This window comes from Sardina pilchardus, chromosome 21 (assembly GCF_963854185.1).
Source record: "Sardina pilchardus chromosome 21, fSarPil1.1, whole genome shotgun sequence".
Taxonomy (NCBI): Eukaryota; Metazoa; Chordata; class Actinopteri; order Clupeiformes; family Clupeidae; genus Sardina; species Sardina pilchardus.
Window position 1 is genome coordinate 26,778,755 of NC_085014.1, and position 109,972 is coordinate 26,888,726.

The window sequence follows — 109,972 nt, forward strand, 5'->3', positions numbered from 1 at the left end:
CTTCCTCTGAGTTGACTGATGAGGGGAATGCTCCTTCAGGTCACATCCATGTCACTTGCAATAGATTCTCTCTTCTGGATGAGGGCTGCATCAACTCTCTGCATCTGTTGAGAGGCTCTGCAGTTCAGATTGCAGCCCTCCTCTCTAATTCTGGACCCTGTAGTCAGAGATGAAGGCGGAGAGGGGGTGAAGAGTGGGGGGGGGGGGGTATCTTAAAGTACCTGCATTGTCACCCCGAACAGATAAAGAGTTGGGAAGAAGTCATGCGGGATTTGAAAACCCTCATCTGTAACTTTTTTCGTTTCTTTCAGGAAATGTTACGCTAAATGAGCAAGCTCTAGCAACAAATGTATCTTTAAACAGTTTCATCAATGGATGAAAGAGAGCCTGTTGATTGTTGACATGTGAGCGCAATGGTGTGTGATCTCAGCATCCGTGTGATGACGGTCCAGGGCTTTTTTTGACAGCAGGGCTTACCTGCTGCCAAATCTCACTGTATATGACACAGAGGGGGTTTCCTGTATTACATATGAACGCCTTCAAACAGCCAGTGTTCACTGGGTTTGGGCTGGGAGACCACAAGAAGCTTTAGCTTCCTTTATTAAATAAACACGACTCATACAGCCCCTTTTCATGTTCCATACACATGAAGGAACATTAGCCCCCTCTCACCCGCACACACACTCCGCACCAAAGCGGACATGCCCAAAACAATTATGTGGCTTATTTATGGGTGTAGAAATCACACCACATGTTTATATTTATCAGAAGCCCTTCTTTCATAAGGCCTGAATCTGTTTCAGTGTTGCAACGTTTTCAGAGAGATCCTCCTGCATGACTTTGGCCAATCCTAATTCTTGTCCCATGTAATACAATCAGATATACCATAGCTCTGGATCATTATTGGTGACTTAGCAATCAGTATGTTTACCTGGTAGTATCTTACTCTGAGTATTGTCTTAAACAAGTTAATATCGGAATACTTGTCCATGTACATTTTGTTTGTTATTGTAACAATGCCTTTACAGTTCCCAGTTATCAACTCGATTAAGCTAATAACCAGATGGAATCTAAAAGGACGTGACAGTATCGTAAATACCCAAAGTAATACTCCACAGTTTCCAGAAAGACAAAAAAGAAAACATGTTCATAAAAAGGGTACAAAATAAATCAATGCCCTTAATAATAGATAAACTCTTTCAAGAAATAAAACAAAGATTTTAAGCTGGGAAGTTATATTATAAGAGGTAGGAAAATTAAAGCGCAACACTGCTGCTTTAGAATCACCACTTTATTTGACTAGAGTGACGTTTGGGCACTAGGCCTTCATCAGAGAACGTCACTTCATGCCGAAACGTCACTCTAGTCAAATAAAGTGGTGATTGTAAAGCAGCAGTGGTGCACTTTTTCCTACCTCTTATAATATTGAACCTTTAAAAAGCTGCACCTGCAAAAAACCCTATCAAGGTGTGCAGGTCCTTTCTTGACCAAGCTGGGAAGTAATAGCAAGATTAAGAAGTCATTTATGTCAATATTACTGTCGTCACAATTATTTTGTAGTAGTAAGTAGAAGCACACAGGTTTGTAAGTTAGATATGTAGAGGCCATGAATGTACCTGTGAATTAATACAACTAATATCAGTACAATAAAAATAGATAGTTTAGATCATTCTACAGCACATTTGATAAACAGAGGGTCACAGCATTTGACCTTTGCATCTGCTATCAAACACAGAAGCGCGGCTGTTTTGAAGGTCATGTTTTTGACAGCGCTGGAAATCCCGTATTGTGATACCCGACGCCCAGAAGTACTCTTGGCGTTTGTTGGACTTATATTATGGGCCCGTCTGATCTGATCTGAAACAGATGCCTTTGTCTTGCAGGTGGTCCGGAGCACTTTGCAGCCGGCGTTTAAATCCCTCATGCATGCCCACTCACAAGTCCGCCTGGTGCACTTAATGGATGCGCCCTTATTTTCATCACCCCCTCAGACCTGGCCTCTCACAGAAACCCTATCGCAGAGTTGGAGAAGGGTTATTGTCTGAGACGGAGAGAGAGAGTGGGAGAGAGAGGCACACAGAAAGAGAGAGACAGAGAGAGAGGGAGGGAGGGAGAGAGAGAGAGACCTGAACTTGTGGGCAGGTGTCAGAGTTTATGATCTGCCATGTCTGTTTTGCTGTGCAGTCAGACCGTGCAGGTGTTGCTTTGGCAGTATACTGTAGGCTCTTCCCGCGTTGCTTCAGCTGCAGGCTGCTGGGGATGAGCGAACCCAAGCTCCTTGGCACAGAAGAAGGTGGGGATCTGGGTGTCTGGCCCAATTACACAAGGCCATAATTTATATCTTTAGATGGTGGACGAGTGAACACTGTGGTCAAGGTGGAGAGTCACCTGCAGTCCTAAATCCTGCGGCACTTCTAAGAGGATTGTGTTTGCACTAGGGTGGTGGCATGATGCCCCCCCTGTGCAACTGTGTGTTTAGAGCTCTCTGGTCTTCTTTTGGTAAACAGAACAGTAAATTACTATGCTCTATCATATTATTGAGCTTACTGAGCCAGAGAATTATTGGTGTAATGTATAATCATAGTGGTCTGGCCATTTGATATTGATATGATTTAAAAATGTCTCATAACCCAGTGCCTTGTCAGCATACAGCTGCAAAATGTCAGGGTGTGAAAAGTCAGCCCTGCAGGCAGATGTAAAAGCTCAAGAGTTTTAGAAGGATCGCTTCTACAAAAGAGAATCAGAAGTTTTCTAAACTCGAAAAATAGGGAGCATTTTGTTTCAGTGGCCGTGGTTCTTCCATAAACTACAGGAGAACACTGGCAGTGAACATCTCAGCATAGGCAGGCATACAGTTATGGCTAAAGCAAGCTGATCGCCACAGTTAAAGCCAGCATTTTGGATTTGTGTGCTGTAATGGTTAGGTTTAGGGCCAGAGTCAGGTTTTGGTTAAGTTAGGTTGACAGTTGTCTGCAAGTTGAGCATTACAGTTATTGTACCAGCATGTAATCTATAGATGATTTAGTACATTTGGAGAATGTTTGTAGACCATTAAAAACCATGTTTTATCCAGTAACTGCAAGTGTGCTCTAGTTCGCTGCATCTCAGTGTGGAGCATGGCTTTTTAATCTTGACCTGTCATATCCATTACAGAGATGGAATTTCTTACCTAATTAGAAGACATGTTGTTTCTTTCTTAGTGAAAACAGCCTACAAACCACTCAAAATACACCACATAACCACAGCCTTCAAAAAATCATAAAATTAGACATAACAAAAGATGCAAGAAAACAATCATCTTTTGATGACAGTGTAGGATCTCGTTCTGACATCCAACACTGGATTTTCAATTATTTCTAAACAACTTTAACAGCTTTGTCTTTCTGACTTAGTCCTACACACAATGCAAAGCTCTGGACCTTCATGAACTCCTGATAAGTGTGTCCACTCTCGATGGCCTGACCATAAAACTGGGAATTGCTTTAACAAGCCTGCTTGCGTTAAAAACACATCTAACTTAACCGGCGCTGCGTCTTGGTGTGAAACTGCAGCTCAGGAGCCATAGCTCTGTGTGTCTGCATGCCCTCCAGCAGTGTGGCTCTCGCTCTGAACCCGGCCTCCTCCTCCTCCACCCCCGGTGCTCTCCGTCCCCACGACACCCCACATCTGCTTGGGAACCCAGTCGGCCTCTCTCCCCGCCGGCTCCCAGCCTCGTCCTTTCCCTGGCCCATCTGTCCACATTACAAAGGCACAAATTAGTTCTTGACATTTGGGTGCCATAATTGCCCCTGAAAAGCATGAGGCATCAATTAAGCGCTCAGCGCTCTGACAGGCTGCCCCTACAGGAGATGACCGCTTCCCTGGGCCCGCCGCGCCGCGCCGGACAACCCACCAGGGTGAGCTGGGAGAGCCTTTCATCTGCGCTGACCATTCATCAGCTACATTAAACATTCCACACCAAAGAGGCCTGCATATGAAATGGACTAGCAAAAAATGATAATGACCACACCAGATTAGACTGTCAAATTTGTTAATGCGTATGTTCATTATTTAGCTAATGACTATCACTCACTCTGAACATCCTCTACATCTTTTCAATGTGATGTTTCACTTATTCTGCTTTATATATCAGATTGGCTCCTCAGTTGAGTAGAACGCCTTTCGTATATTGATGTGTAGTGACTCCATACCTTATGCATGTGTCCAAATGCAAATGCCAGTGCTACCATGGCTGTACCAAAGCACTCTTTCAATTTGTGCAATTTGGGATTAATATGCTATTACTAAAGTGAACTGTGGGGGTTAATGTGGTCTCTAAGAGCATTTTGTTTGGGTTCCATAGATCTCCTGGACTCCCTGCATTAGCATGGGTTGACAGTTGGTTTTCCCACAGGGTTTGTGTATCCCTGGGGTCACAGAGAAGGTCAATTGGTTAATTTCCATAGTTTCCACCTAAAACATTCTTCAGGCGCTTGGAAGTAATTCAATCAGCAGCAAAAACAAAGTATAACAGCGCAGACTGAAAAAAAATCATTATGTGTCGCACCATTCACATCCGGGATAGAAGCCTGTTCTTTGTGTGGTTCTAATGTAATTACTGAAAAGAGCTCACTACAATTGTTGATACTCATTTCATTTCAGAGTGACTACCTTTTGATGACCATTCCAAACTCAGGTGATGTTGTCTACTAATCTGAAAATTGCTCCTTAAAATGTACAAAGAAAATTAATCAGCAACAAATTATTATACCCCACCATTGTTTTCAGCATCACTGGTCAATGCTGTATACAACGTCAGCAAAACTAATTTTAGGTCAAAGGAACAGGCTAATAACAATATTCTGTGACTACTTTTAATTCAACGGGTGAATTGGTATGAGTCGTTATGCTATGTCCACTGACCACTATAGTGGCAATGCATAAAGATATACTTGATCAAAGCACAAAAGTACAAAACGAATAAATGTAACCTAGAAATGTCTCGTCTAAGGTTTTGCAGAAGGGGGCAAAGTGAGGGTGCACTGAAAGCTCGCCTGCTTGCAAGTGAAAGTGGAAATGTGCTTTGTTGCTCCCAAGTCAGGCGGAAAATTACGTACCCGTTTGTCATTGTGCACCAAGATGTGTGGGTCAATCAATGGATTCTTTCATGACAAGCTTACAGAGCTGAATGTTTTTCCATGGCCTCACCCCTTCACACCTGGTGCGACAGGTAAAATAACAAAACAAAGGAAGAGAGGGAGAAAAGAGGGTTTAGGGAGAGACAGCCTCCGAGTCACAGGAAAACTGATAGGTGGTTCGCCATGTAACCTTGCACTTCCATTGCACATATACATACTCTTGAACTTGGTACACACACTTTGCACACAGTGGCAGAGGCAATGGCATGTTCTGGCTATAATCCAGCCCTCGTGAAACCAATCACACACTACGCCAGATGCAGCAAAAAAAAAAAAAAAACGATTAGGCATCGGACAAGTTCTTTCAGCAGACATGACATTAGTATTAGTCACCTAATTAAACTTAGACCTTGATCGTTTTTATTTCAATGTTGCCAAGCGCGTACGTCTGTATGTTGTCCTGCACGCTCTGCCGTCTACAGTCAGAGGTGGAGAGATGCCAGAAGATTATCCTGAGCACCTCTAATGATAGGCCTCAAAGTAAATGGTGATCTGGAGCTTAGAGCAAACACTGGGCACCAAAGGCAGGAATTTCATACAGTATTTGGTTTACATTCAAATAGGTCAACAGCAACACATCCACAAAACTTCTATGAAAAACGTATCATGCCCATGTGTGTTGGGATGGCAAGCTGCCTGGAATTTCTTCGGGCCTTGCCATAACATCCATTCTTGTGACAGCTGACATGGTATTGCTAGATGTTTTATTGAAAAGTCAGAACTCAGAGTGGGCAGGCTACATGAAGAATTGAGGTATTGGAACCATTTAATCGTTTTAGAACGCATGATATTGCTTTAGAGCATCTGTATCTAAGTCAATGCTGATAAGAAGCATCACACCATATGTGAAGCCGAAATGAAGAAAACCTGGGTCATGTAAGGCTTTTTAAAATATCCAACCCTCATGTGTCTCAGATCTTCTTGAATTTTCCTAACCAAAATATACTTTATTGTATAACCACTATATGCAAAAAGGTAAAACTATGCTTGACTGTCCCTCACTTACAATTACAGTTAGTTAAGAGCTTCTGAGGTTGTGTATCTGGCTGCCCAAATCACATGCACATATAGGTAGTAATGGTATAGACAAGCATGTGATTTGCACGGTTGTGTCGACAGGGTTTTGCACTGCGTTAAGTTTGCACTAAAATAATCCAGCAGTCCGAAGCTAATCAAGCAGTTGAACAAATATGTTCCCATCATGCTCAGGGTCAGGGTAGAAAAATGCTTCATGTGCCTACTCAGTCATTGTTTTGGCTTCCACTGCTGGGGAAAACGTTCCCAGTGACTTTGAAAGAAAGGGGATTGATGGGGTATGTTTGGCACAACCTACGGTGATGAAGACTGTTCATTTGGTTGATGTGTCACGGGGAACGGTGGCTAAGATGACATTGGCACAGAGGCCTGAAGAAACGATGTTATCAGCTAAGGCCATCTCTGGTTGAAAGCTTATATTCTCTGACCGTGATGTGGTTCAGTGGCTCAACGAGACTTTTCAAACCAAACGAACAAAAGATACTACGTTTGTCATGCACTGATAGCAATGGAGAAAGAGATGAAATGGCCAAGTACATTAGCGTGAAGCAGTGAGGTTTGGGAGTGGGCCAGGCAGGGCAGATTAAGAGAAGACTGCAGCATTCTCTCTCCAGTGGCTCTGAATCAATGCTTTTCCTAATGCTACAAAGGATTCCTCCAAAACTGTTTCAGCACTCTATTGATCAGAATGTCTTTTGCCTGCAGAAATCGTTAAGAATTCTGAAGGGAAAAATGCTCCGGGCAAGATTAATAGCATTCTTTGAAATGATAAATAACCAAAGAAATGGGTGCGCAACTATAGGCCTACCATGTATTAGTCCCTTTATACAAAAATGAATGCAATGAGAAAATATAAGTTCCAATATAATGCTAAATGTAGCCTAATCATTCTGATTAGCATGGTATGGATGTGACATGGCTGGTAAATCTGCATAACTGAAAGCTTTGTAGTGTCAGGTGAATTCCCATGCATATTCAGGACTATCTGATTGCCTCTGGTGATTTTTTACAAGATCAGTTCAGGCCTTTGGAGTTTACCAACTGATGTGGAAGTCTACAATTAGAGTTCAAACGTCAAGATGTGTTGTAAATCACAAATCATACAGCAAGTCTCCACACGCAAGAAGTTACGGAAAAAGTGACTAGGACCCAATGACAATCACTTACCTGTGCTATGAGTAACATATAACAGTACTTTACAATTATAATTTGATGGAGACATTTGTTATGGTAGCAAAAAGATGGAAATGGCAAGATAATACATAAAGAATGTTGTTGTACAATATTGTGAACAATGCTTTCATGTTTCCTTTCCAACAGTAATACACGGAAATTAGCCAGTTAGGAAGTTCCCTTAAAAGTAATGTATCCCTATGAAACTCATGCTCTGGTGAAGTGCATGCCTATTCTAAGTATGTGCTAAAATCCTATTTTTCCTATACACTATACACTGTACAAACATGTAACTTTGTACAAGCAGCGCTATACATGTCATGTATTATGTAATATGAATGTGTAATTTCATTGCAAACATTTCAGAATTGTATTGCTGTTGATACTGTAATCATACAAAACAATTCTGTGAGTGGCCAAGTTCCAAACCAGACGTGTTCCTGTAACTCCTGGCTCTTATGTCAGCTTGCATGTCTGCATCTACTTGAAAAAAAAACTGAATGAGCCGAAAAGATTAAGGGTGGTGTGACTTACTGCGATGGCCAACATGTTCTTTTATGAGTGCCCTGGCCTGCACAAGTGTAAACAATAGCTGAAGAGCAGGGGACTTCAAACACATCTCACCACTCAGCTACCTCCATAGTAATTTCAGGCACATCAGAGGGAAAGAAGGAAATCCCCTTGGCTGGCACAGTCTTCTCTGCTTTCTGAGTCATTACGAAATGTCACCTATGGTGGCTTCTGTGGAGATATATGACATGGAGATGGAGATTTTACAGTGGATTTTCATTAGTCATCTGTGACAATAAAAAGGACCATTGTGGCCATTAGGACTGTGTGCATTTTAAAAGTGCTTGATACACCAATACGGTCTATCTCCAGAATCCCCCTTGGATTTCAAGATGAGTCCTGGGTGCAGGAGTTCAAAGTGTGTGTTGAGATGGAAGATGTTAGGAAGATTTGACATATGTCTGTTTGCCTCACACAGACTGGATCAAAGGTATCCAGATTTGTGATCTGCCATCATCAAGTTGAACTCTGTTTATTTTCCTTTCTGATGAATCTGAAGGAATGAAACAGCCTTAGGACATTAGGTATCTTTACTACATGCGGTGCCATGGCCTTCAACTCATCTCCTCCTTTAAAGTCATCTGGACTATTCAGTATTTCTCACCATTCAAAACAGAGATCATTGACTAATGCATGAAACAGTACCATCATTCCAAAAAAGCAAAACAGGATATCCTTGTGTCTAGCATGTGTAAACCATGTATGGTTTGGACATGCTTATTTAATTGCAGTCTTCCGTTAGACACTATGAAAAGCCACCGCAGTAAAATAGGCTGAAATGCTCTCTGCTTTCTCTCACCTTATCAAACTGCACCAGTACAGAAGTTAATCAAAAGAGCACAAAGAGGGCCTTTATTTTGCCCAAGCCTCCATGCTCTCCGATATCAAAGGGAACCCAAGCTACCACAACAAGATGCTACTCAAGCTGATAAGATACAGGCTTTAGCTGACACTGAGAAGAGCATGCTGAAGAGCATTAGATGGGGACTAGGATCAGGACACATTGTCATCTTAGAAACATGCTTAAACTCTCTGCATTTATAGGATCTACAGAAAAAACTTTATAAATTATGTTCAGTTTGACCACTGTGAAAAGGAAGAAGTATAACGGTTCATGACCTTTGTCCCACTCATTCTCACAGAACAGGAGGGATCATCACATTTGTGTATTTTCTTCATCAAAATTGTTGCTTTGTCATTTGTTCATACTGAAATAGTCCAATAAATACAATTTAAATAAGCTTCATTTATGTATTGTGTAATTTATCTGAAGGGACTTTGTGGATGTCTTTGAATAATACTTACTACTCTTTGCTGTTTTCTGTCTTTCACTCTCTCTCAACTCAATTCACCTGTGTTACATTACTCTTAACTTATTTTCCCCCCCAACGTTTTCCCTATTTTTGCGTTTTTAGTCGGCACGAACAGAACCACAAAGGTATAGCCTTACAGGGGGAGCGCCTGAATCCCAGCTATGTTTGTGGTTGTCATCTTGTCCAGAGACCCTGAAAGATCCACCCTTTCATCCTCTCCCTCTCAAATTGTCCAGGTGACTGACACTCATTCAAAATGCCTCAGAAAGAGATGACTCCCCTTACTCAGGTCAATATGTGCACTATTGACAGTGGCCATCTCAGTAAAGTGCTAAACACAGGGCCACACTAACTCTCCCAGAGACATGTGGCCTGTGTCATTCCAAAGGTCTCTCGGGTATAAACATTTTTGTGCTACTTAATTGTGCAGGTCACTTGTATTGGGTTTTACATTTGAGACCATCTGACGGCAGCTATAATTATCATGAAGATAATCGCCAGACTGCGGGTTTTAAAGGAGTTCCCACAGACATATAGGCCTGGAGTGGCCGTCAGTGGTAATAGATGGCTATTATAATGACGTGCTCTCCTCCTGAATAGAGATTGTGAATCAAAAGCCATTAGCATGGTTATGTTACAGTTAATCTTTTAAAACCTCCTGCTATAAGTCCAGATAAAATGATTGATCAAAGGCAGTTTGTAGGTAAGGAATGTATAAATCTGTATCACCTCACAAAAGATAGTGGCCTCTAAAAACCACCAGCCTTGTGTATTAAACACTGAAGCTAACCGATTTAATTCCCCATTTGCTCTTTACACACAGTACAATTCTCAACTACTTACAGCAGATGCAAAAATGTGCAGCTAACACAGTATCACACTAGCACCAGCCCAATAGATCCGCTTAATGTTTCAAATAAAACAGAGCAGTCCCATTCAACGGACATGAAGGTGTGTATCTTCTTACGGACGATTCCTTTTCAAGGTACGGCACAGCGGTCTCACCTGTTGGATGTTTTTAAAACAAAAGGTATCATTTCAGCATTGCTGGCTGAGAGAGTGAGTGAGAGCGGGCGATTGTGGAACTCTGATATCCCACACGGCCGATGCAGGTGCTTGCTGCTTGTTTTATTGCATCCACTCCAATCTGACAGCCATCTCAACACTTCTGTCAGCCACCGGGTCGTCCCACCGCTGTCACCAGCAATAAACTTTTCTCATAAACCTGACGGACAGAGGAGTCCTTATTTGGAAAAAGAAGAAAGAAATGTATTCATATTTCTAAAATTGGATTCAAAGTGAGATTAACACCGGAGAGTCACACCAAAGGTTTGGCACTCCAAAGGCTGCTTTGACATTTTGGCAGCCTGAATTTGCTTAAGCTGACAGGTTTCTGGATGCAAGCGAAGTCAGAAAGAGACATTGCTCTCTCCCACAAAACATTACATTCCCAGCTCTGGCAAACAAGATACAGGCCCATTGCTGCAATTTTCTTAATTGGAGAGTTGATTTTACACAGTGTGAACAAGGTCAGTCTTGTTTATATAATATGCTTAAAACAGATTTCAGAGAGTATGATCCCAGGGGCTTTTTTCAATGAACAGCAATAATATCAAATTCTGAATTTCTGGATAAATTCTGGATAAAAAACTTGTTTTATGTCAGAGATCAAACAAACATTTGCCATAACCTCGACCACTTTCTACTGCTTCTAGACTGGAGGGGTAACAAGATCTGTGGCTGCCCTTCAAAATGTTGAAGCTGACTGCCTGAACAGATCAAAGTAGATTTCAGTGCACATTAGTTCCTTAGCGGAGTTCTCCCAGGCCAATAGGGATGCTTAGGCATGCATTCCCCGTGTCAGAGGCGAACAAAAGCATTACTCAGAGTCGAAAGAGGTGTGGGAGCTCTGAGATGCACTTCACCTATGGTGACCAATCACAACAGTCGACACAATCTGCTGCCCCAAGGCACTGAGAGCGGTGGTTTATGTTGTCACTTTTAAACGCTTTAGCATCGCACATTTCCCATCCTTCTGTTGCTGTTTACACTCTGAGGAGGAGAGCTGGGTTCCTGCAGGAAGGAAAATTCTTTCAGTTCCTCAAGCACTCTCTGGAGCTTAATAGACTTTGCTTGTTGGAAACAAATGGACAGTCCTTCAAGCACACTTCCAAGTACAAACACAGAATGCTAAAACGTAAACGTAAAACGTTCTCGTAGCATGTTACTGACATTTGTAACACTGGTAAAAGAGGAGAAGCCATGTGGAAAGAGCACACAGGTAAATGTCAAACTGGAAAAGACTCTGTCAACAGGTACCAACCATGCCATGGTAAGGAGCACATATTGTGTTCCATTATCCTCCATGGTTTGTGCACCTGAGAACGGAACAACAATGTCTAACTTACAAGCTGAACAAAAGCTTCCTTCATTGGGGCACCCTTGAGGGAGATGACAGCTCCAATATTGGCCTCTGCACGGATAGGTAGCATGCAAGGTTAGAGGAAATAGCCTTTTCAGTCTGACATTGATGTCCACTGCTATCTTAGGCCTGATAACATAAGATTAGCCTACTTCTGTAAGGGGAGATAGAGATATATAAAAGGGGAAACACTAGAAGGTATTAATACAGAGCTGAGCAGTGTGTGTGTGTGTGTGTGTGTGTGTGTGTGTGTGTGTGTGTGTGTGTGCTTCAGATGCCTCGGGTATGGCCTGCAGCTTTTATCAAGCAAAACGCCGCACAGATTCACCAATTATCAGCCACATTATCAGATCTGTCTGAATGCAAAAATTACAATGGAAACCTTAAAGCATTGGCAAAGAAGGCCCCAGGGATGCCTGCATGCGTGTTTCATGGAGTTCATAATGTCACTGACTTTGAATAAAGGCAATAGCCGATCTGAACAAGGTGTTGGAGGCTGCTGGTATTCTAGTCACAGTGCTCTGTGTGTCTGATCCTCCTGCACTGTGGATATTCCAGCTGATTATTTACTTTATTTGCTGATTTCGCTCTGTCCTCACCATATCTGCCAGCTCTGCACTCAGAGTCACCTACCATATGCGATATCTCGGGGCCGAAAAAAGGAAAGAACACACAAAAGCCGATGACAAGGGCCTTTCATGTCACTTATCAGGACGGGCGATCGCAGAGATCTAGATTGGCCAGACAAAGTGCCACCAGGCCCCCTAGCTCTATGAAGAGTTTCATCTGTTTGAAGAGATGGGCCCATATCACTTGTCCTCTATTCCTGTGTGCAGGCCGTTGCTAGGTGGTCCACTCATCAAACTCAGGATAGCACATGAAGATGCTTGTCTTTATGGGTGGTGGAGGAGTGTCTCTCTCTGTGTGTGTGTGTGTGTGTGTGTGTGTGGAGGGTAGGGGGATTGACGTGTTTTAGCCTTGGCTCACAAATCTGACAAAAAAGAGAATAGCAAAAGGTTGAAGAGTCTGCCTGTCACACCCTCTCTGTCACGCAATGGTTCAACAGAGATGCTCCTCTCCGCTGCCATTGATAACTCAAGCTATGGGTGAACTCCTAAATGAGACTTCACTTGGAAAAAAAAAATGTTAAACGCATTTTTCACGCTGAAGAGTGTTCAGGTGTAATATTTCAACTGAAAGAGAATTTCCCCCTTGTCAAGCAGACTTTTCCTCCACAGACATGACATGTGAATAATGCAGCAGATTAAAGTTGCTCTGTTCCCCGCTGCAGCCCATCCAGCGGTGTCTGTATCATATTGTAAACATAGACTGCAGATGTCAAAACAGCCATTATTCCAGCTGACATATAAGCGTATGGAAAAAGGGATTCAGGTTTTTTTTTTCTCTTTTCTTCTCTATGTAATATTGCAACATCAAAGGGCAGAGGATCACATAGACAGCTGGCTTATACATTTTCAAAGGGAGAGACCCTGGCTGCACATGCCCACCCAACTGCCAGCCCTCAGTCAGACCCCCCCCCCCCCCCCCCCCAGCCTCCTCCCAAAGCTGCTATATCAAAAACCCGAGTCATGATGATGAATCTGACGCGTGTAGGGAAAGCACAGCACACACACACACGGATGATGTCCGACCAGGTCCACCCACCGAGAGGTAGAGGCGCTCAAAGTGTGGCCCTCTAAACTGCAGTTCCCACAGGGCACCTCTATATCCAGCCCCCCCCCCTCTCACACACACACACACACACACACACACACACACACACACACACCTCACCCAGCCTGCACACTGGCTCTGCACAGTCATCCTGCATGTGCCATTGATCTTCCCCCTGCTTCTTTCAAGAGATGTGTATCATAAACACCGCGGGCGAGATGAAGGTGATGGCTGCTTGCCGGTGGGGGTTCTCTGAGCACTCCCTGTGCTTTTCAAGACTGAAGAAGCTTTTAGAGTGTATGTGTGTGTGTGTGTGTGCATGTGTGTGTGTGTGCGTGTGTGCGCGTGTGTGTGCGTATGCGTGTGACGCTGTGTGACTCCGTGTGTTTCAAGTCCTCTATCTTGATGTGCTCTTGCCTTGAGGTGCTGTTTCAAGTTCGAATGGAAGACCCTCTTTTTTAACCCCCCAAATCCCCAAAACAATGGAGGTGGCTCAGGGGAAATCAGTCAAACAGTACAGCAGCGGCCGGGGCTCAGACGTGTGGAGGAGGCCTTGTAGTATGACTCAAGGAGACATCTGTTGGCCAAAGGACAGGTGCTCTGCAGCTGCCTCTGAGGGCTTTTAACTGATGTCAAATGATCCAATCATCAATACATATCATCAGCTGGAATAGCTTGACATAGGGGTTGTTGTTTCTGCTCAATATGTTATACTGTAACAATATTGAACAAACCTGTTGACAAAATCACATTTGTTAGGTTATCTGTGGGATTACACACCAGCGTTTCCTTGCAAATAGCTGCAACAAGAGCCCCAATAAAAAAAAAGTGTGATTAAAACACAGTGCCTGCGACTCAGACTGGGCCGCTTGCCAGTCGGTGCTTTTTCCCTTTTTCTTTTGCACTGACGCTGATCCTGAGCCTGTTCTTGCATGGATTCCATAGCTGGCACTCGCTTGGGAAACCCCTGTTCCAAGCCAGAGACCATTTGCTCAAAGTATACACTGTGCACAGCTGTGACAGTGGTTCTCAGGTAGCGACTTGTACATTTATTTATTGTATACATTTTTCCATTACTCGCAGTGCCAGCAGCGGCTGCGCTCTGCATCTGTCTCCGTAGCCTTCAGTTTGCAGATTCTAGATTCTTCCGTGTGTCCTTCAGAGCCTTCATCAGCCTGAATGGGCCTTGATAGAGCACTGCCGCATGCTTTCATCAGACTGTAAATATCACGGTGATTATTTTTGCCTGTGATTATTATTGTAGCCAAAGAATGAGAAGGTACTCCACATCATAGCACTGGCTGGCACACATCAAACTTCAGGTTCAATGAAATGAGACATTTCTCGGGTATTTTTAGCAAAGCCTCACAGAGCTCAGAACTATTTTTATCAGCAGCAAGTTAGGCTCGCCGATGACCTTTGACTTGTTAAGTTCTTCCTGATTTTCTTTTCTTTCTTTTTTTTTTTTCTCTTTACGGAGCAGCAAAGCATTCCCACCCACCCGCCCAGAGTGGGCTGAAGTGCATCCTAAGGATTACAAGCACTCAAGAGAAGGGAGTCATAACCCAGCGCCGCTCCAGGCAAACTGGGTCACAGGCCACCCAGGGGGAGGGGGGGAGGTCAGTCACCGGGGCCACTCAAACCCGGCTCCCAGACACCAGGTAGTAGTGACTCACCAACCACGGGCTGAAAACCTTTGATGACTTGGAGGACTTTAGAGCGCACCAATCTACATACATTTGTTTGACGGAGTCCCCCCTTTTTTTTTTTATCCATTTCCTGCCTTTGTCGCGATGGATGGGGTACGATTATGCTGTCAATAACCTATTCCACTTGAGTTATTTCGTGGGAGAACTCGAAACTGCTGAAATACGGCAAAAAGTTGAGTTGAATGTTGTCTTTCATTATATTGATATATTTAGCAGCTATTTGGGAAGCTGAATGAGCGATTGAAACAACAATGTCTCTATGGTATCACTGTATCAAATCAGAGACACAGAGAACAATACCTCATTGCCATTGCTATTGTAGAGGGACTTTTGTTTTGACTGGCGGGGACCGGGGACGGATATGTATATTTAATAGAAAGATTTGTAGATTGGTCAATCCTAGAACTGAGAACAGTGTGATTGTTGTCCTCATAATGGCAGTTATTATTGTCAACATTGTGCCTAATTGTTCTTTGATCCCAACATTATGAGCAGTCCCTCTGGCTCCACTAGAAATGGGGCGTACGTGGTCAAAACAACTCAAGAAATCAGAACGCTGCCCATTACTGGAGTGCTCTCACATGAGCAGGAACAATTCTGACCCTCCCTATGCCTTTTCAAACGGCAATGTTGATCAGCAAATGGGGAACATGCCTCATAAAAGTGCTTTATTATCATAATGCTCACTTTTAAGCACTAAGTGCAGCACTATATTTTGAAACCTATATTCAAAATGTGTGACTAACAACTCTAGACCTGCATTTAACTGCCATTCACACATGGCCATCCTGCAGCAGCGACAGCAGAGCGTCCACATCATCTGCCCACGCTGGCCGGCCGGCCTGTCGGAGGAGGGCGGTGCCTGGCGGGCGCTGCCATCTCTCCGCGCGAGGCCAAATCCTGCCCCGGCGCGGCCAGGCCCGGTGCTGAGACGTCTGCAGTGGCCCGGCTCCCGGGGGCCTGCCACGTCCGTCACTGCCGCCTGGAAGCGTGTCCAGCCGTCCCTCTGTCATCGCCGCCGTCCGCCACGGGGCCCAGATGAAACGTGGCCGCCCGGGCCGGCCAGGAAAAGTGGCTCGCCAGCCTCTCAGGACTTATGTCAAAAATGTCTCCGTCTGCGGGGTAATTTGCTACAGTCGGGGCTCCTGTTGCGACTCACTTCAAAGCCCCTGGTGGAAGGAGAAACAGACAAATGAAAGAGGGGAAAAACGGTAGTTAGCCGCGCGAGTGACAGATCTGCATTCTTGCGGACTGACATGACATGGCTGAGGTGTCTTCTCCCTCCGCCGTCGCAGGCAGCGCCGCTCATCTCGACCAGCTCGCCACAGCTACCACTGCCCATCTCTGACTGAACAACCTCGCTCTACATGTCAGGGTATTTTGTAAAGTTAGGACATTGTGTGTGTGCATGTGTGTTTGTGTGTGTGTGTCTATGTATCTGTCTCTCTCTCTGTATGTGTTTGTGTGTGTGTGTGTGTGTGTGTGTGTGTGTGTGTGTATGTGTCTGTGTATCTGACTCTCTCTCTCTCTTTCTCTGTGTGTGTGTGTGTGTGTGTGTGTGTGTGTGTGTGTGTGTGTGTGTGTGTGTGTGTGTGTGTGTGTGTGTGTATGTCTGTGTCTGTGTCTGTGTCTGTGTCTGTGTCTGTGTCTGTGTCTGTGTCTGTGTCTGTGTCTGTGTCTGTGTCCGTGTCCGTGTCCATGTCTGTGTGGCTATATCTATGTGTCTGTGTGTGTGTCTGTAACAGACAGCTGTGTGTATCACAGGACGTGTCCAGCCTGGGTCTGCTGAGAGAGCGCAGCTCCATGTGTGTTTCCCACACTGCCCCTCGGCGTGCGCTCGCTCCGTGTGTCTGGGAAGGCACGCGCACTACAATTCCCTCTTTGATGAGTTTCTGCTTGTCCCGGGGCAACAACAGAGACAGTGACAAAACACTGACCTGGGTGCAATTGTTTAGGCTTCGCTCTCAATTATTCCGACATACACCCAGATGTTACGTTTTGGCAACAGATGATAGGCGCCCTGTCAGATAGATAATCCTTCAACATCGCTCTAAAGCACATAGAAACACAGTGAGGAATTCAAACAGGAAAATGGGTGGTGATGGTGGTGGGGCGTTGGTATTTTTCTTCGACATGACTCTTCGACATGACTCTTAAATCAAGTCCTGAGGTTCAGTACACTGCACTCAGAATAGACACACGAGGAAACTGAAACCATTCATGTGGATCACCCAACTGTCTTCCTGTTGCATTTCAGGGAATCAATAGCCCTTCAGGTCAGTCGGCCTTGTGTCCAAGCTGGAAATCGTTCTCACCAGCACACCTTGATACTCCAATCAGGTGCCATTGTCCGTCATCAACCGTGTTGACAGTGGCCTCTCAGAAATTCCTCTGTGGTTGTGTGATGTGTAACAGCCAAGGGCAAAGGATTATTTTTATAGCAAACACTGCTTTATTTCAGAGGTTCAAAGAGGCTTGTGGCAAAATCCCTGTGGAATGTCAGGCCTCATTTTTCCGAGTGTGTAGGCAGTGTATACACTACAGTAATGTGCGTATTGGTAATTATCTCACTGTCTCATCGATCCGGTAAAATCCCCTGGTTACTGAGGGCATTTCTTGATTTGTGTCTGCGTGCGCGGCGAGAGCGTGCGTATACCAAACAAATCCGCAGGTACAAGTGTGTGCACGTGTGATGAGAGGGCTTGACACTCCGCCCTGCCTCGACAAATTGCTTTTCAGGATGTGCCAACCCAAATGTACTTACCGCCGAGCTCAATAAACCATGACAAACCATGACAAAACCGTGACATCTCCAGTGTGGATCCTCCGCAATGTTTGCTTTGATTTGACTCCCTCCCTGTTTTGGGACAGGCCAGGAATGCAAGGGGAGAGTTTGCCATTAGCAGATATGATGATCACAGAGGTAAACGGATCTGTGCTAATCAGTAAATCCCCCACCTCTCTTCCCCAGTGTGTTCAAGGGCTCAGGGCCGATTACCTATTGTCGGGCGATATGTTCGTGTGACTTCTTGGGGGCCCTTTTCCATCTAATTATGAGCATTGCGCAAGGCATTCCGCTCCTTCTCTTTAATTTGTCCTCCCGCGCCGTGATCACATGACTCCTTTTTCGGAATGATCAAAACCTGAAGACAGACAGTGTGGAAAATCGGACTGACCATGATGTGCCCCCCTGTCCCTCCAACAATGAACAATGGCCACCTCAGAGGCAATGGAACTAGTACAGACGGAGGCTTTCTGCGATGGGAAAAGACGATGGAAGGTGAGGGGGGGCGGCAGAGAGAAAAACATTATCCCAGAGACATGTCCTGTCATGTCAGAAAGTCTGTTTTCTCCAGCCAAATCCCTTGGTGCCGTGCTCAGGAAATATTCAGGCCTTGTAATAGAGATGTGAGTGAGAGATTGGACAGGGTGTGCATTTATCTGAGGATGAGAGGAGAAAGAGAAGGCGAGAGAGAGAGAGAGAGAGAGAGAGAGAGAGAGAGAGAGAGAGAGAAAGGGGTAGAAAAAGAGAGAAAGGACATATTCACACACCAAGGACACCAATCGTCCGTCATCTTGCCGCTGTATGGAGATGGGCATGACTGGTGTCAGTTGTAGGCCGTGCTCCAGGGGCCGTGAGCACACAGGTAGCCACAGGCAGTCTCAGCTCCTCGTAAGGTAATCAGACACTGCCCCCTGCTGACTGCAGCCTGTCCTCTGTGGCGTCACACAAAACAATCATTTGGCCCCCAGGTTACTGCACATTATTCAGTTACCAGACTTTTTTCCCTCACTGGCATAACTTTGTTTCATAATACATTTTGTTCCATATTTATTGAGTTATCACATGTTCCTATCCCACTAATAGTGTAGTGTAGCACCTCTCCTTAGTCTGGAGGTTCTCAAAGTTGTTCAGATTTAGTATATCATGTCTGACATAGTATTCATGAATTCATGAACATTGCCAGTAGGCTAACTGGTATTTTTTTGGTAACATAGTTGCCAGTATCATGCTGTGAAAGGTCTACTGTATTGAGCAGAGTAACTTTCATTCATGTAATGCCCTTAAGAAACACTAGAGGGCGAACTGTCATCATGAAATACATAGTGCTGCACTGCAGGCTACTTTAAGCACTCTGCACCTGAAGTTACCATATGTTACCATTAATTTTCTGTCCACACTCCCCTGTGACAAAGACACAAATCCTAGTTTGTGACCTACTGGGCAGTGTTTTTTCCCCCTACAGCACTTTTCATACTGGTTCAGTCCAAAATATGATTTTTAAGGCGATAACCATTCAAACCATTCAGTTAGGCCACCTCTATTTTTTAACATGAAGTAAACCCTTTAGATTTCTGTGAGTTAATCTTAACATATTTGAACAGCAACTGCTGAAAACGAAATAGTGACATGAGATCCTGTCTGACTTTGAAGCTATTTTTTCAGTAGGCCTATTGATTATTGAAAAGAATCTCACAACCTGGGGCAGATGCAGCAGTCAAGGTCAGGATACACTACCGTTCAAAAGTTTGGAGTCACTTAGAAATGTCCTTGTTTTCATCACTAATGTTGTAAATGACTGTTGTAGAAAGAAATGGTTGATCTGTAATGCAATATCTACATTGCCCATCATCAGCAATTCAATGTTCCAAAGATACATTTTGTTTATTAATCTGATATCATTTTAAACGGTGATAGGAGGAGGTCAGAAAACATTGGAGAATCCTTTCGCAATTAATAAGCACATAACCTAATGTAATCTGAATACTGCTACGCTGATTTTAAAAACACAAAAAACAATGGTATTCCGTCTATAATGGAGTGGAATGGAAATTTCTAAGTGACCCCAAACTTTTGAATGGCAGGTGTATGTGTTGAAGTGACTTATGGCAAATTACAAATGACTTCTCTAATAGAAGACGTGTGGTTACAGAAAACATATATTCCCCATCCCATGTTCAATTACATATTGTTCTAATCACACTTGATTGTATGGACAAATGGTTTGGGCTTCACTATTGAGATGTGCATGCTTTGGTTGAAAAGGACACTTCAGTCAGCTTTATAAAAATGTGTTTATTTCAGGAAAATGGTAGAAAACATAAATATTTCACAAAATATACCTATATAAATATATCTATTTACATATATATATATACACAATACACGTGCCATCTTGGTCACAAGATTAAGGAGAAGGACACAGGGAGAGGGCCCATCTGTTCTGACAAGTGTGCCACTCACAGAAGGGCCATTCATATGTCTTTCAAACAGACAACTGCAGCCGTTAAACAGTGATCAGTCTCCTGCAGTGCTGACTGACACCTACGCTCACACGAGGGATTGTGCGCTAACATGGCTATAGTGATCCTTTCATAAGATGCTCATTCCTGGCTCGTCCGCATCTCATGTCCTCCTGGTGTCTGTTTTTGAGTGAGGGCAGATTTGAAAATCCACGTCCGTCCATATATATGGTCACCTGTGTAAAACGGTCAGTTCCACGGCCGCCACGTTGAGCTTGTTTGATTGGGAACGACAGAATGCCTCCTGATGGGAGAGGGGGAGTGGAAGGGTGTAATACGGCTTAAGGAGCAAAACGTCGGGACCGGAGAGGAGGAGGAGGGGGAGCGTCTGGAGGTCTCAAGAGAATGGAGGGACGCGTTGTGTGAGAGTGATGGCTCATGGGAGATGGAGGAGTGGGCTACCGGGGTGGAGTGGGAGAGGAGGGGAGAGTGAGGAGGTGTCATCTGCGCAGACACAGGGGGGGAGTCAGGACAAGGGCCTTTTGGTGCATCGCTTGTGTGGAGCTGTCCCTCTGTTCCGTGCCCCCGATGGCCAGAATGGGTGAAGTGACCGTCCAGGCAGATCTTCAGCTTGCTGACCTCAGGGTCAATTTCGGAGGAGCCTGTGTTAGTCATGAAGCTGGAGACGTTGGTTAGGCAGTGGTGAAAGCCTGCCGTGTAGACTGAGCTGAACTGTGCATGGGGTGGTTGAAGTCCTGACACTGACATTTCAGGGTTGACTTCTTCATCAGGCGGATGTTGGCTCCCAGATTCTACATGAGACATATAAAGAGATTAGAGATGTCTGCAGGTTCATTTGACATCTATCCCCAAAATCAGACATAGTGTAAGAAACTTCAGACACATAAGCACAAAATATAACATTTTTGGTGCACACCATAACGTTTTCAACACGCACCAAAAACATTTTTGCCCATGTTCCTTAGAATGAATTATTCCCTTACCGTTTCTTTTGTAATGTTTTTCTGTATCCCTCCTCAGGTACTGTACGGCAAGGTCTAGAATCTCCGCCTTTTCCAGTTTGGGATTTTGCAAACGCTATTTTTGTGAGGAGAGAGAGGGAAACCGTCAAAGATGGCAACACTTTATCGTGTGAATATGTCTAAATGGATCATGTCTACCATATCCATGGCATATTAAGAAAACAATACAATTGCAAAAGACCGATCGAGCGCCGAGGCCTTGTTTACGTACCGTGTCTTCCGTGCATCTCAGCAACAAAACTCTCAGCTCGTGCAAATTCTGATTTATCCTATCTCTTCTTTTCTTCTCAATCACTGGTTTCAGTACCTGCAAGAGTTCAATGGCAAAATTCAATAACGTCCAGATTGTGCCACTGACATTTCCTTCATCTTGTACATTTTAAGCCATGCAAAAACAGACTAATTATGGAAGCATCCACCACACTTACTCGTTTCAGGCATTTTGACTTGTTTACATCTGAGTTCTTCATCGCTTCAACTAAAAGTCTGAAGACTTGCGAGGAACTCGTGGAAACACAGCGAAGTAGTTCTCGGATGAGTACGATGGATGGGTAATAAGATTGCTGAGATAATGAGCGTGGCTTTTACACCGACAGGACGCGTCTGATTGGACGAAAGGTGTAAATGACGTTGCTGTCACACATTTGGCCTATCTTGTCTGACCTCAGGTCAGAGCTTGTGTTTGATAGGGTTTGGAAAGTTGAAGGACTATGGAAGTAATCATAACGGTCATTCTGTCGTTTCCCACAAATTATTAAGTATTCGTGAATGAATGAGAAATATGCTATCCTAACTTTCCTGTGGCCAAGCTAGTGCTAGATGTACAACATATTGTTTGAAGCCATTCTACTGATGAACTCTCCGTTGTAGTGTGTCGATAAATAAAGCAATACTTCTACATTATAGCTTGAAATGCACACAACATACGCCCTCCTTAGAATATAAATGTATGTTGTTATGGCCTTGCAACATTCATTAGATCACCAAGTTAGATTTGAACTCTCTCCTCTCATTACAATCGATTTTTTTCAAATTAGCCTAAAATAACTCTGTGCAGTACGCCAAATGCGTTCTAAAGGTATCTTACCAAATGTGAAGAAATATTTTTCTCGTGGGAACTAAAGTTAGGTGAGTAAATTAACGATGCACATCGCACCCTTTAGTGTGAATATATTTTAGGGTGACAAAAAATGACCAAAGCGTGCCTTGGGTTTGAGTTACAAAAAAGGTGCGTGTTAAAATGACACCTTTAGGCACGTGCAAAATGCAAAGTTTTAGGTTATTTTATTTGTATCCATTCGAGCTTCTGTTCCCTTTACGAGGAGCACGGCCGAACCAAGGCAACGTGTAGAAGTGAAAATAAGAATTCTGTGGAGAAAAGTGCGACTGCTTTTTAGAGGCAAATTACAAGCAGTGCCATTTGTGTTTCTGTGGTGTGTGTGATTGAGCGCGAGACCCCGCCGATCAGACACTTTCTGCAAAGGCTCCATTCAGATTCCACCCCCACCATAGCAGAATGTTGAAATGTAGCCTATACAGTAGGTAGCCTATCATAGCTACCACTTGTATTGGGAATTGGAACGGGATTTCCCTTCCATGTTTTACGCATGTGGTAAGACTGTTTGCGCGCATTGCTGGATGGCATATGCATGTTTCTCTCTCTCTCTCTCTCGCGCGCGCGCTCTCTCACTCACACTCACACTCTCTCTCTCTCTCACACACACACACACACACACACACACACACACACAAAGTATAGGTGGGTTTGACACAAGATGCTAATCGGCGCTAAACAGATTTCAAGGATTCAGTTGACACGCACGACTGCAAAGCCAAAGACAAACACAAAGGACCCACTTCTTCCTGTTTTGTTAAAGGGCCCCCTTTAATTCTAGATAATCCCAATGGGATGTCCTTGATCCGATCATGCTAGTGTTATTCCCCCACTCATCCTAGCGGTGGGTCACAGAATGTTTATACAATCTATAGCCTGCTGCTGAGTAAATAGGGCTCGGGATCATGACGTAAAAAACTTCGCGGGCGCAGCCATATTGGCAGCTTCACTCCTAAGTTGACTATGGATTACTATGGATTTACTCCCGCCTATATTAGTGTGTTCCTGTTACTTAGTTTTTGCCTTCTTGGTCGTGTGTTGCTGTGTAGTGGGGTGTAACAGCACCACCCATGATCGCAAGAGGAAAAGAATCGCTAATACTACATTTCTGCTTCTTGTCTTCTGCATCTGAATGAATGGATATTACGCTCGGTGCGCTACCAATATGGCGGCTATTCCTAGAATGCAAGGCTTGTTCCCGAGCCCTATTAAATATTTCACTCATAGTATTAAATTAGGCCTGGTGTGCCGGTAATAGTTAAGCTGAAGAATTATCCAGACAAACGCCGGTAACTAGTCTGTCGGAATGTTGTCTCTTTAATTGTTCTTCCACGTTTCAAATCAGAGATGGCTCACCTAGCTATTTGACGGTTCACAATGAAAAGCAATTCAAATTCTTATAAGACCCATGTTCCAATGGCAGTGCAGTGATTGGGAATCAACAGTCTTAGCACCCGCTGAATGCTTTTTTCCTACGGCTTAACTGACTATTTGATGATTATTAATGGCATGCCCTCTGTTTCTTAATAGCGGTCTTTCACAGACCTTTCTGAAAAAGAAAGATGGGACATCATTGGCTCGCAGATCAGTCAAGTGAGAACTGCGCTATTGCTGCCGAACCTTGTGAGGGCACGTATCCTACGTGTATAAGGTCGACTGAAAATGTCCAGTCAGTTTAGAATTATGTAGCCTAATTCTACAAATGACATAAAACTTTACACATTATGTAGGCCTATGTATGGCGTTAGAGAGCCTTGAGTCGTATGAATATATATTCGGCATTTACCTATAGGCTATAGATTAGGTCTATCCATGGTCTGATTTTGAAGTAGGCCTAGTTGCCTTTCATGTATACACATTTATTTAGGCTACAACTAGAAAACAGCTCAAGTGTAGAAGCTATCATAATTTTGTAGCTGCGGTCTGTTGGGTAGGAAGAGGTAGCCCATCCATTAGGCTACTCTGAACCAATATTAGGCTACACGAACCTTAAATAGGATGAAATAGTCAAGAAAGCAATTATTTTTTCACAAAAGGAAGTTGAACACTTTCATTCATGTTCAGGTCGCGGGGGATGGGGTGGGTGGCAGCATAGCTTTTGTTCTACCAAATTGAAAGGCGGAGATTTGGGTGTGGCTTTTGGCTCATTGCGATTAAAAGTGCCAGGTAGATCCACTGGACTGAACTTCAACTTTCTGCAACGGTGTGAGTCTACGGATCTTTCGACATCATGGACGTGTCAGGACCAGCTAAGAAATTTCGAAGGGTAAGACAAATATAACGCAATTCACGGCATGGTAGGCCTACAGAAGAGGCCTATTGCTTATTCCTAGTTTGAATGTTTGCCTAAGGACTTAACCTGTGTACACCTTAACTCACATAAGCTTCTATAGTTGAGTCAGTGTTGTGAATGTATAAAATATATTTTATGGAACATCTGGTGGCTCATGTGTTCAGAAAATCAATTTACTATAGGCTCCAATGGCAGCTTTAATGCAGAAGTGCACTATTTGTATAACATTAGATTTTGTTTGTTTGTTGTTTGTTTCAGATGGCCAAACCTGTAATGGAGAAACGCAGAAGAGACCGTATGAATCACAGCCTAGAGACCCTGCGCCTGCTGTTGTCAGAAAATACTGACAATGAGGTAGGCACATTCAGAATTGAGATGAAATTCTAAGGAAATGCTTAATCATCTTAATCACATTTGGTTGCTCAGAACCCCCTTGTAATAAAACCATCCGTGTCTCTTTACAGAAACTGAGAAGTCCCAAAGTGGAGAAGGCTGAAATCCTGGAGAGCGTTGTGAACTTCTTCAGAGCTGAGCAAGCAGAGCTGCAGTCCAGAAGCGGAAGCAGGAAGAGGGCACGGGAAGAGGATGCTGACGACGTCACGCACGAGAGGCAGAGGTACAGCGATGGCATGAGGGCTTGCCTGCTGACCGTCAGTCGTTTCATCACGTCCAAAACCCAGGAGCTGGAGGGTGAGCTGGAGTGGAAGCGTTCCCACAGCCACCTGGCGCCGCAGCATCCGGTAACCATGGCGACGGCACCGCACGACCCCAGGACTCTGTCAACAAAGCAGCTGTCCGAGCCAGGCTCTCCAGCGGCACGCCTCAGTGCAGCCACCGCACAGTATGGACCACAAGAGATAAAAGCAACTTACCTGCCAACAAAGGACACGGCTGCCTCCCAAAGACCTTCATTGGTGTTCAGTGACTGTGTGTGGAGACCATGGCCACAGTAGAACAGATGAAACGTGGGTGATTTGCATGGCTGGGATCCTCGCTGACCTCCTGGTTGTGATCAAATTATAGGTCAGACTGATCTCACTCCATGTGTAAATATACAGCTATATTTGTACAGATGACTTATCATGAATTGATTGCTACTGTGTTTTACCAGCCGGGAGATTGTGACCACATTCAAAGCATCTCAAGTGATGGAGACTTTGAGTCAGACACTCTTTCATTTGCAAGTTGATCATATACATCACAAAGCAATGTAAAAGAGTTTCCCTGGTGAAAAACTGTATATATGTATTTTTGTACAGTGGATGTCTATTTTTTACTTTAGTGTACAGCAGTGTGCTGCACATGTAGATTTGCATCACTGATATATGTCTACTTTTGATTTCCCTTCTTTGAAAGAGTGTGATACTTGATATCATGTTTATATATTTTTTTCATTTTCTTCCTCTCATTTTTGTTTCCAGCAGATTTTTTTTACAATGAGAGGTTCAAATCCAAAAAGATTTTGATTTTTTCCCCTTTTCCTTTCTCTAACATGTTTATATTAAACATGGCGAGTGGAAAATGTGATTGATTCTATTTTTGTATTAAACAACAAATCTTATACCTTTACCAGTGTGTGTCTCTGAAATGATTGCAATGTAAATGCAAATAAGCACATTCAGTTCAGCTTGTGTACAGATTGACTCGCACATCTCCTGTGTGAATGTGGACAGTTGAACTTGTGAACATGCAGACATTTGCAGACTTTTACTTGACCAATTACTCTATTCTGGTGGTCTTGGCTCACAGCTCCCAGGTCTTTCTGTTGATTGGTTACAATGCAGGAATCATTGAAATGCTGATTTAGAAATTGATGACCTGCTCTGATCTTAAATACAGACCTTTACAGACACTTGATACAGCTATTGCAAACAAATGTTTAAAATCCATTCATCAAAGGCAACAAGAGCACCCCCATCAACAGGTTAAATAGTTCAGTCAAAGGTTCACTTTCTCAACACACATACCAGATTATACCAGAATGTTCCACAGGTGCTGCCAGCATAAACAATTGACTCTGTCTACCACATAAAACTTGGGATAGCGCCCTTAGACTTTGATTCAGATCATCTGACAATGAAATGAATGCTTGTAGTAGTTCTTGTGTTAAAAATAATCAGTGTTCTGTTGTATATGATTAAAAAAAACAGCGTTCCAACAAATCCACAACAGTTATTCCACTGAATTGATTACAATCTCTAACGTTGTGATCAACATGTGATCTGCCAGACGAAACTGCTGTCTGGCACTGTTTACAGTGTACACTTGATGTACAATGTGCCCGTCATGCTGGAACAATATAGGATTTAAACATAACTCATGAATGTGCTTATTAGAGTCCATTGTCCAAATATATGTATGAGTTAAACATCAGTGATTTAAACATAAATCATACAAAGAACAGTTCTTAACGCCATACTATTAATTTGTATTTTACTAGCCTTTATAAGCTTTAGTCGGTAGGCTGCCCTTGGATTCCTCAGTACCTGCAGCATTTTGGCTTTCCCTGAGGTATCAAAACACCTTTTGTTTTCAAAAAGGCGAAAACTGGAGATTCAGTGTTGATATAGGCTAATGTCTCCAGATGCCCTATTTATTGACACCCCTAATAAAGTTCAGAAAAAAAGAAGTGAAAAAATTGTTGGCCTCACAATGAAAGCAATGAGGAAAAAGAAAGAACAAATGATACTGTAATTAATACTTTGTAAAGCCATTCCTTTGTAAGAGACCATTCCTCTTTATAAAAAAAAATCTCAGCAGATCATGCAAATTTCTGGCTCCTCACATGTGTATACTCTCCTTTGGCTGGGATGACCATGGCAGAGGCTTGATTGTGTTCAGTACACTGTGTGTGTGTGTTGATCTGGGCATACTGTATGCTTGGGTTCATTGACCTGGCAGCTGGATTATCCAATTTTAATGTCAGAGAGACATATTGGGCAAGACAACCATGGGTTTTTGGGTTTTTGTCCAGGCAAGGTTGTCACATTTCCAGGTGATTGGAATGTCTGAATTAATCATGGTTTTAACTGTAAATATGGCAGTTTTCAACTGAGTGCCTTTTTCATAGCCATCCATACAGAGGTAAAAAACTTTCTCTTTATTTGAATTGTGGATTGTCTTGTCTTTCTCATGTTTAAGAATTCCAAGGCCATTCCATCTGTGCCACTTTATTTACGTAGGCTACCTGAGTGCAAAGGACCAAACAGTGAGGCAAGAGGACACCGCCATGGTTGGTAAAATGTTCAAAACAACCAAAATGAATAATTGAGCCTATACAATAATAATAATAATAATAATAATAATAATAAGAAGAATAATAAATTAAATGTATAGCGCCCTTCAGGAAAATCGGATGGGTAGGTAACGGGGACCTAAGGATGTGCTGGATGCATAGGTGGAATGGTTGCATTTCCACTTACACTTACCACAGGGTGATGCAAGCCTGATACCCCACAGACCCGGGGGTCAATGCCGTGTGGGATGACCACTCTCTCCATAGAAGAAGTGGGATGGCTTGCCATAAAGCCATTGGAGGCTGACCCCTGTGTGAGGGACTTCAGAGGTGGATGAAGCAAAGGATGGGAGCGGCACATCTGTTGGATGCATGAGGGACAAGTGTGCACGCTTGAATGGCACTAACTTATAGAACTTTACATGAATGAAAAAAGTTCAGGTAAATGTTGTTAATATTGACTATTTTGAAGGGGTGCAATTTGCCATTTTTCTTTCAGAATAGCCTAAATGGCTCCTTTCAAATTGGATAGAGGCCTACCTATTTCTATTCACCTTTAGGAGTGTCAATAAATGTGGAGTGTGCTGTAGGTCTCCTGAAATATTAATCCTGTATCAGTTTATTGTCTGAAAGTCATGTTACCATAGTCGCAACACCGACTGCTATCATATTGTCCAGAACAACCTTCATTTAGCCATTCATTGGGGTGATTTATTTGGGTTTAGCCACATTCTCCCTCGCCCCATCTGTGTCTATAGCAACGGCATCCTTCATCAAAGTTTGGGGCTTAGTCCCGCCGTGGCGATCTTTGAACAGGACTTGCTTTTATGTGGAGATTTGCGTTACTCTGTCGCCCATGGCTGAGCCTTTAAATAAACGATTTTCAATCGAAATGAGATTAGGGATTCAATTGAGGGTGCACTGTCTCTAAACAACCGGAATGACGCTTTAACCGGTTATTAAGGAGAGGATCGATCTCTAAATGCAATTATAGTGTTGTTTAAATGGATTAAAGCAGAATTATTTTACGTTTTTCAGCTGTTGCGGATGTGCAGTCACCACGACAATAGAACAGCCACACGAAAAGAAAAGCATTAGGAAAATAATCTATCCAATCCCTTTTCTAACACAGAGCACAGACACACTGCACAGATTTTTTATTAAGTCTGCAGTAGCCTACTAACGGATTTGCATTCGGGGACCAGATTTCACATTTGATTTTGGTAGGCTGGCTAACTGAACCCAGTTTCCTACTTTTATGCAACCTGATATGAATGATCATCTGGACTAAGCCAGCAATGACAAAGCGGGAAATGTTCCTTTATCAATAGGCCAATTAAGAATAAAGATGGCATCTGCCTTTAAATTTTACCAATCTTACCAAATGACTGGGTGAAAATGACTTTGTTACAGCATGCGGACGGTTTGGCTATATTCACGTGGAGGCCCTATAGAAATGGATGGCAGTTTATAGCTATTGCAAGTTCAGTCAAGGTCGGTCAGTGGTTGTAAAATGTGACAGATGCCATTTCCCCATGATTAAGGTGGCTGCTGAGAAGCTGAGAAAATTCACAGTTTAAATCAAATGGTGTGCTTATTCAGGCATTTAATATAATGCTATATCAGGTCAATAGTACCTAGGCCTACATGCCCCCGGACACCCATAATATTTTAATGATTAGGCCTCGAGCGTCAAGCTGAAATTGAGCATTTTTTCCATGGACGTTACCCTAAAGGTTTTCAGGCTGACAGTTCCCTGTTGGATATACCCCTACTTCAATTGGGTTTAAATAGTCCAATACGATACAATGCGCTTCATGTTGACACAGAAGACATAAATTGATAAGGGAAAAGCGCCAAAGAGACCTCTTGCTATACGCCTGTTATCGTTGCCACGTGGACAGCTCGAGCGAAGGTGTTAAACATTGTAACCACTCCACGAGCCCAGAATGTGTTTATGAACACATCAAAGGAAAGGTTGTCCCTAAAGTGGCCACGCTCTTTGTCACCTCCTCAAAGCCGATGGCCCTCAGAACCAACAATGTGCTTCTAAGGGACAGATTAAAATTATAGCTAACATAGCATTGGTCTGCAAATAGTAATGCAAGTAATATACATGCTGATTCTTATGATTCGGATATTTGCGAAATTAAAAGTGTGCATAGGCTATATGGCAAATGTGAGATGCACTTTCTTATGCTCTGTTGCTGGTGGAGACGTTGATGTATTTTGGTTTGATACGCCGAAAACTGTCAATAGGCTACTGCAAAATAATATTAAAAAAAAAATTAAATAAATAAATAAAGTTAAACGCATCAATGCTGTCAAAAGGCAGTCGAGGCCTAGGCTACTCATTACCCCATTGGTAACTGAGTATAGTGGGCGTGGCCTAAGAGACAGCATTGACCCGATAAAACCTGTGCTTCAGACTAGGGTGAGCACAGAACTCTGTAAGCGACTGGCATAACGCACTGAAACCAAAAACAAATAAAGAATGAAAAGGACTTCAGTAAAGCGCACGGGCAGCGCCAAAGCATCCAGAAAGGTAAATCTGACTTTACTCTATCCATTAATTCAGTCCATCAATAAAGAAGTGTCTCTGTTGCATTGAGGATCAGAGGAATATTTGCTTTGCTGAGATGTAACCTAATTCCATGTTATTTGCTTGGCTGCAGCTCCTGAAACCAGAGGTAGAAAAGTTTCGAAGAGGGAGAATAAACAGCAGCCTGGAGAGACTGAGGATGATGCTGCTGCACTGGCCTGCCCATCAGGTATATGGACCACTATACACCTCCACTATAGCCACCTGCAACAACGCTCTTGAAATGATCTGGTGGTCAAACACAGTATATTTACATCCACTTCTTCCTTTCAGGGTTTGGCAAGTAAAAGAGTGGAGAAGGCTGAGATCCTGGAGCACACAGTTTCATTTATGAAGGGCCACGGAGGCAAACAGGGAGAAGGCAAAGAGCAGCACTTCAGGGATGGCTACGCTGCCTGCCTGCAGAAGGCTGCAGCTTTCCTGAGGGACAACGGTTTGAATGGGGACCAGAAGGGAGACAAGGCACAGAGGAGGGCGTTTGCTGTCCAGCTCACTCACCTGGACAGGTTCACTGCCACCCCAGTCCCCACACTCCACTTGACCAGGTGTGGGGCAGCACCTGAACTGACCCAGCGTCAGTGGCCAGGGCGGCTGGCTCTCAATGGACAGAGACATTCCAGCTTGCCAAAGTTGTGTCCCAGAGTTCACCCTGCCAAGATTCTGTCCCCACCCCTCATTAACACTCATGCCTTATGGAGACCATGGCCCTGAGGGAATAGAAGATTTAACCCAGATAGCAAAACTACACTGGGACGGAACTGGGCCACATCTACCACAACATTTGGCACGGATCTGCATAATGGACCTGATCCGGCGTCCAAACGCACATCGGTCCAAAATTGTTTTGTATCCGTTTGACAGATCTGCGGCAGATATGAACTTGCACTCGTCCTGGTCCGTCCCAGATAGCAAAACACACCTACCACGACATCTGGCACGGATCTGAATAGTGGACCTGATCCGGCGTCCAAACGCACATCGGTCCAAAATTGTTTTGGATCCGTTTAACTGATCTGGTGCTAATAAGGGCTAAGATTGCTCCCAACAAACAAGATAACGTCCCGGCGATGATTCAGAGCATTTTAAAGAACGTATTTCTCACCGCGACGTAAAAAGAGGAAGAGTCTAACCTCGACTTTCACCCAATTTCATTTTATGCTGTTTAACTTTCCCACCCCAAGTAGTTCTGTCACGGATTACATGGCGTTCGGTGATTATTCATGGGAGTGAAACACCTGTCATTATTGTTAAGCAGACATCGACCTACAGCAATGGTTAGCATTTATGTTCATTATTTGAATATCGTATGTGATGCTAATATGTCTTACCTGTGATTGCGGCTTGTAGAATGATGATCACGTCCAGATGACTAATCGATGTGTAAGTTAGCTGGATATTTATACCCTGTTAGGTCTGATACTTTCACGACTACGGTGTAATTCCCCCCTAATAAATTACTAAGTCAATGGTCATATCTAGTAATGTTATTGTTCAAAACATCAGTGGAGTAGGTTAGCCTATAAGCTAAGTCCCAAACACATTGTTTCAAAATTCAAAACTAATATTTGCAATGCATGCTGGGAAGCAAACCTCAACAAAGTAGGACTACACAAAATATAATTAAAGTTATCAGAGAATGTTTAGGTTATATTTCATATCTAAACCATGAGGTTTATAAAGACATACAATTGTGATAAGCATTGTCCTTAATTCTTCTGCAAAGTTTTTTATAGTGGTGACCAGTTGGGGATGTTGTGAATGTCTGCCTAAAGTCATATGTAATATGGGACCTGTATTGCAGATCCGTACCACACACAAGAAGCGCACCCGTACCACACATAGAGGCGGAACCGCATTGCAGATCCGTACCACACAATAAGCGGACCCGTACCACACACAAGAAAAGTAGGCTACCACTCACAAAAAAAGTATATATTCTATTCTAAGAGGCCGTACCACACACACAAAAAGTATTCTATTCTAAGAGGCGGAACCGTATTGCAGATCCGTACCACACACAATAAGCGGACCCATACCACACATAAGAGGCGGAACCGTATTGCAGATCCGTACTACACACAATAAGCGAACCCGTACAGGTCCGCTTCTTGTGTGTGGTACGGATCTGCCATAGGCTACGGGTCCGCTTATTGTGTGTGGTAGGCCTACGGATTTGCAATACGGGTCCGCTTATTGTGTGTGGTACGGGTCTGCTTCTTGTGTGTGGTACGGATCTGCAATAGGGCTCGGGCACACGCCTTGCATTCTAGGATAGCCACCATGTTGGTAGCGTACCGAACGTAATATCCATTCATGTAGATGCAGAAGACAAGAAGCAGAAATATAGTATTAGCGATTCTTTTCCTCTTGCGATCGTGGGTTGCGCTGTTACACCCCACTACACAGCACCAAGAAGGCAACAACTAAGTAACAGGAACACACTAGGTGGGAGTAAATCCATAGTAATCCATAGTAAACTAAGGAGTGAGGCAATATGGCTGTAGCGACACCGAGCCCTATTCATGGGTTTCATCAGGTCCCTTTCCACAGGTGTATACAATCAAGCACCTTAATTATCAATGCAGACTGCATGGTGCTTGATACACCTGTGCAAAGGGACCTGATGAAACCCATGAATACGGGTCCGCTTCATGTGTGTGGTACGGATCTGCAATACGGGTCCGCTTGTGTGTGTAGTACGGGTCTGCTTGTTGTGTGTAGTACGGATCAGCAATACGGGTCCGCTTATTGAGTGTGCTACGGGTCCACTTATTCTGTGTTGTACGGATCTTCAATATGGGTCCGCTTATTGTGTGTGGTACGGGTCTGCTTATTGTGTGTGGTACGGATCTGCAATACGGGTCTACTTATTGGGTGTGGTAGGGGTCCGCTTATTTTGTGTTCTACGGATCTTCGATAGGGGTCCGCTTATTGGGTGTGATAGGGGTCCGCTTATTCTGTGTTGTACGGATCTGCAACACGAGTCCGCTTATTGGGTGTGGGCTACATCTGGCCCACAGTCAGATACCGTAGGTCCGCTACATACGGATCTAAAGGCTTTCATGCGGATCCGGCCCAAAGGAAATTGCTATCTGGGAAAGGAATGAAAATGTTTTAAAGATATGTGTAAATATGCCTCATATATGTGTGTAAATACTTGTACATACTTGACATAGAAAATAATATTGTATTCAACGCCAAATAATACCTACACAGCACTTAAATTTGAAGGATTTTAAGTTGTATTAAATGTTTTTATGTTTATGTTGAGAATGAATAACATTGAGTGCTTGAAATGGATTTTGTCATGTCAACAGCAAAATAAAAAAGATATCTAAACACAATTCAGTGTCACAATTCTATGGGATTTTTAGCATAGAGAGCAATTATCAAGTTCCTTGAAACTGGAATGTCAGCTCACAAATGTTAAATGTTGTCCCAGAATTTCATGACATAAAATGAAGAGATGTTGCGAATCTCGTTAGCCTATATAATGGCAACAAATATAATAGCCACATTTTGCATTGAGTGATGGCTGACACCTGAGGGCTTTTCTGCAAAGCGAAGTAACTAATCCGGGTAACTAGGAGTCACCGCTGAAGACTGCACTAAGCAGCTATTGTTTCTAGCATGCTGTTTGGAAATCAGGCCTACTCCTGACGTTGCGTGTGTAGCCAATAACCTTGCTTTGTAGTATAAGAGTATGCCTCTATGGGTCTTCCAGTTCTTATATTTAATAGAGGCTTGTCGTAGACGCCTGTGAATATACAGTGTGAGAGAGAGATATGTGCGAGTTAGGGGTTTTCAAACTGAGGACGAAAAGGTGACCTGTTTCTCACATATGTTCCTTGTCGCCTAAATCGTGGGAACACTGTCTGTCCGCCAGGCCAAGACATGTAAAAAGGTCATACGGTCACCATCTCACCTGCTCTGTTCACACTATATTTGAAAATGTCCGGTTTCCCCCAAACGAGGTTTGTTTTGTGCGTCTTGCGCGTGCGCTGACACCAATGGTGTCAAGAAATGTTAGTTCTGTTTCACCCGTGCAGGGTACTCACAGGCTGTCCTGACTTGTGGATGTTTGTACAGCCGTAGGTAAAAGCCCCTGGTGCCTCTTTAAGCGATTGGCCTTGTGCCTTGGCACGAGTGACTCTCGTGCGCATACATTTGCCTAACATCTCAGGTGTGAACACGAGGTGTAGACGCGTGTCTCTCAAAGTTCAAACGCCAAACGGACAACAGGCAGCGAACTCACACAATTAAAGATTTGAAAATTCTGTTGGGTTTTCATCTTACCCCGATAATGTTAATTTGGGCAGGTAGTGCCTGCCTGGAGCGTGTTAAAACAAAAATACTTTTGGAGATATTCTATGTATCCCACGAACTGCGGGGATATTAAAACCCCATGACTTCATGCTTTTCAAGATTCAGAAGACACATATAAAGGAACACAAACATCTATAAATGAATCTCGAATAGTTAAAATTGTGTTTAGCCTACGTATCTGATTTTGGATTGCGTGTTTTTGTTTGTGGAAGTTACAGCTAGTTGACCACATTACCATTTCCTTTACAGAACTACGACATTAGACAATTTCCGCAATGAATACCTAATCTTTTCATTGGCTTTACATTTTACGAAGTTGGATTTAGGCTGTGGTGGGGCCTGTTTGGTATTATGAGGCCGTTTTTTTGTTGTGCTCTTTAACGCTCGCCACCCTTTCAGATGCTCATTATTCATGCTGGTTTAATCCCCGGCAGGGGGGAAATGAAGGAGGAATGGCTGCTCTGCGCTGGATATTAATTGCGGCTGAAGGTACACAATGAGCCTGCCGCTGCGCTCCATCGCGTCTCCATTCCAGTGCGGATGGGACGCTACGCAGGGGGTGCGCCTTTTGGAGCGGCGGGGGTGAACGCCTATTGACTCGGGCGCAATACCTACCCACACTCCCTGAAAGACATTCCTGTAGTCAACAGCTGGCCCGTATGGCCGCTTGTCTGCCCCCATAATTAGAGCAAATGTTTCGCCACACATGGGTGTTCACGGAGGGAGTTGCATCGCGGGAGGCCCACGCACACGAAAACCTCAAGGAACTTTTGGCGGGTTTGGAGAAGACATGTTTGGATCAACAGGTGATCATGGAAACATCATTTCAATTAAGGCAAGATAGCACATTTCCCAGAGAGACGTTTAAAGAAAGTAATCAAGATGGTAACTATAGGCATACTGTGCCAAGGAAAGAAGTCTTATATAAGTTCAAAAGAAACTGTTATCACCACAAATGTTATCTAAGAAACATCACAATACATGTAGTTGATCATTTGGTTTGATATGGATCAATATGTATGTTACATTCTTAGTGGCATATTGGATGAACAAATATTCCATCATAGTTCTCCACATTTCAATAGAAAAGTCAAAATACACTTTACCCAGAGTTGTTTACAAATTTCACATCAAGGGAATGCAGATCTCCCTACACCTGACATGATGTATGTGTCAGTGTTATCCACTTCACCTTTTCTGACCTTTAGCACCTTACACCATTTGCCACCAGATTGATGACAGGCTTGACTGGCCTGACTTAGGTCACCTGGTTAGCACACAGAGCTTCTCAATTGGAATTGAGTGGGTCTGGACAAAGTTCATTGATGACTTCCAGCAGGGGTATAACTGGCATTGAAATTACACTGAAATTGGTCCATTAAACTGTTATGAAATTGTTCCAAAAGTGCAGCAGTCATGTAAACAAAGGTTGTAGTTGCAGTTGTTAACTAAATTCCAAAGAAATACAGAGATTGTATGTGCATGCCTGTTTTCTAGGGGCATTGGAAATGGACTCATGGCCAGACAGACCAGAGAAAGTCCCATATTTGCGAAAGGTTTGTATTTTTTTTTCTGATTCATCCACAGATATGTAGTGTCTGTGTGCTGTATGCTTTAATTTCATTAGGTTACAGTATGTAAAACCCCTTGCATGGGATGAATGCTATTCATTTTTCTAAGCAATCCCTATCAAACATGGAACGTATTATGTTATTATTTTAAAGAAAATCTATCAATTTAATAATGTTTCTCAAGTTCCCATTTAAAACTTTATATTGACGGGCAGAGGTGAAAGCTTAGCAGCCTTTGCAGCTCTGCACCCCTGTCCTTATTCTCCTTGTGGTGGCAGTGTGAGAACCACCTCTGTTCTGGATCACAGTGCTGGGGCAGGTGCCAGGCAGATTTGAGCCTTTCTGTCCCTCAGACTTGGACTCTGGCGCATTTGTGTTCTGTGAAAGGAGGAACACGTCAGGAAAACATCAGCAACAATTTATGCCACACATTTTGTTTTCTAAACTATAATAAAGGTAGAAATCCAGGACTCCATCTTAAACCTAATCGCCCTTGTTTTCCGATTACTCCTTCTCCTCTTCAGTTTTTACCTGCAGTATCTGGATGGTGACCCTGGCCAAGAGGCCCATGGTGGCCAGTAGACAGACGCGGTGAAAGGAGATCACCCATACAAGGGCACCAGGTCTCCTAGTCTCTGTCTCCACTCTGTGGACAGCTTCTCTCACTGCTGTCCCCTGGAGAGACACCTCCCCTGCTCTCTTCACCTCAGGACTCTGGCTGTTAGCTCTGGTCTGACTGTCTGCTTCTCTTGAGGAGTTTGTGCTCCTTGAAGCAGGGCTCAGCATCCGTGTGTCTAACTGGGGTCACCTTGACTCTCTTATGAGCGTCCTGTTCCTGTTTGACTGTCAGCTGCAGGGCAGATTCAGTCAGAGCACTGAGGGGATTCGGTGAAATGCTGGTAGTACTGGCCCACTGCTTGGGCGGCGCTAGAAGTGCTGAAACACACCAGCCAGTGAAATCTATGGTAAAATTTAAATAAACTTCAATTTGGCTGGGTTTATTCGGACTATTCAAGTGTTCATCTCTAAACTTTTAATAATCAATGGTATACAAAACAAACACTATGACAGCATGATGGCTGAACAGTGTTTCTCAATGTCACCGTATTCCAGGGAGCATTTATCGTACATTTAGTGACAAACCTGGGAAAGTTAACTCAATCCTGCCAAAACGAGCTAAATGGCATTACAGAATGAAGCCACAGGGCTCTTCTACTAGGTCTATCATTCCTTGAGTTAACTTACCCAAGTTTGTCACCACATCATGAAATCCCCCCCGGCTTCTTGTTTCGCTTGAGGACATTTTCTTTCCATTTGTTTACCATCCAAATTGTCAGCAAATGCCAGATCACCTTAAGCAAACATTACCCACAGATGGTAAATGAATGGTAGAAGTCTTTTTTTTTTTAAGTTTTAGGTTTAGACACCTATTTTTCTGTCGATAAAACATCCTAAAACAATAGCTATATTTTCTAATAATAAACACGGGAAACGCCAATTTTGTCAGTTCAATCAATGATTGTGTTTAATTGTGTTCTGTGAGTGAATCAATGCCACAAAATTATATTTTGAAGGTTTTCTCTCCCTCCATGATGTGTGTTTAACTGAACTACTGCAAAGAGTCAGACAGCTAACCAGGAGAGCATACAGAGTGAAATTAGTGGTGTGTTGAGCCTCAACCTGAAGAATATTCAAATTTGATCTGCAGGAGCAGAGGTTCCCACTGCACTTTAAAATTGGAATGTTTTGTGCATATAAATGGTCAATTACTTGTTTTAAACCATACAGAAAATGGAAGCAATGACAACTGCCGCAAACATTGCCGCTGCTTGCCAAATTTTAACACACTTCTATCTTCACACTCAACAAACCACTTCTCATTTCATAATATAAGTCTCTGGTCTGATTTTAATGTACAATGACTTTTGAAAAGGATAAACAAAACATGGGAAATACAACCATCTGAGGCAAATTAAATATCAAAACAATGAAAGTACTTTATTGAAGACAATGGAAATGACAAATGATCCTTCTCACACTATGTGTTCCATTTGGGTTGACTGTGAGGGCATGTGTCTGTCTGTCTGTCTGTCAGTAAGTCTCTGAGAGCCCAGAGGGGGAGTGGGTCTCAGTGGTGGCTGAGCCTCTGACATTCGAGTCTCTGTCTTTCCTTCTGTGTGTATCCATTGCACTTCTCCATCCACCCACGGATCCCAGGATCAGACTTTCCCCGCTGTGCGCCCCTGGGCCTTCTGGTACTCCTGTTGAAGGCTTGTGAGAACCTCGCGATGCTGCTCGGACTTCTTCTCCATCTCCTTCAGCAGGGTTTCATGGCGTTGGCTACAGCAAAAGAGAGTCTTATAAGCAAATGCATTCATCATCTTTGTGTGAGACACATGAGAAGCATGTTCCTTCGTATGATTCTTTATCCATGAGAAGGAACGATACCCATGTATGTACAGGGCATGTGTGTCAACTGAGTCACACTGGGCTACTAAGGTATTGCCAATAACACAAAATGTTCATTGAAACACACGTTTATATCTAAATTATATTATAAATATATTTTAAAAATAAAATATTAAAAGAAACATATTGTATGATATTTCCACTTACATCTCTGCATTGATATACTCCAATCTCTTAGCTACAGTTGCTTTGGCTTCATCAAGATCCTGCTTCACCAAAACAGGCCCGATGAGTTTGTAGACTGTATTCTGAGCGTTTAATAAATCCAATTCCTGCAAAGAAGAGTTCACAGGAGAACAGTGAATGCAGGCTTAATTGCACACTTGTCAAGCATGCACCAGCTGATCATGACTCTGCAATTTCAGAAGTAGCTTATTAAGTAGCTTATTAAGCAATGTATTTATACATTGTTGGCTACTTGTGAGTGCGCGATCATAGACTAAATGCCACTAAATGGAAAAAAAGAACAAAAATCAAGGAATTTCCAACTGGAATCTTGTCATTGAATTTCCTCTCACCGTCCCCCTATAAAAGATGTACACAAGCCCACTGAGTCATATCATTATGTTGGCGTTTCAGAGCTAAGGCACAGGCATGTGAGCTTGTTCAGGGGCCTGATTTGTAACGCCTCTTAAAATCTTTGCCTGTACAGTAACTTGACAATAGTCGTCCCCAGTGCATTTTGTTTCACTGTTCAAATAGCAAGAATGAAAAAGATAGGACTAAAATTATTCAGTCAGACATGACACTCACTGTTCTGTCAATCTTAGTGCCAATGTGCTCTAACATTGTCAATCTTTAATGATCTTAAAATCTGATATCGACCAATCTTTAATGACGACCTAGATGCATAATTATAAGCAACTCAACGTACCTCTTTAACGATGTTATTTTCTGTGACCTGAGCTTCGAGCTTTTGTCTGGCAGACATGCTTTTACTCACATCTGGGGGGGAAATGATACCATGAGTTACATGATTCAAATGCAAAGCAAAAATTGGAAACACAAAGGCCTAAATCAACAAATTACAAATGCAAAGCGCTTTATCCAAATAGCCAACGCGCTTGAAAGGGGAACCTCACTTCAACCACCAGCAATCTAGTGTAAGGTTAGCACCCACCCACTCCGCATCAGCTTCAATAAACGTTAACGTTACTCAGTCCACACTCGGCTGATCTATATACTTTGTCAAAAAAACAAACTAGCACCGCTTGTATGTTACAACTACTTCGTTGTATTCATGTCTTCATCAATAAATTAACCTACACAGACATTCTAAAAACAAGTCTGTGTGGTTAGCAAATGGCTAGCTAGTAGAATAACGTTAGCCACCACGAGTGGTTCTGTAGCAGGACTATTTCTGTACGTAGGCACCACCTTTTTGAATCACTTGGTATTTTTCCAGCTCTGCCTGCAACTTCTTCTGAATTGCTTCAGCCATGTTGCGTCTATTTTCAGATATAGCCTATTTCTCCACAAAGAATGACAACGTTATTTCGGCGTTAGGAAGCTTCAGATCAGTCAATCAGTTGGGTTATTCTCGTCGCACTGGAAATGACGTAGAGCCGCACCCGTCAAATACTGTGATTTCATAATAAAAGGCCCTAAGCAGCACAAGCAGCATGGCAATCTGATGGCAATCTGATGGCAATCCGAAAGGGTTCTGGCTACTCTTAAAAAAAACACCACCTGGAAAATATGATTAGAACCTGTGTAGATCTAGAAGTTATCATTATATTCCTTCGGCATATGAGGAGAGTAGTTCAATGTTAGAAGTGTCAACAGAATGTAGCAGAGTTTTAACTAGGCCTAACAGCCATCTCCAGATATGGGCATGTCATTCAAAAGGTCAAGTAGCCTAAACAGAGCTGTTGTTTGGTGGTGCGTTGTATCAAAAACAAAATCAGTGCTAAAACACGTCTCTACTGCGATTAAAATAATATATTTTAAAAGCCTGCTTGACAATGGGGTGTAGCCTAATATTGATACGCTCCAATGTGTCCTACAGAAATAGAAGATGGGGACAATTAAGCTTAACCTATCCCCATTACGCTGAATTTTTACTTTGTGTTGTTGCATCTATAGATATGCCTATATTTAAAATATTATGAAGAGTTATCAATGGAATGTAGAAATGTAAGCCTATTCAATACAGTTGTTCTCCTTAGTTTCATTTAGGTCAAATGTGAGACACCGAGGCCGAATGACTTTGCACTTCTAAAACAATGTCAAGTGCATTAACGGTTTAAATGGTTTGTCTATTTGATTTTTTTTCCCACAAGGAGTAACATTTAAAAGTATCCCAAATCAGCTTAAACTCTATTCCAGATGACTCATGTTGTCATGTTTTTAAGGTTTCACAGTTATCTTCCTTTTTTGCGGCTTCACTGACACACATAGGGCAGATGTCATTCTGAAGAATCTCTTCCCACTTTCACCTCTGTAGAATACATTAGTGTCAGCTCTGATTAGTTTTGTGGATTTTTAATATTTGAAATGCTTAGCCTGTCCTGTGTGACAACTATCAGCAGGCGGGCGGGTTTTTTCAGCAGGGATACTATCTTCATGCTGTTGAATTTTTACATCATGATATGATGATAACATTTTGCAGTTTTGCATCATGTCCCACATCTCTAGCTTGACTGTGGCCGCAGTGAGTGGAGAACCTAGCCATGTCACATACTGCCATCTTCTGTCCAACAGACAAGCATTTGTTTGAGTTTCTCTTTTTTCACTGTAGGTGGCAGTAATGGGCTTAGTTGTGCCTCCAGTATGCTGCTAAAGAAGAAGTCCTCATGATGGAAGGCAATATGGCTGCGCGCATGAAGTAACACGTCCATAAAGGTTTTAGACGATAACAGCTGAACAAGTTGTCTCTGACAGGTAATTATCTAAAGGCATGTAAAACGTTTGATAGCTGATTCAAAAGGCGTATAATCATCCCATCAACCATCATTAATGTTGGTTGTAAGTAGGGTAACGTTGATCACGGTCAATCAGTCCTTGTGGCTTGCTAAATAAACCTTTACGTGATCGTCCTACCTTAAGTAAACTGTAATTTAGACGACATGCTTGCTTCGCATGTTTGTTTTCCTTTTTTTTGTGGAAACGTGTCGGAAGTTTAACATGACCCTGATGCATTGCATGTTCTCCTCCTATGTATGTGACAAGGTCTGATTGTTATGTATTCTATTAGACCTTGTCACATCCCTCAGTAGTCTTTCTGACAGTTTACCTCCTCACAAAAGCCTTTCAATTCATGTAGCCACGTTACTTGTTGATATGACAGCTTACGGTCAGCGATGACCGTAGCCTATCACATGGTGCCTATGTCATAATTTACAATAGCCTATTATAGATCTCCTCATTCAGGTTAATGCTGTGTAATGTAACTAATACTGGTGTAATACAGTGGGATACATATGATAATACATTCAGTATAATAATGATGTCATTCCCATATTGCATGAAAATCACATCATTGTTGTAATTTCTTTAACTACCATTTTCAAAACCCACTTTCCCCCCAGTCCTGTTATAACAGCATTAATACATTCTAGTCAAATGCTGTTGTATCATGGCAAAGTCTCATATAATCCTAGATTGATTTTGAGAGTTGTCAATGTTTAGGCTACCATTTAAACACCTTACACCATTACAACCCTACACTAGAATAGAATAGAATAGAAACTTTAATTTCCACACAACAATGTTGGTGGTATATTTTGAAAGGAAACGGTGTCTCTTACTTTTTTCTTACCATAGTGATCCAGCAACAAATAGGACCTGGCTAGCTTAAAGACGCAATAAGAAGTTTTAATCTAAATCTAAAACAGCCTGCTCAAAGCTGGCTGGTCTCGACAGTATAGGATGATGTAGCCTAAACTGAAAAAGTACAAATTTGTCAGTGTAATTCCCTCCTGAGCCACACAACGAGGCTGCATGGGCTGGACAGGAGGGTGCTTTATTTGCATGCCCTTCCCATGATCTACCATCAAAATTAATTAGAAACATAACAGCAAAAAATATAATATTGAGCACTCCAGGTTTCCGCATTCCAAAATATACTAAAACAATAAATAAGTACCTACTTATGCAATGGGAATCATAAATGATGGGAAGTTTTCCCAGGGCTTATGCGATTTATTTTGCGATACTCAATACATCACAAAAAATCTCTCAGTATTAGTAGGGCCTTTGTAGAAAGTTCATTTTAACTGAATTGGCCATCCTAATATTTGGAGGGCTGATTTTTCTTGGTCACGTTGAAAACGAATAATGATCGCTGCCACAGACAACAGGTCTTGTGCTTCTGAACCACATCTTTTATATCAGTCTGTAAATAGTCTTTTCTTTCATCGTAATGGAATTCATTATAACTCAAAGTCAGCAAGTAACATCTTGCTATGGAACACCTGAAACTTTACTAATATACATTTTAAACATAAAGAAGAATGAAGAAAATACATGCATTTCCATGCATAGCCCACCCCTGTGTATGAACCTAAAATCTGAAGAAATGTTGCAAAATCAATGTATAAACCTTGGTTAATAGGCAAATAATTACGGTAACAATAACCATAAAGATATACAAACAATTACTCTGTAAGCACAATGAATTAGTTATACAAGGAATGTTGTATTTTGAATAATGTGTTTTGAAGATCCCATAGCTGTCATTAGAACAAAAAGCATTAGTTAAATCATTCCACCAACGAGGAATCCCTCTTGTGAACTGTGAAGTCGACATAGCAGACACTCATCAGAGGACCACAGTGGGTCATGGAGTTAAGATAGCAAGTTGTAGATCCAGCAAGAGTCCAGAGTGAGGCATTTGAATTGAATTCTGGCTGCTATAGGAAGCCAATGAAGAGTAACAATTGGCATGAAGAACTGCATTTTCTCAGCAGATGACATGGCAACCAAATCATTAGTAATTGTATGATAAGTGGGATTGTGTGTAGTATGCCAGTCATTCTTGAGCAATTCATTCTCATCATGACTAAAGAAATTCTGTTTGTCCTGTTGATTTATTTTTCAAGAATGACAGACGGGCAGTAATGTACAATAGGAAATGCATAGATAATGTATTGTGTTTGGGAAGTGGAAAGTGCACTTTAATCCCGGACAGTAATTGTAGCCTAGAAGGGCTTATATTGATGGAGTTTATTCCTCGCTGCCAGTTATCCTCGTGGTTCATTACTGTCACCACTCTATCAGGAATCCCCGATTGCAGGAGGACAGGAGTTGTCTTGCCTCGGCAAGGTGGAATGGTGATGTGGGAACAAACTTTGTTTTGGACCTGTGTTTTTAAAAATGTATATGCTCTCTCGTGTGGGGATTGGTATACAGGCAGAGATACTGTGAGGTCACTTGTTGTTGTGCCGTCCTTGATGTGTGACAGAGCATCTGCACATCTGACTTTGTAGGCTATACTTCCCAAACTGAGCACAGACATCTTAAACACTTCTTCCTTGCTAGATTCAGGTAGGCTAGATATGAGTTGGATAGATAACTCGGTGAATGTAATAATGTCCTCCTTCAATCCTCTCTCCTTTGCACAGGAGTGAAGGAATTCACTGTGACAATTGACTCCATTGAGCCTTTATCTATTGTCACTTCAGCTGACACAAGGGAGCCTGTTCTTCACTCTTTCTGCATTTTTAGAAAGTTTTGTCTAATTTTACCTGCAATTTGCCGCCCCTTTCCCTTTCTCTGCTTGACGGGCAATCACCTTCTGTCTCACCACAATCAATATGCAGGATGAGGCTTGAAGGGTTGAAGCCTAGAATGCTAATTCGACTGAATGCCAGGGGCATACTGATTTGTCTCTCTTTTCTGAAGCCGCACTATGTATGTGCTCCGATATAAGATCTAAAGAATGCCAACGGTCCTCCTATATTGTAAAACTGTCTTTGCAGTCAGGCTGAATATAATGTCAGACTGCACAGCACTTTTCCAGCAGTAGCTAGATGGTGATGTCTCCCCTCAGTTAAGTGTTCTTTGATGTCAGACAAGCCAAGGGAGGGAACCCTGACAGCGCATTGCAACAGGGCCAAACTTATTGTTATTGCTGTGATACACAACAGTGCTGCATTTCTTTAAACCTCTGTTTTTTTTTTCTTCTTTACTTTGTGAAGCGTGGAATTTCTTGCTCAGCAATTCTAAAGGAAACAAGGGCAAAACAGCACGACTCCTGAAGGTTTCTCATTTATTAATGTCTACTTGATCTATTAAAAAATACCAGGAGACGGAATTAAGCGGTAGCTTTTCAGACATCTCAGTTATTCATCTAAATATGCAGATATGAAGGTCGCAGAGGGATTGTCTCTCCGCCGCTAAATTACTTCATGAGCACAAGCACGACTCAATCTGTCATTTACTGCATCTAGCAGTACATCAAGGCCAAAGGGGTTGCTTCTCTGCAATCCAACTTTTTTGCTCTCTTGAAGATGTCCCTCCCTCGTCCTCCTCTCTCCAAATCCGTCATATCGCGCCGCTGGATCAATACGCCTCAGACCTCAGCTGGAGGTCAGTTAGAGATATGGTGACAGACTGACGCAGTGCAAATATTTGAATTATCTCTCTGTTGTTGAAGCTGAGAAGCAGCTTTGGCAGATTGGTTGCTTGATTGCCTGGTTTCTTTTGTCAGTAATTGTTTATTGCGGGCATGCCAGTGAATTCCAAACAGTCTTTTAATATGCGGTCCGAGGTGTGCACAAATGTCTACACTCACTGTGGGCTGATTTAATCCAAGATGAATCATAAACGAACCCACGAATGTAAATAAATGATAAGTTTGGTAATTGGCAGAAGAGGAGAATGTACCCAATGTTTATCTTTGCTGTGATCCTCCTCTAATTGCGTCGTCTTGATATGCTTGTAAAATCTTTACAGCATAATCCCTCTGCCAGGAGTTCGCTTTCATCAGGTTGCTTATCTTGGACCTGATTATGCCTAATATAATCGGGGACCACTGCGCCACACAACATTGCATTTTAATGGAATGCATTGGCAAAGCAGTTCCTGCTCAAATGTAGCCCACGCGTTTTTGAGCGGTGCGGGAGTATGTCACTGCGTTTGTGATTGACAGCGTATTTGCTCAGGGGTCCGTGTGCTGTGGACACAAAGGAGAAGGCTGGGGTCCTGGGGCTCGGAGTGCCACGTTGAAATCAATGTTTGGGAGAAATATTTGTATGCTCTGTGTTGAGGTGATGGATGCGGAAATGCCATTTCTTATTAAAGGCCACCACATGTAAGCTACTCAGTCAACCACATTAACATATTTGCCATTTGTTTGGAATATTAATATTGAGCTTATGATAATGACACTGTGGCCTATGGTCTTGGCAAACAAAGCTTATTTCTTATAAAAACAAATTGCAAGTTGTCCATGTAGTCTGCACAATCTAAACGTCTAGGGAATGCTTCCTTCTTTAATGCATACCTTTGTGACGGGTGTAGAAGGAACTGTTTCTGTTATTTATTTGTTGAGGGAGATGTTTGTCCCCATTTGAATTATTTTGTCTGCAACAAAAGGCACAAACATCGTGTATTCTGGTGGAGAGGCACACTAATTGGAGTCTGCACACCAACATACATTATTAATGCTCTCATGCACTTAAATCCTATAGATTTGCCCTTTATTTTCATATCTTTTATACAGACTTGTAAACAAATACATAACCTAATACCAGCAGTCTCCGGATCTCAGAGCTCCTAGGAAATAGACTTTATAGACAATATACCACAATAAATGGATTGGCTCTCTCAATCAAGCCCGAAGTACCAGCAGAAGATTAATCCTGATATAGAAAATTCAACAATTCACAAGATGGGACACCCCCCTCAGGCTTGTGCTGTGTGATACTGTGTCCGTGTGTGTGTGTGTGTGTGGGTGGGAGATGTATTTGAAAACGAGCGCATATGCCAATTTACTGGAAACCCGCTCGCTCGCTGACTGCCTCTCAAATTGATTTGGGCGGCAACATGGTTCCTTAAGAGTGGAGAACCGTAAGGTGAGCAGCATGAAATTGACTGCCGAAATGTAGCGTCGGACGTGAGTGACATTTCAAGAAAGGCCACTTGGCAGGGTTTTTCTTACGCAAATGCATTCATGAGGTGTCCACCGCAGCCTGCCAGCGCCATGGTGTCTGGGGAGTAGCCTCGGGTGGGCCTGGCTCTGACGGCTTTGTCCCTGGAGATGTAAGCTGCGTGTTTCATCTCGGCTGGCAGCCGCAGTAGGCTTGCCCAGCCCAGAGCTGCTTGTTCTCACTTCCAGAGGATGGAACCAAGCTGCTGAGAGCCAGCGCCCATACTGATAGGGTGTCTGGATGAAATTGTTCTAAAATCTGGTCCAGGTGATTTGAGGCCAATCGCACACCCGGGAGCTTGAAAGGTTTATTATTTCAGAAAATGAAACCAAAGGACTGGGTCAAGACTCTAGCCATGGTTCACTGAGGTTCGCCTACGCCGTTGAGAAAAAAAAACACTGAATTCAGCTGTACGGCAAAGATCAAGTGCTTGTTTTATAACCATCACACACTTCACTTCATCACTTCTCAAGTGCGTGTCTGTAAACATGAGAGAGGTAATCAAATAGGAAATAGCCTGTGTTGGAAATGTGATGGCTTGCAATTCTGACTTCAATCAAGAGGTGATGAAAACTCTATAGTGGAGAGCTGCAGGCTGTTGCTCACAAGATATTGTGCTTCAGACAGGCATCAAGCTAAAGCTTTGGGTTGAAGGATGTTTACTCGGAGAATCACAACACATTTAAGATGATCTCATAGCTTAAAGAGTTAGTCACGGTCAAAGGCTGCGAGTGTGTTTTGGCGATGTCCCAGACAGGTTTGAGTTGCGGAGTTATTTTCGTGGCGGTCTATTTATCTTCCCTCGATTCCTCGGGCAAGGAGAAGACCTCGGGCCATTCCCACCACTCAACTAATTGACTGAATCTGGTAATTGCACCTCTGCCTCCGAGCGGGAAAAGGCAGACATTAGCCTCCTGCCCTTCCCGTTGCGTCGGGGCTGATGTGAGAACTGCCGCGTCCGTCCCCTGGTCCTCCCCTCTGGCCGGCGTCCAGGCCACCGCGCTGACCCCTCGCCGCTTCCCGGGCCCCCTCCGGCGCCCGAGGCTCACGTCCCCTATCTGGCCGGTGAAGATAATGAGGCGGCCCGTGTCGAGTGGCTCTGTTTGCTGCAGGGCAGGATGCTGTTTGAGCTCGCCGCTCCCCTTGGACCCCTGAGTTCCAGGCCCAGTAATCTCTCTACCTGCGCCCCCCCCTTCCCCCCCCGTCCTCGCTGGCTCCAGGTGTGCAGGGCAGACACACAGAGGGATTGAGTGTGTCATGCGTCATGCCTCTTCGATACAGAGATCGAGAGAGCCCGGCGGTGCCGAGACGAGTCAATTCTGATGAAACTTTAATGGATTTAAGGCCAACCTGATAATTAGGTTCACTCTCCCCTCTCTCTCCCTGTGCAGGCAGCGGGCGGACGGACGCAAAGAGGACGGCCAGAACGAGCGCGCGGGCCAAACCGAGACCATGTCCAAGATTTCCAAGGCGGCCAAGGCCGTGAAAAAGCTGGACACGAACAACCTGATCCGGGCGATCGTCCGGTCCGGCCAGGCAGCCCCAGGCCCCCCATTGGGCCCGATCCTGGGACAGGTGAGTGGGTACACTTCGCTCTCCACCTGTCATTCACAGCACTGGAAAACACAATTTGCTTCTCGAGTGTTTCCTGTTTTTTATTGGCTATTTGTGTCAGACACGATCATATCTGCTGCTAATTTTATACGCTAATGACGCCATTACACAGTCCTGGAGCCCATAATGATTATAAATGATTCTGACACGGCGAAAAGACGATGTACTTGTCCTCTGAGGTGTGAGCGTGTGTATGTGTCTGCGCGTGTGTAGGACGTGTATGTGTGTGTGTTCCTGCTCATCGGAGACGACTGCGTTTGGAAGTGAAGTGAACTGAAAGACGAGTGAAGCAAAACAATGCCATATGTTTGCATAACCGTGCACTCGCCGAGCACACTTCAGTGTGGAGTGTCTGCCCTGCTTTTCTTTGTGCGTGCATGCATGCGCGTGAGTGTGTGTGTGTGTGTGTGTGTGTGTGTGTGTGAGCGTGAGCACTGCACACGCACATCAAGACACCCCCTCCCCACATCTCCACTCATTTCTTTATCTCTCTCCCTATCCTCCCCTCTGCTCTCCTTTCCTCTCCTTTCCTCTCCTCTCCTCTCCTCTCCTCCACCGGGCGCAGCCTGTGTAGTAAACTGTAAATAAATTGTATTCGGCAGCCGTTGTGCTCTAGGCACCAGCCCTTTAATCTTCCCTCTTCCCCCCCCCCCCCCATTTCTTCCCCTGCTCTCCTCTGCCTAACCACCCCTGACAGGGGAAGGGGCGCCGAGGTAGGCTGCTGTCGGCCGTGGGGCAAATTTAAACAAACGAGAGGAATAAAAGGGGGAGAGGGTGAGGAGGAAGAGGAACTGACAGCGTCGGTGGGGGAGAATAATTACATTCCTGAGCGGAATTAGCACAGCCGAGCGCTGGAGAAGAATAAATGAAATAAAAGATTGGGGTGGGGGGGGTGGGTGGAGAGTGAGACTCCAGACTGAAAATGTTTTTGTTAACTTCTCATTAGGATCCTGCACAGATAGTCAGTGAGAGGTAAAGGGAGTGGGGTGGGGTGGGGTGGAGGGGGTGGGTGGGGAGGGGAGAAAAACGCTGAGTCTTGCGTGCATAGCCACAGAAAAGGTGTTACAGACTCCAAGAAGAATGAATGTTGCCATCCTGCTCTCTTTCTAACCCTCTCTCGGTCACACACACACACACGCACACACACATCTCATGCACTCAAAAGCCTTTTAGCCTCTCATCCCAGCTCGCACGCATACACACACCCTGTTTCTCGCTCTCATTTTCCCCATTTTATTAGTGAGCTGAAAAGTTGCCCACTGGGGCCTTAGCGCGGAGCCCCGTGCGTTTGAAATGGAGAGCGCGGCTCTGGCGAGATGAAAGCGCCAGCGAGTGGGACTCTCTCTCCGACCGCCTCACCTCCCCAGCCGGCCGCGCTCAAATCCGTCTGAAGCTGGCCAGAGCTGCCCCCCGGGAGAACACTCTCCCTTCTTTAATTAATAAATAGGCCCTTTTTTGTCAGGCAGTCAGGCATGTATAAAGGAGAGAGAGAGAGTGTGTGTGTGTGTGTGTGTGTGTGTGTGTGTGTGTGTGTGTGTGTCTGCGCTGTAGGTTGTTGTGGGGGGATTTTTTTAATACAGCCTGTAAATATTCACAGCAAATCACCTTTTGCGGTGGAATACGAGCTCTTAGCGCTTTGACAAATGAGTCCCATTTCAATTAATATGAGTATTAAAGGCGCGCCTGTGTGCGTGTGCCTGGGCCGTGGGCACGGGAGAGGGGTGTCGGTTGGTGGCGTCGGTGGGAGTGGGCTGGGATGCATTAGCGGCAGCTGATGGAGATTGAATGGCCCCTCACCATCCCCCCTGCGCTGTCCTCCACAGCAGGCGGCACATTTATCCCAACACCTCTCGCTCATCGCGGCCACCAGCTGAAGGCCTGTCGTGAGGTAATTGCGGAAGCACAAGAGCCCGTCTGCGCTGATGGCGGGCTAATTATGATTGATGGGGAATTTCAGGAGAGCATCTTCCAGGCTGAGACCTCACACGCCGGCGTACGGGGTGGGGTGGGCGAGAGGGTGGCACAACAACGCGCCGATCCACCTCGGAACAGCGACGTGCTTCTCTAAACTGGCATTACACGCTCACGCAGCCACACAACACATCCGGCCCCGCGCTGTTTATACAACACGGAGATAAAAACCGTTCAACACTTATTCAAAAGGGAAATCGCTAAATTAATTCTGGGCCCCCAACCCCCACTCCCCCACTCCCTCCCTCCCTCCCTCTTCCCCACATAAATCTCCCTTACACTTGGGAATGGATTGTGAGTGAGCACCCGCGCTTGTTTCCCTTCATACATTGAGTGTGTGGGAGTGCTGGCGCTGCCACATGAAAAGGAGAGAAAGAGACAAGGCTGAGCTGCAGCCGTCTCAATCCCCAGGGTGACAGCCTGTCATCGAGTGATGGGATCCAGCACCAGGCAAACAACATGTCAAAAGTGAGAGAGAGAGTGAGAGAGAGAGAGAGAGAGAGAGAGAGAGAGAGAACGCCACACTTTCCAACACCGTGTTGTCGGAAATGACATCTCTCCTGGACATGAAACAAGCAGCCATGCTTCTCATTACACATACAGTCGTCGTACACATACACACACACACACTTTTTTTTTATTTCATTATTGTTATTATTATCATTTGAGTTCCGACACAAAGGAGAACAAAGTCAAGTAGTGCTGATGTTCATTCCTTCAACAGAGAAAAAGGCACTTAACTATGAAATGTTCCAGTCTAACTGAATCCACGGTCCTTTGAGAGCTCCATGCTACAATAGGCTGCCAGAGCCCAGGCAGGATGAATCACACTTTGCAGTAATGGGATGAGTTTTTCTACTGTTTCCATCTTGGCCCTGGAGCTCCCTCGCTTTTTGAGGCCGGTGTTTTTGGGGACCGTCCTTTAGCAGATGGCCGGCTGACTGTCGTCCCTTTGTGTGTCCAGCTCAACAGCGCTCTCGGGAGGACCGGTCAGCCCTACGGGGATTGTCCGTTTTTTTCCAAGTCCTTTTGTTGCCGTCGCTTTTGTGGAGTTTGTTTGTAACAACAGCAACAACAACAACTAGTGGGTTTATCTTTGTGAAATGGCGGACTCCTACAGCTCGCGGGAGATGTAGGCGGGCCCCAGCGCGGCCTCGGTGTGGTCCAGGTTGACGCTGACCCGGGCGTGGCTGTGCGTGCGCGAGAGCGTGTGGTAGCGCGAGGGCGGCAGTGACCCCGGCGACCCGATGCCGTCCAGCCGCCCGCGCTCGGCCTCCTCCCCCTCGGCCCCGCATCCGCCCCCGTCCGCGTCGCCCTCCCCGCTCCCCCCAGCGGTCCTCCGGGTCACCGCGCCGGACGCCTGCGGCCTCTGCTGCCCCCGCCGCCGCCTCCTCCTCCTCTCCCAGGCGGTGCTGAGCTTGACGGCCAGCGCGAGCAGGTTCTTGCCCAGGAAGATGGTGGAGACGCGCGGGTCGCGGTACCACAGCACGCCGGCGCCCCGCAGCAGCAGCGTCAGCACGTTGATGGTGACCAGGCTGAGCCACGGGTACACGGCCTCCCGCCGCTGACCGCTCCCCCCCCCCGCCGCCCCCCCGGGCTCCTGCTCCTCCTGCTGCTGTGTGGGGGGGGGCTGCAGCACGGCTCGGGGCCCCCCGCCGACCGTCCCCAGCTCGGTCAGCGACACGCAGGGCAGCAGCAGCAGCAGCACGTAGCAGTAGAAGAAGACCAGGCCCTCGGCCCAGAGGGGGGCGCTGCTGCTGCTGCCCGGCCCGCCGGCGCTGGCCTCCCACAGGCCCGCCTGGAGGTCCAGCACGTCCAGCAGGTCTAGCACCACCCAGAGCAGCCGGCCGCGCACCTCCTGCTTGCGGCGCAGCGGCGTGACGTGCTCGGCGCCAGTGAGGATGATGAAGAGCGACGGCAGGCAGACAGACAGCAGCAGCGTCAGGGTCTTGCGCGCCAGCGGGTCGGGCGGCCGGCGCTCCTGCCGGTAGTTCTGGCACACGAAGAAGAGCTTGAGCTGCAGCAGCGACAGGAAGAGGAACCACAGGGCGCTGGCGAAGCCGCGGCGCGGCGAGCCCGCCTCCGACACCACGCCCGCCGACACGAAGCGCAGCGCCAGCAGGAAGCAGAGGTCGCCCAGGGCCACCGCCACGCACGGCCACACGCCGGGGTGCCCTTGCGATCCGCCGCCGCCACTCCCCCCGCCGCGCACTCCCAGCATGCTCTGCTCCAGCAGGTAGAGGTCCACCACCGCCATCGTGCTCACGGTCACCAGGGTGGAGACGCACACCTGGGGAGAGGGCACCATCCCTGCAAGGGCACACAAAAGACTCGTCACAAAGTTTCCCGCAGCCCTGATTAAAATAAACAGCCTGGCCACCACGCCTCTCCAAAAGCTGCAGGGCTCTGCTCTCGCTCCACCTTGTTTGAATTGCAGAACACACGAGGTGGTGCTAATGGTGAAGGCTGTAAGCCCGTCATATTCCCTGGTGACGCCTCGTGCTGCTGTGTGGCGGGTTTGCGGGCATTCTGAGCACGTCGGTCTCTCACAGGCCTTGTCTAATTGTTTGCTCCCAAGAAGATGCTGAGGATAACAAGGGTCTTTTTCTTGGAAACGCTGTCTTGGGTTTTTATGCTTGTGTATTCGCTCAGTTACACTGAGTCCCCTCACTGCCTCTAACACTCTCCCCTTACTGACAGATAATAGACACACACACACACACACACACACATGCGCTCACACACAGCGCACACACACAGCGCACACAGGCACACAGACACATTCGCGCACACAGGCTAATAAATTTTTCATTCAAGCACAAACATTTACACTTCCTTTCTTTGCCCTCTGCACGTTTGTGTACTTACCCCAGATTTCCTGTTTCTAAGTAGCTCAGCTTTGTTGAAAACAGTGTGCGGGGTCCAGGCCTTTCCTTTTTTCCCCCCTTCTTCATTATTTATTAAGTGTATTAGGGTGCAGTCAGGCATATTGTCAAATCCTGTTTTGCCCTGGCATTTCCTTTGCCCTGTTGATTTTCCATTATGGCGCCTTAAAGGGTTTAGCGCTAATAATTCTAGTTGACGGGGAAGTGTCGTTTGTAATATGCTACTCCCTTGTGTGTTTGCGAGAGCGTGGCGAATGTGTTTGCGAGTGTTTGTGTGCGTATCTGTGTGCATGTTTAGCTACCATTGACCTTCTGGCGGGGTGCTGCCAGCCCCCCTCCACGGCTCTCTCATTGAGTATGAATTTAATAATTTCTCTTATGAGCCGTATTTCAGCGGCAGACAGTATAAAACCACCGTATTGATCTGCCTGAAGAAATCATCACTGCCTTTACAGTGAAATCGAAGGCTCCCCTCCTTATCCCATTGAGCTCAAAGGCCCATAGCTTATAGGTGCTGACAGAATGGGTTATGTGTCAGGTAGCCGAGCCACCGCGCCTGTCACGACTCGGCACGATCAATGGACTTTTAACACCAAAATCATTAGCATTTAGAAAAAGCAACATAATGACAGCTTTGGTGACCCTGCGCAGGGTGATCTCCTCCAAAGTGTCCAGTGCTATGATCTAAGCTCCAGAGGACGGCTGCATATGTTGGCTTGCAGTGCAGCACTGGTGGTTAACTATGCAAGCCAAGACCAGACTGATTTGAGTTGCCCAGAGCTCGAAAAAAGGGAATGGAGAGACTCAAAGCGTGATTCATTCCAGTGATTTTTTACAGGCCTAATAAAGTGTTACTGCATGATGGTAATAGTTCATAAATAAATGCAGGGGAAAGAGGGGAGGGGGAGGTTAGAAAGAGAGTGAGAGAGAGAGAGGGAGAGAGAGAGAGGTTTGCAGAAAGATGAAGGGAGCGGAGGGGGGAGAAAATGCAGGAGACAAAAAGCTCTGGAGGAAGACCTGTTTCATTTGAGTGGAGGCCAGTTTTTTTTTCCGCTTTAATATAAAAATAGCGGAAAGTGGCATTTTCCATCTGCTTGGAGGAAGAGACTCAAATGTATTCATCTTTGGGGAAGAGTTGAAATTAAAGGCATTATAGCATGCGTGGAGAAGATGAGGGAAATGTGTTGCTGAATGACCCAGAATGATTAAGCTGGTGAGAGCTCGTCGCAGGCAAATGAAATGGAAGTCTGCGTCACTAATATCTGATTATCCCCAAAAAGGCAGTTTCTTCCCCTTTCATATCTGCACAAGGCGATGTGACTGATTCTTAGTATTGAAATTTCAAACTACACACAGAGACATTGCTGTAAATGCATCAGCCTGGGAAAATGGCTGAATAAATGTAGAAAGTCAAGGCAGGCGGAGGCCTCTGCTTTTGTCCATCATGTTACTTCGGCCTGACTGGAGTGTGTCCTCATATTGCATGCACAAACATCTCGAGTTTTCTGTCTCGCTGCTGTTTATCGGAGTGTGTTTTCTCTCTGTCTTGTGGGTGACAAGACAGCGTCTTGGCTATTTACGAGGGCCATCTGTATGAATGGTCATAAATAATATTTCATCATTTCTTGACTGTAATGGCAGCAGGGTGCCACTGCAGACCATTTCACATTATGTCTGAATAGTCTTTTGAGACACCATGGAAATTTGATTGACTATGCATTATATTCTAGCTCAAGTAAAATATGCAAAACACTATGATCTGTGTGCATTCTGAATTGCCATCCTGTGGGGAAGCAGGAAACTTTAAATACTTCAGCTTATGTGTGTGTGTGTGTGTGTGTGTGTGTGTGTGTGTGTGTGTGTGTGTGTGTGTGTGTGTGTGTGTGTGTGTGTGTGTGTGTGTGTAATAATATTATCAACAAATGCTATGAAAGCACTCTCTACAGATTGTGTGTCTGTGACCATAAATTCAGCATTTCCAGTAGCAATGTACCCATCATCATTTTGTGCTTTCTACAGCTGGAGGTAAGCCAGGTGCTCTTCTGTGTAGGTAAACGGCTGGATGGATTGCCCTTGACACTAATTCCACTGGAAGAGTGAACCATTATCAGAGCCATATTCTCTCTATTTATATCGCAGAAGTAATCAAGGAGCCATCTCCAGACGTGACGCTACACCGTAGGCTATTTATGACTGAAGTGTTTATCGCCGAGTATAGGTGTATGAGTATGTAGTGATGACAGGTAATATTTTGTAGACGTTATAGTGACATTCATGACAAGTGTGTGTGTGTGTGTGTGTCCTACTTTTTCAAGAGAAACGCAACATGTAGAGCTTTTTAAAGTTGTCTTCTTGGAAACAGTGACGTTATTTCTCCATAAAACTAAAATTAACAATTAGGCCTACCCTACATTTAACATTCAATACTTGACGTTATCGGAGCAAAAAGTGTAGTTACCCAAAGCATGCGGTACGGATCTTGATGCTCTTGCTGATTTGATTGGCAGTCAGTGAAATCTTCCTTCAGTTTGCCTTGACGATTTGGCTTCCGACAGATTCGACCCGAAAATCACACCATGGAAAGCCTGTATAGAAGTCACATGTGTTATTGCTTGAATCCCTCGAATATTCCCTTTTCTCTTTTCCTGGTCTGTGCAACATCGCTTCATCTCTAAATGTAAAACTCTCCATTTGCTCAGCCAGAGCAAAATATAAGATCTTCTCTGCCGTTTCGCGAACAAAACGAGGATGGTGCAAGAGCCGTTTCTTTTTTTAGATGTCAGATTATTTAGTCCATATTTAGTAAACGATGACAAACGATTTTAATCCGCAACCATAGGCGTTCGGTATATCCTCAGTTGTCCCCGCCGGTATGCTCTGTGCCTCTCACTTGAGACTGCCTTCTCCGGGGTTTGTCTGCTAGTCTATAAGGAGTCGAAGTCGGTCAGAAGTGGAACGGTGTATTCGCTGAATCATTACTAGAATCGACCTCAGCACGGAGACAATGTAACACCGCTAGTAATTCGTTAAGTTATTTAAGATGGTGCGCGTTCAAAGGGGAAAGCCGTCCGCGTGCGCTGTGACTTTTATGATTGCAGCGTTAATTTGTAGGCAGGTTACGTGCTCTTGCACCCCTCCCCGCGCTGTTTCTTGCACACTCCCCCCGCTTTCCTCTCCTTCCAGCCCCCTCTGCTTAACCACTATAGGACCATAACTTTAAAAAACAGGCGGGGACGGTTGAATATGTACAACACAGCCTACCGGTAAGGTCCTTGGGCACTGATAATTATGCATTGAGAAATCATAACAATAGTAATTGCATTGTAATAAAAGGAAGTACATCTTTGATTACCCTGCCACGCGCTGAGAAATGAGTGCCCTGCTGGAGCCAGAGGCAGGAGCATGTTTATTTTACTACCCAGATGTTGCCGTTACTCCTCCAATTAATCCTCTTTGCACCATCTCTCACTCTCTCTCTCTCTCTCTCTCTCTCTCTCTCTTTCTCGACCCCCCCAACCATTCTTGCACCTTTGTTCTCCCAGCCAAATTGCAGCCTTTCTGTCTTCTTTCTGCCGTGGATCTCCACACCATTTTTTTTTTTTTTTTTTCTGGAAAGAGTTTTTATTTCAAAAGACAGATTCGTTTATCAAGGTCCCTTCAAAACACTGACTGAGTGAAACCTTCCCCTGCCAGTCCTGGACCATGCCGAGATACCGGATTCCTTAAAGCAAATGATGTGGTGTTTCAGTGGTGGCTGCCTGGAATATGATGATAAAAGAGCAGGCTCGATCCTGTTAACCATTCCATGTTACTTGCTGTGCTCAGCCATGCCTGCCTCCATTTCCTCAATGTCACATCTAAATTCAAAGGGTTCTCTCATCTTAGGTCCACACACAACATGCACACACACACAACCCTCACACACATGCACTAGTAGATGTGTGTGCATTCTCTTGCTTCGTAGTAGGGGGTCACCACTGACTTTCTTTATCCTGCAGGTAAGCAAGCTGGTAGCTTGCCTGTGTTTTGTGGGGGGATCATCTCTCTTGTCACAATCAGCTATGCGCTCCACTGGCTCCCACTGAGACATTCTCCATCCTCTGCCTACAGTTTGTTTTGTTTTCTCTCTCTCTCTCCCTCTCTCTCAGCCCTTCTATCCTTTCATTCCCAATTCTCTTTTTCTCTCTTGGCTTCTTTCTTTTTCTTTCCTTCTTTCACTCTCTCTCTCCCACTCTTTCTCTCCCTCTCGCTCCTGCTCTCCCTCACCCCCTCTCTCCCCTCTCTCTCTCTCTCTCTCTCTCTCTCTCTCATGCTCCCTCCATTCCCAGTGGGTGTGGTTGAAGGTCACTCCGCTCCAGCTCTCTCGGTCCGCGCTCCTTCAGACGGGGAGAGGTGGACACGGCTCTGAGTGAGGGAGCGGAAGGGTGGAGGGCCATGGTAGCGGAGGGGTGCAGGGCCGTGGAGAGAGTGTGAATGTGAGAGGAGAAGAGGCTGGAGGAGATGAAGGGAGGAGGTGGTGGTGGTGGGGGGTAGAGTAGCTGAGTGCCCACAGCTCTGCGCAGTCATCACTTTCCAAGCCCACAGCATCTCATCCCTCAGCCCCCGTCCCCGGCATGTGCAGGGGGGGAACTTTTTTGGAAGGACACATGGCTCTCCGAGGCGCCCGCTCAGTGTCGGGCACCTGAGCAGAACCCAAATGTTTGTGCGCCGTCACGGCCGGAGCCAGGGCGCTCCCCTTCGCCACGCAGCCATCTGCCAATCACCTTGCCCGCTCGCCCCCCCGCCCACTGCCACTTCCCCACCTGCCGCCACCCCACCACCACCACCACCACGCCGGCAGGGTTTGCCCGTGGCATTCGCTCCAGGCATCTGCCCGCGGGTCCTAGAATGAAAGCTATTTGGCAAAGGAAGAGCCAGGGCAATTGCAAAACGATGAACATGCAGCATGCATGATTTACCAGACCACCGTTTTTTAAGAGACTTTTTGAAAGTATCCAGTGTCTCTGCTCTAGAGATGTCTTTCGCAGGATCTCATTTTTTAAAGGTTGTGTCTGAACGGTAAATACTGTCAACTGAAAATTGATGTCTTATCAAACAAGACACTTAAAACTGCTGTAGCTGAGACTTATTTTAGAATTCATAGCTGACCTTGCTTTCTGATATCAAAAATAGACGCTGTCAGGATATGTTTCGGGGCCTCTCCTGGGAGCCGTAATACGTAACCGACGTGGTCTAAATGTATTCATTAGGAAACGGCCAAAGAACTGGGGCATGTCTGACTGTTTCTCCAGCATGGACGCTGCATATTGAACTAAGGGGGTAGGCTCAGGTGTTGGTGGTCTCGCCCAAGAACACGACTTGTCAGCTGCACGACGAGTCCTCCTCCCAGGCCACAAGTCAGTTTGGGTGTTCAAAGCTGCAGCCTGTGGATCAGAATGCAGAATCGGAGGTAAATGGAGATTTTGGTTCGGTCAATTAATATTTTACATGCTAGCAGCGTGAACCTGGCCTGCTTTCCTGAGCCAGCATCTCTCACACTGAGAGTCTACTTTGACTTCCTGCAAGGAGGAAAAATGATGTGGCGAGTGCACGCGGTCCACTTTATTCCCCAAAGTAGCGCTGCGCATTTGACACAGCTAAGTGCAGGGCGCCTGACGGCCTAATAAGAATGGTTGAAAGAGCAATAGTCACGTCTAATCCATTTCTGGATTTCAAGCGCTTTCTTGCGCAAAAAAAAACCGGAGTGACGACATGCTAATCCTTTGTTTCGCACAAAGGCCCTGCAGGGAGTCCTAAGCCAAATGGGGGTCTTGAGCGAGAGCCTGGGGGTCGCCATGCCACATTTGGAGCGTTGACATTGATTAAGCCGTCGGTCAGAAGCACTTAATGTCCCCCGCGCAGGAGTGCACTGACCAGGCATAGTGGATGGCTCACGCAGAGAATGTTCCGGACTTTTTTTTCTTCTGACATGCTTCCGTGGCGCCGGGGTGTGACACCCGTGACCTCGCCTGTCTTTCTCTAGGCGAGGGGGGCGAGGCAGAAGCGTCCGAGACCGGCGACGCGCTCGGGAGGCGTGGCACGGGCGGCGACGCCGACGTCGGTGCAACAGGAGGGCGCGCGTAGTACGGGGTGGTTAAAGTTAATCAGCTGTATGACACCCCGATAGGGATGGCTGCGATAAAGCAGGAAGCGCTGCGGAGATTAAATTAGGTGCGGGATGAAGGTAATTAATGAGAGTGTCTCACTCGGTGGAGTTTAATTAACCCTGTGTCCTAGCCTTGCATCAGAACGCTCCCCAAACCCCTACACACACAACCCACCCCACCCCACCCCACCCCACCCCACCTCGCCAGTACCCTTGCCCACCCGCGCCCCACTGCCACCGTCGGTCAGGGCTATTAATCCCACCTTGGAGACGATGCCCTGCCCGTGTGCCTGCTCTGCTTGCGTGCACTTGGCCGGGCTCATATCTCAGAGCGCTGCTGATTCCGTAATGTGGCATGTGAGGAGGAGGCTTGCTTTGTCCCCCAGAGCCTGGCTGTCTGCAGATGTTGCTAAGCTCCAGCTGCCACGGGCTGGTCAGCCTTCCCTGCTCCTTCATGCATTCCCTCTCTCGCTCTTTCTCTCTCTCTCTCTCTCGCTGTGTCTGTCCTCTCTCTGCAATCCCTCCCTCCCTCGCTTCTTCTCTCTCCCTCCCTCCCTCTCTCTCTCTTTCGCTCCGTCTCTCTCCCTCTCTGTCTCTCTTTGTCTCTCTCTATCTGTCTCTCACAGTCAGACACACACACAATAAAACTCTCACACATGCACTCCTTCACCAACACACACACGCCAACGCCCCCCCCCAAAAAAAACACTCACACAATCACTCCTTCACATGCTGTCACACACACACACACACACACACACGCCAACGCCCCCCCCCCCAAAAAAAAACCATTCACACAATCACTCCTTCACATGCTGTCACACACACACACACACACACACACACATGCAGACACGCATTTGCACTTTCTACACACACACACACACACACACACACACATGCCCATCCTATTTCTTTCCTGCCTTACACATAGCTGTGTGTGGAGCATTTCTCCCCCTGCTGAATGGCGTGTTCATGATTAGTCCGGCATGGCTGCTCCCCACATCCGCCCTTGGTCCTCACACCGACCCACTTTATCAGGTTCAGCCACTCCAATGGATATATTGATCCTTATGACTGTTCTCGTGAAGAGCCCGCCTCTAATCTCCCCAACTCATCTCCCTCTAGTCTGCAGGCACGTACACGCACACACACACACACACACACACAACCTTCGCTTTGCACATGCATAAGCTCCCTTTCACTCTCCCTCTTTTTAAAGTCTAATCAGAGCTTCATCTTGTTAAAAAGATTACTGAAGCCTAAAGTTCGATCACTTCAGTGAGACAAGTGACACGGGAGAAGGGGCGCGGAGAGGTGGTCAATACAGTCCGGGGGCGGAACAGGTCAGACGAACACGGCCGAGATCTACTGTGCATTTACTTATCTTAATCAAACCTGTAATCACACCAATTGAAATTCAAATTGGACAGAGCATATGCCCTCTGCAATTTTAATGGCGATTGGAGGAGATCAGAGCCGCTGCCTTTGCTTCGTATAACTCACAGCCCATGAAAGATTCATAGGCCTGCGCCATTAAAATGATAAACATCCTCAATTTTCTCTTAAGATCATGAGTTACTCCCCCTCCTTGTTCAGCCACTGTCCACCGCCCACCTAGCAGCGGCCATATTGTTACTGAAGACTTGGCTGGCTTCTGTCACAAAATGGTTGGGTGTGGGAGAGGGCACCAAAGAGGGATTGGATTTAATTGGCCAACTGGGCAAGAAGATGATTATATCTCGGGTTTTAGAAGGCTAGATTGGCAATTTGGCTCCAACACAAAAGTGATTGCGCCTGTAGCCCCAGCGCCACCGCCCCCCCACCCCAACTGTAAATGCCCCGAAAGGCAGTGAAGCATGGCCCTGCCTCTCAAAGAGCCCCGAAGACGGACAGCCTCGAGAATTTCATTTCAATTATCAGCGAAGCTCCATTATTGGAGTGGAGCCATTACGTCTGTGAAAAACTCCTAAAAAGAGAACTTGTCTGCATTTTGCCTCCCTTAGTGGATGTCGTGTGTGTGTGTGTGTGTGTGTGTGTGTGTGTGTGTGTGAGAGAGAGAGAGTTTGTGTGTGTGTGCAGGCTTGGCAGGGCTGTGCTCCAGTTCACTATTAGTGGGAGGCTGATTTTAAACCTAGCTCTCCATCTCGCCTGACAGTCTGCCACTCTGGGCTTTTCTCTTTTTTCCTTCACCTCCAGCTGTCGGCTGGTCCTCATTCAGAGTCCATCAACCCTTGTGTCTGTGCTCATCTGGGAGCATCTCAAGGGTCTGCATTTCCCAGAAAGAAGTTGTTGGGGAAAAGCACCATTTTCAAGGGCTGCGAAATTGAGCTGGCTTGGAATCTGTGTGTTTCCTCAGTGTGCCACTGTGTGTTTCCAGGGGTTTCCGTTGAGGGATTTTTTTCCTGCCACTGGGCTTTTATATTAATCCATATTTAATTAAGAACGTCTCTGTCTTCTCCACCCGCCCCACTTCATCATGGCTTGTTTACCCAGCTCCCCTGTTCCTCAGAGAAAGGGCGCTAGCAAGAGACGCTAGCATGGCTGACATGGTATTGCTATTAATAAGGAAAGTGGAGACAGGGGGAGGGGGGGGGGGGCTAGCTCTAAGGGGTTTTCGTGTGATTTGTTTGTTTCTTTAGTACACATTTTTTAATTTAAATCTGCCTGTTCAAGCGTTACACACATCTTTGGGCAGGGTGATGGTTTTATGCTTGGGGCTGTGTGTGTTTGCCTTGACTCAGCCAAACGCAGAGAGTAAAGTAGCATCAATATTGAGAAGCATGTTCTATGTGGCTCGTTGCGCTGCTTCGCTCACGTTGACATGGAAACTGTTGTTGGAGTCTCAGTAGAGGTCATTCAAAGTTGTTTACAGGAAATGGGACTCTTAACCAGGTCGTTATTATTATTGTTGGCTACATTTCCTTTTTTTATTATATATTTCTGGGGCGTCTCATGATTTCTCTGGAAATAGGCACTCGCAGGTTTGATATCAGGATGTGTGAACGCAAATGTTGAAATGCGGAAATTAAATGAGCACTTCAATCAGCGCATGGTTCTCTGGGGAGCTTTACTGGAGTGAAGGTCAGTGTTATTCTCAGCGCTGCGATTAAAAGTCTGATTAGTAATTGCCTCAGCATTGTGCGCCAAAGAAATGCGCTGTGTTTTCTGTGCGGTCAAGGTTTGTGTGAGTGTGTCAGTCGGTGTTGACTTATCGCCGGGCCGCACGTTCCGCTCTCTCTTTGGCTGGTGCTCTTGGTGCTTGGAATGAGAATCTCATTCATCACAGGTCTCTCAGGCACAAGGTCTGCAACAGGCGGACTGCCCCCACACAAACACATACACACACACACTACACATACACACACACACACAAACACATACACATACACATACACATACACATACACATACACATACACATACACATACACATACACATACACATACACATACACATACACGCACACACTCTATACACACACACACACACACACACACTACACACACACACACACACACACACACTACACACACACACACACACTACACACACACACACACTACACACACACACACACACACACACACACACACCACACACACACACAGGGATAAATGACTCTCCCTCATGGCTATGGATGCGTTCTCACTCACTCAGGCATTCCTGCATGCGTCGGTTGGCTCTCTCTGCAGCCCTGCCGGCCCACACAGCCCAGTACTGTCCCACGGCGTCTCTCTCTCCCTCTCCCCGTCCCTCTGAAGGCTCTTTGGAGCGCTTCAAGAGCAGCGTGCCATGGCCGGCGCGGCGCCTGATAAATACTGTATGTTTGCCCGCTGTCTCTCACCGGGTGTGTTTAAAAAGCGCTTACCATCGCTCTCTCTCCTGTCTCTGTCTCACAGAAAGGCATCCCCATCGGCCAGTTCTGCAAGGACTTCAACGAGAGGACCAAGGACCTCAAAGAAGGCATCCCCCTCCCCATCAAGATCAACGTGAAGGTAATCTCCCAGCCCCGCCCGGCCCGGCCCAGCCCAGCACCACTCCACTCTCATGGCCATGAGAGATGCTCATTTTCCCCCGGCCCGTATTCATTACCAAAGCCATGCCATTATTTATACATCTCTGACACCAGAGTAATCTTGGCATCATTGCGGATCAGTGTTATTGATTTCCCCCACGCACGCCCTCCAGGCTAGAAGTTCCATTGAGAAGCTCATCTGCTTTTGGGATTGGAGACTTAATATCGCCCCGCTGTTAATAGACCCGTGTAATGATCTGGAATGTCGAGGGCCGAGGAGAGTGTCCTTTGCCAGTCGATCACTTGGCTGTCCGTCCCGACAGCGGCTGGCCGTTACCGGCTCTATCTCCGCGTGCATCGCCATCTCTTTTCTATTCGCGCGGCCCTCTGGCTTTGTCTCCGCTCGCCCCCCCTTTGTCTCCCGTTTATTGTTTGCCGTCGTTTGCCAAGGACGCTGTTATCATTCTTTCCCCTCACACCTAATACGATTAATGCACCTGGCTGCGTCACTTTGTAGAGCAATGAAGTAAAAGGATCCTTCTCGGGGGGTGCATTAGTAGTGCTTTACCTGACACCGTCTCATCTCCTGTCACTACGTTTGTCTTTCCTCCCCGCTAACGCGCGCTCGTGTGCGTCTCCTGGTTGTTTTTTTTTTTTTCGTCCTTCACATTTCGAGATGAAAAAACACCGCGTAACTCTTTTGCATTTGTTTTCAATCCCATTGGCCAAATGAAGACGGATTTGCAGGCGTTAGCGATGCCGGGGGAAAATCAATGCTCGCACACATGCTGCTTGAGCAAATGGCCTTTATGAGATACTGAAAAATGGCCTCTCCTCACCAAAGGGTCATTGATGACTAATACGAGAGTGCTTGACTGAGCCACGGAAAAGCAGAAGTTGTCACTGCAATTTGCACACTTCTTTTTAATACAGTCCTTGGGTGGTAGAGCCACATTATGTTGCAGTGTGGAGGCAAGAGTCCGCGGCTCTTTCTTCAACTTTTGTAGCACGCTGAGTCCGCCCCCGCCGATGCGAGGGTCAATTTAATATTTCGTAAGTGTGCGTAAAATGCGGAAGAAGAGACTAGATCCCCCTCGGCATAATTTAATTCTATTTTAGTACAAATAGCACCGCTGAATGACTCCAGTATTCCGAAGACAGAATTCCCGCTGAAGGTTTTGTTTTCCCTCCCCTCTCCTCCTCCCTACGCTCCCAGAAGCGGCCCCTCTCGTGTCTGTAAGCGCGGGGGCTAAATAGTGTGTTGGCGGGGGGATTTTTTGCTTAAGTCTATCAGCGGCGGCGTACGCTGGCGGCGATGGGGAGGGGGGGGGGGGGGGGGGTTTGAGCGGCGGTCTCGCCGCCCGACGGCAACAGCCCGCTGCCTGCCGGCTCGGGGGGCTTTAGCCTGACGGCCCGTGGCGGATTTAGGGCTCTCCCGTCTCCGCGCGTCAAGCAGGCACAAGAGTCCCGGCCGCTCCATTAAGCCGTCGGCTGGCGCTCATTGTCTTTGATCCTCGCTGCGCGCTTTAATCCCCCCTCCCCGCACGTGCCGGCTTCTGCACCAGGCCAGACCCAGTGCGGGGGCTGAGGGACTGTGTGTGTGTGTGTGTGTGTGCACGTTTGTGTGTGTGTGTGTGTGTGTGTGTGTCCGCGTCTCTGCATACGCACATTTTTGTACGTGGATTTTTGTGTGTGTGTGTATGTGCGCGTTTGTGTGTGTGTGTGTGTGTATGTGTCCGCGTCTCCGCATACGCACATTTTTGTGTGTGTGTGTGCACGCGAGTTGTGTGCCGGAATCCCAAATCCTTGCTGCAGTCCGCAGGTGTCCGGAGATTCTCTGGAGATCGATTGACGTCTGGTCCGAGCGGCTGGCCATCTAGAGGGCACGGCGGGAGGTGCCCGTGCATGCGTGGCGTGGCGCGGCGCGTCTGTGCCAGTAGGGCGGCGGGGGGGTGGCGCTCTATCGGAAGCATATGTTCTCGTTTTGTGAACAGGTCGACAGCTCCCGCAGTGAGTTGACTGTAAGATTAAGGCAGCGCTGGGGCTGACATTGTTGCACTCTGTGTAGCCTCTCTGCCTGCCGCAGCAAGCACATCATCACCCCCCCCCCCACACACACACACACACACACACACACACTCACACACATGCACACACACATCACAGACACCATACACATACACAGCCAACACAGTCAACACACACAGAAGCACACATACACACACCCCATCCCTCCCTGAAAAATCATCAACTGTTTCCCAGTGGAAGTCAGTGAGCTTTCATCTCAGCACGCCTTCTGCCCTTGACCAATGGATAAAACATGTCCACTGACATATGCTCTCTCTCACTCTGCCCCCCTCTCTCTCTCTATCACTCTCTCGCTCTATCTCCTGGTTTCAATCTGTCTGTCTGTCCGTGGCCCTCTCATCCCCCCTCTCTCTTGTTCCTCCCTTTCATCTCCCTGCAGCCTGACCGGACGTACGACTTAAAGATCGGTCAGCCCACGGTGTCATACTTCCTCAAGCAGGCCGCCGGCATCGAGAAAGGAGCTGCCAAAACGGGTAGGACAACACTATTATCCAGTCAGTGGTGTTATAGTGGCTATACATCCTTCCTCTCTCACTCCATCTCCCAGACACACACACACACACACACACACACACACACACACACACATATATATTTATACACACACACACACACACACACCACCCTGCTCCTCTCACCACCATTTGTTCAGTGCAGCCATCACTGGCTTATGTTTCAGTAATGGACTGGCTTCTCCCACAGGGTGTTTGGGTTCAGATTGGATTTCTTTGATTGATGATATATTTATGATTGAGTGAGGCACAGAGAGGCAGGCAATTACGGACAGGAAGGAGGCGGTGGCAAAAAGGTGGTGCACCACCAGAAAGGGAATTATGGATTATCCCGTGGTGCCCGCGGTTTCGTCGTATTCAATTATTCCATCTTTCCCACCACTCTTTAGGAAGCTTTTGCAACTTCACATGCAGGCTTTTTTTGCACTTCATTGTTTTTGATCCCTGCTTCTCTCCCTCCCTCACTCTCTCGTCCTCTCCCCCCACCCTCTCTGTCTCTCTCTCTCTCTCTCTCTATCTTTCTCTATTTCTTCATCTTGCTATCTGTCTTTTGCTTTCTCCATCTCTGTCTATCTTCCTCTTCCTCTGCCCCCCATCGCTCTCTCTCTCCATCTTGCTCCCTGTCTCTTTCTTTTCTCCATCTCTGTGTCTATCTTCCTCTCATCCTCCCTCTTCATCTCTCTTCCCCCCCCATCCTTGCAGGGCACGAGAAGGCAGGTATGGTGTCTGTCCGAGCGGTGTACGAGATTGCGCAGGTGAAAGGCCAGGACGAGTGCTTCAAGATCCGGGACGCTTCGCTCGAATACATCGTGAAGAGCATCATCGGCTCGGCGCGCTCCCTGGGGATCCAAGTCGTCGACGAGTAAGAGAGACTCCCCCGGCTTAGCCCCAGAGGAGCTGTCATTAAAATGCAGCCTTTCATAAGCCCCATGTAGACGCTATCAGCTGACCAAAGCCATTAGTATCAAAGCAAGCTTGTGCATTTGAGACGCCACTTGTCTCCAGAGCAGGCTGTATGGACGTATGATTTGCTCCCCATATGAGTGGCTGCTTTAAAGCTTTGAGAAAACCTCTGGGAATCTGCCCTCAGTTTATTGCCAAGCTTCTGGCCATTACTCATGGGAAATGGAGATCATTCATTATTATTTAATTATGTCACTGCATCGAAAGTTACATGGCCATAGAATATGTACAGCATTTTATATAGAGGTATAGAGATGTATACAGTAGGTTTAGAGGGATATAGATTCATAGCTTGCATAGATAGCATTGTATATACTGACAGGTACTTTGCAAGCAGTCATCTCTTTTTTTTGCTCATATAGAGTATTCTAGAAAGTGTCTGGACATGATTCAAAACTGGGATCTCCCATATCTGGGTCAGGTTCTGTGGAATGCTGACCATTTTGGTGTGTGTGGTACAGTTTAATTTTACAAACAGCAAACAGCCTTACAGTTACGTAAAGAGCCCAGCGGATATTTAATTTAAGACGAGCACTACAAGGAAAAAAATAAGGACAGACTGGAAAGAGATATGACTGGAAATCCACTCTCATTTATCGGTCAAAAAATACGGGACGCGACTACACAAGCCTTTCGCTTATGAATACAAAGTCAAAAGAATCGACCGAATTATTGCTGTTGAAGTTTATTTTTATTGCTTTCATGTGGCAGAGTGCCATCTCTCCACACAAATGTCTTCTCATCCGATTTATCTTTAAATAATTTAAAAATACAAGTGTTTTATGGACTTCATCCAGCGTCTCTTTTAAGTGTTCAGCTCAGATGTTTTGAACACACCATGCCGCAGCCATATTACAGCTCTCTGGTGTGGTCTTACAGCTTGCATCATGGCTCAGCCCGACAAACTCCACTACCACCAGACCCATGCTGCTGAAGAAATACCCATTTCTATCGCATAGTATGTTCGCTTAGCCTCCGACGTTTGGGTTATGAGCCTTGAATTTTTATCTTTGAATCAGTGGAATAGCATCACAGTTCACTTTAATGGAGACCAACTCACACAATCTGTCTCAAATCAGTTATTTTTACCTGCTGGTGCCTAATTTCTGATGCGCCATTAAGATTATTTAAATGTCATTAGATTTCTCGTGTAGTTTTAGTCATTGACGTCTTTCGACAGACTTTTACTCAGGAGAAATATTTGTCCTGAAAGTACCCCATCATTACAATGAAGGTGGGAAAAGACAAGGCAAAGAAATCAAGTGCCCACACCTTTAAAATGAAATAAGCAGTAGCCATAATATTCAACTGCCATCAATCTTTGTGAATAATTCATAATGATTATATGAAAGAGCTTCATTCTCGCACTAATTGTCAAAAGTTCTAAGTTCATCTGGCCCTTTTACACAGCCTTAGAGCTCATCTTTTTAAATAATAGATGGAACACTTAATGCTTTTTACTCTTGGGGTTTAAATAATAGCGAAGAGGCAACTGAAGACCTCATTTGGCATTTTGCTGTCATGCTCTCTGCAGCCCTCTGACATGCGGTTGAGTCGGGCCTTTCTGCGGCGCGTGAAGAGAGGTGAAAGGTGTTGCCGCTAATTGAGCTCATTAAGTTTGCATATTGTATTCATTTGCATCAGCAGCACAAGACACCGTTCACTCAGATGCACATCCACACGCGCACACGGAGAGACACACTGACACGCTTCAGTGTGCACGAGCACACACACACACACACACACACACACACACACTTCCATACACACTCACACACAGTCAAATGCTAACGCACTCATAATTGGTAAAGTGTGGGCACATATGCGCCAAACCACTCACACAGAAACTCCTCGTCTGGAAGAGAGCCGAGGAGAGCAGGGAGCCATTCACTTCTGGCATTTGGCAGAGGATAAAAAACACAGAGAGGCAGAGAGGAATGAGCAACTCTAAAGCAATCTCTCCTCTCCTCTACATTCCCCTTTTTCTCCCTCCCTGCTGAATTTCTGTCACTGATCTCTGCCTCCACATCTTCCCCCTCCTCCTCATCTCTCTCTCTCTCTCTCTCTCTCTCTCTCTCTCTCTCTCTTTCTCTCTCTCCTCTGTTCCCCCCCCTTTCTCTGTGCGTTTTCATCACCTCTCTTCCTGTCACTCCTCTCTTGTCAGTCTATCAGCGGAGGAGTACGGGGAGTTCCTGAAGCAGCGCGAGGAGACGCTGAAGGCTCAGGCCGAGGCCGCCGCCGCCGCCGCCGCCGCCGTGGGCAAGAAGAAATGAAGACGACGACGACGACGACGCGCCGGCCAGCCGACTGACCGCAGCTCTCCTCCACCCACCCACCACCCACCACCCACCCGCGGCGCTGGGCTCCAGTGTACATACATACCCACTCCACTGCGCAAGCTCCTCTTTCATAATAAACCGAATAAATGGGACTCTTGCCCAGGATGTTTGGCTCGTGGTGTTTGTGTCATGTCCGCAGCCGGGCCGTCCACATGAGAAATTGCGCCGCGATTATGTGGCTGTCAGTGATGCAATTAGGCGGGTGATTGGTCATAACAACAACACGGGGCCGGTCAGCCTCAGTGTTCGCCGATAAACTCGACTGGCCCGCAGGCCGCGGGGGCTGAGGGAGCGGCGGCGGTTTGTTTTGCCTCTCGGCTGCGGCGAGGCTATTGCCTGAGACGGTGGCCTGTCCAAATGGCTGATGGCTGAGGGTGTCGTGCCCCTGAACCCCCCCCCCCCCGCCCCGCCGTGCGCCTCGCAGCTCTGTGGTGAGAGATGAGCCCATTAAGAGGCGGTGAGGGCGTGCGGCGGCCATTTGTACGGCTCGCCGTCCTTATCTCAGGGACCCCACTACAATCCTGCGTGGGAGAACATCGCTTATCTTGATCATCTCCATCTATCCCTCTGTCTATCCTCTCTCTGTTTGTGCTATCCTTCTCTCCCTCTCCCTCCCTCTCTCTCCCTCCCCACCTCCACGTGAGGCAGCCCTCTTTCATGTCTGTCTCCTAGCTCAGCTCTGCCACGCTAATAAGCTGAAACCCATGGCTGTTATTAATTAATGTGTTGATTTATGTGTTGTATTTTTAGTCCGTAGATCACTCTGCTTAAAATTCAACAGTTCCCCAGGCAAACACACACTTGTGGGAATAATTTTGTTTTATCTCAGTTGCCAAAACAAATCGCGGAACTTAATCTGCGAGGTTACCTTTGAATAAGAAAACTATTCCATTAATACCGGTCCTATGGTGCCATGATGCCGCAATCCCAGCAGCAGTTCCTTTGTTCCATCCCCGCTATCTCATTTCGCCAATTTCCTTCAGTCTTTTTTTATTTTCCCTATTACGAGGTCCTTTGTGGGCAGAGCACTGAAAAGGATTCAATAGCTGCACCAAACCATGCCTCGAAAAGAATGTCATGCTGCAATCTATCAAGCTATCCAATATTCTAACCAGTCTCAGTAATAAGAACAGAGGCCTGACTGCAGAGGGAAATGAGAGACTTCTGTGTGTGTGGTGTCCCATTTCTCTCTATCTCCAAAGGGCACTGGAAAGTGCACCCCCCCAAAAAAATGCTGAGAGCTTGTGATTTCTAGTAGACTCGCTTAAAGGAAATAGTTCATGTGTACGTGCAAGTGTAATAGTTCATGTGTATCCTACTCATACTGTACCCGAATAATATAAAAATAACCATAGCTAAGTGAAACTATAGTTAAAATGAACAATAACAGATTAAAACATTGGTAAGTCTACATTAAGTAAAATAGCAATAACTCTTAAGAATGAGTTAATTAATTGTGTGGTAAACAGTTAAATCTTTAGACCCCTCTTGAAAGGCCCAGAACTATTACAGGAATGCACCAATTCATTCCACCAACGAGAAGCCACAGAAGCAAACAGTCTTGAATTTGACCTGCTAACATTAGCGGCTGGTGGACACAGACGCTCATCAGAGGACTGCAGTGGGCGAGTGGGGATGAGCTGGATCATGGAACTCAAATAGCAGGGAGCAGATCCAGGAAGTGTCCAATAGGCCACAGTGAGGGATTTGAATTGAATTCTGTCCGCTATAGGAAGCCAATGGAGAATAACTGAAAGGAGTTACATGTGTCCTCTTTGGTTGATTAAAAAGTAGGCCTGCCTCAGCATTCTGAATCAGCTGTATTGGTCTCACTGTGACTTGATCTGAAAATGAAGATAAAATGTTTTTCATGTTTTGGACTCTTTCGGACTCGTTGGACTCGAGCCTTTTGTTAGGTATCTGGATGACAGTTTAAACCAATTTAGCATTTGAATTGATAAATGCAGCCAAGAATATAATCTGACTGCGCTCACTCCTCTGGAGTCTTATAATGAAAGTGGCAAATGGGCAGAGTTTACTTTTAACAGAAATTGGATTATATTCAAATGTTAAGTATGAATTAATATGTTGGATAAACATATTCTTTTCTCTGTAAAAAGGTCTTGTCAGTGATGGAGAGGCTTGCTGTACGTCACACACATCTCTGCCACATCTCCGGTCTGTACCTCTGTTTTGCCACAAGGGGGCAGTGGCGCTCAGTGAAGAGACGAGAGAGTGCCGCACAAAGGCAGTCCTGCTCCAGGGTCGCCATTGTATTCCACTTCCATAAAAGGAAAGGCAATTGCACCCCTGCTGTCATCACTAGCTCGCAGTGAATCAGTATGCAGCATCACAGCCCCAATTACATGGGAATAACAGGAGTTTATCAGTCAGTACACAAAGGGCTTATGCCGGCTTCTCAGAGGATTTAGTGGGGCGAGGTGCACTCCCTCTCCTTTTCTATCTCTCTCTCTCTCTCCAGTAAGATTGTTCAAGTTGTAGCCCACTCCCCGTGGCTTTGATGTAGGGAAAATATCAAATGAATCTGCGCTAATGCCACGCCGGCGTGTGTCTCGCAGATGAGACGTTTAGGTGATGTCCTCGGCAACGTGTGCGTTTTACAGATGCCCTGCTCTCGCTCGCTCCCCGAGGAGCTCTAAATGACTGACACCGGGGATATGAAAAGCAGCGGGAAGTTCTCCAGCCTCCGTGACTTTCATCAGCATTAGACAACACAAACACAAACACAAGCACCAGCACCGGGCCGGCGGGCAGGAAGCCCATCTCATCTCACCCGTGTCCAAGCAAAGCAGCCCGCTGACCTCCTCTGCCTTTGTGTTGGTCTGATTTCCCACTTGCCCATCAGCAAGCCTTGATTGCTTTCAGAGGAGGCGAGGGGAGAGTTTTGCAGAGGCTGTGTAGTGTGGCCTGCTACTAGTGTGATATCTTCTGTGTGTGTGTGGTGTGTTACTAGTGTGGTATCTAGTGTGTGTGTGTGTGTGTGTGTGTGTGGTATCTAGTGTATGTGTGTGTGTGTGTGTGTGTATGTGTGGTGTGTTACTAGTGTGGTATCTAGTGTGTGTGTGTGTGTGGTGTTTTGCTAGTGCGGCATCTAGTGTGTTAGTGTGTTATGTTGCTAGTGTGGTATCTAGTGTGTGTGTGTGTGTGTGGTGTTGCTAGTGCGGCATGTAGTGTGTTAGTGTGTGTGTGTGTGTGTGTGTGTGGTGTGTTGCTAGTGTGGTATCTAGTGTGTCAGTGAGGTGTGATGCTACTAGTGTGTTAGTGTGGTATCTAGTGTGTCAGTGAGGTGCATTACTAGTGTGTTAGTGTAGTATCTAATGTGCTAGTGTGGTATCTAGTGTGTTAGTGAGGTGCATTACTAGTGTGTTGTGTTGCTAGTGTGGTATCTAGTGTGTCAGTGAGGTGCATTACAAGTGTGTTAGTGTGTTGTGTTGCTAGTGTGGTATCTAGTGTGTCAGTGTGGTGTGTTTCTAGTGTCTTAGTGTGGTGTATTACTAGTGTGTTATTGTGTTAGTGTGGTTTGTTTCTAGTGTCTTAGTATGGTGTATTACTCGTGTGTTAATGTGTTAGTGTGGTGTGTTTCTAGTGTGTTAGTGTGTTGTGTTCATAGTGTGGTAACAAGTGCGTTAGTGGTGTGGTAACTCATATTTGATATAGTGAACTATCCACTGGTGTCATTGGTTCTGGAAACACAGTATTAAATGTGTTTGGGTCTCTTCTGTTGGGACTCTACCTGGCCTAATGAACGATCTGATTGGCTGAATTAGGCCTCTTCACCCAGTGAGTGTCTGGTGTGGAACACACCGTGCTGCGGCGTCTCCAGTGTTCTGGCCATGAAGCTGCCTGAGAGCTTTATCTGCACTGCCATCAGCAGGGAAGGCCCCTTGAGCTGGCGCCGGCGTGTTCCTCGGCTTGGCCACCGGGTGGCAGGCGTGAGCTATGTGGGTCTGTGTGGCAGTGTGCCTCGTCTTCCTCCCACCTCCCAGCGCACCGTCAGGAGCGTCACAGTGACGGTGATGGGAACAAAATGTTCGCCTGCAGAGCGGCAGAATTCAGCGCTTACTATTGTCCTGGCAGCCTTGCTCAGTGAAAAGACCCTTTTCAGACATCCCAGAGTCTAATTTGATGCCCTATGGCCATGCAAGGACATCTTTTAGAGGGATAGAGAGGTGGGCGACTCCATGTCTATAATAGGCACATATGAGCCCTTGGCTTTTATGAATGATACTGGACTTGATTAGGTGCACAGGTGCATAAAGGCATCACCAAAGCACACAGTGTATTTGTGTGATTATAAGGGGAAGGCTGAGAGAGAGAGAGAGAGAAAGAGAGAGGGATTGAGACTGAGCAGGGAAAAAAAAGAAGGGAAGGGGGGGGCACAAATTATGCCCCTGAGCGGGAAAGACCATATATGGAGTTTGACATCGTTGCTCGCGTACGACGTCGGAATAGCAGGTACGACGCGTGTGGGCTGCTGACATCGAAGGCAGGAGGGGCGGGGCCAGCTGGTTTTTGTGTGTGTGGCATTCTACGCGTGTGTGTATGTGTGTGTGTGCGTCAAAATGGGAAGCTGGCTGTCTGCGAGTGCCTCTGTGTCAAACGTGTGCGTCAATCTGAGTCAGATGGTGTCTCATAGACTTGCGTCCTGCGTGTGTGCGTCAGTGCTGTTGCCGTGCGGCCCCAGCTTGCAGGGAGGAAAGGAGAGGAGAGGAGAAGACAAGAGGAGGCTGCAGCTCTCTGGGAGAGAGAGAGAGAGAGAGAGAGAGAGAGAGAGAGAGAGAGAGAGCAAGGGAGGGAGGGATAAAGGAACCAAGAGGAAGAAGAGATGGAGAGGCAGAGTAGGCAGTAGCGGGTCCAGAGTATGAGCAGCCATGAAGAGACAGACAAGAAAAGGCCGCTTTAAGTGCACTTTAATATAAATGCATTTGTTTTAACAACCAAATACACTTATTGGGAAAACAAACAAAAGAACACTGATCCACAATGTCCATTCGTCATAAATAGCATATGCCAAGTATGTATTTCTTTTTCATATAATAGAAATGTCTCTGACCTGTACAGACTAGTAGAGATTTATACAAATGTACAAATATACAAATGTGCACAACCCTCAGCCATTCAGCATGTATCTATAGATGCACAGGCACATGCATGTGTATCTATTTTTTTAAAACAGCACACATACAATATAATGCTTTTTTTTAAAACATAGCGTTTAAATAGCTAGAACGTAGGAATCAATCCTTTACTTGACCGTAGACAACTCTACGTTAGCATGTCGACACCATGGGATTGGAGCCTTTTCTCAAACCCAAGTCGAGTAGTAACGGAATAGAAAGAGTAACCCCAACCCTTAATTTCCAGTTCATTTTTTAAACAAAACTTTTGTATTTTTAAAGCCCTCTCAAAAAAGAAGAATTGCTCATACACACAGGTCACTACCAATCGACACCACACCGATAATCGCTGCGATGTTACCATGATATTCATTAACAACAGCCGGACTGAACATGGTAGACCGAAGCTTTACCAGGCGAACAAAAGCCTCTAACAAAAGTTAACAGCATTACAAAAATGGATGCTGCAAGGAATCCAGTGCAAGTGCATGTAGCCCAGCCAAAGTGTAGCCATTCGAGGAGAAGTGAAACTCACCCCCTATGAATGGAACAAAACGGTACATCAATCTTGGAGTGTGTGTGCACAACACACACACAGCACAGATTTCCGCCCCTTCTCAGGAAGAGTGTGTCGTGGTAACCGAAGTCCTCTTCCCTTTTTTGTTCGATTTTTGATGCGGTTGCATCTTTTTTTTTTTTTTTGGAAACTGTAGGAAAGTGTTCTTTTCCTCACACACAGAGAGAGACATCTTCACATATTGAGAAATGCTTCGTACATCGTTATGTCATCACACAAGTTGTACACAAGTTCAGAGAAATCAAGTCAAATGTAAAAATCAATGCAGCCACAAACTCAAACCCCTAAGTGTTTACGGAGAGCATATTCATTGTGCAATTTGACACCAGAGTCAAAATTAGTGGAAGTGCTTGGAAGATTTGTTCTTATTCTAGAAATTAATTCTACTTCAGACTATTCGCTGTTGCAGATTGGCCTCTTTGGTGTGTCACTTAACTTGGTTCCACAAGGTTAGTTAAAAAGAAAATCGTAAACATTGATTCCTCACACTTTCGGGGTTTGTGGTTGTGGTACTGCATGATGGGTATTGAGCTATGAGCTTGCTATTGTTTTTTTCCTATTGAATAGGAAGGATGTCAAGTTCACAACAGAGTATTTTCACTACGAGTGAATACAAATGTGCGTCTGTAAGTCAATGTTGCACTTACAAGGTCATAGAACTCATTGACTGTTCCTTTTTTGATAAGTTAAACTGATACTGATGATACTCACAGATAAAAGCATTGAAAGGTTAACTGATTCCCAAGTTCCATTTAGGTCCTAGGTCATACAGCTGGTTATAATGCACCATTGTTGAAATGTCGCACCATTTTTTTACACAGAAATAACACAGATCAGCACATGAACAAAATAGGATGTTGAATTGCTCGCAGAAGATATGAGGAGGTTCAAGTCCTTTTTGTATTATATACATTATGTATATATTTATACACTTTGATACTTTCACTAAAAAGTGAAGATTATCTCCATGAAATATGACAATATGCCATACTTAATGAAGTAAGTCACAGACTTATTTTAGAACGGAGGATCACTACCGCTCCCATCTGAAAGACAAGAGAGACAAAGGGAAAAGAAAGGGAGGATTAGTACAACACTCTCAGCAAAGGCAATGAAACATATGTTGCAAAACACTGGAGTAGTGTGTGTGTGTGTGTGTGTGTGTGTGTGTGTGTGTGTGTATGTGTGTGTGTGTGTGTGTGTTTGTGGCGCTCACCTTTGTGGAAGCACTGAGGCATCGGGTGACATTGGAGTTGATACAACTCAGGTTGTTGCCCCAGGCCAGGGGTCATCGAGGCACCTGCCCCAAACATGGGTTCCAGGGCGGCCAGCTCCTCCAGGAGGGACTGGGCGCAGGGCAGGCCAGGCTGGACGGGGCTGACGGGCGGGGGGGAGGCTGACACGGACGAGGCCACCAGCTGAGGCGACATGGGGACGCCGCTGGACAACAGAGGTGACTCCTCTATCTCCATGGCGACCTCAGCCTCCTCTTCGCGGTCGGCCGGATCCCCCGGAGTTGGAGCGCGCTCCGTCGCCGCCCCGCAGCCGGCTGCCTGGTTACGGCGCGCCGATTGGACGCTACAGAAGTGACTGGCGCCTGCGGCAGAGGCCCCGTCAAAGTGCAGGAGGGGACGCCAGCACATGGGAGATGTCGGGGTGGAGGGGGACGTGGACGGGGTGGAGGAGGGGGTGGAGGAGGAGGGGGTGGTGGAGGTGGAGGAGGAGAACGACGGAGAGAAGGAGGCGGGCGAAGAGAGGGAGGGCGTCGGAGACGGGCACGGAGACGTGGCGAGGTCTTGGAGGAGGCTCTCGAGAATCCTCTCTTCAAACAGAGAGTCTTCGTCGGAGAAGATGGGGAGATCCAAGCCCCTCCAGGACTTGATGGGGTAGAAGTCCCCCAGCAGGGAGAAGAGCGAGTCCAGGCCCACAGGGTCCAGCGGCGTGGGGGACGGGGGCTCGGAGGTGGACGAGCTCATGAGCTTGGAGTAGAGCGGGTCGGGGTACAGGCCCTCGGCCAGGGTGCCGATGTGCTCGGCCAGCAGGGAGATCTCCATCTTCTCCCGCTCGCGCTCGGGCTCCAGGGAGAAGAAGGACAGGTAGGGCTGCTTGCCAGGTGAGGCCTCGGGGGTCAGGAGGCCCTCGGGGGGACAGTGGAGGGGTCCCATGGGCACGTCGACGTACAGGGGCCCGCGGACCTCGGGAAGGGTCATGACGGTGCAGTCGCCGTCCCCCGGGCTGTCGGGCGTGGGTGGCAGCTTCTCATAGAGGGTGCCACTGCAGGGGTCTACGGGGAAGAGCAGCTCGGTGGTCGGCGTGGTCAGGGAGAGGGGCAGGAGGGTGGACAGGCTGGTGGTGGGCGGAGGGGGGCTGCCCGTGGGTTTGGACTGGGAGATGGTGGAGGCGGTGGTGGTGGTGGGGGTGGTGGCGAGAGACCCCGGCGGAGGCGTGGTGGTGCCGGTGGGGTCGAAGCTGAAGAGCGGGTCGCCGAAGGGGAAGTTGCTCCCGCTGCTCACCTGCGGGGTGTAGGGCGGCGTGCAGACCAAGTCCTTGGGCTGCGGCGCCTGGGTGGCGGCGGGCACGGGCGGCAGCGGCAGGGGCAGAGCGGGCACCGGCGGCTCCAGCTGGAAGGACGGCGGCAGCAGAATGTTCTGGGTCAGGAAGTCCAGCTCGGGCACGGTGGCCACGGTGACCGGGATGGGCGAGGAGGCGGCGGACGGGCTGGCCAGGGGCTCGGTGCCGCCGGGCGGCAGCTGCTGGAAGAAGCTCTCCTCCTCCAGGGAGGACAGGCTGGAGCGGACGCCTTCGCCCTCCGCGCCCAACTCGCCCGCGGTCTTGGCGCTGCCCGCGTGCTCCTCGCTGCTGCTGCACACGGCCGTGCTGAAGTCGAAGGACTGGCCCGAGAGGCCGCTGCTGCCCGGCGTGAACACCTGGTCCGGGCTGGACAGGGTGTCGGGGGACTGGAGGCTGGCGCCCTCCGGCTGGACGGCGCTGGAGGAGCCCAGCACCAGGGTGAGCTGACTCTGCTCAGTGGTCAGCTGCTGCCTCACTGACCAGGCCTCGGACTCACTGTGAGGGGGGGACGAGGAGAGAAGAAGGTGAGTTCCCCCTTCCATTCCGCACTACTCATCATTACATAACACTACAGGATGCTGCGTTATCTCAAAGCATGCCATTTGTGTTGCATAAACAGCAACAACTTGTAGCTGAAAGCTGACGGAGATCTTACCTGATGACAAAGTTATTGCTGCGGATGGGGTGTTCTCCAGCCTCCAGCTGCAGGACCATGTAGAGCCAGACCCAGGAGTGATCGGCGCTCTCCACCCGCACCACCATCTCCACTCGGCCCTCTCCGCCTTCTCTCACTGTGTGGGCAAGAGAGAAGAGTGTAAGAGTGAGGAGGAGGAAGAGGAGGAAGAGGAGGAGGCAACCGATGTGGTGTCTGGTAGGCGTGTGGTGGGTCGTGAGCGGCTGAGGTGTGTTGTTGTGTTGTGTGCTGTGGTGTCTTGTGGGCGTGTGGTGGATCGTGAGCTGCTGAGGTGTTGCTGGAGAGTGTGGCAGTGGGCTGCTGAGAAGTTGTGGGCAGGCGCTCGTGAAGTGCCAGCGTGTGTGTGTGTGCTATCAAGTAAGTATCAAGCTTGTGAAGTGTCAATATCAATATGTGTGTGTGTGTGTGTGTGTGTGTGTGTGTGTGTGTGTGTGTGTGTGTGTGTGTGTGTGTGTGTAAGGGCTAGTAAGGGCTTGTGAAAGAGACTCACACAGGCTGCAGTGCTGGGCGGAAGCATGCGTGAGGTCCTGGGGATGCAGCAGGCTGTACCACGAGCGGGAGCGCAGCGTCTCTGCATCCAGGCCCAGGTAGTCACTCACACTGTGGGGGGAAACGGACAGTCTGGTGTTAGCAATCGACTCTTGGTCACTCTTGGTCACTCAACTGGACACTTGGTCTTCATGTATGTGGTCTACAGTTTGGACAGGAGGGCCGTGTCCACCAGAGGGGCGGCGCTAGAGAGCTCACCTGTCTTGCGCCTCCTGCAGCCTCATGTCGCGGCTGTGCTGGGAGTAGAAGCAGGACAGGAAGAGGTTGCTCTCCGGGTCCTCGCGCCGGGAGGACTCGGGTTCGGAGGCGGCGCCCGGGCGGGGCGGGTGGGGCTCCAGCGGGGAGCAGAAGCACACCCACACGGGGTTGGAGGTCCAGTAGGAGGCCGTGGAGGTGGGGGCCACGGGAGGGGACAGGCAGCGCGCGCGGATCAGCACCAGCTTGTTGCCAGCGCTCTGGCGACGCACCGACTTGGAGGTGTTGAAGCGGCAGCGGAACAAGCGATCTGGAAAAGGAACGAGATGGGACTGGGATGAGTTCAGGTCATTACAGACGGTCAGTTGCTTGGACACTTGAAGTGGTCAGTAGTGTGAGAAGCGTTAGCCTTGTGAACGTACCTGTCTCTGGGGTTGTTGGAGGCAGCAGATTACTCCTCATGATGAAATGATCCGTGGGGTCGATGATGTCATACACACTGTCACCCTGGGCAACCAGATCTACCTGTAAAGATGCCAGAAAAGAAGATTAAATTGATGTACTCCATCAAAATGCATATATTTATTAATATATACTGTGAGAGGAAGGTGATCAATCTCCTCCATGGACTTACCATAGAGTGACCAAGATGTTCAGATATGCTGTCTGACAAGAACAGCAGTTTTCCCTCCCCCGTCAGCAGAAGCAGGAATCCTGGCATTTCATGCAACAACTCCGACAGTTCATGGAAGGAGAAAAAGCTCTCCTCGGGGCTGTCAGTGGTAGGGGCATCTAAGGGAATAACGTCTGATCCTCAATAAATGGCGCACAGATTACCCTGACACATAGCTTCACATAATGCGGTCTCAGCTATCCGTGAAGCAATACTCGTTTCAGCACCACGGACAGCGACAACGCTATGCGACCAACCAGTATAATGGTACATTCATAGAGTTATTTGCTATAGTAACACACATTCTCATGCACATTCCATGTAGTAACATATATGCTGGTAATTTGTTTTTGAACTATAAGTTACAGCCTCCACTTGTTGCTTCAGCACGCTCCAATAATTTATCAATTAAAATGGCCGCCTTGAACATACTGTTGCATTCCTGGTGTTACATAAATCAACAGGTGCAGTGTCTCAAACTGTATTGCTCTGTGTGGAACATAGAAACTATGTCATGTGCAATTTTACTCACCTTCGTTGAAAAACACCGACTTTCTCGTGTACATGCAGGCCAGGGACATGATGTGTAGGTAAGAGAGTCGAGCCTTGTCCACATCGGAGATGGGGAGCAAGTCCTTGAGGTTCCGAATCTCTAAATTGATCTGGTCCCTTCGAGCTTTCGACGCTCCTTTGGTGGACCGATACATGGTAGTTTGTGGCCGTTGAGAGGAAATTCCCGGAGTTTGGATGAAACTCTGAGTTGAGAAGACTGCAGCGGGTTGATTTGAGGAATGTCTGGGTCCCCTCTTTCCTTTGACGTGGAGTCAGGGTAGTAGTTAGAACCCTGTCAGAAGTAAATTACTGGACTGTCATCTCAGCGCATGTTCTGAGCAGGTCTTTATTCCGGTCTCATGTTTACTCCGATTCTCGGTGCTCTTCTTTGGATTCGCCACAGCGCCTGGTTCGGTTGCGGACCGGAGGCTTGATGGATGTCTCCCCCGGTTCGGTGTATGAGTTTGTCGGCAGCTATAGTAGCCGTCTCTCGCCCAGATGTCGGTAACCCGTAAATCTGGTGGAGTTACTCTGCTCGCCGGTAACTTATATAGCCTGGGACTCCACCGGTGTAGGGGGCTCCCAACGCGCCAACACCGACGTAAAAGGGAGAGGGGGGGTGAAAGAAGGAGGGGGGCCGCGGGGGATAGATACGTCTCATATCAATGTTAGCTATGCTGAACCACTCTCGCTCCCCCCTCCCAAGCCTCTTACTCTGGGTGACACTGCTCCTACGTCAGCCTTCCCTCTCTCTGGTGATGACGTTTGCTTGGTATCGGGAGCTCCGGCGACGCAAAAAGCCCGATTTGGACAAAACCGAGGAATGGGCGGAGTCAACCGTGTAACGTAGACGGAGTCACCGGACTCCGTTGTAGGGAGGGGGTACGGGGGGATTGGGGGGAGTGTGATGGAGGTGAGGTGCATACGAAAGAGGTAGGGTAGCGATATCTTACTGTGTTTTAGAGTGCATGTCAGTCTGAGTAGGATCCTCTTGAACAAGAGCAGCTTATCTGCAATCATAGCACAGCTAAACACCCTTGCATCAGTGATTGGGGCTATTGCTGCCTTTTTAGCATCCTAACAATGTCACTGACCGATGAAGAATAGGCATTGAATACATAGATTATAGTGGCCTATCCTCTTTACATTTCGATTGGATACAGAGAGAGACAGAATCGTTTCGCATTGCCTGGTCTGGGGAAGGTGATCGTAGGGAAGCACAGCCAAATGCTTTGGGCAAAGGCGACAGAGTAGGGCAGTGTCACAGTGCATCATTCTAGAAGCAGACCGTTTTTTTTATGAATGGGTAGCCTACTCCAGTCAACCCTAATTAAACTGTCCTCGCTGTGGTGGAGTAAACGGGAGAGCGAATTAAGGGGAGATGCAGCACAGCGTATGAGAGACACATTAAAAGTACCCTTATGCGTTACATAAACCAGTATGTCCTTATAAGGCAAGCGCATGAGAGATTTGAATGCAACAACGCATTGAAGGGCCGGTGTTGCTGTTGCTGGCCAGTTACTGTAAGTGATTGAAAACGAGTCTTGCTATTAAAAGCTAGATCATGGTTAACATATAAGGGGGCTGAAACCCCATTGTAAAGGCCGGTGAACTTGATGGGACGCAAATAAATGGTTGCAAGCCACACATTCAGAGCAAAGTATGAGGGTTGCTGTCCATGGTTATGAATAAGCTTCGTCCGTCGGTAAAGGCTATGTGCACCGCGAGATAAGGCCCGACTTACAATTATTCTTTTGAATCCATTAGGTGACGATCAAATAATCATACAAAGGGTCATGATGATTCATGCCCATGGCCGGAGCGGCACGCACATATAATAATGTCGGCCTTATCTCCCTTCGCACCGTGGTGGTGGTGTATCAGTCGTCGTGTTCGAGTCAACAGCAAACTCCAATAAACTCCGAAAAGCAACGCCACAAAAAGAGCTCAATGGTGAAATCCTGGAAGTAGCATTTTATGGAAACCTTTAGGAAAATGTGATCTATGAGACACAGCCCCCCATGCGACAAAAGACAAATACGTTTGTGTTTAGTAGGATAATATCATTTATGAGAGGCATTAACATGTCTTTTCCAAGTTTCATTTTCGCCTAATATAGTGTACTGTTACGAAAGGAAATATTTTTGTTTTGGAAAACAATTGGACAAAAATAACTCAATTGTTTTCCCATATTGACCTTATGCTCACAAACATACACACAGCCACGCAGACCTGTTGCGAGGCGAGCGTCGCGCTGTTCTAAAAATAGCTCGCTTCCCCTCCGATGACTTACAAATGCTCCCACAAATGGATGCCACAACTCAATTTCCTCTATATTTAGTCAAATGCATTTGTTTTGAGTGTAAAAATAGGAATCGATTTTCATGTCGTTTAATTTCAACATATTACCGTGCTATTTCTAGCTCGATATGTGCGGTATAATCTACTACCGACCTCACGAGTCATGGAATGCCGTGTAATTGAATGTAATATGAATGATTATACCACAAAACCATATAACCAGCGCTACTGTTTTGACTGGGCTCTAACTGTGAGCTGACAAATACGTATCGTGCTTACTGCCTCCATAGTCTGAATGGGCTGATCATACGACCCAAAGTCTTGAATGAAGTAAAATTATAGATTAAAATTAACAAAAGATAGACAGGATTAAGTTCCAATATTTCACACTGTAAAGAGGTGTACCACCTGCTCCTGTGACATGATACCAAGAACCTTTTTGTCATTTTCTCACCCAAGATGAGCCCAATCCAGTTGCATGTACTGACCTATATACAACTTTACTGATGAGGCGCCTCTTCAAAAGCGGCCGAGAAGCGTGATCCATCCCTGGGGGTGCCTGCTAGGCCCCCACACATGATACACAAAACCTCATATCTCAAGAGTTCCTGCTTGATCTACGTTGCCATTTATTTTTCAAAAGACAGGCAAAAAAAAATTGGAACGGAGTTGTTTCCTTCCTTCCTTCCTTCCCAGCAGTGTCAGCTCCAGAGAGTTTACCAGGCCCCGCGCGGTGCGTTAACACAGGGCTCTGGGTGGGCACCCCTGTTGTTCTGCTAATGATAGGGCATTGTGAGTGGTGGCAGGCTGGCAGGGCCCCGGGTAGGTGGGCAGGAAATGGAGGGCAGCATCGGAAGGGAGAGTGGCGGATGCGAGCGAGAGAATGCACGTGAAAGTGGACGGATGGGCTCTCTCGGGGCGAGCCATCGGGGAGTCGCAGGGCTTAATGCCACAAGATTGGAGCCCCGTAATGGCCGCTCCGCCCGACTCCGCTCCTGCCTCACACAGGACGAGGGAGTGGTGTGTGTGGAGAGAGAGAAGTATATCCACTGAGTGACACCTGATGTCTCCTCAGAACCACAAGGAAGCAGTGACAAAGCAGTACTCTTGATATATTCACTGTGTATGTGCATATTTTCATGCTTGTTATAATGATGAGTTAAGTGCAAGGTACCCACAATGTATTCCTATACCCATGACATGACTTTGTTATGGTAGTTTGAGATGTGAATGTACAGAAGACCGACAGCGTATCTCATTTTGAAAGTTTGAGTCTGGCACTGGAAGACAAACACAGGGCAACACCCAAAGCTGTTTTGCATCATATTCTTGGCTGGCTGAGTCATGGTAGAACTTGGTCACTATGTGTAATGTTATTCTACTTTGCTTCCTCAGAGACAAAGCCACACAGGAACAGCTCTTTAGGAGTTACATTTGACATGTGTTGAGTTTGTCTGGGTCTGAGTTTGTTAATTACATGCACTGAACTAGAGTGTCAGATGTGAGATTTTTCAACAGTTCTTAGAATGGACACAAATTGAATCTCAATCAAACCACATTTCTCTGAAAAAGAAATGGCATCGCTATTTATAGGATTTGTATTATTCTTTTTTTTAAAAGTACTAGGTGGTTGCAAGGGGAAAAAGACAAAGAGTCAAGAGCATGTCAGAAAATACTTTACTGGCCAAGCGAATGCAAAGCCCTCTTCCTCAGGTAGCTGAAGGATGCTTGTGCTCTTTTTCTGCGTTTTCCATCTTTTCTCTGCTGTTTATTTTTATACAGAGGATCAAGGTCTTCACTCCACTTCTTGAAAGAAAAGAGCTAATCAGTCGCCTAGCAACACCTCCCACTCTTGCGTTGGAGCAAGAGTGAGTGAAGACACAGCGGGCAGAGAGAGGGGCAGAGAAAGAGTGCTAATGAAAGAGGGGAAAGAGAGAAAGAGACAGAGAGAGAGAGAGAGAGATGTGGAAGTAAAGATCAGGGTTACATCTTTAATAGGGAGGTGAATGAATGAAAAGGTGAACAGATGGATGGATGGATGGACAGATAGATCATTATACAGATGGATGTCTAGATAAATGGAGAAATGGATTTCTGAGGGGACGAGATGAAATTATGGCATATGCATGCGGTCTTGTGTTGCGGTGGACATCTTTGCGTCATTATGAATTGTCATTTCATTTCATGTATTGATTGCGCACACAAGGCCACTGATGAGGTTCTCGGTCAACAGAAGTGTGCCAATTGTCTTGACATGTGTGCAAGCAGCTCCATAGAAGTCTAAGCAACACAAGTGAGCAATACAAACACCCATACACACCTACTCACTGCCTCAACTCCCCCTCCCTCCCTCCTCTCCTCTCGCTCTCTCTCTCTCCCTCTCCCTCTCTCCTCCCCTCCCCTCTGACGGTGATGCTTCCAGAGCCTGTAGCCTTGTACTCTTTCTCTTTTTTTCCCCTCTCTGCTGGGTTTATTTTTAGAACTTGGGGCACAGAACAGTGGGAACAGGGGGACTTTTGTTGCTGGTGTCAGTCTCACTCTGGCTCAGTCTTGTGCTGCGCGCGGAGGCTGCGAGGCATCCTGCACCAAGCCCTGGGGACCAGCACGGGAATAGTCTGGCAAGCAGGCCTCAATGGCGATGCAGCCATTCATAAATGGGCCGTGTGTTTACACGGAACAATGGCTGAGGCGAAGCAGTGCTGCAATAATACATTCTGTAGGTTAGTAATGCCTTATCGAGAGTTTTTATGAATTTACAAATATGATTCCAAGTACCATTATGATATCAGTATATTTTCATAACTGCTTTTTTTTTCTCTCATGAGTCTAATGGATGTTTCTAGAGAGTACTAGAGTCTCTCTGTCCCTCTCCTTCTCTGGCCTCCTCTCCTTTTTCAGTTACTTGGTGCTGATGCAAGGTTGCTATGGCGATGTGATGTAAATGTGTGACATCACTACAGACCTCCTAGCAGCAGGATTTTTTTTCCCTTTCTTTGTTCTCTCTTCGTCTGTCGCCCTCTCCAGTTCTTCTTTATTGCCCAGCCAAAGGCATCCCATTACAAAACCTCTCCATGGACACATGACGTGAAACAGTTTTACCCATTTCACAGCAGACATGTTCTTATGGAGGTGCGTATACGGGCTTAAAGGATGTTGCTCCGCCTCCCTCCAGAGCTATGAATCACTCTCTCCGCCCGTGTTCTAGATTGTTCTTCTCAATGGCAGCGTGCACTGACAGAGTTAAGATGAATGCTCTCTGCGCAGCACCAGTCTCTCCCTCTCTCTCTCTCTCTCTCTCTCTCTCTCTGTCCCCTCTTTTACCCTTACACTTTTCCCCCCTTTTGAGGGCTGTGAAATCTCACACACAGCCCCTCTCTCAGTGTCACATACAGTATAGTTGACCTCTAATTGTGCTTGTTAATGAAAGCGCACCGTTGCAGTAGCTTCCCCCACTGCAGTCGTGCCTTGTTTGCATGTTTATGGTGAGAACGCTGAGATGGAATGGTGGCTATAATCAGTACGTCTGATGGAATGTTGCATAACCATCAGAGGGGGAGAGCAAGAGAGTGGGCAGAGAAGGAGAGGAATGGAGTGATTGAGGGAGGGAGAGAGGGAGGAAGGAAGGAAAGAAGGGAGGGAGGGAGGGAGGGAGAGAGAGAGGAAGGAAGAGATGTTTTCTTTCTCGCTCCAGGCTAGAGTTATGATTATTGCTTTCATCTTCCCTTATTGGCCCAACCTCCCTCTCCCTCAGTGCCTAATGAAGGAGGCTTTATGGCCATCGTTTTTAGTTGAGGGAAGTGTGCATGCAAGAATGTAAATTCCACTTGCCTATTTACCCACTGAAATAGTTCTCAGCTCAAGGATTACTAGCAAGGGAGGGGAGGGGGAGTGTTATTTCCTAAAATCATTTCATGAAAGAATTCAATTGGATCACTATGTCTATATGAGCATGTGTCTGGCTTTCTCTCTGTGTGTGTGTGTGTGTGTGTGTGTGTGTGTGTACACCGATGTGTGTGTTTGTGTGTCAGAGACTCTGCTCACAGAGCTTCTCATTGATGTATGGCTAATCTTCTCATGGTGTGTGTTTCAGTCCACAAACTTCTCTCTCTGGGGCAACATGATGTGTGTGAATATGTCATATGTAGTCGCACTTTTTTTGGCAAATGTAGACCTACCAACAGAATTAGGCTTCATCCAAAAATCCTTTAGTTTTATGACTATCCTGATCAAAACAATGTGATCTGTAAATATCAATAAGAGATATAGTGTGAGGGAGGTGAGGTGTTGAATAGAGTGCTGCTGAGGCTTAAAGGGTTTCTCACATAACCTATATGTACTGTATATAAATATATGTATTCTACACATAATTAGCCTATGTAGTGTACTGTGTCTGCTCTCACTTACTTAAGTGCTCTCATCAAGGCTTATGTTCCCCCTCGGCCACGGCGGTCCTCCAAGGAGTGTTGTCTGGCTCTGATGTAAACACAGTCTACTCCAAAGACTAGTATGGTAAAGAGCCGTAGTTATGTGTTGCTCAAGAACTAGACCGAAGTATAGGCAAAGAAGTAGAATACATACATTTGATATGTTATATGACGTATAGATCTGAAGATGACATTAAAGGGATTGACCTAAGCAAACACACGGCATACCCTACAAACTTGTATAAAAATGTCTCTCCCATTCCCCCAGATCATTTTCAGTCTAGATTCACAGAGTCCTGGGTGGGGGTCCATATTTCTTATTCTGCCATCATGGAGAGACATCTGGAGCCTTTGAGCTACTCAGGAAGCGCTGTAGTAGCCGGCCTGTGACTCACGGGGCTGGAGCACTAACTACTGTCATTCACCTTTTCAGAGACAGATTCTGCCGAGCCGTCGCCCATTCACATGAGTGGCCATTCACCGCCACCCTATAACGCAATGTCATCGCCATTCACAAGTTTGGGACGAGTTGTCCTTGCTTTCTTTTTTTTATTGCCAACTCCTAGTTATGACCACCACGGTCTCTCTCTCTTTCTCTCTCTCTCTCTCTCTCTCTCTCTCCCTATTTATCTTTCTCTCTTTATTCCTCTCTCGCTCTCTCTCTCTCTTATTTTTTCCAAGCTCTTGAATGACAGATGCGAATTACCTGGTATATCACTAGAACTGAGCCACAGAACTGAGCACAGTGTGCTACATCCTGTAAGTGACTCATTTCCAAGCAGAGGCTTTGGTCCATCTTCGCTCAAATTGGTCTGAGAAAGAGTGCAATTGAATTACTCTCAGCGTGCTGCATGCTGGGCCTGGTGGGACAGACAATGGGCAACATGACACACATCAAGGACGATAAACTCTGGCCTTTAAACAAAGGAATGACAGAAGCACATCATAGGTCACCAGTAGAATTGAACACTATTCTATTCTATTGATCTATTTACTACTTAGTTAGTTACTTAGGAAAGACTAGTATATCATATTATATCATTATATCATATCATTTTAAGATGCCATTTTATATATTTAAAGTTAATTATGTTCTAATGTAGCCTAATCATGATAGCTAACAGAAGATTAGATGAGACCGGACTGTGGCACAGGTGAGCTCCTACAGGACTAGACATACACAGAAGCTCTCAAATGTATGCATTATATAACCCTGAGATGGGAACACGATTTGACATGAATGACATGAATGATTTACTTTCATGACACAAACCTTACTCTACCCTGCTCAAGTGAAACAAGTGCAAAGAATGATACTTTGCAGGTTCATGCAATGACAGTTAAAGGGATATTCCGCCATTTTTGGAAATACGCTCATTTTCCACCTCCCCTCGAGCAAAACAATCGATATTTACCTTGTTCCCGTTCATCCAGCCATTCTGTGAGTCTGGCGATACAACTTTTAGCTTCAGCCTAGCATAGATCATTGAATCGGATTAGACCATTAGCTTCTCGCCTGCTAGCTTCATGTTTAAAAGTGACTAAGATTTCTGGTAATTTTCCCATTTAAAACATGTCTCCTCTCAAGTTAGAAAGTGCAATAAGACCAACTGAAAATGAAACCTGCCGTTTTTCTAGGCTGATTTGACATGGAACTACACTCTCATCTGGCGTAATAATCAAGGCAACTTGCAAACGTACCATAGGCGCAGTGATATCGTACGCAGCATCTGAAAATAGTCCCCATAGACAACAAGCAGTAGTAGTGCCAGTAGTTTGCAAGTTGCCTTGATTATTACGCCAGATGAGAGTGTAGTTCCATGTCAAATCAGCCTAGAAAAACGCCAGGTTTCATTTTCAGTTGGTCTTATTGCACTTTCCAACTTGAGAGGAGACACGTTTTAAATGGGAAAATTACCAGAAATCTTAGTCACTTTTAAACATGAAGCTAGCAGGCGAGAAGCTAATGGTCTAATCCGATTCAATGATCTATGCTAGGCTGAAGCTAAAAGTTGTATCGCCAGACTCACAGAATGGCTGGATGAACGGGAACAAGGTAAATATCGATTGTTTTGCTCGAGGGGAGGTGGAAAATGAGCGTATTTCCAAAAATGGCGGAATATCCCTTTAAAGAGGCCAATATATTCCCTTTGATTTGTGATTATTGACCAATTTGGGTCATGTCATCTTAATTTCACAGTTAAGGTCAAACTCTGAGATGGTTCATGAAGAGACACTTATTCAGAATGCAGACTATCACTCACCAATTAAACAAATACGCTGCAAACTGAGCAAATTCATTAATTTAATCAAAGCAAAACTGGGGATGAAACAGAATGGTCCAATCTCCTTCAGCCAACAGCAAGAGCCCAAATGCTGTCAAAATGACAACAGTGATCAGGGAGAGATCAAAGCATTCAGTATAGTGCAGTATAGTCAAGGAGGCAAAATCATCTGACAGGCATGTGGCATGATTTTGATATGGTATAAAAATAAAGAAAATGTGTGTGGTAAAGCAAGCACAATCAACTCTGACTTTGGCTGTTGAAAGTTTTACAAAATAAAATAATTAAAATAAAATACATTTTAAGGGAAACCTGACATGAGGTCTTTGAGGCTCATGGACTTCTCTGACTAATCTGGTAATTATATGTATAGGCTACAATTTGACAATTGACAAATACATTAATACAGTTACTAATTTTGTATCTGGACAAATATATGTGGGCAATATACAGTATGATAAAGCTTTATGTCATACTCCCATGTAAGTCCCAAATTCGAATCCCACCAACCTTTGGATTAGGCCTAAAGCATGTAGTAGGCATCTCATCATAGCTACTTTTCAAATAAATAACTTTTATTGGAGGAAATTGCATTACTTTCCCCTAGGTCCATACCTTACCGTAAGCGACTCACACAGTTTTTGAAGTGGCACACTCAGAACCATTGGTATGCCCATTCGGACCTCTGGACAGCTGGAGCGCAGCGCAACTGCATTCAAGTGTGCGCCACTCTTTTCTCTAACACTTCCACATCGCTGAGCCCACTGTCTTTCCTGTAGTTTCTTTCAATTGGCGGGAATATTATCTGATAGGCTAGTGATCCCTCTGCCTGTCCACGCGTCCATAGCAACACGCTGCCGTATCTTAGTAACCGCATTTACGCACGTAGTAAGAAGTGAAAGGAGTTGGCTTCCAATGAACAGTTTCTCTCTTACCACACTGCAAAGGTAAAGAATTAAGCTTGCCACAAATTGTCAGATTATGAAGTCACTACACAGGTTATAATGTTAAGTTGACAGGTTTATTGATATTCAAACATGCAAATATGTTTAGTCTTTAACGACGTGATAGAGCGATAGAAGATGGGTCATTTTTGTTTAGCTTGTAGCCTACATGTTACTGTAGCCTACATCTCCATCATCTCCCAAATCATTGACATGACAAGAAACACTAAACATTTAACTCACCCATAATTCAGGATATTCATTTGTTTGTACGTGGGCTTATGCTGAATCTATTCAGGGCTTCTAAATCAATATTCACAAAGGTGCAGAATTACCGTAGGCCTATAAATCCAAGTTAAATATTAGCCAAGTTATTGTGAGGATGGCTGAGGGCTGTGTGTAATCAAACCAACGAGCATGACACAAACAGTGGATTTAAGGTGTTGAATCGTGTGCCTCCCTCCCTCTCCCCCTCTCATTAGACTCCACTACAATTAGCCAGGTCTTGTGCGCAACGTGTAGATAACTCCCATTTGTGAGGCTCCTACAGCAATTAGCTCACTAATTGGATTTAGCTGATTATTTAATCAGAGGCAAATTGGGGATATGACTCTTGTTGTCAATGTCACTGTAATGCAGACAGCATTTTAATCAAGGCACCCTTGTAATATTTGGAGGTCAATTGGATTCCCTCAAAATAAATGGCTCAATTACTGGTGACCAGCATGTGTCTCACAGTGTACCCTTTCACTGTCTTGGCTGCTCATCTGTGGAGCCTTCCAGCATAATTTAGAGGGAGTCTGTGCAACAGGAGCTCTGCGCCACAAGATGTGGGCGGCAAGAGGATTTGTGAACTCTGCCATAATATCCTCCTTTGATGTGTGTTCCTTCAGCATCCACAATAAGCGGTGGTTCTTTCAAACCAGTGTAAACAGGGAACACAACAACATGACAAGTGGTGAAGTCTTGAATATGAGAATGAACCCTGGATCTGCGAGCTTCTTTCCATGAATTAGTAGGTAATTAGTCATTGTTGTGTGTAAGAAATGAGCAGGTGTGGCTTTCCGATTGGAGGCTGAGCTGTGAAAGCCTCACACTCACTGACAGAGTTGATGGCCCTGTAACCCACATCTCGAGGGAGGCATCTTGTATCATCAGCAGGGAGCTATTGTTGTTTCCCCTCGTTTACCCCTCCTGTGTCCGGATCTATCTTTGTCTGCCGGGCTGCTATATTAAGTTTACAAGACACCCCGAAATAACAATGAAACGGTTCCTGCCTATTTCCTGTCATCTCAACCCTCCTGCCACTTTGCCACCACCTCATCCCACCCACACACACACACACACACACACACACACACACACACACACAAACTCACAGATAGGTACTGCTCTTCATGCTGCCGCCCTTTTGTGATATAATTAAAATGGTGTAATGGAAGTCATTCATTGTTTTGAGAGTAGGCTACCTGTTTTCATTAATGGACCACATTTGAGGGGGTGGACGAGGAAACAACACTTAGCCAGTAGCAGGCCAAACCGCCACTTCCCCCTTTATCTCCAAAAATATCCATCCAATCCACCGCCATCAAGGTAAACATAGGTACAGTGTCAGGTGTCAAAGACATGAAAATGATAGAGGAACAATGAAGATGATTGAGTTCGGCATGTGGGTTTACCTGTTTACCTTACAATGGGAAGGTGAGTTCTGCTGGTCCAACTCAGGAATAGATTTAGTCTTGGGGTGAATTCTAAGTGTGGTTTAAAGGTATACTATGCAACGTTTTTCAGTTAATCAATTCGTTTCATACTGTTATATATGATTAAATGAGTCAATACCGGTCAAACGATGTGTTTTTCGGTCGCCCTAGTGGTCTATAGCCGTAGAACCACACTTGCAACTTCAGGAATCCTTGGGCACGCACCCATGCTCTACTCCAGGAAGTGTCATGTAAAGTCTCATGAAAAGGCACGGTAGACTGACCGATTGAGGAGTTTTGTAAAATATACATGCTAAAGCTGTAGGGGAAGCTCTGCAGAGAAATATGCAAGCATAAAACGAGCGAAAATTAAAAGTAAAAGCGAAACCGGCGATGAAATCGCCAATCCTGCATAGTATACCTTTAAGGACAAACTTGGATAAGTTGATTCAGAGTTTAAGCCACCAAATAGAAGAGGCCAATGGCTTCGTTCTCCTAGTAATCAAAAGGTGCTTGGGTTTGTCAGTGAACTACACACCAAATATGCCCCAGATCCAGTGCAGAAATTTGTTTCGTAAAGGTGAAAATCTTGCATAGTGCACCTTTAAATAGCCAGACGCTGTCTGTTGTCTGGCTATTTAAAGGGGCACTATGCAAGATTTTCACCTTTACGAAGCAAATTTGATGGTAAGCGACATTGTAACAGGAGAATAATTTACCTAGTATATGAGTTGAGTGTCCATTATGGGTGTTCGGGGGATAACCTAAGAGGTGGGAACTTGTCCAGGAACTTGCTCTCACTCGGCCCTCTCAGTCCTTGGGTTTCCACTCCATTTGAAGACCGTGGTCAGACTCGCCGGCATCTGGCTGCTGGCATTACCTTCCTGGACAGTTTTGATCGTGACATAATCGTTTTGCGACATTTCACCGCTACTTCCTTCAAATAAGTCAGCACACCAAATGCAAACAACAATGACCAGATCACGGAAGGAGATTAAAGTAGCGAGTCGCTACCGAGAAAACCAGCCATGCAACTTCAAGAATGGCGGCCAGACAAATCTCACCAGACTCATGAAATATTACCTTGTCAATAGACACCAATTTTGTTGAAAATTGTTGCAATTTTTTCAGTCGTAACCCATGGGAACAGGCGCACCTGGAGATCTGAGGAGAACAAGGGAAGCGGCCGCCCTCATGCATGCTCACGGGACTCTCTACTGCTCTGTTAGTGGCCTCCTTCCCCCTTTCAACAACACTTATGGAACCTTAGATATCAGAGACCAACAGGACTCTAATACCATTGCATACAGTCTTTATGCTTTTTATAAATCAACGTTCTTTATATGAGCAGAGTCTAGAGCATAGTGTTCACTGTCCTCACTTGATCCACTCACATCCTCAAGGATATGTCTTATGTGTCTGCTTTCACTCACACAAACACATGTACACACTCTCCCAAACTAAACACAACAACAATACAGCACAAGTTCATTGGTATGCAAACACACACACACACAGAGAAGGATGATGCTGATGATGATGGTCCAGGTCGGACTTCCTCCTGTGCAGGCCTGCTGTGTCCTGGTACAGGATGACCCTTCTCACGCGTGTGTCCCAGATCATGGTCGCCTCCCTGCGCCTGTGTTTTCTATCTCTCACCCACACACGTCCACCCTAGACGCCACCTATTTGTCATAATCTCTGCCACCGCGCGCTGATCTGCACACCCCGCCGGTGCCATCTGGACGGTGTGTTGAGTGCGTGTTTGGATCTGTGTGGGTGGCATGGGGCAAGTACAGTTTGTTTTTAAATGGTTTGTACATATGCTCTGTCTGTAGGGGCCCACTGGACTCCAACTCCAGCTACAGTTTCTATGAGTCTCTCTCCCTGTCTCTCTCTCTTTCTACCTCTTCTTTCCCTTTTCTCTCTCTCCCTCTCTCTTCCTCTCTCCACATCCGCCCTCCTCTCTGTATGTCTCGTGATGCTGTAACACAACGGAAGGAGTTGAAGCGAGTTCATTGGTCAATTAGGTCTGAAAACCGGGAGCAAGATTCCATCACCCGCACTTGTTACTATTCTTGGCCTTGGCCCCCGTTTTCTGAGTCTGTGTCACACTGCCTCCCTGTGGCGACTATGGCACTCTGCTCCATAGCAGGATTATATAAACCTTTTTTTTTTATTATTTTATTTTCAGGGCTGTGAGTCATCGTCCTTGAGTGAGGACAGACTGAGTGTTTGAGAGAGAAGCTGAGTGTGGGGAGGGTTTTCAGGGAGGGAGGGGGGAGGAGTGGGGGGTGGGTATTGGGGCGCAGCTGCTGCGGGGGCGCTGGGTAATGGATTTGGGGATTTTCCCTGTTTTTTACCTCTCTTTATTTTTGGCTGCAGGGGGGGGATCTGTGCTGGAGTTCACCTGCTGGCTCCAGGATAAGCTATTGCAGCACGAGGACACAGGTGCTGCAGGGTCATTATGCTCTGCCGTCGGCTCTCAGGTGACAGTGCTACAGAGACACAGGATGTGTGAGTCACTCCGTAGAAGAGGCTATTCTATAGGGAACCAATGAAGCACCATTCCGTTGAGAACCAATTTAGTTCTGTATGGAAGGCTATTTCAACCCTCATCTTATTCTTTACTCTTATGTCGGTTTTCTCTCTCTCTCTCTCTCTCTCCTCTATCTCTCTCTCTCCTCTCTCTCTATCTCTATCTCTCCTTTGTTTAAGGTCATTGACGTATTCCTCCTGTAGATCAACTCAGTTCTCTTAGATGCAGGCGCTGTATCATGTAGATGAATTATGAATGACTGAACAGCAATGGAGCAACCTACTGAATGACTATTTTTAGAATTGTATTACAGTAGATTTATTAACTGAGCTTGATCATGGCTCCAGCAGGCTCCAGACATTACAGCAAGCTACAGACAGAGCCCATATGATACCCATATTCAGTATTGCTAGCATATCATAGATTAAACTATTCACTGTGCCCTGCAGAATGAACCCATAGTGTGAGGCGAGGCTGATGATACGGACATCAATAATTAACCAACAATTTCTTTACATTTTGTATTTTTATTTTCAGCACACACAAGTACAAACTGTAATTTAAAAAAAACTTCTTAAAAAAAGGTAACATATGTTGTAGTGATGAATTCTCTTGTGGTAAACGGGGAATGTGTGAATGTTTTGTGTCTGAGTGGTTACTGAGATAACGGCAGTGTCTGAAATAACAAGTAAAGTACAAAAACGAGGCCTCACCCTAATTGCACACATTGATGTCCACTGAAGTAATGGCATAAATGAGAATCTCTAACTTTAAGTGGCAAGGCTTGTTTATGGCGCCCGGGCTAAGTACCTCACGTTTTGATTTATGAATGAGTAGGTGAAGTTTGTTACTGAGAGGGGCCTATGGAGGATCCCTAGTACAGCATGTTTCTTGCCAATCCAGACAATTTTCTCGAAAATTTAAATATTTAGCATTTTCCTTGACTGGCTGCTTAATTGTGTTGCCCTACTAGCACTGAACTGAAATGCTTCGAAATAGCAACAAATACTAACTGAAGTCAAAGAGTCATAAATATTGGCTTTTGAGTTTTGATTCATTGTCTTTCTACAGTACCATGCAAAAGTTTTAGGCATTAGTGAAAAAATGTGAGGATGCTTTCAAAATAATGAGATGAATAGTTTTCACTTTACAAATAAAATCATACAAAGTGCAGTAAACAAAAGAATCAATGTTTGGTGCAACCTGCCTTTGTCTTCAAAACAGCATAAATTCTCTGATAGGTACACTTGTACAGTTTTTCAGGTACTTTTAAGGTACTTCTCTGAGATCTTGCCACAGTTCTTTGGTGGATTTAAACTGTCTTATGTGTTCTGTATTATCATGTAATCCCAGTTCACACTGTACTCTGAACTCTGAGCTGAAGCCCCTTAAGTTTTCAAACTGCTTCAGTATGTTCTTTTTGTAACACTGGTTTGTTCTTTTTGTAACAGCACACAAATGTCTCCCTGGAAAACTTTAAAATACGATGATTCCAATTGAAAGACTAATGCTAATAAAGATAACATATAACTGTCAAACACACATGATTTGTGAAACAACTATGGTGCCTAAAACGTTTGCACGGAACCGAAGGTCCATATGTTTTTGTCGCCGTCAAATAAAGAAATAACAATAAACAATCTAAAATGAAAAGAAGACAAAATGGCAGGTTGTAGAATCGCTGGCACCAAACAGTGTACAAGGTACACTTGCCCACCTGCTCGTTGAAGGCACTTTGTAGGTGGTGAGAGGGAACAGATGGAGTTCAGGTTAAAACAGCATCATACAGCAGTTATCATAGTGCAGTTGGTCACATTGGTCTGAGCTAACCTCACCTGGCACAATGGACCCGAGGAGGTGTTTCGCAGTGCTACCGTTTCACAAAAACACTGCTCGATGATGGTGCAGTTGGAAATATGGATGGTTCGCCACCGTGTTCGCTAATGTGGGACTTTTAGGCCACGTCAAGTGAGAGGAAGAGCTGCAAAGGATTCTACGAATATGTAAACGAGTTTAGCTTGCCTTCCTTCTCCTCCACCTCCACCTTTCTCTTTCTCTTGTGCTTATCTCCTCTCACTCTCTCTCTCCATCTCTCTCTCCTTTCTCTCTCCCTCTCCCTCTCTCCCTCTCTCTCTCCCCCTCTCTCTCTCTCTCTCTCTCTGTGTTCTTAGAAACCATGTGGTCCCACGTAGATGGACAGGCGGAGGGCAGAGCTGCTCTGGTAGCTCATGACGAGGTTCACTGATACCATCTCCAGGTCCAGCACGTACTCCTTGGGTCCAGTCACGGCTCTGGCCAGCACCAGCATGGCGCTGATGTTATTGATTTGCTGTGGTGAGGACAAGGGAGATCAAAGACACAGATAAGCATCAGGTGAGTCTGTGAAGTGTCACCTCTGCTTCACCTGTCGGCTGATCCACTCGACTTCCATCTAAATGTGAGACAGGTCTTAAGGACAAGAGGTGCCTTTGATCATCATAACCAAGAGTGTTGTGTCATATAGCCTCCACACATATATATAAGACAAACATGAAATACATACATAAATATGTACAAGAAATGAATGATCAATATAGAAGTAGTGAATTATTCAGAAGGTACAGAGCAGTCAAAGCTGAGACTGTGACCCACACATGGCTCATTCATGATCAGGTCACTCATCTATAGGCATCCTATAGGCAGATATGATGCTCTACTGGCTGTAAAAGGATGATGTGCTTATTCCCATTCTTACTCGGATGTAGAAGTCTCCGTTCTCATCGCCGGAGCGGATGCGGAAGGAGTTGTTGGCTCCGGGGTAGACGCTGGTGGCGTGGATCTGGAAGATGTCGGAGGGGACGGAGCGCTCGGACGTGATGCTCATGTAGCGGTGCACGATGAAGTAGGGCAGCTCCCGGCACGCCGGCTTACTGACCGGACACATGCAGCGGCTGGGAACACACACCACCACAGGGAGGCTCAGCACCGATTTCACACAACACACAACACACACACACACACACACACACACACACACACACAGCAAAATGCTGTCCCTGTCAAGTTCTATTTACTTCTTCTTCTCTCTTTTTCTCTCTCTTTCTCTCTCTCCCTCTTTCTCACACACACACACAAGGTTCACTTTCTGACTACAGAATTGAGGATGTAAAGTGCTGAAATGCCTAGTCAGCCGCTCCCACATTATCCCATTCCACATGTCAGATTCCCTCCGTCTCCTCTCCCGACGCTAAGTCATTAAGGTCATTAAGCAGTCATGGCTAATTGAGCCTTCAGAAGGGCCTCATCGCTCAGGGACGCCTGTGGCCACTAGGGGGCACTGATGTAGCAGAGGAGAGACGTCCACACCAGATGTCCCCCTGTCTCTGCTGTTATACACCAGGCTGGACATCTTTTTATTTCAAACAGGTCTGACATGCTCTAGTATGCTTACAAAAAAGCAGCCAAAAGAGGTGACCCCAGTCAGACAGGCCACACCTGCTATGAATTAGGAGCCTGGAGGAGGTATGTTAATGACCCTGGATGCTCTCCAGCGGCAGAGACGATCACATTTGGACTGCGGCATGGAAACAAAATAATCACAGCAATCTCTGATATAATGTGAGAGGCAACAGAAACATAGTTGCCTAATGGATAAAAGATGTCGTGGCTGTACACAAGCAATGGCAATGTGATGTGAGAAAGAGTGTCTGTGCGTGTGTGTGAGTGAGAGAAAGAGAGTGAGTGTGTGTGTGTGAGTGAGAGAGAAGGAGAGTGTGTGTGTGTGTGTGTGTGTGTGTATGCAGGAGATTGAGACGAGAGTGCATACTCACTTATCTGACACCTGCACATAGGGCTCAATGCAGGGGTTGGTTTCGACACACTTGTAATCTCCATGAATGTTGATGCAGTTCTGCGCGTCCGTGCACTGGTTTGCCCCCGTCTCACACTCATTCACATCTGAGCAGAGGGACAGGGACAGAACGCTTAGCCACAATGGGCCGATAAAAACAGGAATATTATCATATTTTACCATGGTTATTTTTGCACTAATCCAATATTGAGAACTTCTGAACAGGAAGAGTGAGATCAGTGACCCCCCCCACCCATCCCCATCCCAAAGCCTCTTTGAAACTCTTCAACTCTTCTTGGAGGATTGCGGGAATTTACAGTCGATCCTCTCCTGGAGGGACTATGGGATTCACAGTCTATCCTTTATTGATTCAGTCTTTATGAGAGAGAAGAGGAGTGGAGGCCTGAGAGAGAAAAAAGGGGGAGAAAAGTAGCTCACCTTGGCAGAGCCGTGTGCCCATGAGCTGATAGCCCTCTGGGCAAACACAGGAGAACTTCCCCGGCTCATTTACACACTGGTCCTGACACAGAAAACTGGAGTAGCTGCACTCGTCAATGTCTGCCAATAGAAGATAGGGTACAGGGAGAGAGATTGAATGAATATAAATGTGTGTGTGTGTGTGTGTGAGAGAGAGAGAGAGAGTGTGTGTGTGTGTGTGTGTGTGTGTGTGTGTGTGTGTGTGTGTGTGTGTGTGTGTGTGTGTGTGTGTGTGTGTGTGTGTGTGTGTGTGTGTGTGTGTGTGTGTGTGTGTGTGTGTGTGTGTGTGTGTGTGTGTGTGTGTGTGTGGGTGTGCGTGTGCAAACATGACACCATGGCAAACAGGACACAGTGACATGTCAAACTCTTGGCTTCTTCACAATATCATTATTAGCACACTTCAGTTGTCATGGCACATAGCACTGGGGGTTGGGTGAGTTATTTGGTGATTCTATACAACAATACAACAATATGAGAGGCAGTCATGAAAGAGGATGTCAGTAATGTTGAAATTCACATCCGGTTTTTGTCTGTGTTTTAATGTGTGTGTGTGTGTGTGTGTGTGTGTGTGTGTCTCTCTCTGTGTGTGTGTGTGTGTGTGTGTGTGTGTGTGTCTGTGTGTTTGTGTGTGTGTGTGTCTCTGTGTGTGTGTGTTTACCGTTGCAGGCGTAGCCGTCCGGTGCCAGCTCGTAGCCCTGGTCACAGCGGCAGAGGAAGGTCCCGTATGTGTTGTAGCAGCGGTGCTGACAGGGGGCGCCCATGCCACACTCATCCACATCTGGAGCAGGGCACAGCAGAGCACATGTGGAGTCAGCCCTCCGCCTCGCCTCACAACCAGGATTGCATCACTCACTCTCACACAGACCCGGCTGCAGAGAGCAGTGATAAAGGGGGCATTTGAGATTTTCAGGGGGGCACTCTCAATCGTAAAAGGCTACAGTTAGGATTAGGCCAAGTAAAACTGAGGGGGCACCTTTTTTGTTTGAGGGTGCACCGCCCCCTTTTGCCCCCCCCTGGAGCCGGGTCTGCTCTCACACACACACACACACACACACACACACTCATTCACACACTCACACGCTCACTGACACCACCCCAAGCGAGTAAGCATGGCATTATGCGAAGGTTAGGGAGCACGAGCCACGAGGGGAGCAACACACACACACACACACATCCGAATTAGTCATCCTGAAAAGGAACTGCTCCTGCTGCTCGGCTGGAAAAGAACACAGATGTGTAGGATGGCATTGTGCAATAAGTGTGTGGGCTCGCCCTCTGAAAGGTCAAGTCTAACAATCTCTTTGTGTGTTAGTGTGTGTGTGTGTGTGTGTGCTACTGAGTGTGATTATGTGTGTGTGTGTGTGTGTGTGTGTGTGTGTGTGTGTGTGTGTGTGTGTGTTCGTGCGTGCGCATTTCTTTGATCGTGTATATGCAAGTGTGTAATTTGATATGTTCGTCTTCCATTTCATTTTGCTCAGAATGGGAGTGTGTCTACCAGTATTCCCTCCTTGTTTTGTCTACATTCCTCCACATCTCTCACATAATGTCACATACACTTATGGATTGGAATCCTTGCATGTGTGGTATGTGTGTGTGTATGGGCTATGTAAGAATGTGCGTATGTGTGTGCGTGTGTGCGCGTGTGGTATGTGCGTGTGTGCGCATGTGTGTGTGTATGTATGCGATATGTGTGTGTGTGTGTGTGTGTGTGTTCGTGTGTGTGTGCGCGTTGTGTGTGTGGGCGGTTGTGGGATGGGCAGTGACTCAGGCTGGCGCGGTAAGCGTGGGAGGTGGCCGCCTGCTCACCGATGCAGGAGCGGTTGTTGCCAGCCAGCTGGAAGCCCGGCTCACACTGGCACGAGAAGGAGCCCGGGACGTTGACACAGCGGTGCTGACAGTAGCGGTAGCGGCACTCATCAATATCTACAGAGAGGAAATTGCACACAATCACACAACGTGGCGCATCAGAGAGCCCGTAGAGGAGTTGTGTGGAAGGGAATGATGTATTTTGACAAGTTTAAGTTATTACATTTTTGTTGAAGTTCCTTGGAGAGAGAGAAATGGAGTCAGACAAAGCGAAAACTGCCAAAACAGTGTAATGTCTCAGTCACAGACTAAACCTAATATGGCATGTTAGATTGTTAGATAATTGCCTAACATCTTCCTTCTGTGGAAGTCAATGTAAGTCAGCTGTAGTCTGACGTCAGAGTGATGGATTTCCCATTTGTTTTTCCAGATAAATCATTCGTCATTAGTTCACGTTAGCAGGAAACTGTCATTGTCTGATAGTACTTGGTAATTCTTGCATGATGATACTTGGTAATTCTTGCATGATGGCACTTGGTAATTCTTGCATGACGGTGCATGGTGAGGGTGCCTGTCAGTATCAACCGAGGTGATGGAGATTTCATGATATCATCTAATGAGACACAGCTGGCATTTGACATAATGAAAGACAGTTTCTCACCGATGCACTCTGTGCCCACTTTGCGGTACCCTTCTGGGCACTGGCAGTTGAAGCTGCCCTGCGTGTTGATGCACTCCTGACTGGGTTGGCAGTCGTGACTGGGTTGCCACGTTGTGTCCCCCGCGCACTCATCTATGTCTGTTATGAGACAAAACACAAGAGACAGTCAGGATACTCGTGCAACACTTAAATCATACACAGGAAGCATGTATGAATGAATGAATGAATCACATCAACTCTGCACTACAATAAAACATGTCTGACTTATCACCTAAGGCATGCTTACGGTATGCTCTCATGAGGTTCGGTCAACAGTTGGTCTAGTAGGAAAAGCACATTCTTCAGCTGAGATAAATAGACAGCGGCTTACTGGCAACGGCATGCCCACACATGCTGTAGCTAGTGAGACCATGCAGCGCTGAGGGGGCACTATAGTCATGGAGGCCAGTAGAGCACAGTACTGAGGGGGCACTATAGTCATGGAGGCCAGTAGAGCACAGTACTGAGGGGGCACTATAGTCATGGAGGCCAGTAGAGCACAGTACTGAGGGGGCACTATAGTCATGGAGGCCAGTAGAGCACAGTACTGAGGGGGCACTATAGTCATGGAGGCCAGTAGAGCACAGTACTGAGGGGGCACTATAGTCATGGAGGCCAGTAGAGCACAGTACTGAGGGGGCACTATAGTCATGGAGGCGAGTGAAGCAGCTCATCCGTCCTGTCAGACGCTCCTCTCATTACGCTGCTACTACACTGAGGACCGGGGACAGCTGGGAATCTCAGGCAGATGTATCTGTGGGCTCTGTGTCCAACCAACCCCCTACCTCCTCCCCCCCCACCCCACACATACATACACACACACACACACACACTCACACCACCCCCCTGTGCCAGATCACCGGCGAGGCTCCCACCAGCAGATTGTAGCCACAAACGCCCAGACACGGCGGTGCCCTTTGGCCTATATGGCAACAGCTGTCTCCAGCGGAAACGTCTGCATTCCTCTACCCCCTGCAGACACACTAACACACTGGCACTCCCACAGCAGTGGTTTCACACCAGCAGCACACGCAGTTGTTCCCAGGGCCACACCTGTCCTGTCTCTCTCACTCCCGCCTCATTCCCATCCGCCTTTCCCACTGTCTCCTCCTCATCATACCCATCCTCTTACTCCATGGCTGTGTGTGTGTGTGTGTGTGTGTGTGTGTGACAGTGTATGTGTATGTGTGTGTGTGTGTGTGTGTGTGTGTGTGTGTGTGTGTGTGTGTGTGTGTCTGAGTCTGAGTCTGTGTCTATGTGTCTATGTGTCTGAGTGTGTCTGTGCGTATGTATGGATTGTACGTATGCTCTTTCTGCCAGTCTCTCCGTCCATCTATAATGTAACCCCTCTACACACGTATGTCTCCACGGGTCTCTCCGAGCTCACCTACGCAGCTGTCTCCCTGGGGCTGGTAGCCGAGGGGGCACTGGTTGGGCTCAGGGCTGGCCGGTCCCGGGAGGCTCGGGGCAGGAGGGTCCGGCGCAGGGATGACGGAGGCGGAGCGGGGCAGGCACAGGTAGCCACCGTAATGGTTAAAGCACTTCATCTCGCCTTTACAGGCGTCCGAGATGGTCTCACATTCATTAATGTCTGGGGGAGAAACAGACAGACACAGAGAGAGAGAGAGAGAGAGAGAGAGAGAGAGAGAGAGAGAAGGGGAGGAAGAGAGAGAGGGAGATTTCTTTCTTAATTTATATGTTATATTTGAGTATAAACTATTTATTTTTATGTTTTTGCTTATCAGTGAAAAACAAAACTCTCATGTCAGTAAGACTCACTTGATGGAATGTAAACTGAATGTAATTGAAATCAAATGAATTGCAATACTGTCTACACAATCAAAACAGTGATTTGACAGGAAGGAGAAAGAGAGCCAGTCGGACAAAGACTTGAAAACAATTGAACAGAGCTCGTATTGTTCGGCGATAGCTGCCATCAGAAGACACACCTTTGCAGTGCTGTGTCCGCTGGTCCCACTGGTAGCCATCTGTGCATTCCTGTGGAGCGAGAGAGCAGAGCCGTCAGTGAACCCCGGCCGGCCAGCCGGCGCCCGGGAAACCCACAAGGCACAGGGCCTGAATTAGCCCCACGCCATTCAGCCATGTCATCGGATGACAAAGACACAGTCATGGCCGCTGGACAGAGGAGAATTTAATGAAACGGCTCGGATGGAACCAATTAAACATGAATCAAATCCAATCATATCACGTAGCATTAATGAGCACATCTCCATTTGAACTGACAACTCATTACACTGAGCTTGCATGGAGATGGAGACAAAGTAGACACTGAACAAATTCAGAGGAAAGGAGAAAGGCAGAAGAATTAAAGACAGTCACTGACAACGTAATCTGTCTCATATGTCTGCTGATCCTTAATTGTAACCTTATGAGCGCATATAACCGCCACTGATAATGTGAAGGCAGATTCACTCCATTGTAACTCATCTCGTTTGTTTCTTAGAATGTTTATGCTGTATATTGCTGCATATCAGTGTATTATGTTCATGTATTTCACTCTGATGAGTGTAAGATTTCGTAAACCCACTCTGCTTTTCTCCTCTCCTCTCCCTTCAGCATCCAACCTCTGCCCCCACCCTTACTATCTCTCCACCCTGCTGGCCCTGAGTAGATGGGCCCCCTCCTTTAGCCTAGCTTCCTTTTAGCTATAGCTTGACTCCATCAGGTCAGCGCTTGCTCTAAGGATCTCCGGCTTTGGGCCCTGTACGCGTCTTCAGACCATTGGTGCTACATGTGTAGACAAATCTGATTGAATTGAATCAAAAAGACGGAGGCAGAGAAGGGCCAAAAAGGGCACAATAATAACATTTGGCTCAGAAATGACAGAGAGAGGGAGACAGAGAGTGAGAAAGAGAGGTGACCGTACCGTGTAGGTGTCACTTTCTGAGGGTGGCTGTGAAATGGCGCTGGGGACGAGGAGAGACACACACGCACACACACACAGCAGGGAGACGCACGCGGGCCACGCCATGCTCACACACTCGCACAGCTGGAGGGCAAACGAGGAGACAAACACTCACTCACACACACACACACACACACACACACAAACACAAACACGCGCAGACACAGATACAGAACAAGGAGCAGGGCCTTCGGTGTGTGAACAAGGGCAGCCGTTCACTTTCACAGCAGCAGCACAATGGAATCTGCGGAGAAGAAAGGACAGAGAGAGGGAGACAGCGGAAGGAGAGAAAGAGAGAGCGGAAGGAGAGAGGGCATGGGAGCGTGGGTTTATTTGCTGGAACACCAGTGCTGACAGTGGCTGTTATGCACACATACCTTTCTGTCTGTGAGGCAATGATCCATTCAGCCTCCTTTAACTGTTTTTAGGGGTCGGACAAAGGAGGCAGTGGATTGTGAAAGGACTGTGAGACTGCCATGCTCTGTTGACTCAGATGGACTGGAACAGCCAGCAGTCCCAGCACATGTCTGCTTTTACAGCGTGGATGCCTGACTCCCTCTACTGGCTAAGTCTAGACCACACACTTTACAATGGCTGTAAAAGCTCCAGGTATATGAAGCTCTCCTGTTTAACATACCATTTGACTCACTGTTGGTCTTAAATGTGGAACATTAAGTCATAAAAGAGTTAACATAACCAGTGACTCTAAATAAGGGAGACGTTCGGAAAAGTTAAAGGGTCACTATTTAAATGAATCCTCAGTCGTTCTACATGGTCAGGCAGTTTCCTGTGCTCGGTTCTGCTTAGTCCTGCCTATTTCTAGGGAATGAGAACACTAGCTCAGTGGAATCCCCACACTCAGACAAAGCCCCCTTCTCACCGGGGCCTGTTCAGGTGAGGAGAAAATGTGTTTCTTTGGCCAAAGCAAATACCATTCAAACATTTTCTAATTTTACAGTCAACACGAAAAGCTGCAAGTTTAACAAAACAGAGCCAGGAAAAAGTATGAACACACTCATCTGAGTGTGTGGAAACAGACGGACATACGCGTGTGCGTACATGCACGCACACACAGACACACACACACACACGCACATACAGACACACTCACACAGACTCACTTGTGAGTGTGTGCACACCCACACACACACACTCACACTCACACAAGTCTAAATGTATGTTTACTTAGTCTATACGCACACAATGAGCTACAGACATGCCCTACAGATTATTTCCCAAACACATTCCACTGTCCAGCGTCCCTCAGGTAGACATGTCTCTCGTCCCGTTCCCCCGGCAGCACGGACGTGCACTCCCTCACATGTGGCCAGCCAGAGAAAACAGACACGTCTCGGGACACTAAAGTAGGACTTATGTCATTGTGTCTGAGACACCAGGCCGCAAGGCGACGTGCACGTCCCCACGTGCCAGAGGCAGCCTCTTACATCAGCCTCCAAAATGGTAATGGCCAGGTTCCCTCTCCAAGCCACAAGGCAAAGGGTGCACAATGAGACTTACGTGACCCTGTGCACTCCCTCCCTCCCTGAGCCCAGTGATATAAGGCAGGTCTGCTCACACAAGGGCTCGTGTGATTAGATTATTACCCCTCGGCGGCTGATTTGCGCTGCTATTTCCAGCTCCGCATGACCATGTGGCATGAGAACTGAGAGAAATCAGAATGAATTGGATGCGAAGGGCAGAGCTCCAAAAATAAGTTGATTTATGACTAAGCTTATGTTATATCCTGTGATCCTCAACAATGAGTCCTAGTCAAAAGTTTGACTGAGAGCATTTGAAATAGCTTAGTCCTGTGCAATACTACCAAGATGTGCTTGACGGACAGTCTTACACTGCCTGACACCATTGTGATTCATAAAAACACAATGCCCCGCCTTCAGGAGACTAACCGTATGCTCTAAGTCACACGTACGCGGAGGCTCTAATAAAAGCCGGCTTATTGGCTCACACCTGTCGGACCACCACAGGAGCACAAACAGCCAGGGGCATCTGCCGTGTCCACCAGTGACCAGGACCCTTAAGAAAACACCCACAAACACCCGACCTCCTGCCCCCATGAAAAAACAAGCGCTGCGGACAGCTGACAGACGCTGCGTCACTCACTCGCTCGGCGGAGAGGGGCCCCTGTGGCATGAGACCGGGCACGGGGCCCCGGGGCGGCGGTGGCGGCGACGACGGCGGCGGCTGCGCCCGCCCCGATGGAATGCCCACGGCGGGCGAGGATGTGGCCGACACTTCCCTCCCAGGTCACGGCGGACACGGAGCGGTGTTTTCATTCCCAGAGTATCGCATTCCCGGGAAAACCCCCGTCAAGAAAAAAAAAAACAACACACACACACACACACACAAAAAAAGCGCCTCGAGCCGAGAGGGCAGGCTGCGGCCAGTCCGATGGCCGGGCCCTTTGCGTGGCCCTGGAGCGAGAGGCTGCCACTCATGGCCGGCGTCCACACACCCCGGGAGCGCGGCCAGTGTGGCGCCCTGAGGCCGCTGTGGCCGGCCAGAGCCCGCTTCCCTGTTTACTCGGACATGCTCCGCCGAGCCGCATTTTTAAAACCCGGCGAGCGGGTCACAATTGAGTTATTTTCCAAAAGGGCACGGTTTTCTCCAGTCACTTCACATCAACGGCATTGTGCTGGATTGTGTGATTTTGTTTAGTGTCAGCAGCTGCTCCATTTTCCCACTGCTGTCTGCGGTGCCACCCTCCACCTTTGGCATACGCGCTCCTCAGTCCCAAAGGCTCATTTAAGCTGTCACTCATAACTCTAAGGACAGCACTGTTTGGTCTATGGCATCAAATTCGCCTGCTCTGGGTTTGGCAATGAAGAGCTTGTTTTTTAACACAAAGACCTTTACACACGCTACAATTTCAATCAACGTAGTCTCCACAGAGGGAGGAAAAAACAGTACTTTTCACTGTGAATTTGACGTATTTTCCAATTTTAGGCCTTAATGACTGACCTTTAGGGGTAGCAAGTGGCAAAGCCACGCGCAGGGAAGTGCCAATAGATTTTATTTCACACAGTCACAGACACACACACACAGACTCACAGACTCTCACACTAACCCCCCCCCCCCCCACACACACACACACACACACACCCAGTGCCATGTTCTGTAATATATCCCCGTGGCTCTATCAGGCATGAAGTTGCTGATATGACCCATGACTGAAACGGTCCCAGAGTGCTGAATCATTCGTTTCAGCCAGTGCAAACCCCCCGTGGAGCCGAAGCAGCCACTCATGAATCAAGACCCACCAGAGCCTCAGGGCCCATGCATACCAGCATGTATGTGGCCGAAATCAATTACATGCTCCGGGGACAGAAAGCTACAGTGCTTCAGATTATTTAGTATTCGAAAAAGATCTGGCCCTGCTTTAGAGGGGGCAGCTCTGGCTGTAAGGAGCAGCCTGAGGACTTGGCACTGAAAGCACCTTGTCACCCTTCCCTGCCTCCACCTGAATGCTCTAGTCACAGAGCCACCATATAAATGGCCAATAAGTCAAATTCAAGTCATTATTAAAACACATAAACAAAATGATGAAATAGTGGTCTAAGGCGGACAGAGGAAGGCTTTGTGCTAACAGTGAGAGTAGCTGTGTTGGGCTATGATGTCATAACTGTAGTAATAGCGTTTGTGAGCGTATGCGCACGGGGGGGTGGGGAGGCAATTATTGTTAATGGCACCTGTTTCGTTCCCCAAACACTGCTTTCTCCATATCCCCTTTGAGTAACTGTCACAATGCATCATTTAGCTCAGTCCCTGTGCAATAATGATTCCTAAAACCTCGTTTCTGCGTAAAAGCAACATTGGAGGCGTTGTGAAATCCTTGCTGGAAATGGGACAGAAGTCGTTTTGCAATGTTATTTTTGTGCAACATTGTCCATGGAGTCATGATCTGTAATCATGCCACATACAGTAGATGTTGCGTAAGGACTAGATGCCCACAGAGCCATATCATACTGGAGACTGGAGTTTTAGAAGAAACGCAAAAGGGAATCGGTGTCGAGTTACCATGCGTGGGTCTGCTCGTGAGAGACAGACTTACTATGAGTTGTTTAGCAATCTGGCTGCCTGGCTGCCCCCCTAAGCTTGTGTAGCCGTGGAGGTTTGGAAGGCAGCAATGGTGTAAGTGGGACGTGTGCAGAGGAGTCAGGCAGTACAGTTCACTCCTCTCTCACGTCGACTCTGCGCTCTCTCTCTCTCTCTCCCTCTCTCTCTCTGTATATCTCTCTTACACACACACATACTTAGAGAGTCTTGGTGGTGACAACATAACTCATTAGCACACTTTTAAGAAACCTGGAACTGTCTCTTTCACACTTTCACAACAGCACACCATCTCAAACCCACTGTCTCACAACAGCACACCAACTCACACACACTGTCTCACAACAGCACACCAACTCACACACACTGTCTCACAACAGCACACCAACTAACACACTGTCATGGAAAAAGTCATGTACAGGTACTAATACTTTTTTCAGGCGTCATTAGGCACACACACTCTCTCTCTTTCTCTCTCTCTCTCTCTGAAATACACTCTCACTCTCTCTCTCTCACACACACACACACACACACACACAGTCACATTGGAATCTTTCATACTCACAGGCCAGCACTCCTCAGCTCCTCTGCGATCTCTTTTTTTCCCCGGCTGTCTGTCCTGCTCTTCACAGACTTCTCTCTCTCTCCACTCTCTCCTCTTCCGGTGCTGCGGCAGGTCGGCCCTCTGAGTGGGTCTGCCTATGTGTGTCACAGCGTGTGTGTGTGTGTGTGTGTGTCTGACAGAGACAGACAGAGAGAGAGAGAGAGCGCGAGTGTGTGAGTGGCTTTTTTCTCTGCGGCTGGTTGTGGAGTGGCCCTGGTCGTCCTCTCGTCCTCCTCCTGCTTCTTCGGCCCTGAGAGAGTGAGTGGGATAAAAACCGACAGCTGGAGTCTTGAATGTATGCAGGGGAGGGAGAGAGCGAGAGAGAGAGAAAGAAAGAGAGGAAGAGAGGGACAGCCCATTCCACCACCCCCGTCTTCTCCATCCAGCCCCCTGCACTGCCATCCTCCACCCACTAGACCCCCCCTCGACAACCCCCCCACCCCTTACTCTGACCCCACAGGATGCAAATTCCTGGTCTGTGGCCCAAATTCCAAAATTCCAAATCTGTCCCGATTCGCAGGCAACAACTCACACACAGATTCACACACACCAGCACTGCTCACAAACACGAGCCTTGGCCACATGGTACACCTGGTTTCATTTAAACGAACCCCCCACAGCTCACTCCAAAAAAAACTGCTTTTTCCCCTCCCCATCTCAACTCACCCCCCTATCTCACTGTTTGTACCTCTCCATCTCACACACTCTCACTCTCTTTCTCCTTCTCACACACACTCTTTCACTCTCTCCATCTCACACACTCTCTCTCCTTCTCATTTTGAGGCAGACTCGCACTTGCTCTCTCGCTCCTTTTCATT

The 109,972-nt window shown here is 46.3% G+C and overlaps 7 protein-coding genes across 8 annotated transcripts; 3 read left to right on the top strand and 4 right to left on the bottom strand.

The window, feature by feature from the left end:
* Positions 1 to 20,154: 20,154 nt before the first annotated feature.
* her11 (hairy-related 11) lies at positions 20,155 to 22,173 on the bottom strand. Its single transcript, XM_062525027.1, has 4 exons — positions 21,789 to 22,173; positions 21,572 to 21,667; positions 21,322 to 21,415; positions 20,155 to 21,129 (listed from the first exon to the last, which is right to left on the bottom strand). The coding sequence occupies exons 1-4, from the start codon at positions 21,828 to 21,830 to the stop codon at positions 20,567 to 20,569; spliced, it is 795 nt and encodes a 264-aa protein (XP_062381011.1). The 5' UTR covers positions 21,831 to 22,173; the 3' UTR covers positions 20,155 to 20,566.
* Positions 22,174 to 24,704: 2,531 nt separating this feature from the next.
* her5 (hairy-related 5) lies at positions 24,705 to 25,744 on the top strand. Its single transcript, XM_062524319.1, has 3 exons — positions 24,705 to 24,740; positions 25,026 to 25,121; positions 25,232 to 25,744. The coding sequence occupies exons 1-3, from the start codon at positions 24,705 to 24,707 to the stop codon at positions 25,718 to 25,720; spliced, it is 621 nt and encodes a 206-aa protein (XP_062380303.1). The 3' UTR covers positions 25,721 to 25,744.
* Positions 25,745 to 30,457: 4,713 nt separating this feature from the next.
* Positions 30,458 to 31,326, top strand: LOC134068326 (transcription factor HES-5-like). Its single transcript, XM_062523837.1, has 3 exons — positions 30,458 to 30,547; positions 30,678 to 30,773; positions 30,878 to 31,326. Exons 1-3 carry the CDS (start codon positions 30,497 to 30,499, stop codon positions 31,313 to 31,315), a joined length of 585 nt encoding a protein of 194 aa, XP_062379821.1. The 5' UTR covers positions 30,458 to 30,496; the 3' UTR covers positions 31,316 to 31,326.
* Positions 31,327 to 38,473: 7,147 nt separating this feature from the next.
* pfdn6 (prefoldin subunit 6) lies at positions 38,474 to 40,514 on the bottom strand. The gene is made up of 4 exons (XM_062524702.1): positions 40,348 to 40,514; positions 39,845 to 39,915; positions 39,118 to 39,242; positions 38,474 to 38,841 (listed from the first exon to the last, which is right to left on the bottom strand). Exons 1-4 carry the CDS (start codon positions 40,409 to 40,411, stop codon positions 38,721 to 38,723), a joined length of 381 nt encoding a protein of 126 aa, XP_062380686.1. The 5' UTR covers positions 40,412 to 40,514; the 3' UTR covers positions 38,474 to 38,720.
* Positions 40,515 to 41,710: 1,196 nt separating this feature from the next.
* Positions 41,711 to 69,704, top strand: mrpl11 (mitochondrial ribosomal protein L11). Its single transcript, XM_062524703.1, has 6 exons — positions 41,711 to 41,853; positions 48,455 to 48,638; positions 63,582 to 63,677; positions 66,165 to 66,258; positions 67,000 to 67,159; positions 69,425 to 69,704. Exons 2-6 carry the CDS (start codon positions 48,516 to 48,518, stop codon positions 69,531 to 69,533), a joined length of 582 nt encoding a protein of 193 aa, XP_062380687.1. The 5' UTR covers positions 41,711 to 41,853; positions 48,455 to 48,515; the 3' UTR covers positions 69,534 to 69,704.
* Positions 69,705 to 76,310: 6,606 nt separating this feature from the next.
* npas4a (neuronal PAS domain protein 4a) lies at positions 76,311 to 80,703 on the bottom strand. The gene is made up of 8 exons (XM_062525264.1): positions 80,529 to 80,703; positions 79,958 to 80,115; positions 79,746 to 79,848; positions 79,327 to 79,633; positions 79,070 to 79,179; positions 78,541 to 78,676; positions 76,531 to 78,380; positions 76,311 to 76,360 (listed from the first exon to the last, which is right to left on the bottom strand). Exons 1-8 carry the CDS (start codon positions 80,701 to 80,703, stop codon positions 76,332 to 76,334), a joined length of 2,868 nt encoding a protein of 955 aa, XP_062381248.1. The 3' UTR covers positions 76,311 to 76,331.
* Positions 80,704 to 95,254: 14,551 nt separating this feature from the next.
* efemp2a (EGF containing fibulin extracellular matrix protein 2a) lies at positions 95,255 to 109,404 on the bottom strand. Of its 2 annotated transcripts, none has more exons than XM_062524868.1 (11): positions 109,116 to 109,404; positions 104,441 to 104,723; positions 103,503 to 103,551; positions 102,941 to 103,144; positions 101,515 to 101,652; positions 100,854 to 100,970; positions 99,706 to 99,825; positions 99,009 to 99,128; positions 98,551 to 98,677; positions 97,476 to 97,671; positions 95,255 to 97,070 (listed from the first exon to the last, which is right to left on the bottom strand). In XM_062524868.1, exons 2-11 carry the CDS (start codon positions 104,543 to 104,545, stop codon positions 96,909 to 96,911), a joined length of 1,338 nt encoding a protein of 445 aa, XP_062380852.1. In that variant the 5' UTR covers positions 104,546 to 104,723; positions 109,116 to 109,404; the 3' UTR covers positions 95,255 to 96,908. The 2 variants fall into 2 exon arrangements, with proteins under 2 accessions (XP_062380852.1, XP_062380853.1); XM_062524869.1 differs by lacking the exon at positions 109,116 to 109,404 and adding an exon at positions 106,601 to 106,618.
* Positions 109,405 to 109,972: the final 568 nt, after the last annotated feature.

Coding starts and splice junctions, on each gene's coding strand:
- pfdn6 (XM_062524702.1), bottom strand. CDS start 40,411: ATGGCTGAAGCAATTCAGAAGAAGTTGCAGGCAGAGCTGGAAAAATAC. Junction 39,916..40,347: donor ATACCAAGTGATTCAAAAAG/GTGGTGCCTACG, acceptor TTTCCCCCCCAG/ATGTGAGTAAAAGCATGTCT. Junction 39,243..39,844: donor AAAATAACATCGTTAAAGAG/GTACGTTGAGTT, acceptor TCTTCTTTGCAG/GAATTGGATTTATTAAACGC.
- efemp2a (XM_062524868.1), bottom strand. CDS start 104,545: ATGGCGTGGCCCGCGTGCGTCTCCCTGCTGTGTGTGTGTGCGTGTGTG. Junction 99,826..100,853: donor CAACAACCGCTCCTGCATCG/GTGAGCAGGCGG, acceptor GCCCTGCTCCAG/ATGTGGATGAGTGTGGCATG. Junction 97,071..97,475: donor ACGGAGACTTCTACATCCGA/GTAAGAATGGGA, acceptor TCCTCACCACAG/CAAATCAATAACATCAGCGC.
- npas4a (XM_062525264.1), bottom strand. CDS start 80,703: ATGTATCGGTCCACCAAAGGAGCGTCGAAAGCTCGAAGGGACCAGATC. Junction 80,116..80,528: donor GTCGGTGTTTTTCAACGAAG/GTGAGTAAAATT, acceptor TTATTCCCTTAG/ATGCCCCTACCACTGACAGC. Junction 79,180..79,326: donor CTGCAGGAGGCGCAAGACAG/GTGAGCTCTCTA, acceptor TTCCCCCCACAG/TGTGAGTGACTACCTGGGCC.
- her5 (XM_062524319.1), top strand. CDS start 24,705: ATGGACGTGTCAGGACCAGCTAAGAAATTTCGAAGG. Junction 24,741..25,025: donor CAGCTAAGAAATTTCGAAGG/GTAAGACAAATA, acceptor TGTTTGTTTCAG/ATGGCCAAACCTGTAATGGA. Junction 25,122..25,231: donor CAGAAAATACTGACAATGAG/GTAGGCACATTC, acceptor GTCTCTTTACAG/AAACTGAGAAGTCCCAAAGT.
- LOC134068326 (XM_062523837.1), top strand. CDS start 30,497: ATGAAAAGGACTTCAGTAAAGCGCACGGGCAGCGCCAAAGCATCCAGA. Junction 30,548..30,677: donor GCGCCAAAGCATCCAGAAAG/GTAAATCTGACT, acceptor GCTTGGCTGCAG/CTCCTGAAACCAGAGGTAGA. Junction 30,774..30,877: donor TGCACTGGCCTGCCCATCAG/GTATATGGACCA, acceptor TCTTCCTTTCAG/GGTTTGGCAAGTAAAAGAGT.
- her11 (XM_062525027.1), bottom strand. CDS start 21,830: ATGAAGAACTCAGATGTAAACAAGTCAAAATGCCTGAAACGA. Junction 21,668..21,788: donor AGTCAAAATGCCTGAAACGA/GTAAGTGTGGTG, acceptor GAACTCTTGCAG/GTACTGAAACCAGTGATTGA. Junction 21,130..21,321: donor AAAACATTACAAAAGAAACG/GTAAGGGAATAA, acceptor TGTCTCATGTAG/AATCTGGGAGCCAACATCCG.
- mrpl11 (XM_062524703.1), top strand. CDS start 48,516: ATGTCCAAGATTTCCAAGGCGGCCAAGGCCGTGAAAAAGCTGGACACG. Junction 63,678..66,164: donor CCATCAAGATCAACGTGAAG/GTAATCTCCCAG, acceptor ATCTCCCTGCAG/CCTGACCGGACGTACGACTT. Junction 67,160..69,424: donor GGGATCCAAGTCGTCGACGA/GTAAGAGAGACT, acceptor CTCTCTTGTCAG/TCTATCAGCGGAGGAGTACG.